Source organism: Schistocerca gregaria, chromosome 7 (genome assembly GCF_023897955.1).
Source record: "Schistocerca gregaria isolate iqSchGreg1 chromosome 7, iqSchGreg1.2, whole genome shotgun sequence".
Taxonomy (NCBI): Eukaryota; Metazoa; Arthropoda; class Insecta; order Orthoptera; family Acrididae; genus Schistocerca; species Schistocerca gregaria.
This window is the reverse complement of record NC_064926.1, coordinates 223,509,779-223,647,870: the sequence shown is the minus strand read 5'-3', so window position 1 is coordinate 223,647,870 and position 138,092 is coordinate 223,509,779. Positions and strand designations below refer to the sequence as shown.

The 138,092-nt window shown below is 41.5% G+C and overlaps 1 protein-coding gene across 1 annotated transcript; it reads right to left on the bottom strand.

The window, feature by feature from the left end:
• Positions 1-45,378: 45,378 nt before the first annotated feature.
• On the bottom strand, positions 45,379-129,123 carry LOC126281860 (uncharacterized). The gene is made up of 8 exons (XM_049981124.1): positions 128,972-129,123; positions 118,479-118,686; positions 98,189-98,474; positions 95,455-95,623; positions 75,198-75,476; positions 67,682-67,879; positions 50,290-50,455; positions 45,379-45,710 (listed from the first exon to the last, which is right to left on the bottom strand). Exons 1-8 carry the CDS (start codon positions 129,116-129,118, stop codon positions 45,571-45,573), a joined length of 1,593 nt encoding a protein of 530 aa, XP_049837081.1. The 5' UTR covers positions 129,119-129,123; the 3' UTR covers positions 45,379-45,570.
• Positions 129,124-138,092: the final 8,969 nt, after the last annotated feature.

Genomic DNA, 138,092 nt, shown 5'->3' with positions numbered 1-138,092 from the left:
TCCCCCTTTCTTCTCTCTGTATATTCACCTCCTCTTACCCCTTTCTCTCTCCGCCTTGTCACCGCCATATCTGTTGGGAATTGTTGGTTCTTGCTCCTACTGTATTTCTTTCCAGATACAGCACCAAGTTTGGCTGGCATCAAATGGTTCAAAGGGCTCTGAGCACTATGGGACTTAACAGCTATGGTCATCAGTCCCCTAGAACTTAGAACTACTTAAACCTAACTATCCTAAGGACAGCACACAGCACCCAGTCTGGCTGGCATCGATCCAAGAGTTTAGGAGAAGCTTTTTACCCGTGGATTGGCTCGCATACGCACACTCACATATATTTCACAAACGATTAACATATTTGACACATGTTTGTACACATAAAATGAAGCACCAAAGAAACTGGTATAAGCATGCGCATTCAAATATAGAGATACGTAAACGGGCAGAATACGGTGCTGCGGTCGGCAACGCCTGTATAAGACAACAAGTGTCTGGCGCATTTGTTAGGTCGGTTACTGCTGCTATAATCCGTTCATCGTAAGAATAAACCTGATGTAAACAAACAAAGACGCGATGATTGATCCGAAGCCGTAGCAAACTGGTGTTGTCACGCTCTTGGAAGTAGGTCCTACTTATGTATCAAATATATTATTACTAAGCTACGTTAAATGAAAATTTAAGATATTCAAATGTATTAACAGCCATTAACGTGTCTCTGAATCACGCCTTAGCTATGTAGTTTTTATTTCAAAAACCTCTACAGTCACAGCCTCTGCAGCGTTGCGCTCTGATTGCAGTCTGCAGTATGAAAATGGCTGGCGCTGCTTTCTTTTCCGTAGTGAAACACGCGCGTGGAACATGGTTAAAAAGTGCCGAGTAATAGACTATTCTTAATGTTTTTCATAAATTTACGGAGATAACACAGGCCAACGAAAATTTTTTTTAAAAACGTTTTTGAATTTGGTAGCTGATTTTAAAAGCTTTTTATGAGCTGAATCCAAATCTAGCCTTAGTTTTTTTGTATCACTCACAGTTTCCAAGCAATGTGCTTTTCATTATACAGTATAAAAATCCTATGCCATACGGTAAATGGGGTAATTAATGAAATGCTTTGTTACAACATAAGCATGGTTTATTTTTACAGTAAGCTACTTAAAACAATGATATGTGTTAATAGAGGTTTCACTTGTCAGCTGGAATTGGTTTGTGTTTTCTTTCTCTTTTTTCTTTGGAGCTTCTTGTGTAGCTTTTCTTCGATGAGTCGCTTGCTGGTCTTCTCGGTAAAGTGATCAACAGTAGTCCCCCATCATGATGGTTTTCCAGCAGCCTTGGTACCGGTTTTCCATCACTTTAATGTTCTAGTGAAAACGCTCTTCTAGCTCCTCACTAACATCCCCCTTATTGTCCGGGAAGTAATCAAGGTGACTGTTTAAAAAGTGAACTTTCAGGCTCATTAAACATCGTTAAGTTTTAAACTTCTTTAACATTGTAGCTATAATAGAAACATATTCTGTGTCTTTTACATGTCCTTAAGATCTTTGCATCGACTTGCTTGATGATACCCATGCTTCTTTCTCATTTAAGTCATTATGGATTCAAAGTTAACATCAAACGTAAATTTTCTAATGACAGGTCCGACAAAGACGCCTTCTTTTAGTTTTGCTTCTGAAAGGTGTGGAAACTTTTGGCAGAGATACATCAAACACGGTCTATCTTTAAGGAAAGCCTTTACAAACTGTTTCATTAGGCCTAACTTTATATGTAGAGGAGGTAGGAGTACGGTTTTTGGATCTACAAGGTTTTCGCGTAGAATGTTCTTTTCACAAGGTTTTAAAGACTCCCTCACAGACCAATTCTTTCTGCACCAGTGTTATCCCTAGCTCTACTGTCCAATTCACACAAGGAACATAGAAATTTGGTAAATCCAGCTTTCTGACCAAGGAGAATGCATGTTACTTTTGGATGGCCACATATCATCCAACCATGAGCAGAATAGCCTATTTTATTTAGCACAATTCACTTTCATAAGTACAGAATGTCCAACAGGTATAGATGTATACATGTTACCATTGTGTAATAAAACAGCCATTAAATTAGTTTTGAATGAATCAACAAACGGCCTCCAGTCTCCCTTTTTGTACTAACAGCAAACTCATTCGTCAGTTCAGGAATGTCTGAACAGTACACTAAATCACCTTCTTGTTGAAAAAACTTGGAAAATTGCTGCTCTCTCTTTCTATACATGTATATGCTGGTTCCAGCTGCCTATAAGTTCTTTTCTTTTAATCTAGAGCGAAGCAATTCAGCTTTTTCTTTCGTTAAGCGCAGATCCCTAACCAAATCGTTAAGCCCAGTCTGAGTAAACAATTTGTGCTCTAGACTTTCTGTATTACAATGGAATTCATCATCAACTGGTTCATCTAAATCAGATTGTACATCAGAAAATACTTCTGTTGGAATAGAATTTAAATCATATGGTGGTTCAGAAACCGGTAAATCTACACAATGCCCTACGGGTCATATGACGGATGGAAGGTTAGGGTAGCTTATAACCCTCTTGTTTATCGAATTATGACCAGTAATGTCAACACTGCAAAAGTAGCAACGATCAGAATGATTTCTTGGCTCCCCCCATATCACAGTAACAGCAGATCTAAAGGCTTTTTTCTCCTTTTTGGACCATTTTCTCAGATGTTCAACACACACATAACATACCTTATGCAGCGCCAAAGATTTATTTTGAACACCAAGTTTAGATCCAAAGTACGATAGATAAAACTTTTTCACAACGTCTGTAATCTTTCTTTGGTGTTTTTTAATCACAAATTCACCACAAATATAATAAAAACTGTTAGCAGAGATTTATAACCACGATTAGACATTGTACTGAGTCCATGTACAGGAAACGCGAATGTGAGGTTACGTTGACATTAAACAAAACACCATCCGTTAAGACAAAAGTAGAATCGACCTTTTTTGCCAGAAAATGTTTTTCAGCAGTGCTACCAACGTCATGTACATTCATTACACCTCCTCTTTAAATTATTTTAACTGTATAAAAGCTGTTAAATTCTTTAAAAAATCGCTTAATTTAATAAATTTAATGGTAAAATATGAAGAAAAGGCGGGTGACGCAGTTTTTAAGTATTATATTTGGATTGCCCACCATAAAAAATATCAGAATAAGTTGCTCTCAGCAAAAAAGTTTTTCCATCGTTGGCCTGTGTAATTGGCTTTGAAGTTTTCCCAGCGATGTGTATATTGCAACCGTAAACCAATGCACAATGAACGTGTAGCGCAGTTAGTAATGTAATTGACTATGAATCACATGCCGATATTCGCGCATTAGTTCAAATCTCCCCCGTATCTTTTTTTTCTCGTTCAATTTGAAATACCTACATCTCGTAATTATAAAACTCATGATTTTTTATGAATAATGCACGTCTTCTGGTTTCTAATTAGATATTTGACGTGAAATTCCTGTTTCCATTTCAAATACAAATTCTTAACTATCGATGTTTACTGCGGGAACGTAACAATTTAATTTTTAAGCCAAAAATGAAAAACCAAATCCTCTGTATTTGGACTATGTCCATTGTTTTATACCACAGATATAGATAAGTGTTGTAGAAACACGAATAACAATCGTTTTCACAGCGTCGAGCACATCATACAAATGCTGCATTTTTACATTTGCTCCTGTACCATTACAGTATGAACCCAACAGAAGTGATCTGGAGCCAAGCTGCGAGATTTAGCCCTAGAAATAACAAGACTGTTAAACTGCCAGACGTACTGGAACTAACACATGCAGCTTTTTCACACGTCACTGCCGAACGCTGGCGGGGTATAGAACGGCTCGTCATAAAAGAAGAGAAAATGATGCGTTTGGTTGGCTTGGTGGATGATGTTGTTGACAGTCTCGTTATCAAAGTAGCAGGTGACACTTCCAGAACTGAAATGTTTTTCTCGGTTTCGGATAGGGAAGGAGCTAAGAGATTACCAGACGACTGACTGTACAAGTAATAACTTTAGTGGCTTCAATATTTAACTATACGGTGACATCCTTCAGTACTCTCTTACGTTACACACAGCTTATGCAGAAAAATTACCCTGTGGTTAAGTCAGAAATTTTCATCATTCTTGTTTTTAATTACAATAGTACGTTAGCTAAAAACGAGACGTGTTGCGGTTTTCGTCTAGTCGTCTAAGAAGCGCATTGTGGGAGACTTGCAGTGCATTATTTCATTCTCCTTAAAAAAAATCATTCGAAGCTGTATTGCTCGTCTGCTCGTCTCTTTTTACGTGTGAACTACAGCTGGCCACGTCACTGCAGGCTTGCTGTAGCAACTGACCAGCCAGTGCTGTTAAAGTTAAATGCGAAGGTAAAGCTGTTGTCCCGTATTGTCGCAAACTCGATGTGCGCGTTACGTACAGCACAAAATGTACATTTACTATCGCACTCGACAGTACTCGAGACAGCTTGGCTACAGTCCCACATGAAACTGAAATCCAATGAGGTTCCAGCAAACGTGGAAGAATACATAGTGCAATGTTTACATCAGGTTTATTCTTATGATGAAAGGATGACAGAATAGCACATTATCAAGATTTAAGTGAGTTTGAACGTAGTGTTATATTCGGCGCACGAGCGATGGGACACAGCGTCTCCGAGGTAGCAATGAAGTGGGGATTTTTTCACGAGTATATTGTGAATATCAGGATTCCGGCAAAACATAAAATCTCCTACATCACTACAAGAACGGAACCAACGACGACAGAACAGAATTGTTGAACGTGAAAGAACTGCTACCCTTCCGCAAATTGCTAAAGATTCCAATGCTGGGCCATCAAAAAGTGTCAGCGAGCGAACCATTCAATGAAACATCATCGATATGGGCTTTTAGAGCCAAAGGACAGCTCGTGTACTCTTGATGACTGCACGTCACAGAGCTTTCCGCCTTGTCTGGGCCCATCAACACCATTGACTGTTGATGACTGTTGTTGCCTGGTGGGATGAGTCTCGTTTCAAACTGTATCAAGAGCCTGGACGTGTATGGGTATGGAGAGGCCCGCCCGGCTAGCCTCGCGGTCTAACGCGCTGCTTCCCGAGCGGGAAGGCGTACCGGTCCCCGGCACGAATCGGCCAGGCGGATTAGTGTCGAGGTCCGGTGGGCCGGCCAGCCTGTGGATGGTTTTTAAGGCGGTTTTCCATCTGCCTCGGCGAATGCACTATGTCGGCGATTGCTGCGCAAAGACGTCTCCACACATGAGCTTAATTTCTCCACCACTAGGGGCTGAACCGCACAATAATTCTGGGTTCGGTGTGGGGTGATGATGGGGTGAGTGGACTGCTGTAGCCTGTTGTGGGGTTGTGAAGCACTGACCGGTGGGGACGAAGCCTCTCGTTCGTTTCTAGGTCCCCAGTACAATACACACAATACACAGTACACGGATATGGGACAACCTCATGAATCCATGGATCCCGCATGTCAGCAGGTTATATTCAAGCTGGTGGATGCTCTCTAATTGTGTGGGGCGTGTGCAGTTCGAGTGATATTGGAACCCTGAAACGTCTAGATACGACTCTGACAGGTGAGACGTACGTAAGCATCCTGTCTGATCATCTGCATCCGTTCATGTCCATTGTGCATGGTCGGCCGGGGTGGTCCAGCGGTTCTGAGAGCTACAGTCTGGAACCACGCGACCGCTACAGTCGCAGGTTCGAATCCTGCCTTGGGCATGGATGTGCGTGATGTCCTTAGGTTTAAGTGAAACGTCCCCTTAGAAAAATTATACATAACTGTGCCTAAGCTGACACACAATATTCTTAGCGCAACGCAATCTGACTTTCAATAATCCCTACAAGAGAATGGCCCTGACTAACATTAACCTATATGTTTCACAAATCACTTACCTCACAAAAATCTTCGTTACTCGAACTACTGCAATACAGCGAGCGCCACTACTGCCAGCTAACTAAAAGATTCAAACTACGGAAGTCACTAACTACTGATAGGCACAGTTAGCAAATGAAAGATTTTAATAGAGAACAAACAATGTATTTACCTTTATAGTCATAGTATATATATCAGTTCATGACACCAATTCTTACAAATTTCAAAACTCCGCCATCTCTCTCCCCATGTCCACCACTGCTGGCGGCTCACCTCCAACTGCGCAACGCCAAGCGCTGTTCACATCCATCTGCCGCTGCCCAATACTACAATAGCAGACAATAATGCAAACCAGCCACAGACTGCTCACAGCACAGCCAGTGATATTCATACAGAGCGCTACGTGGCGTTACCAATAAGAAAACCTAAACAGCCTACTTACATAGCCCCCATGCTCCCCACAAAAAATTTTACAAATTGTTTTGGGCAGTGGCCAATACAGATTTGAAAATTTTTTTCATAATTACAATTACAAAGAAATGAAATGAACACACTTATTGGTACAATGTTGGTCAAAAGTTAAAATTTTCTCACAGTCCGTAAAGACAATCCTGATCATTAATCACAGTAAAATTGCAGGGTTTTTCTCAAAGTCTAAGCAGTAAAAGAAAATGCACACAGAAGAAGTGGATTTCCATGCAGTCTTGAAGAAGTACTGTTGTCCTTCCAACGGAAAGATAGTGCTGACTCTTGACATGCTGACAGGTAATGGGCCACAACAGAGCAAACCAGCAGCAGAGTCACTCGAAGTTGAAGACTATTGGTAGGTAGGTCATCACAGAGCAGACCCACTGTAGTCCTGGTAGAGATTATGGTATTGGTGGGCCACCAGAGGTGCAGACCCACTGCAGTCCTTGTTGAAATAATGGTATTGGTGAGTCATCAAAGGTATAGACCCACTGTAGTTCTTGTACAGATGGCTAGCAGCCAACTGTTGCGACTATGCAGGTGCACAATCACCATTGAAGAGTCTTGTGGACAATATAGCAAGTCCATAAACCACCACTTGTCCACTCACAAAGAATTTGTTTGAAATGTCCTTAGAACCAGCAATGCTGTTATCCATTCCCTTGCTGAATTATTAACACATGTGCAAACACTATCAGTTCCTACTTCTCACATATTGTCCATATACTATGACCAACAGAAACGTGTGCAGTGAAATGTAATTTACAAGTTACCTAATTTGATGGACTGGTGTCAATTACAATTTTATAACATGAAAATACAATAACCAAGGAACAAATATATCATTAAAGAACATAATAGTACAGATAACATTTGCAGTAATACAGGCTTTACAAAAGAATCGAAATAACAAATACATCAGTGTTACAAAAATTATGACATAAGTACATACATAAAAGATCAGAATAACTTTTGAAACCTCAACTTCACAGATGAGTATTAGAACAAAACAGAATAAATAATGTGTAAACATCTTTACAAAGTAAATAACATGTTATTAATGAAAATTATATTTGAGGATAACAGTATTCCTCATCATAGTGAATGTAGCTTAGTATTAGAAAAATTCTGCAACGTAAGTCTTATCAGATAAACATATAAAGACAGGAAGAACATAAATACACAAGGGTACACAAACACATAGTGGGATAACACAAGGAAAGGGCAGGGTTTGTTTTACTGCAGTATTTTGCAAACAAAACTTTCTTTACTTCTCGGAGGTCTCCCTTCGTTCTTCATTATTTCCAAAAAGTCCTATCTATACCTGCTTTCTATACTTTTCTCATATAACCTCTCAGTGCATTTCTTCAAATCCATCGCAACTCATTCTCTTATATAGGCTACCCTCTCTTAAGCTAACTTAAATCTACTGAGCTCAGATGCTTAACTAAGGAACGAGGCAATGCAGCAGCACAAAACAATTAATACAAACAGCAATGACCCAAAAAAATGCAAAGCAAGCAGCAGTAAATGTAATAACTTATATCTAAACATGAAAAAACCCACAAGCAGAAAAAATAGTATACTAAAGACAACAATGCAGATAAGGGAAAGTTATAATCACATCTTAATGTCTATGTAATTAAAGTGGTACACCACAAAAACTATGAAATAAATTACCAAGTACTTGAAAAGAAAATTATGTATGCAGTTCCTGTTAAGGGAAATGCCTTTTTGTGCTCCCTCATTTTTTGGAAGTATATCATGAAGTTATTATTTACTGGATCTGTAGGCATAAAATATTTATATTAGTACATCCATAAAATTTATTTTAACCAATGCTTCAGTGTAGTTAGAAACTACATATTAAACAAAATGAGTAAATAAATGCATAAAGCAAGCCATATGGCATTTCTCTCAACTAGCAGGACAATAGCCATGAAATGTTTCTCATCGTTTCATTAGGCATTTTAGTAAATATTATAAATTAAGAGCTCCACAGTGTAATCATATGTTTTTAAGTTTGGGCGTGTCGTATTTCCCATGCTTTCTACAAAGGAATGTCAACAGCGAGGTTAATGGCCTCCTTTTTTCTCCACCTGTGCCTCTGAAAGGCACACACTAATGACTTTTTCTCAAGGCGGGTGGCACACCTGGACGCACACAACGCATTACGTCACGGTCACTTACCTTTCATACTGAAAAATTTACGACAGCAGTTTCCGCTACAGTGACAGTCTCATATAAAAATATTTTCAAAGGTTGAGAATTTGCGTTACAAATCTGTAAAAAATAAAATCCTATAAATATAACAGCGTCCAAAAAATTTCCGTCGCCATTGTAATACATTCACGCATTTACATACATTTCATAACTCTTAAAGTACGATTCTTGGTTTTCAACCACCTTTTTCACAAACCAGAGTCCCTAACCACTACTTATTATTCCTTACCTTATTCGTCGACACTTCTTCAATATTTCATCACAAAAGATATGTAGCATAATCAAATAACTCATATAGCATCAGCTTATTGATCATAAACATACCGCAACAGCGTAATACACATAGTCATCGTAATAAGAACATCATAACACCTCAGTCAAATTCTCAAAATCGTCGTAGCTTCCTCCAATAATTTCAAAACCTAAAAAAAATTCTCTGCTCATTTCAAAAGTGTCATCTACCTCAAACGTACTTTAAAAATCGTGATACCATACCAAATATGTCATTCAAAGCTCTCATAGTATCACAATGGTTCCGAAAAAATATGAACAGTTCACAAAGTACAGACAAAATACAATTTCATAGGTGTTAAATCATCCAACTGCGTAATTGCGTAAACATGTGTCACTGATGATGTAGTAAAAAAAATGTTTATCTCTCAGTTAAATGACCAGATAGCTGTGTAATTTATGTGTTAGAGAAATATGGTACCGATGTGTAAAGTTGTATAAGCAAATACCATATTAGCTAGGGCTCCTTGTGCTTGCCAAACACATGGTACACAAAGTAGACGTGTACCCCCCTGAGGATTAATGTAATTATATCCTCAGGTATTACAGATCACAGCAATGAATGAAATGTATCACAGAAAACCTTTGTATCTTCGTAATTAAAAAATCTTTAAAAATAAATGTTTTAAGTACAAAATTAATCACTCAAATACGTGTACTGTAGCGCTAAACTGTGACTCTTGTTGTTAGATAATTTCTGTGCAAGTGTCGTAGTTATCGTCCTCTGTAAGCAAGGTTCTGCTGAAGTCAATGGACTTAGCTCATGATAAACAAAAGTGAAATGCTTTGCGTATAAATATCTTACTTATTACGCTAATTGTCGTGATGAAGAAAGTACTGTGCTGTAACGTATTGTTGTGCTACAGAAAGGCTGTCTCATGGTAGCTATACCACAAAGTTACTACTAAAACATGTTTTCCGTTCCAGAGAAATTCAGAAATTTGTGCAGATATAAAACAGAAACACCGCAAAAGCAACACTGTAAATTGTCACTCATTAGTAGCGTCGTGAGATAATCGTGTAGCTATCAAAGAAACCAAATGCTAAGTCATCTTTAATCTCACAGAAAATACTTTAAATAAAGAATGTCTTTTCAACTAAACCAAAATGTTGCATTAAAATCTCATTAACAATATATGTTCTAAGAATGTAAGCCTTATAGTCGTTATGTAATCGTGCAACTAACAAGCAAGAATGTACAAATAAAAACACTGTGTCGTCTGTTCACTGTCATTTCTCAGTTTCACTTTGGAGCCTAGTATTAAGTTTTTCACACGCCATTATTGTCACAATGTTTCACACGATAACACAGAAAAGCACAATTTGAAGAGCAAAAATAAGAGAACACATTAACACAGCACTGAAAATAATATCTAGTTAATTGCAAGCGCAGCTACGAAATACTTGCTGCAAATCTACATGCATGCCACAACTGTTTTACTGTACAACAATGAAAAACTACAACTACAAAGGGTATTCTCTCTACAGTTACGCGCTAGCAATAAACAAAAGCTACACTAATTACACAAACTACAAGAAAAAATCAGAAGATTCCAATGAGGTATCCTCGGCTAAGCGTCGACATATGAAACGTCCCCTTAGAAAAATTATACATAACTGTGCCTAAGCTGACACACAATATTCTTAGCGCAACGCAATCTGACTTTCAATAATCCCTACAAGAGAATGGCCCTGACTAACATTAACCTATATGTTTCACAAATCACTTACCTCACAAAAATCTTCGTTACTCGAACTACTGCAATACAGCGAGCGCCACTACTGCCAGCTAACTAAAAGATTCAAACTACGGAAGTCACTAACTACTGATAGGCACAGTTAGCAAATGAAAGATTTTAATAGAGAACAAAGAATGTATTTACCTTTATAGTCATAATATATATATCAGTTCATGACACCAATTCTTACAAATTTCAAAACTCCGCCATCTCTCTCCCCATGTCCACCACTGCTGGCGGCTCACCTCCAACTGCGCAACGCCACGCGCTGTTCACATCCATCTGCCGCTGCCCAATACTACAATGGCAGACAACAATGCAAACCAGCCACAGACTGCTCACAGCACAGCCAGTGATTTTCATACAGAGCGCTACGTGGCGTTACCAATAAGAAAACCTAAACAGCCTACTTACATAAGTAGTTCTATGTTCTAGGGGACTGATGACCTCAGAAGTTAAGTCCCATAGTGCTCCGAGCCATTTGAACCATTGTGCATGCCGACGGACTAGGGCAATTCCAGCAGGACAATGCGACACCCCACACGTCCAGAATTGCTACAGACTAGCTCCAGGAACACTCTTCTGATTTTAAACACTTCCGCTGGTCAGAAAACTCGCCAGACATTAACATTATTGAGCGTATCTGGGATGCCTTGCAAAGTACTGTTTAGAAGAGATGAGCATCCCCTCGTACTCTTACGGATTTATGGACATCCCTGCAGGATTCATGGTATCAGTTCCATCCAGCACTACTTAAGACATTAGTCGAGTTCATGCCACGTCGTGCTGTGGCACTTCTGCGTTCTCGCGGTGGACCGACATGTTATAGCGCAGAGGTGTACCAGTTCCTTTGACTGTTCAGTGTAGTTCACATATATCTCTAGCGAACTTCGCTGTAAAGTTTTCAAGCAGCTCCACGTTCATGACGTCTGATCTCTGAATTATATGTCGTACGATGGTATAATTTTGTAGCAACATTAGCTGCATAAGTGGATATTTTCGGGAAAATATGTCGCTAATACAGTTAGCAGTAAAGAGCTAATAAATTTAAACGTTATGCCTGATGGGACAGTTTTACTGCATGAACACCGGAAATGCAGTGCACGATATACCTTTTTTTCTTTCATCATTTCGAAGGGCTTAGCAAAGAGAAAAATTTTTTTTGTAAAAGTTTAAATAATGTCCCAAGTTTGTTGAAAGTCACTAAGTGCTCTAATCCTCAAGTACTGGATGAATACAGTCTGGGTATTCGCGGTCGTGTGCTACACAGATTTTTGACCCCCACCCCACCTCTTTGATGGGTAGGTGGTTGCTACTCCCACAGCGATTCTTTCCAGATAGTAAGTGATATGTGTACCAAGCTTGGTTGAAGTTGGTCCAGTGGGTTAGGAGGAGTTGTGGAACCTACGTATATACAGAAATACATTTTTATAATATGTTTGGATTATGCAGCCATTAGCACTTATACAAACTGTATGGCAAAGGGACTGCGATTATAGGATTATTGTTCTAACTGAAAAATGTGCTGAATGTAACTAGATGACGAAGCATTTATCAGAGGACCTACAAAGGTGATTTCGTTCATTGTATTTAAAATGTACACAATGTGAGTGGGGGAAGTGCTATACGTGATTGATTTTCTCAGTGACTGACATCGTGGCAACTCGATCACAGACAAAAATGGATCTGCTAGCAGCAGAACAGCGTGGCTGTGGGAGTGTGTAAGACCTACCTCGTGCAAACGCTGCTGTCGCTCCTACACCACCAGAGGTTAGAGAATTGGGCCTGGCGACCAGACGGTGAGTACCGGGTGTGGTCAGAGGTAAAGAACAGCAATCATGCGGAAGAGTCCTAACATTCACGTGTGGAGGAACGATACTAACTGATCTTTAGAAGTAAAATGGGTAATTTTAATATCTTCAGATGTTTTATCCAAAACTAAACGTCTGCTATATTCGGGGCTCAAGACGTAAATTTACACTGATATAGAAGGAAAGACTTTAAAGTGGACTTTACGGCCGGGCGTTTGAGAGCCTCGTTTGAGACTAGTGGTCATGAATTAGAACGACAAATAGGACAGTAAGGCAAGACATCGAATTATTTGGAGAGAACTATGTAATGGAAAAAAACTGAAAGAATTGAAACAAGATGGTTTTGAAAAATAAAATTTGTTACGAGAGTTTTCTAAAATTTTGTAGCCATCTGGGAAGCTTTCGATAATTTTTCTATTGATTATGAAGCTAACTTAGAAACACACTAACAGCTTTTCCGTAAGCAAAATGTGAAACAGGACGACAAGTCACCAGTTCTTTTTCAGTAAAAGAAAGAAACGATTTTCTGGAGACTGACATCCTGTTTCCTATGAAGTCTCCAAGATAACTTGTCCTTCGAGCATTATTACGACTCCTACACTTGGTTACCATGGAGTAAGACCGTCTAATTTTATTCCTTTCTCAGACTCTTCTACCTTACCGCTAAAATCCGGGTTTACAGAAACCAGTGAGATGACATTCAAAGCGAGTTTCCTTCATACTAACATTTGTTTTCTTCTCGATAATGCGAAGAAACTGTTTGGGTTTCCTGAAGCTTACATGATTCATGAAAGAGGAAAGACTATAGCGAAAAATTTAACTGATGTCTTTTCTGACGCCGCCTTTTTATCTTAAGAGACATTGAAAGGTGGCTGCACTGAGTCATAGCGCCAGAGATTGCACCAAAGAGTATTATTCAGCAGCCTCCACTGGCAGTAGTTGTTCAGAGAATGTCAAGAGCAGTAGTAGTTCTGAGGTTGCCGTGAGCAGTGCTTGTTGAGAGGATGTCGTGTGCTTTTGTCCTGTTGGACGAGACAGAAAATGCTGTTTGATTGGGGATGTTGCAATGATCACAGTGTATTTTTCGTCAATGTATATGAAGGCAACAAATTTTTTTTTATTTCAAATTTCCTAAATAACAATGCCTCTTGGTCACAGGTTCAGTCAACAAAGCATCTGGCTTGTGTTCATGTATTAGACTGTAATTCGGGTTTTTATGAGCAATTATAGTATTTCTGGTTTTTTAATTATTTCATTGTAAATGCTGTTTAAAATATCTTGTCGTATTGAGGAAGAACCGTGCCAGGTGTGTACGTTGAATCACACTTCCACACACAGATCAGTTACACTTGTGCTTTGTTGTTTCGTAGCTTTTATAGTTGCTGGGGACTTAATTAATCAATTGTGTTAACGGAAATTTCCTTTCATTCTTTGTTGTTATTCTGTGCAGTTAGATTGCGTTCTAATACTACTCAGGGCCAACCGGTTACGCGACTTCGTAATCGGACACACAGCTACTAAAATTAAAATTATTTGCATTTTATTTAATTAAGCCCCCATGCACGTGGCGACCGCTGCTTCAGATCGTCCCTTGGAATCTTCTGATAGTAAAAATAGCAGACAGTAGTACTGTTGTAGTAATTTGTAGTTTAGTAATTGTAGTCTATATTGCATGTGTAGATTTGGTAATGAACATTTGTAGTTGTCTTGTCTTTCTTCTAATGGTATTTTTGCAGAATTTAATTTTTGATGTCTTGCATACTGGTTTGACAATTTTGTGCAATTATGAATATTTCAATTGTTCGTTAATCGTGTTTGTCTGGAAGCATTTCGTGTGAATGGTATTGTTGGTGATAAAGTGTCATATTGTGTGTAATTTTTGTGTAGTGACGAGTTTTGTAAGTTTTCTAAATGATTATGCGATCAATGAAAAAGGCAAAAATGATGGATAGTCAGAATGACGAAATTGTTAACATGGCGATCTCGCCAACACAGGAGAACAGTATGATGAATAATGAAGTAGAAAATAATTTAATAAGCAGGGAAAATTGTTCGGAACCAGTTCAAAACTTTTCACAATCAAACAATTTTCAGAATACGAGATTAACGACCGAAGATTCAGGAATAGTATCGAACACAGATAGCTTTACAGCTATGACGAAGGAAGCGGGTTTTGGGGGAAATGTTAGGGGCAAAAAGAATTTCGAACCAGTTAATATGGAGCAGTTGATGAGTGCAATATTAAATTTGGGATCTGAATTAAAAACAGTGGGATCACAAATAGGAACTGATATGGGAACAATGGAAACACGGGTAGACTCACTGGGATCACAGGTAGGACCTGAATTAAAAACAGTGGCAACACGGTTAGAAATTGATATGGGAACAATGAAACATGGTTAGACTCACGAATAGGGACATGTTTTAAAAATTAGAAACGCGAATTAAAGAGAGAAATTAGAGAAGAAGTACAACCGATTCTGAATTCTCACAGTAATAGATAAATTTCAATAGAAATTAGACAAAAGGAACAGGATACAGAACAGGAAGAAAGAGATCGCGTGATAGTGCAAAAATTCTCAGAGTTAAATTTACTGCGTGCTCGCGATAAGGAAGAAATATTTGAAAGAATCGAGGAATCCGTACCAAATGACAGAATAAATAACCTAACACAACAATATGAACAGTTAACTACTAAATGTGTCAATACCGAAACCCGAGGGACGACGTAAGTAAACAGAAAGAACAAATAGGTGACTTATCAGAAAGAGTTGAGGACATTTCAGATAAATTTACAAGTCTTAGTTTAAATGGGGACAGAGGTTGAGATGATACAGCTCCATTGCCATTTGCAGAAACCGAAGAGTACCAGAACATAAATAAACATGTTGAAAATCAGGGAAAATTTAATGAACGCGTTAAAAGGGAATTTGTGGCGTTACGAAAGCAAGTTAAACAAATTGAAAGCGAAATCGTAGGAAAAGACAGTAGAAGAAATTTAGAATCACAGATAGCAGCGGGTTTTGAAGAAAATAATTTATTTCATTTGGGAGATGCAACAAGAGAGCGCCAAGCGCGCGAACTTCACAATAATCGACTTTCGGACTGGGACAGACGTGGTAGGTCTTTGTCACCACGAGGCTAAAACTTTGACTATAAACACTTTTTAACGGTTCGGAAATTTAAGATCTTTGACTATAAACACTTTTTAACTGTTCGGAAATTAAGTCACAAACTGGAATTTATGTGCGGCTATTTAGGTCGTCAGGGGATTCACTACACTAAGTGAATATGTGCCGTAGCGTGCACAGGGGCCCGAGCTGTAGTGGTGCTGTTTCCCTTTTAGTTTTCTGCACTGCTGCCTACTCTTTCACTATTCTTTGTATCTATCAAAACAACTCTTCAACTATCAATCTATCTAGAAAGGAGTCGGTAAAGAATAACCGGATATGATTATTTTACCCAAAAGTGATTTCGGAAATTACCGTTTGGAATTGCTATATCTTCTGCAGCATTCATTCGTAGTTTAAACAAAATTTTACCTGTTTATCTTCGTGACAATATTACTTCATATGTTGTCTATATTCTTATTGCTAAACGTTCTTGGAGTGAGTGTAACAAAATTTTGGATTCATTATTACGTATTTTTGCAAGAGTTGGCATTACAGTGAACTTGGAAAAATCTGAATTTGGTCGTCCTCAGGTGAAATTTCTTGGTCATATTATTTCTACAGAAGGTATCCTTTCTGATCCAGAGAAACTAGACGCTACGTAATTATGCTGTTCCTACCACAAAAGGTGATGTTCGTAGTTTCCTTGGTGTCTGTAATTTTCTTAGACGCTTTGTTAGATTGGACAATTTGGCCAAACCTCGTTTATGTGAACTATCTGCAAAGAATTCTAATTGGTGTTGGGATGAGGAAGCTCAGTCAGAATTTGAACATCTTCGTGATGCTATAGTTGCTGCTCCACTTCTTTCACATCCGGATTTATCTAAAGATTTTTGTTTGGCGACGGACTCATCGTACAAAGACCTAGGTGCACACTTATTTCAAGAGATAGAAGAAAACGGCGTTGTAGTACAGAAAACTATTGCATTTGGAAGCCGAGTTCTCTCTACATCAGAAAAGAATTATTCGATTACGGAACTTGAAGCCTTGGCTGTTGTTTGGACTTCCACAAAATTTCGCAAATTTTTGTATGGCAGACGTACTAAAGGTTACATCGATCACCGAGCTCTTGAATTTCTTATGTCAACAAAATTAACACATGGACGATTGTGACGATGGGCGCTGTATCTACAGGAATTTGATTTTAGTATTGTTTACATACAGGGTTCTTCAAATATTATTGCTGATGCTTTATCACGTGAACCTATGGGTTTGAAACAAAGTGCTGAGGAGGACTGCAAAGAAAACAATTATTGTTTGATGTATATTCAAGGTTTTGCGTTTGAAAATTTTATTTCGTCTTCGCTCTAGGAGCTAAGGACCAAAATAAGGATCCAATCTGGAAGGACATTAAGGAGAAATGGAGGAGAAAGGAAAGCGTAGTGATTAGACAGCATTATTTAGTTCGCAATGATATTCTTTTTAAACGAAAATCGGTCGACAACTCTGTTTGGTTAGTTTGCATTCCTGATGAGTGGGTTACTAAATTGATTTGGTATACACATTTCAGTTATGCACACTTTGGCCCCAGAAAATGCTTTCATAAATTACGAGAAAATTGCTACTTCAGTGATATAGAAAAACGTATTCGATCTGTTCTCGCCAAATGCAAATTATTTCAAAAGGCAAAGCCGCCAACTATTTCTCACAGAGCACCGTAGTTTCCTATCATTCCAGCGAAATTAAAGGAGATGGCTCCAGTCGATTTTTTCGGTCCAGTGGTTCGTTCTACTAATGGTTTCGCGTACATTTTGGTAGCAGTGGAATTGATATCAAAATATGTGTGTTGTACACCTTTACGCAAAGCAACGGCTCGTTCAGTATCTGATGCTTTCATCAAACATTTTCTTAAAGAAGTGGGACATGTTAATAAGGTTATATCAGATAATGGATCACAGTTTCGCTCTAAAATTTGGCTTCATACTCTACGGCGTCGTAAGATTAAATCAATTTTTATTTCACTTTTTCACCCTCAATCTAATGCTTCAGAGAGATGGATGAAGGAAATCAATAAATTGTGTCGACTTTATTGTCATCAGAATCACAGAACGTGGGATCAGTATCTTCATATTTTTCAAAACATTCTGAATGAACTCCCTAATGATTCAACTTCTTTACCGCCTATATTGATATTAAAAAATAAGGCACCGACAAATCGCATTTCTGAAATCGTTCCTTTTCCGCCTTCACGGTAACTGGGGCATTCTGAAGTTGTCAACCTGGCTCTACAAAATATTGCATCTGCGGCTGCTAGAAGAGAGAAAAATCAGCTAAACGTCCTGGTCGTTTAAAAACCTTGTCAGTTGGTCAAAAGGTGTTAATTAAGTCTCATCGTTTGTCTCACAAAGGAAAAGGCTTGTGTTGCAAATTTTTTCCTGCTTCCATATAGAGTTCCCAAAATTATTCATGATAACACTGTCGAAGTAGAAACTCTTAAATCTCGGCGCTCTAAGGGAATACATGATATATCGAACGTTAAAATTTTTGTGGAATGACATACTTTTGAGAAACTAACAGTTATACGTAAACAAGCAGAGAATACAAGGATACCGCGCCGTGTTCTGGCTGCGGCACATACTCAAAGCAACAATCAAGTCTGCGCGCCGCACAAGGCAGTTGTTGACCGCAAACAATTACTTCTTACGTCACTCGTACCTACAGCTGATCGAGCGCTCAGTGCGAATGCAAGACAGCCGTAAACAAATACATAGTCGAATTTCTCTGATTAAATTCCGTATAAAGCTATTGTGACTTGATAAATTATGTTATTAACGTTCAGTTTTTTTCAGGATACAATTGTATAAAATATTTAAGAACTTCAGGTAAATCCTGTGTGTGTCCGACATTAATAGGACTTGCTATCGAGAAAATTTCAGGAAGAATATAATTTCAAAGAAGAAAGTAATAAATTGAAAAGGTAACTATTAATTGAGTTTATTTTTCAGGAAACATGTTTCCACTTAGGTACGTACTTTAGACATAATTTGCTGCTCGCGATTACGTAATTTATACTTTTTGTTAACTGATTTTAACAATTGATTATTGAACAGGGTTGTTACTTATGTATATTATGCATCACTTGGCTGCACTGCTTTTCACTGATGTCAGAATTTTTTTTATTCTTATGTTTCTGCTGTGCTTATTTATTTAAATTATAATTGTCACCTAATTAGTTGTGCTGATATGGTTATGTTTGTAGGTTATACTTTGTGATTTATCTGCTTGCGCCTTCGTGTTTACTTATTAAGATTACATATGAACATTTATTTGCTTATGTTGATATGATGCTGATGACCTGTTTATTATGTAAGATATATATTTGCTGCTTTGCGTATGGATTGGATATTTACACATTTCTGTTTTGTTGTCATAACTACTCTTTAAGTTGGTATATGGAAATGCTGATATACTGTCAACGAACATGGAATTTAGGTCACACTATGGTATTAATTATAGATTGTTCACTTGGCAGAGCCTCGTTATAGGGATTGTGCTACATCCACTTGTTAACATTCTCTTCCCTACTGGTATATTTTCTCGCTATTGCATGTTTTGCTTACGCTCAGTGCCTTATATTTTAAGATAAGAAAATGAACTGCTATAATTCTACGAACGACATTGGTACAAGAAACTTCATTGAAGTCAGATGAGCTGGAGGTTTTATGGAAGCTGTATAAATTAAGCCAATAGGAAGGAAGCTAACGACATGACATACCAACACTAGGTTTAGACCATTGACAGTTATTACACTGCATTCTTCGTGAGCAAATGAAATAGCAAGTGACACTTGACATAACAAATACTCCACATGTTTGCTTCTGTTTGCCATGATTCTTGGTGTACACACTGTGAAATAGTACGATCATTCACACTCCGTACTCGTACTTACTCGCTGAAAGGTATTCAAACTAAAGGCTGTTAGAGGTCATGTATGCATTGCTTTTATTTAATGATGGACAAGGTAACGAAAATGTATTTTATAATTCATAATGAGTAGAAGATTTGGATCAGATGGATTACACAGAGGTTGTGTGTGGTCATTGTGTCTTCGGATTGTATAGGATGATGAACTGAAGTTTGCACTAGGATTTTATCTGTACTTGTTCGAAGAGACTGACTAGAGGGTAGAGTTGTTATGGAAGTGAGATGATATTGGAAATAAGGTTTATATGTATCAACGTATTGAAGAGGTATTATTGAGGTATTGAGATTGTGTGAAGTTGATGATTATTGGAGTTTTGGTGGATAAGAGGTATGATAAGGTTTATATGTATCGACCTAAGAGGTATTATTGAAGTATTAAGATTATGTGATGCTGATGATTATTGGAGTTTTGGTGGATAAGAGGTAACATAAGTGAGGAGCATATTTTCTTTTGTTGGTTTATATGTTACAAGTAGGATGGAGATGGCAGACTAGAACACTCAAGTGGAAGGAAGATTGTATACACACACACTTTGTTAAATCAATAAGCAGTATATACCACTTGGAGAGAGGAAGTATTTACATATCTTGGCACACTGACAGTTGTTCAGCAACCATACATTTGATTTGCCTTGGCAGACATTGGTCTTGACATGATGACTATGACGTTGACTAACTATTATTGACTGTTATACACTGTTACCACTACTACTCGATACACATGTTGAACATCAAATTTTTGACAGAACTGCATTTACACAGTTAACAATATTCAATTGGAAAGATGAGTGAGTGTGTTTTGTTTTTTTTTCCTCTCCTAATCCCAAATAATTGGTACCGACCTATCTCCTAAATATTATTTTACTTGTTTGTTATGGCTTGCACTGACACCCATAAATATTATAGGTTTACTGATATTTTGTATTTGCAATAGTTAATATGACAATTATCTGATACCATTTGTGTGTTTATTATAATTTGTATGTTTAGTGTAAGAGCATTGATGATAGTTTTTTAAAGCAATTATGTGTGCATTCAAACTGTTGTTCGTGCTTACACGTATTAACATTGATGGGTGCCACTTGAAAATGTTAATTTCTGCTAATGAACTCTGATGAACTGTCTAATTAGTGATAGTGAATATTATGGACTGTTACCTGCACCTTTTCAACATTGCCGGGTGCCACTGATGGAACTGCTTCTACTAAGATAATGTCACTTGTTGCTGTCTGCACCTGTTCAACACTGCTGGGTGCCACTGATGGAACTGCTTCTACTGAGATGATGTCACTTGTTGCTGTCTGCACCTGTTAAACATTACTAGGTGCCACTGATGGAACTGCTTCTACTGAAATGATGTCACTTGTTGCTGTCTGCACCTGTTCAACATTACTGGATGCCACTGATGGAACTGCTTCTACTGCGATAATGTCACTTGTTGGTGTCTGCGCCTGCTCGCCACTGCTGGGTGCCACTGTTGGAGCTGTTTAAATACTGCTGATGAAATGTTATGAGACTGCTATTTGCACCTGGTGACCATTGCTGGGTGCTACACTGTTGGAACTGTCAACTACTCTGAGGAGTACTACCTGTTTATTGAACTATTGAAAAGATTTTATGTGAATATTTGTATAACTGATTTTTTTGTGTGTTTACTGTTTCTGAAATGTTATGAGACTCTTACCTGCACCTATTCGAAATTGCTGACGCTATTGATTGAACTGTTTAACCACATTGTTTAACAAATGATACTTGTGTAAACTATTATGTAAAATCACATGTATGCAAGCATTTGTATTCCTTACTGTATTTTATATATTAGGTTATTTAAGGGTAAGTGCAAAGCCAAAATTTATTTAGTTATGTGATTTTTACTTATTAATATTATCTTTTATTTTTGTCTGTTTTTTTTGACGAATTTGGTGGTATTTTCACCACCAATGCTGGCAAAAATACCATCAAATTCTAGCCCGTGGAGGAGGGGCCTATGAAAGGTGGCCACACTGAGTCACAGCGCCAGAGATTGCGACAAAGAGTATTATTCAGCCGTTTCCACTGGCAGTAGTTGTTCAGAGAATGTCAAGAGCAGTAGTAGTTCTGAGGTTGCCGTGAGCAGTGCTTGTTGAGAGGATGTCGATAGCAGTACCAGTTGAGGATTGTGTCGTGTGCTTTTGTTCTGTTGGACGAGACAGCAAATGCTGTTTGATTGGGGATGTTGCAATGATCACAGTGTATATTTCGTCAATATATATGAAGATAACATTTTTTTTATTTCAAATTTCCTAAATAACAATGCCTCTTGGTCACAGGTTCAGTCAACAAAGCATCTGGCCTGTGTTCATGTATTAGACTGTAATTCGGGTTTCTATGTGCAGTTATAGTATTTCTAGTTGTCTACTTACTTCATTGTAAATGCTGTTTAAAACATCTTGTTGTAGTGAGGAAGAACCGTGCCAGATGTGTACGTTGAATCACACTTCCACACACAGAACAGTTACACTTGTGCTTTGTTGTTTCGTAGCTTTTATAGTTGCTGGGGACTTAATTAATCAATTGTGTTAACGGTAACTTCCTTTCATTCTTTATTGTTATTCTATGCAGTCAGATTGCGTTCTAATACTACTCAGGGCCAACCGGTTCCGCGACTTCGTAATCGGACAAACAGCGACTAAAATTAAAATTATTTGCATTTTATTTAATTAAGCTCCCATGCAACATTTGTTGAATTATAACTCAGCCAAGATTTACACCTCTGAACAATGATGTAGCGCCATCAAGATAGTGAAGTCATAGCTAGAAAGTCTGCTAGTTTAATAGGCTCACCTGGCGTGCACTTGCTTCCAGAATGGATTCAGTGAGCGACATACCAGCTATTGTATTACTCTGCTCAGTTAGAGACGGATACCATAAAGTATTACACAGTGGCTCCAAGCACCGTCTTCTTATGTGGTTTGGATCCGATGATGGTTCTTATAACCGAAGCTGCTTAATCCCAACAGAAAAAAAAACAAATTCTGATTCTGACTATTACTTTTTGTTTTTCTAGGACACAATAATCTACTGCATTGGTTCGCCTGCACATCCTTTTTTATTTACTTATTATGCTCCATTCAGTTTCATAATTTACCTTGTGAGTCTGGGAAATATCTAGATTGCCGTGAACTCAGCATCACCAAAACACATATGAGACGGCAGTTTATTCTTAGTTTTGTTAGTCGCGAAGTGTTTTATTACTGTTGCACGATAAACCTCAAACACAGTGCCAATCGGACGAGGATTTCGTTGGAAAATACTGAAGCATCTCCGTACAGTTTGGAACGTTCGCCGTGTGATTTTTCACATCTTTGGCGACCCGAAGAAACACACGCAAGGACATCTGTTTTCGTCGGACGAGGAAGTGCAAGAGGGGCTGTGGTTGTGGATCCGGCAGCGGCCGTCCATGTTCTACGAAACAGGAATTCATCGTCCCGTCTCCCATTCCGATGTTTTAATACGTGTGGTAATTACTTTCGAATAGAACCTTTCCACACCTCGGTTGTGGAGCGTGTTCGCGTTTCATTTGACTGCGCTTCAGAAAAGCACAGGCATTTTAGCCGACAATCTAATTTTCTTCTCATCTCTTCAGAGAGCCGAATTCCTCAGCAACGCAATCAGCTCATATCCTAGTGTTATCCTTGGAATGACGGTCAACGTTTGACGTGAAACCACTGGCGATCTCCGCCGCCCGGAGTGGACGCCCGGTTTGATGCGCCATGTCACGGATTGCGCGACCCCTGTCGCCGGAGGTTGGAGTCCTCCCTCGGGCATGGGTGTGTAAGTTGTTCTTAGCAAAAGTTAGATTAAGTCTAGGGACCGACGACCTTAGCGGTTTGGTCCCTTAGGAATTCACATACTGGCGAGAGCCGCCAAATCGACGTTGACGCTTCGAAAATCTCGCACAGTTGGATCAAATGCCTCAAGTCGCCACTTATGGGCCATGGTATATTCATCTCAAATTATCCTGTTTCCGTCATAGCTGCCATTCCCGATGTTTTTGCAGTGTTGCAAAGAGGATCTGCAGCTACATTTAAAATCAATGGCAGCTAGAGAGCCGAATACGCCGTGTGTCCTTCATCAAGTAGCGTTGTTGCAATCTCCGACGACAACACGGTCAGAGCACTCGAATACTTCATTCGAATCTCGGTGAATGTCAGATTCAGTAGGAATCGTTTTCCTGTGTCACCTGGTGCTTCAAAATGGTTCAAATGGCTCCGAGCACTATGGGACTTAACATCTAAGTTCCCTAGAACTTAGAACTACTTAAACCTAACTAACCTAAGGGCATCACACACATCCATACCCGAGGCATGATTCCAACCTGCCACCGTAGCAGTCACACGGCTCCAGACTGAAGCGCCTAGTACCACTCGGCCACAGTGGCCGGCTCACCTGGTGCATGGAGAGAAAGAAGTCCACCAATTCCGCCTCGTAAATACTTAACAGCTCCTGTCGTACGCGAGTCATTGATTGTTAAGAGCTTTTTCTGTGTCTCAGCATAAACTTGCAGCGCAACGACGTCATATTGTTTTTCTCGCAATACGTCTCCATCGAAAACATTGTTTCTCTCACGTTCCAGTGAAAATAGTCCAAGCTAAATGAGGATTTTAGCAGTTCTTGAAGTAGGGGTTCTGATCCGGTTTCCCGTAGGCAGATGCATTTTGCCGTATTGGTCAGTCTCAGTGAAGTGTTTGATTTCACTTAAAACAGGAATCAAACTTTCAGCTGTTTTGCAGCGATACACACAATGCTCAAGAAGTGAGAACTGTCATTAAAAATAGTTCAGCGCGTTAACGATAAAAGGGCTTTAACAGAGAAACAATCTTCTAAGACTCACCAAGCCTGCGGACGGTCCTCAACTGCCATCTTTGCTTGGCATAGTTAACGCCATCTCTTCTTTGACGCCATGCTTTGGCGTGCTTCTCTCTGTTTAGATGTTTGAGCAACTCTGCTGGCTGACTCACAGCGCAAGTCTGGTTGATGTTCGAGTCTTTGGTTCCTGGGTGGCATTTAAAATAATTTCCAGTACTTGACGTTTTGTGACACATTACTAGACTGGCAAAGATGCATCTTTTACCGACTCTTGAGGTTTGCTGAGATAAAATGGTGGCTTCAGCATGTTTGTGTATGGTACTACTACAATTTTCTGTATCAAAATGACGTTTTTAACTTGATGAGGTTGTCTAATCAAGTTCAGCACTTGAGCAAAAAATTGCGTAGTAGCTGAGGTTAACACATACATTGTAGAATCGTGTGATGAGAAGAACATCAAGTTACATAGATACACGTTTAAAGCAGACTGTAGTATTTGTAAGAACACTCAAATGAGTAAAGAAACTTATTATCAACGACAAATAGTACGTTCTACTTGTAGAGCACTTTTCTAACGAGCACACTATTCGAAGGAAAACCAAAGATGATCAGAGCTGATAACAAATACTCCATTAAGCAACGTCTGTTAACATTAGATTTTTGAAACCCCCTAAAACGTATAAAAACTACTTAATCGCTACTGATATCTCATATAAGACAAATTGTAATACAATTATTTAGGATTAAATACAGCACAAAAGCAAAAATACGTAAGATGCTTCTAGTTATTCTTGCGTTGGGACAAGTCCCTTTCCTTGTACCTTCTGTCTCCTGTACGAGGAATTACAGCCAAACACTACGCATATAGTAGCCATTTTATCAAAACTCTAAAGGTAATATAGTTGTATCAGTTTATCCCCATTTATCACGACTGTTTTGTGAGTAAATAAACAGCTGTTTACGTCCTTAGCGCTCGCCGCCATATTCCTATTCTAAAGTGCTGGCTTCATTGCTACCCCTGATACTATATGTGGTGTTGGCAGTCTAGTAATGGACGTGTGTGGGTGACAGATGAGGCTCCCAAGATAGTTGTATGCGACACAAATTTATTTGGCCCCTTAAACAAAAGGACAGTGGCATGTCATTCGTCTATAAGTAAAAGAAGAATATTTATTTATATCGACATAACGCACTCAAAAAATGAAAATGGTATACCACTCAAACTCAATCACCTCTTATTAATCGTAGTTACAATCACTATTTGGTACAGGAGACTGATGCGTCGATATGATTTTTACGATCGATTCAACGGTATGGAAGTTGATATGCTGCAGTGGTATCTATTGGTGATTTATAGTAAAGTGGGTTTCAGAGAAACCTTCTCCATGAAAAAATACGCATGTATGCGAACTGGCATGGTAATCCCTTGAACGGTGTCGAAAACTACTAACCTCAAACAGACATATCAACAGTTGCATACAGATATAAACGCAATACACAGAAAGATAAGATTCACAATAGAAAAAGAACAGAACAACCAAATTAAGCTTTTAGATATAACCATTAAGAAAGAAAACAATCAGCATAGCTTTGAAATCTACCGTAAACCTACAACAAGTGACACAATCCTACATCAGACTACTAATCACCCAGACTCACAGAAGCAATCAGCACTTCGTATACTCAACACAGTACCACTCAGCACAGAAAATTACCAGAAAGAACTAGACATCATCACACAAAAAGCAACAAACAATGGGTACAATAGGGATCTAGTCACCAAATTAAACAAAAAAATAAAATAAAATACAGTCAGTAAACACAGTACATAAACACCCACAAACAACAATATAAGAAAACACTACACAAACAGTGAGAGAACAATAACGACACAAAGAATACAGGAAAACAGGAAAGAAGATTCAAGATGGTGAACAATGACATACAAGCACAAACTCACACATAAAATAACACTCATTTTCAAAAGACGAGGATAAACAAAGCTTCGAAACAGACAATTCAATCCAAAGGCACATTCCAAAAGTAACATAAAACACAGACATCTACCAAAAAACAAGAACATGCGAACTACAGTGAAACACATGTGATGGAAGGTATATAGGACAACCCAGCAGAACATTTTACACCCAGTACAAAGAACATATCAGAGCTTGGAAATATGGAACGAGCCACTTAACTTTTGCAGAACATTTGAGAGAAAATAACTACAAACAAAACAAGAGAAAATGATATGAAAATCATTAGAATAAATAATGAAAGACATCTCCTAACACTACAGGAAAATTATCACATATACAAAACAAAGGCTGAAAAGAAACAACTACTAAATGACCATGTAAGTATGACTAATAACTCACTGTTTACTCTGATTGATCATATAATAGAGAGAAATCCCAACAAATATTACACATCTGATTTCTCTCATAAGTATATACAGGAAATTATAATAATAATAATTATTATTATTATTATTAAGAATAAATAATTGAATAAAAAATAGTAATAAAAATAAAATACATAATTTTTATTTTATAAAAAGATAAGAAATCTCTCTACCTCTCTAATATTACACAAACACACACACATATTCACAAAACAGTTGAATGCAGAAAACTGAGACCGCTGGTAACACTTAGAAAAACAAATGAAACTCTGTATTAAAAATATCGCAGTTACAGTGATGTGTAACGTAAATAGTGAACTGAAAGTGAACTGTAAGATTTCCACCTGGTTGCCAGGTGAGAAAAATCAGTTTGCTTAAATGCAATGAATTAGAAGTTACCTGTAAGTATCTTTCCATTTCATAAAAATAACGTTAAGGAACTGCTTTTAAATCTATAAGCTAGATGTGAAACATAACCTATGTTTAAAAATAGACAAATCATGTAATATTTCAGGACATCCACTGAAAATGGCTTGTAAAAAAGGCGAAACGCGTCTGGGTGCATAAATAAAAATAAAAATTTCGATGTGCAGCATGCAAAATAAGGCATTTTCTTCGAAAACAACTGCAATTTATACCAACATTGGTATAAGATTCGACTGAAATGGAATACGGAAATCACAGAAAACATAGATATGGGTGATCAGGCGGCATTTTTACTCTGCAAATAACACGTAGGCCTACGTCTCCAATTCTGTAATTATAGCGCCAAATAATTCGTAGCAAAAGGTCTGCGACGCTTGTATAATGTGAGGTAACGCTGTAGTCTAATACTGGCAATTGTGATACTCATCTGTAGTGGCAAACATTTTCTTAAATGTGATGATGAGTACAAATAAAGGTGCTCGTTATCTTATATGGTTGCATAAGAGTAGGTTCACTTAAGTCGCTTAATCACAGTGACGATGGAAAACTGATCTGAGCATCTTGTCATCTTTGTCATAGGTCTTGATTACAGAGCTTCTTATCTAAAGTGCAAAATTTGATACCCAGATTGTTCACACACTAGCATGACACTGCGAGAACAGCAGCCGCGTATCAAGCCGTCCAAGAGCTGGGCAGCTGAAGCCTTGCTGTTAATTGCGCTCGTTCGAATCCTGGAAGTGGTGAAGAAACATTATCAACAGAATTCTGCCGGAGGAAGAAGATGTGATGCGACGCAGCTCTATATCGTGCGCAAATATCTTCGATAAAACTGCAAACTTTTCCTACTTGTGATGTAAGGGCGTAAAGCAGTATTGGTGCTGAGTCTCGTGCCGCAGTTTTGCCTCTCCTTTTGCGCAGTCTGGGATGAGAAGCCGTGCGCTGTCAATGGGAGTTAAATCTTCTCATTTCACTCCCATCGAACCACTCATTACGGCACCCAAGCTCCACTAAGACTTCGGGGTGGCAGCAAACAAGACTACTGTACTGTCACCAACAAACCTGTCTTGTCACGTCTGATAACAATAGTAGCGAATACAACAGAAGAAAAAGAGAAAGCATATAATGTACTGTCGGTGGCACGGTTATTAGAAACGAAGTCCAATTTTAGTTTGGGCGAACATGTGGAAGTATATTGGCCATGACCCTTTTAAGGGAACCATTCCAGTGTTTCCCTTAAGTGCTATTGGGTAATCACACGAAAGCTTATTGTTCATCTGGACATAACAGAGCTTTACTCTGGTAGTAGGACCTAAATAAAACATAAATGTTAACTTGTTCTTTTTAAATTGATCTTGTTATTAAAGTAGAAGGAGCCAAATGAAGCATTGAAGTTATCTGACAACTAACTGCCTCTGCATTGTTCTCCACGTTAGCTTCTTTTCTTGTTACTTTAATGATTATGACGAATAACTGAATCACATCCCTTATAAAATAAACCTAATGTCACGCGACAAAATAACGACTTGCTACACGTCTATATGACCACACGTGAAAAGCCTGAATAACCGCCTTTTCCAGCCAGGACCGCTGCGAGACGTGCAGGAAGAGAGTCAATGACGTTCTGGAGGGTAGCGAGAAGGATGTGGAACCGTGACTACTCCAATGCCGTTGCCATCTGCGCTAGGTTTCTCCGTTGAGGATACCTGGCGCGAACAGCATGATCAAAGAGCTCTCTCAAATTATCAATTATGTTTAAATCCAGTTATGCTGTTGGCCAGTGGAGTACGGGAAACTCATCCTGGTGCTCTTGGAACCACGCACGTACACTGCTAACTGCGTGACACGTTGTATTGTGCCACTGGTAGATGCCACCGTAGTTGTGCCGAGGAAAAACAATCCATATGTAGGTATGGACATAGTTCCCAAGCATTGGTGTATACCAATGTTGATCCACTGTGCCTTCCACAATGACGAGGTCACGGAAACATGCCCCAGACCATAAATCACCATCCTCCAGCGATTATAGCAGGGTATTTGCTTTTAGACGTTTCACGCAGTACACGCAAACGGCAAAGTGTCATCTGAAAGGCCACCTGTCGCCACTCAGTGGACGTCCTCTCGTGGCACTGACATTCAAGTTCCATCCCTCGTCAGCATGGGTGCGAGAACTAGGCAGCTGCTACGGAGGTCTATACGCAGCATCGGTCGCTGAACAGTGATTGAGGAGACTGTTGGTAGCCCTTTGGTTCATCTGGGCACTCAGTTGCTCACCAGTTGCACCGTCTATTCACCCGCGCACATCTCCGCAGCCATCTTACACCACTGACATCTATGGCCTGTGGAGCATTACTGTTGTCTCGGCGCCGATTTTCGATAGAGCCATTTTCCCGTGTACAGTATACTTTAACCACAGCGGTACGCAAACAGTTTACGAAGTTAGCCGTTTCGGAAATGTTTCCCTCCCTTGGACCGAAAGCCCCCTACTGCTAGTGTTGGCACACGCCGACTGCGAATGGTTATTGCACGTTGACGCCGAATATAGACGGTGCAGGTGTCGGAATGTGACTTGGGAGCTGCGTGTATCTTTATGGTACATGTTACACAGTTCAATCTCGGCTTGGTTCGTCACTGAGGTAACTGCTAGGGATAAGAACGAAAATAATATTACTCCTTTGCACTCCTTACTGATACAAATGAATAATATTATTATCTACTAATTACTGTTCGCTGTTTTGAGGCATCAAGGGATCACAAATTTAGCATTGGAGGGCAGTGTGGAGGGTAAAAATCGTAGAGGGAGACCGAGAGATGAGTACACTAAGCAGATTCAGAAGGATGTAGGTTGTAGTAGGTACTGGGAGATGAAGCAGCTTGCACAGGATAGAGTAGCATGGAGAGCTGCATCAAATCAGTCTCAGGACTGAAGACAACAACAACAACAATTGTAATCACTGGTGGCAGAGTAGGGAAAATATGTCATAGCGCGGAACTGAAACACTGCGGTACTGTTATCAAATCCAAAATCATTGTGAGGTGTGAGAACGGCACCAAACGCCTCACTGACGCAACTGATCTGAGTAAACGCGAAATAATCATAAGTCTATTGTCATGTAATACTTTCCACCCAAGGCGTAGCAGATGTCTCCGGTTAGCTCAGCTGTATGCTGACGCCGTGAAGAGAGAAGCACCAAGTGCCCACCGCTCAATGCTCACGAAAGCACTCACCGCACGCAAAGTCATTGCTCTGTCATCAGGAGTGGGCGAACACAAGATTCTTTAAGTCTGAAAATGAGCCAACAACCTCTCTCGCTGCCATCGCAGCTTGTTCGTGCTTATCTACCGTTTTCTCTGTCAGTCCCAGCCCCAAATCGCCCTGAGAACGGCTCTTCTATTCAAAAGTTGGACGAGAGTAGTTCGTTAGGTCTAGAAATATTCAATTCCCTCTCGCTCGAGACCTTACGTCCTTCTAGCCTCCTAATGCTGCGTACCTTTCTATCAAGTCGAAGAGGGCGCTCTGTTTAGAGCAGTGGCAGGCAAGAGTTCCATTAAATTTCAAAGCTCCAATCATTTACTCATTCATGTCTTTGCGTTCTGCTATCTGCTACAGCCCCTGGCTCTCTCTCTCTCTCTCTCTCTCTCTCTCTCTCTCTCTCTCTCTCTCTCTCTCTCTCTCTCTCTGTCGTGTAGACAATGATGCTGGGTCCAGAGTAGTGGCGCAAAAATTTCGTTGCAGTAGAACTCGAAACGAAGTTTCTCATCTGTTCTCAACTGTTTTGGATTCAATTTTTCCCAGCCACGAAGCCACGTTACTTTCCAAATATCAATACAGTCATTCAATTACAGTTACATGTGGAATAAGGAATGAAGGAACTGAAAGCTAGCATCAATAGGAATAATTGAATCACTTTGCTTGTCCTATCTTCTTCCCAGAGATTTTGCTGAAGTCATGCCAGGATAAGAATTCAGTGTGGCAGACTCGCTACGAAGCAGCAAGCTCGAGTCGCAAGTGACAAATTTAGTCAGTCATTTCACACGACAAAAAGCCGAACGGCAGGACGGGGATTTGACAGTAAGTTCCCAGAAAGGTGAGTCCAATTTCTGTACCATTGCACTATCTCTCTCGCTAAGTACTTTGAAAGCTGCACCTCGAACACCCACTCTAAAGTACTATTAGCAGAGTTAAATGACCGTACACTGGTATTACAGCCTTCAATTCATTACAGAAACAACTCCAGAGCCAACTGCATCACATTTTTTTTATCCACAACAGGTCATCGTGTAGTTTCATTCCTTCAGCAAGTCCCTATAGGGTTTGCTTCAAACTGCTTCAGCTCTTTTGTACCGCGCTTGTCTACAACGTTTCCCCTTAAATTACAAGGTGTCTAAATCCCAGTATGTGACCAAGCACTTTCCATGGCATGTTGTGAATTAAGCCCACGATGTGAACATGTTTAATCAGTTCCGAAGTAACAGCAAGAAAGCGTTGGAGTCGACGCATTACTGCCATCTTGACACGGACCGCCAGTTGTGACGGTAATTTTCATTTCCGGCGTAGCCTGTCAGGTAACTGGCGAGTTGTGGCGCCCTGGAAATATGGTCGGAGACGGGGCGGCCGCACGGGCTGCTCGGCCAGCCGGGGCCCGGCAACAAACACGTAGCGCCTAACGTTAGCCGGACGAGAGGGGTAGCCCCAGCGCATGGTCCAGCCGCGTGGCTGCGAATTCCCCGGTGACGAGAACAGTGCTTCGTGTCGATGAAGGAGACGTGTGTGCCGAGAGTGCCAAAGATGACGGACTTTGTGAAACCATCATGGCAGAAATTTGCACAGTTTGTATAGAAATTAATAGCAGCCAGATGAATCATGATAACTCAAAAAGAAACATGTACATTACTTTTATTTACACGGCGATTCTGATGGTATAATCAGATCTTCAATATCTTAATTAGTTTAAAGTTTAGTATCTGGCTGTAAATTAGACAAGTAACACCCATCAACGAATTTCCAAAATGTAAACGCTTCATCCGGTTTAGTCGATCGACATAAATTACAGGCAAGTAATTTCAATAGTACATGAGTTATTGGAGGTCAAAGTGGCCGATTACTATCGATCGCGTGAGGCCATAAGTACTCCACAGTTACACGGAAAAACGATAGCAGCATGTTTATCAATATATTTATTCATTTATGTCTTTGTTTATATCCAATATATACTATTCATGAAGAAATTAGTTAAATATTTACTGTGTTATAGAAAGCACAGAGACCTTAGGCTACTGGCCTACCTTTTGTTCTATTTATTTGATATATGTTTATTTAATTTGTTTACGTATCTAATAATGTGTGTTACAGCGTGTTTATGGCCCAGCCGTAGGAATATTTCTTCAAGTTATTTAAATGTAAATCGAAAGTGTTTTATGTTTGTGAGTGTACGTTCGCTTGGAGACGTGGAGGGAGCGCTCAGCCAATCACAGCGCTCGTTACTAAGGGAGGCTACTACCAAAGTCGTGGTAGGGTGGCAGTTCTGGACAGTACGGCACGCGACACGGGAAGTGCTGGACGCGGAGTCGGCGGAAGGACTTGGAGAGTGGAACGGTTTGAGCGTGATCGCGAGAGATAGAAATACTTCGGAGTGCCGACTTGTGGACTTGTGAGACTTCTGTGGCTTCTACAGTGAAGACGTGGTACGCGTTTGGAAGTGAATATCTCGCGAGCTGTGTTGTTGTTCATAACTAATTACGGGAAATAGGAATCCATTGTTTCCCTGTTATTTAACTTATGTTTTATTTATTCGCTGGACCATCGACACAAATAAGTGTTTGGCAGAAATATACCGCATCCTCAAAAGTACTTCTATTATCGTACTCATCATTTAAAGTCGTTAAGATATACTCCTGGAAATGGAAAAAAGAACACATTGACACCGGTGTGTCAGACCCACCATACTTGCTCTGGACACTGCGAGAGGGCTGTACAAGCAATGATCACACGCACGGCACAGCGGACACACCAGGAACCGCGGTGTTGGCCGTCGAATGGCGCTAGCTGAGCAGCATTTGTGCACCGCCGCCGTCAGTGTCAGCCAGTTTGCCGTGGCATACGGAGCTCCATCGCAGTCTTTAACACTGGTAGCATGCCGCGACAGCGTGGACGTGAACCGTATGTGCAGTTGACGGACTTTGAGCGAGGGCGTATAGTGGGCATGCGGGAGGCCGGGTGGACGTACCGCTGAATTGCTCAACACGTGGGGCGTGAGGTCTCCACAGTACATCGATGTTGTCGCCAGTGGTCGGCAGAAGGTGCACGTGCCCGTCGACCTGGGAACGGACCGCAGCGACGCACGGATGCACGCCAAGACCGTAGGATCCTACGCAGTGCCGTAGGGGACCGCATCGCCACTTACCAGCAAATTAGGGACACTGTTGCTCCTGGGGTATCGGCGACGACCATTCGCAACCGTCTCCATGAAGCTGGGCAACGGTCCCGCACACCGTTACGCCGTCTTCCGCTCACCCCCCAACATCGTGCAGCCCGCCTCCAGTGGTGTCGCGACATGCGTGAATGGAGGGTCGAATGGAGACGTGTCGTCTTCAGCGATGAGAGTCGCTTCTCCCTTGGTGCCAATGATGGTCGTATGCGTGTTTGGCGCCGTGCAGGTGAGCGCCACAATCAGGACTGCATACGACCGAGGCACACAGGGCCAACACCCGGCATCATGGTGTGGGGAGCGATCTCCTACACTGGCCGTACACCTCTGGTGATCGTCGAGGGGACACTGAATAGTGCACGGTACATCCAAACCGTCATCGAACCCATCGTTCTACCATTCCTAGACCGGCAAGGAAACTTGCACGTCCGCATGTATCCCGTGGCACCCAACGTGCTCTAGAAGGTGTAAGTCAACTACCCTGGCCAGCAAGATCTCCGGATCTGTCCCCCATTGAGCATGTTTGGGACTGGATGAAGCGTCGTCTCACGCGGTCTGCACGTCCAGCACGAACGCTGGTCCAACTGAGGCGCCAGGTGGAAATGGCATGGCAAGCCGTTCCACAGGACTACATCCAGCATCTCTACAATCGTATCCATGGGAGAATAGCAGCCTGCATTGCTGCGAAAGGTGGATATACACTGTACTAGTGCCGACATTGTGCATGCTCTGTTGCCTGTGTCTATGTGCCTGTGGTTCTGTCAGTGTAATCATGTGATGTATCTGACCCCAGGAATGTGTCAATAAAGTTTCCCCTTCCTGGGACAATGAATTCACGGTGTTCTTATTTCAATTTCCAGGAGTGTAGTACCTCCAGATTTTATTTAATGGCAATCCTTCATTTATAAATTTATATGTTACATTCATAATTCACAATTGCTGAGTGATAGAAACCTTCGACCGTTCGATTCATGTGTGTACTCTTATCGTATACTGTAGACTCAGCAGCATTTGGCCTGTAATGCGGGAACTAGGTATCGCAGCCCCTAGATAACGAAACAAGACAAATTTTTTAATACTGTAACTCTTAGTCGGAGGGTGCGTAGTTATTTGAAAGCCCGCAATTGAGGGCTCGTCCGGGATTTGTGCACTGCAAAGTGGTAATTCCTTTGCTCTCTGTTATTCAGCGTACTATGCGAAGTGTAGAAACCTTTGCAAAACCGGTATAGATTTCTGTACAGTGAACTTCTCACAAAACACAGTGTGAGATCGGTTTTTTCCACAAGTAGGTTTCTGTAGATAATGAAATTATGCAGTAATTTTCACAATTAACACATGCTGTCGATAGAGGTCCTAATCTATCACGTTAAAGGGGGCTCAGAGTCTAAATAAATTGAGTGCTGGGAACAGTAACGGTTAGAGCGTTTAAAAGATAGCGGTATCGGAGACGGTTGGAACATGCGGTTATCGGCAGCAACTACAATTACATCTGGCGATTTTCTCCAGTGGCGGACGCAGTTCAATAACAGTACCACGGGAGCGTCTTCTTGTACTCTAGGGCAGTCTTCAATGTCGACTTCCGCTACAACCGATGTCATCACCATGGCAGAGGGAAGCATCTCAGATCAGATAAGTGTCTACGCAAATTGAGAGCTATTGTCTGTTTCTCAAGTTAAAAGCTCCACTTATAGATCTCACGGATATAAAAAATGTGTGTAAAATCTTATGGGACTTCACTACTAAGGTCATCAGTCACTAAGCTTACACACTACTTAACCTAAGTTATCCTAAGGACAAACACACACACTCAAGCCCGAGGGAGAACTCGAACCTCTTCCGGGACCAGCCGCACAGACGGATATAAAACAGTCACCTAGTATGTATAATACTGAAAATGGAAGTGAGCCGATTAGTCAGAAATCAGAGCACGAAAGTGTAACTAGTAGGAGCTCAGGCAAGGGGAATGAATGTGGGGGAGGTATGATGTCTCAGCTCATGCAAATGATACAGGTATTGGGAAATAACATGAAAACAATGGTAAATAATATCAGTGCAATTCAAACAGTTACGGGTACAATTCGGACTGATACAGGTACAATGCGAACTGAAATAGGTTCCGCTGTGAAAGAGGAGGTAACCTTGAAAAAGCAATTTACGGTAAATTAAAATGTATCCCAGTGGATATGGGGAAAACTACAGACGAAGTTGTAATAGCAAAATCTAAAATCGAAGCAGTGGAAATAAATATTGGGGAAAAAATGGATAAGATACAGGCGGAACTTTGGGGCTAGGTAAACGACTGTATAAAAGCGCAAGATGCTCATAAAAGCGATATAAATTTAGCAATTACTGATATTTCCAATTGTGTAGGTGAGGGGGAGAAAGAAGTGAGCAAAATTGAAGATAAAACAGAGTCCAGTATGACTAGTGAAAATTAATTTAAAAAACAATTGCAACAGATAAAAAGTGATTTAAATTCGGTAGCCTCCCAACAGGCCAAGGCAGTTGTAAATATCCCTTCGGTAAATATCGGATCTGTGTAATGTTACACAGATGACGGAAGATATCACCCAGTAAATTTCTTGGCTGCGTGTAGGGACGCTTTTGTTCACGGCATTTCGGACGAAGCGAAAATAAATACGTTAAACGGCATTTGGAAGGAGACCCACAGTCTTGGGCAAATGTTAAATGTAGTTCGTACGAATCGTACGAAGAGTCTGAAAAGAGTTTTTTGAATAAATTTTGAAGCGAGGCAAAAGAGACACGGATCCAAAATGAATTCTTAAATGGGCCGAGTTACAGGTACGGTAATGGGACGATGAGAGATTTTTGCAAGCACGAAATTGGCAAGCTTATGCATGTGAAACGTCCGTTGGGTGTTTTAACTGAACTCAGCACGTTAAAGAGGCGATTACCCAAAGATTTGCAGTGGGACCCCGTCCACAGTCCATGTGTATTTGAAAGCCCGCAAGCCTTACCATCCAAACTCCCCCAAAGCACGTCTTCTCCTTCCCACTTTGAAAATACCTTAGAGCAATTTTCTACGCAGGTTAGGCAAATTTTATAATTTCTAACTACGTTTAATAAAGACGAAGCACAGCGAAACTGATTGTCAGTGATATTTGACACAAGAACAATATGAGTTAGACTTCAACCGACCTGGACGCGAGGGCAGAGGCGCGACCCGTCTCAGTTTCGCTCTGTTCTTCTAGTAGGCACTGGATAGAGCTGCGACATTTCAGCTAGTTATATGAATGCGTGCTGCCTGCTGTTTCGGACAGAACAGACACCATTCATTTATATAACCGATACGACTATATGGGCAATGGATCCACCTTCTTCAGGGCGGATACACAAATACGTCCGATCTCGTATGGGAATCTCAGAGCAGCGAACGTGGAGAAAAATGGACAGGGACAGCGGGTAGGTGGCACTCGGTGGGAGTGTGGATCGGCCGTGAGACGTGCCGAGATGGTCTGCGCAGTTGTAATAACGCTATGCCTCGGATGACGCAATGGTTAACTCACCTGCCTAGTAAGCATGACATCCCAGATTCGAATTTCAATCCAGTAGACAGTTTCGCTCGTTGCCGCTAATTCGGCGTAATGTTCCGCTGCAAATGGCAGCTGCGATCCCCTTCAGTCTACATATTTCACTTATTATTTCGGTGCAGTATGTTTCGGTCGGCACAATATTCTTCATTTCGGACGAGTCATGGTGTCAGTGCTGTTAACCCCTTCGCTGCTTGTTCCTGCGGTAAAGGACGTTCACAGGTCCAGCAACTGTTTTCTTAAAAAGGGGCAAATAGCGGTCTGTTGTCACAGGCCACTAAAAATGAGTGGAAGTGACAGAAGAGAAAGGTGAGAATTCTCAATATTTATTATGCAGTCGCATAATCGACAGGTACTGCAAATTTTCTGTAGGAAAACATAACAAGACGTGTATGAAGAAGGAATTTGAAGATTTAATTGGTGATGAAAGAGCAAAATATTTCTCTGATCGACAGACGGGGTTCATTGTTCTGTACATCGCGAAGAATTTTCCCCTAGATTTGTAAAAACGGAGCACGTGATGAAATTTGTGGTACGAACAGCACATTTTACGAAGTCGCATTAATTATTGCACCGCAAGTTGCAACAGTATTCTAAGGAACCGAATGAAGAGAATGGAGACTGCATATTATCGCAGCAAAGTACCATGGTTAACCAAGAGGAATGCCTTTAAACTGCTATTGTTGAATTTAAGAAGTAAAAAGGAAAGCGTGAACGAAAATTAGAATATCTGGAATGGATTGCAGAACTATAATTTTCAGTGGATTTGACTGAATACCGCATACAGTAAGACACTGTAAGGAGAGAAATCTTATTTCCGATTTGATGGGGATGAGTTTCCTATGCGGAAGGGAAAATTTCTGGCAAAAAAACGTGGTCTAATTCCTTTAACTCAATGGCGTCAAGAAAATTTCGAATTTCGAATAATTCATTGTGCCCTTGAAAGAATTCCAAAGACAGTTTTTTAAACGCTTTCACGACACAGCTAATGATTCAAATGGCTCTGAGCACTATGGGACTTAACTTCTGAGGTCATCAGTCCCGGTTCTAGGCGCTTCAGTCTGGAAACGCGTGACCGTTACGGTCGCAGGTTCGAATCCTGCCTCGGGCATGGATGTGTGTGATGTCATTAGGTTAGTTAGGTTTAAGTAGTGCTACGACCTGCTGTGTTTGACCAGCCTCCAGTCGCCCTAATACTCAACCCCTCATAACGTCACCAATATGTGTTCTTTGAGCCAGTTTCAAAACACAGTCACCATTAGCACGTATGAAAATATTTGCAAACATACTCACTGCACCGTACTCTGACGTGCACCAACACACCTCCGCAAATGTGGACTGCTGCCAGCGCCACCGTGCGACGACTGCAGGTCAGATGCACCGCATGGTCATACCCCGAGGTGATTTAAACCCGCAAACCGCCCACCAGAGCGTTGTTTCACCACGTATCAGCATTATCCTTAATTTATGTGCATGAGTGTAGTTTTTCAGGCACCTCAACATTTATGACGTGATATCACCTGAACTATGTGTCTTAGGATGATACAAATTTCCTAGCGTGTTGAGCTGTATATTTACATATTGACTGCATATTTTATTGCGAATAGAGATAGTAGATATCAGAACGTGATACCTGATGCTGAAGTCTCACACCGTGCCATCTTAAGCAGAAGCCTGTCGTACCTGTGCTGTCACCTGTACCGTCACCTCCTGCGATGCTCTTGCTTTCGTGGAGTTTTCTCTGTCTAAACTATATACACTCCTGGAAATTGAAATAAGAACACCGTGAATTCATTGTCCCAGGAAGGGGAAACTTTATTGACACATTCCTGGGGTCAGATACATCACATGATCACACTGACAGAACCACAGGCACATAGACACAGGCAACAGAGCATGCACCATGTCGGCACTAGTACAGTGTATATCCACCTTTCGCAGCAATGCAGGCTGCTATTCTCCCATGGAGACGATCGTAGAGATGCTGGATGTAGTCCTGTGGAACGGCTTGCCATGTCATTTCCACCTGGCGCCTCAGATGGACCAGCGTTCGTGCTGGACGTGCAGACCGCGTGAGACGACGCTTCATCCAGTCCCAAACATGCTCAATGGGGGACAGATCCGGAGTTCTTGCTGGCCAGGGTAGTTGAGTTACACCTTCTAGAGCACGTTTGGTGGCACGGGATACATGCGGACGTGCATTGTCCTGTTGGAACAGCAGGTTCACGTCCACGCTGTTGCGGCATGCTACCAGTGTTAAAGACTGCGATGGAGCTCCGGATGCCACGGCAAACTGGCTGACACTGACGGCGGCGGTGCACAAATGCTGCGCAGCTAGCGCCATTCGACGGCCAACACCTCGGTTCCTGGTATGTCCGCTGTGCCGTGCGTGTGATCATTGCTTGTACAGCCCTCTCGCAGTGTCCGGAGCAAGTATGGTGGGTCTGACACACCGGTGTCAACGTGTTCTTTTTTCCATTTCCAGGAGTGTACTTTGCAGTGCGCTGGTTGGCGAGCGTCCCCTAGATATGGAGGACCCCGGCGCTCTGCAGGAGGAAGGAGTAAGAACCGAGTCTGCAGTGGGCATCGCAGGGGATTAACTGGCGCGTGGTGTACTGCTGTGCCGCACTGGTGTTGTCAATGCGGCGCCCGTAGCTGTTGGCGAGTGGAACTAGAGGGTGGTTGCAGTGAGCACTAAACATAGGCTCTGTTCAAGAGTCGTTCCGCCGTTGCGCTGTAAAGAGACCCTCGGAGTTTGGCCTGGCTTGTACACCTAGGGCAGCACCCTGGGTTTATTTTCAGATGGTGAGCTATTCTATTTGTCTGATGTATCGTTTTCAAAACATGATTGCTACATGTGGACACTCTATTTGTTTGAGGGGTTCCTTCTACATCGCTTGAGTGTTGAGTTTGCGTCACCTTTAATCTCGAGAGGAATTAACTGACTTGTGCTCTGGCTTATTCCGCTATCAGTTCTTGATTGCTGTTATTTGTGGCCGATATTCGGCGAGTTTGTATTTTATATGAGTGAATTGCTACTTTCATGATTTTTCAGTGAATTCCTCGCCAACGTGCTAAGGGTTAACTTTCAACTTAAGTTGCATTTTGCTGTGTCACTTTCTGCCTGTGGGCGTTTGAAACTTGATGAAAACTTTTTGCCGTCAAAGAGCGGCATTCTTAGACGTTATAACTATGTGCAGGTTTTGTTTTTAAAAGATAGTGTTCCTTTATCGTATTCAGGCTAATTCCGACTGGCTGCCTAGGCTAGATGACCTTGTCGTGGTTGCTACTTTTTTTGGGGGGGGGGGGGGGGAGTGTCTTCAGTCTTTTGACTGGTTTAATGCGGCCCTCCACGAATTCCTCTTCTGTCCCAACCTTTTCATCTCCGAGTAGCACTTGCAACCTACATCCTCAATAATTTCCAGTGTCTGCCTTCCTCTACAGTTTTTGCCCTCTACAGCTCCCTCTAGTACCATGGAAGTCATTACCTGATGTCTTAACGGATGTCCTATCATCTTGTCCCTTCTCCTTGTAGTGTTTTCCACATATTCCTTTCCTCTCCGATTCTGCGCAGAATTCCCATTCCTTACCTTATCAGTCCACCTAATTTCCAACATTCGTCTGTAGCACCACCTGTCAAATGCTTCGATTCTCTTCTGTTACGGTTTTCCCACAGACCGTATTTCACTACCATACACTGCTCTACTCCAAACGTATTTTCTCGGAAATTTCTTCCTCAAATTAAGGCCTAACGTTTGACACTAGTAGACTTCTATTTGCCAAGAAAGCCCTTTTAGTCACTGCTAGTGTGCTTTTGATGTTCTCCTTGCTCCGTCCGTCATTGGTTATTTTGCTGCCTAGGTAGAAGAATTCCTTAACTTCATGTACTTCGTGACCACCAATCCTGATATTAAGTTTCTCGCTGTTCTTATTTCTGCTACTTCTCATTACCTTCGTCTTTCTTCGATTTACTCTCAATCCGTATTCTGTACTCATTGTACTGTCCATTCCATTCAGCAGATCATGTGACTCTTCTTCACTTTCACTCAGGATAGCAATGTCATCGCCGGCCGCTGTGGCCGAGCGCCGTCACGGTAGCTCAGCGTGTTCGGTGATAGGGTTGCATGTTCTCTGTAATAAAAAACACTGAGTCAAGGAATCAACGATCAACTTGAACGGAAGTCTTGTGACGTCCGCCTAGACCAAGACTCTCCTTTAGTCATACTTCGTTGTCCTCATAATAGCATATGACCAGCGCAACAACCAGACAAGTCGACAAAAACTATAATCTCCAAAAAGGATTTTCTTGCGATATATCAACCAGAAAACTAGGACGAATGGTGTAATAAGTAAAAAATAGGGGGAGAAGCTGGAGTGTATGCAGACTTGAAAAGAAAAATGACAAGGGTGTGTTTGAGATGGTGTGTCAAACGAATGAAGCAAAGAAGCATAGTGAAACAATGACTACACGTGGCTGTGAGTGGAAGAAGATGAGTGGGAAGATCAGGGAACAGACTGGATCAAGCGAAGGACGACTTACGTGACAGAATTTATGAGATACCTCCTAATATCGCCGGCCGTTGTGACCGAGCGGTTCTAGGCGCTTCAATCCGGAACCGCGTTGGTGCTACGGTCGCAGGTTCGAATCATGCTTCGGGCATGGATGTGTGTGATGTCCTTAGGTTAGTTAGGTTTAAGCAGTTCTAAGTTCTAGGGGACTGATGACCTCAGATGTTAAGTCCCATAGTGCTCAGAGCCATTTGAACCATTTTTGAGCAATGCGATCAGCGAATCGTATCGTTGATACCATTTCACCTTGAAGTTTAATTCCACTCATGAACTTTTCTTTTATTTCCATCATTGCTTCTTCGATTTACTGATTCAACAGTAGGGGCGAAAGTCTACATCCCTGTTTTATAACCTTTTTAATCCGAGCATTTCGTTCTTGATCGGCCACTCTTATTATTCCCTCTGGTTCTTATAAATATCGTATATTACTCGTGTCTCGTTACACCTTACTCCTATTTTTCTCAATATTTCGAACAATTTGCACCATTTTACATTGTGGAGCGCTTTTTCTAGGTCGATAAATCCCATGAAAGTGTCTTTATTTTTCTTTAGTCTAACTTCCATTACCAACCGCAGCGTCAGAATTGCCTCTCTGGTGCCTTTACCTACGATAAAGCCAAACTGATCGTCATCTAACACATTCTCATTTTTTTTTTCATTCTTATGTTTATTATTCGTCAGCAACTTGGTTGCATGAGCTGTTAAGCTGATTGTGCCGTAATTCTGCATTATCAGTTCTTGCAGTCTTCGGAATTGTGTGGATGATATTTTTCGGAAAGTAAGATGGTAAATTGCCATATTCATACATTCTACACATCATCTTGAATAATCGTTTTGTTGCCTCTTGTCCTAATAAGTTTAGAAATTCTGGTGGAATGTTATCGATCCCTTCTGCCTTCTTTGATTTTAATTCCTTCAAAGCTCTCTTAAATTCTGATTCTAATCCTGGATCCCCCATCTCTTCTAAACCTTTTAAGAAATCTATATTAAAATCTCCACAAATTACTGGTTTTTTTTGTCTGACAAGTAGCTTACAAATACATAGCTTTCAAATAAAAAACTGAAAGTTTCCTAGAGGTGATCTGCAGACTGTTACAATTATAAAAAAAATATTTTGCAATAATAACTCACAAGCAAATGCTTCTAGATTCTGATGTACACAAAAACTGCTTGTTTCCATATTTTTTTACTTTGTTTATAACTTTTAGGTATGTTTTAATTATTCCTTTTCCCATGTGAGCTCTGCATGAAGATGATGCTAGTCTGCAACCCTGATATGCAACTTTTCTATCCTTATGGTTTCATGTGTTCAAACAGGCACGGAACATGTATTCACAATTTTCCGCACCTTTCAGACATACAATAATCTCATCTCTCTTGCCTTTTAACTCTTATAATTCTGATGATACAAACTTGTATTATTTTGTTACATATATTATGATAATGTCCAGTTCTAATTTCTTTTAAGACTGTCTTTCTATAACCTGACTTTAACTTAAAAAAAGAATATGCTCCTCTGACTCCAGGAATCATATTTTGCACTGTGTGCTTACGGCCTCTCTTACACTCCCTGCAATATTCTCAGTTAACCTGTCCTTCTCCCTCCTATTTAGGTGCTGGTCATGATATGTGTATCTCCATCAGCCAACTGCATCAACAGGTGCAGCACAGACATGAGGCTGTGTTTCAGTTAAAAGCAGCCCACTCAGCTCTTTGTTAACATGGTTGACAGCTGTGTTAAGCATGGGCTAGTCATAACACTGAAGAACCTTCACAAATTCCAAACATGTGTGTGTTGTTGCTGCTGCTTCCTAGAGGTCGTATTTGATACTATAAGCTGCTCGTCAGGTGTTCGCTGCTTCTCCTACTGTAACTACCTGATCTTCTTCAAATCCCTGCATAAAGCAGCTGCTTCCTGTCACCTGACTAATATTGTGAGATTCCACGATGCATGTGACCTGGTATTCTATCCCCAGCTCTTCCTGTAGCGTTTGGCCTACACCCCTCCCACGACTGCTACCGTAACCTGAAATGTAATTTCATTGCGTGCTTCATGCCTGCAAATTTAGCACAAAGTGTCTCTTGATCAGCAAAACAATAATCCCCTGTGCCAACCGTTACAATGTTTCCTGTTTCAGCGTCAGCTAAATCTTTAAATTCCGTCGTTCCTTAACAAATACGCAGTACCCGTTGACTATGTAGCTGTATACCGCACATTAGATACTGAGAATTCTTATCCTTCTCTACTCCAATTTCCATTCATTTTTAAAATACCTGTGACGATGGATCACTAGACTGCCTGTTTTTGTGCAAAAATCCACTGTAACTGTCAACTTCTTTTATACCAGGAATATATTGCAAAAGGTAAACAGCCAGCACTGAGACCACGGCTCTGCCAAATTGAAGAAAGTCGTAACGACCGAAACTTGCCACACCGCAATGCTAAATAAAGTACCACACTGTACCGAGAACTTTCTAGAGGTACCAAGCAAAGCCTCAGCCCATACGAGGCCTGCAGCCCACACATCATGCTCGCGTACAGTTTGGCATGCTAAGGCCAAGCCTGGTCCGGGCTGTCCCATATGATATCCGCACCATCTGTCACACCCAACCCGTAGCAGCACGGGAACTTTATGTAGCCACCTGTACACAACAGCCTAGACAACTGGGGCATAACGCAAATAAAATGATAACGTCCATAAAATAACCAAAACTGGAGAGGTCCAGAGAAAAATAAATAGCAATGCTAAGACCTATTATGTGCTGACAGACTGTAATTCACTTTGTTCTTGTTGTGTACATAGTTCCGCGTAGGCAGCGCGTACACAACTTTCCCACTAGAGCGCGTCCCGCTAAGCACAACAGAGCAGGCGCAGCGCTCGTCCGTCTCCGCACTACAAGATGGCGCTGCCTTAGAGACGGGCCAAATTCTGCTTCTCCTCACGGATCACACTCGCTCAGTGATACCTGAACTCGCGATGTATTATAACGAGTGTATAGACCTCTGATTAGTCAGTGTGCATTAGTCTGCATTTGTCTGTACCAGTCTATAGTCAAGTTTCAGTCTGCGCCTAATAAGATTACCTTATTCCTGTACATAGCCATGAAGATAAATGAATAGACACTTTGTCAAGTATCAGAGATATGTGAGAATAAGATTAATGTACCAATACCAAAGGAACTTAAGATTGTCAATTGTAAACAGCATCAAGAATCAAGTTACGTAATGTCTATGCTTTTTATCATTTTAATAAATGTGTGTGAAAATTAATCAAGTTCTGTTTAAAGTTGGTCACCGTCAATCTGCTACTTAAAGCGTGCAAGTGGCATTTTTATCGTCTGACCTAACGGCAGAAGATAAACACGCCATCATAAGACCACGAGACATATTGCTGACACTCGCCTACTTCGTTAGACTAACAAGTCAAATAATCTGATGGTGTGTGTACCGAAGGTCTTACAGAACGCACACCACAGTTCTAGACACATCATTCTTACTTGGAATTATCGGCATGTATCGGTTGCTTCCTTAATTCTTAAGACCAGTTCATATTATTAAACATTTTGTACCAATTTCCCATACTGGAGAACTTCCACCTGTTGCATGTTTGTGACGTGATTAATTCATTTTGACACAGTTCTTATTAAGGATGATTTGTTCACTTTATTACGCAGGTAATGTTACACCAGTTAACAAAGATGTAGATAGGATATGCAGTGAGTTGATGAGTAGCCTCCTCACATGTGGAAGGTGCTGCGTGTAGTACCCGCCCTTCTGTGGGACCGCAGCGATCCCCAGAAGACGGCAGCTGCTGTTCCTGGGAGAGTGGCTACACCTTTCCCATGGTTCTTTCAAGGAGAGCGCGCCGCAGCTGCCCCCTGCTGACCTTCCCCGTGGCGAGGCGAGGGATGGACTCCACCAGGAAGACGCCCCCATGCAAAAGCTTCTCCTCGCTGCCGCATGCTCTCTCTGAAACGCAGCAAATGGCTCTGAGCACTATCCGACTTAACTTCTGAGGTCATCAGTCGCCTAGAACTTAGAACTAATTAAACCTAACTAACCTAAGGACATCACACACTTCCATTCCCGAGGCAATTTTCGAACCTGCGACCGTAGCGGTCGCTCGGCTCCAGACTGTAGCGCCTAGAAGCGCACGGCCACTCCGGCCGGCTGAAACGCAGCAGGTGACGTGTTTTTACTTCACTGAGATAGGCAACGTGGGTTAATCTATGTTAAATAGATGTAGGACTGTAGCAAATACAGCATTGGTGGATCAGATGAAAACACTTTTTATATGATCGTAATGGTAGAAAGGCCCAGATAGTTGTAATTAAAGTGCAGCTGCTCAAGGAGGTCGAGTGTGGTCTGTAATTATCGTATGGCAGCGAAACTTGGTAGATATGCCAATGTCTTAATATGGAACAGATTTACGCTGGCAAAAAATTAGTTCCGATTTTGACCACCAGGTGCAAATCTGGCGGTGTACAACATGTAATCGACATCGCCGGTGCTCAAATTTAACAAACTGTATAAGCGACAGTTAGTAATAAAATGAAGACAAACCCTTTTTCAGTTGGTTTATCTTTTCTGCCCACGCCCCGTTCCTAATCCATTACATAAAGAAACATTGCTATAAGTCTTCAAAGAGCGAGATCTGCACTTGGTGGCAAAAATTGAATTGTTACTAAGTTTTATCCAGCGTTGTTTGAACTAAAAATGCACATAATTTTATAATCATTTAACAAAAATGTTCACATTGCAGAATAAATAAAAACGAAAACCCACTGATGATGGCACAGTGATGCCGAAACATGTTTGGGTACTGAGAAAAAACGGTGTTTTGCATAACTGGCGGACCTCACATCCAACAATGGAGCACTACTGAAACAACGCTCTTTGTTGAAGTTTGCCAGAAAAGCGACAGAGACAGATGAAACGCTGACATAAAATGTACACAGCAGAAGATGTCAGCCGTGAAGAGTCCACTGGTAGTTCAAATACTCTCGTGAGCGTCGTCATGATGAAGCACCATATTTGGTCCGAATGTCAACAACCTCATCGGCCTCTCTTTTTCGTATATTGCTAACTTTTTTTAGTATGGTGACCAACAGTCTGACTCTGTAAAGTTACTCAGGTTATATGTTTTGTTGCCGTCATTACGGCAAGCCGAATTCACGCGCTACGGTGCCCTGAGCAGGAGACCTAGCGGTATGTTGGAGGCTCGTCATGGTATTACAGGCATTGTTCCAGAGAACGTCTGCAGTGTATGCAACTAGTAGGCACGAGCTTGCAGATGTTGATGCAGCAGAATTGCTCCTTTCCAGAAAGCATTTGCTGTTGGGGAAGAAGAGCGGGAAAAATTGATTTCGTATGAGCATCTACATCTACATCTACATCCATACTACGCAAGCCACCTGACGGTGTGTGGCGGAGGGTACCCTGAGTACCTCTACCGGTTCTCCCTTCTATTCCAGTCTCGTATTGTACGTGGAAAGAAGGATTGTCGGTATGCTTCTGTGTGGGCTCTAATCTCTCTGATTTTATCCTCATGGTCTCTTCACGAGATATACGTAGGAGGGAGCAATATACTGCTTGACTCTTCGGTGAAGGTATGTTCTCGAAACTTTAACAAATGCCCGTACCGAGCTACTGAGCGTCTCTCCTGCAGAGTCTTCCACATCGTACTTGTCTTAGAATTTTGTGAAGGTCAAAGGGTTTGTGAAACTAACTACCTCAGTATATTTCTATATCTCACTGACATAATTTGAAGGATGAAACACCACACACAGAAAAATAGAATTTTTAACCAAACCATGAATTTTTCAGCCGGCCGGTGTGGCCGAGCGGTTCTAGGCGCTACAGTCTGGAACCGCGAGACCGCTACGGTCGCAGGTTCGAATCCTGCCTCGGGCATGGATGTGTGTGGTGTCCTTAGGTTAGTTAGGTTTAAGTAGTTCTTAGTTCTAGGGGACTGATGACCTGAGAAGTTAAGTCCCATAGTGCTCAGAGCCATCTGAACCATACATTTTTCAAATGAACGAACCGCGTTTGTCAAGGAAGCAAACTCAAAATTTTTTGTTCTGGTTCTAAGCCTTCACTGTTCCTCACGACTAAAGCTCCAGATCAGCAGGAACAAACAGTTATTTAGGCTCTTTGACGTTCCTATATCTTACAAACAGGTGAGTGGCAAAGGAAGAGATGCTCCTGATACCTGCGACCGTCGGTTTTCTAACAGGACCTACACTGAAGCGCAAAAGAAAATGGGATAGCCATGCGTGTTCAAATACAGAGACATGTAAACAGGCAGAATACGGCGTTGCGGTCGACAACGCCTATATAAGACAAGTGTCTGTCGCAGTTGTTAGATCGGTTACTGCTACTTCAATGGCAGGTCATAAAGATTTAAGTGAGTTTGAACGTAGTACAGTATTGTTGTCGGCGCACGAGCGGTGTAGCGATGAAGTCGGGATTTTTCCCATACAACCATTTCACAAGTGTACCATGAATTACGGGAATCCTGTAAAACATCAAACGTGCGACATCGCTGCGGCCGGAAAAGGATCATGCATGAACGGGACCAACGACGACTGAAGAGAATCGTTCAAAGCGACAGAAGTGCAACCCTTCCCCAAATTGCTGCAGATTTCAGTGCCGGACCATCACCAAGCGTCAGTCGGGATTTTTCCCATACAACCATTTCACAAGTGTATTTCGGGAATCCTGTAAAACATCAAATGTGCGACATCGCTGCGGCCGGAAAAGGATCATGCATGAACGGGACCAACGACGACTGAAGAGAATCGTTCAAAGCGACAGAAGTGGAACCCTTCCCCAAATTGCTGCAGATTTCAGTGCCTCACCATCACCAAGCGTCAGCGTGCGAACCATTCAACGAAACATCGTCGACGTGGACTTTCTGATCCGAAGGCCCGCTCGTGTAGCCTTGACTTGTGTACGCCTCGCCTCGACCCGTCAGCACCGACTTTAGACTGTTGACGACTGGAAACATGTTTCCTGGTCGGGCGAGTCTCGTTTCAAGTTGCATCGAGCGAATGGACGCGTACGGATACGGAGACAACCTCATGAATCGATGGACTGTGCATGTCAGAAGGGGACTGTTGTAGTTGGTTGAGGCTCTGTAATGGTGTGGGGCGTGTACAGTTGGATTGATATGGAACCTATGATACATGTAGTTACGTCTCCGACAGATGATACGTACGTAAGCACCCTGTCTGATCACGTGCATCCATTCATGTCACAGTGTATTCCGACGAACTTGAGCAATTCTAGAAGGGTTATGCGACACACCACACGTCCATAATTGCTCCAGGAACACTCTTCTGAGTCTAAACACTTCCGCTGGCCACCAAACTCCCCAGATATGAACATTATTGAGCATATCTGGGATGCCTTGCAACTTGCTGTTCAGAAGAGATGTCCACTCCCTCGTACTCTTACGGATTTATGGACAGCCCTGCAGGATTCGTGGTGTCAATTCCCTCCAGCACTACTTCAGTCATTAGTAGAGTCCGTTCCACATCGTGTTGCGGCATTTGTGCGTGCTCGCTGGGGCATTACAACTCCAACCAAAGATACGCATATAAAACTGACCGTAAGAAAACAATATTTTTTTATTTACCTGGAACTTCTACACTTTTGTACAGACCGCTTATATTTTCACAGTCAATAAAATTGCTATGGCGCTGTGACTACCTTGTAACGTGTTCAAAATTCCGACTTTTCGGGCAATATTGGCATTGGCCTTCGTCATGCTGTTTTTTTCTTCTTTTTTTTCTTCTAACTGCTAAACGTGTAAAGTTTGGTTGTTATTTTACTGGCTGAAGATTCTCTTGGGGATGAACAAGAGTTGTTAGACGTCCTTTATTTATGTTCGCATTATTTCTTTTTGTTGACGTTCTAAATTGCTGTTCGCTTTTTTGCTTGCCACTGGTGGAAACAGGCGAGTGGGAAACGGGTGTCAGTTGTGACGTAGTAGTGTTTACTTGCCCCTTAGTGCCAACTGAGGCGTGCCAGTAGTCTGTGTAGGTGCAGCCGCTGGTGTCTATCGCGCGCCTGTGTGTTGTTTCGCGTGAGCTTCGGTTCCGTAGCACTGTTAGTGCTGGCGACCAAGGCGCCCGAAGTCGGCACCCATCCTCTCTATTCATGTAGGTTGGTCGCTTGGCTGTTTCTATCGCCTTTCTAATCTTCCTTCTGAAGGTAAGAGGTTGTTTCCCCCATATTCGGGCTTCTCGAAATTCTATTTGTTATTATTTATTTCACAGCAAACTTACTTAATTTTAAACTTCATAAGGCTTATTATTTCATTCCTTACACTCCGCGAATCTAAGATAGCAGCTCACCTCCCCTCCCCCACCCCCGTCACACACACACACACACACACACACACACACATGCACACACACACACACACACACACACACACACACGCACATGCATACATATTTTCAGATATGCAAGGATGCAATAATTTTTCAGCAGCAGTGGATGTTAAATGCGTATTGTAAGTGATCCGAAGATGTGGCCTGACCTTTGACCAGTTGCTTCAGCTGCTCAGGAGTGACGGTGGCGCCCTGGGTCAGCACGACAAAGGCGGCTGGGTGCTCCTGGTCTTCATCGTGCGGTATGCCCACCACCACCGCCTCAGACACCTGCGGGTGTGCCAGCAGCCACGCCTCCATCTCTGACGGCGACACCTGAAAGACCAGAAACTTCTCTGTGCACCACCGCAAAATACATATTGTGTGCATTTCAAAAGAGTACACCGGGCGCTGTAGCCGAGCTGTTCTAGGCGCTTCAGTCCGGAACCGCGCAACTGCCTCGGGCATGGATGTGTGTGATGTCTTTAGGTCAGTTAGATTTAACTAGTTCTAAGTCCTAAGGGACTGATGACATCATATGTTAAGTCCCATAGTGCTCAGAGCCATTTGAGCCAAAATAATACTTGTGAGGTTAAGATGGAAAGCAAGTAAACAGTATGTAAGTAGGCTGTTTAGGTTTTTTTATTGGTAACGCCGCCGCCACGAAGCGCTCCTTATAAAAATCACTGGCTGTGCCGTGTGCAGTCTGTGGCTGGTTTGCATTGTTGTCTGCCATTGTAGTGTTGGGCAGCGGCAGCTGCATGCTAACAACGCGTAGCGTTGCGCAGTTGGAGGTGAGCCGCCAGCAGTAGTGGACGTGGGTAGAGAGATGGCGGAGTTTTGAAATTTGTAAGAATTAGTGTCATGAAGTGATATATATATTATGACTACTAAGGTAAATACATTGTTTGTTCTCTATTAAAATCTTTCATTTGCTAACTATATCTATCAGTAGTTAGTGCCTTCAGTAGTTTGAATCTTTTATTTAGCTGGCAGTAGTGGCGCTCGCTGTATTGCAGTAGCTTGAGTAACGAAGATTTTTGTGAGGTAAGTGATTTGTGAAACGTATAGGTTAATGTTAGTCAGGGCCATTCTTTCGTAGGGATTTTTGGAAGTCAGATTGCGTTGCGCTAAAAACTATTGTGTGTCAGTTTAAGCACAGTCTTGTAATAATTTTTCAAAGGGGACGTTTCAAGTAAATGTTGGTAGGCTTGGAGAAGGGTGGAGGGGGGGGGGGGCTGCGGGGGGGGGGGGGGGTATATTCGCCGCGCCCATGGCACTGGATAATTCACACATGCCTCCTATGTCGTGCCCAATGGCGAGCACCTCAGGGAGTGCAGTCTATGTAGTTTGGGTACAGGCTTGGCGAGCCGGATTCCTCTAGCTGGTGTCTGGTAATCACTGCCACTCCGCTCCAACCGTAAGCTCTGGTCATACTTTTGCGGCCACCCTGTGGTGAAGCAGCGAAACGACATGGTCGGAGAGAATAGTAGAAACATTTATTAAAAAACAAAAATCCTCAATCTGAAGGTGTGCTGCACGCCAGCGAGATGAATGGCAGCTGAGGCGGAACTGCCGTTAGTGAGCAGTTTCTGATGAGCCTACAGCCATTGAAAAAGCTTTAACCAGGCAAGCATGGCTTTTTCTGGGTGGACCTCTATTTCCGTAGCTTTTCATGGGACGACCAGGAAACATATATGACAGCATTTTGGGTAGTCTGTTCTGCATTATCAACACCCGAACCCGGAAGTAACCCCGTATAGCTAACCCACATTAGACGTCTGCCAATGTAAGACACGTCAGTAATTGTAACAGACCACACTCTGTGATAAATAATGCGTTCATTGTTATTTCTATATAAATCACTCGACGGATTTGCAGGATAACTGAACTCTATCAAAAGGCCACGTAATGGAACGCTCTAGGTCGTGACAGTGAAATGTATTGTACTAGAAGCAAATCATTTGTAGTGTATGTCGTCAACACTGTTTTGCACACAGCTTTAAATTGTTGCAAAGGGAGTTGGTACCTGCCGAAACATAACGGATACAGTTTGCAAAGAGCTGCAACAGTGTAATCAAGGTAAAGAATCGTATTATTGGAGTAAATCGTGAGATCAAGAAATACCATTTTTATTATGACTTCCCACTTATATAAGAAACACTAAAACTGCGCCAGGCGTTATTCGTCTTGAAGTTATGCCGTACATACTTAATCTAATGCGCTGTTTTAAGTGTTTACGCGTACGTCACTCCACCAAGGTATGCAAAAGTCACGCTACATGCGAACGGAGCAGTTCAGCGGGAGATAAAGGTTGCACAACGTATATTTTACTTTGAGGAGAATTTAATTCGCATAGGCACCAATGTTCATGAAGCCGTTCGCCTCAGTATTGAAGTAGGCGGTGTTGGCACTTATACAGTGACAGTTAACCAGAGCACAGCAATCAGCAACTGTAAACGTAGCTGCAAACCTGAGGCACTGTTTACGCCAACAGGTCATACTGTCAGGAAGAAAGATACGCCCCCACGGCAGACCGAAAAGGAGAAATAGAAGAATGTTGCTATTTAAATATCGTTACTGCCGTCCTCCAAATCCAAACTAGGGACGAAAACCAACGGAACAGAAAGACCAGATGCAAAATAGTCAGACCATGCGATGTTGGTCATTTCTGATGGCTCAAACGATGGCCACAGATCCGATGCCCCGAGTTGCGCAGCCTCCAAATTGTTTGAGACTAACTGGGAAAAGCTTGACTGTTCGCACTTGTCTGTCTGCCCTCAACTTTAGACATTCAAGCATCGCGGACTGTAGCTGCAGTTGTTTCACAATATACTAGCATATTTAGAGTCACGTAAGTGCTGTTTTGTTATCAATTAACTAGTCCACTTATCTATTTCATTATTCATTGTATTGTGAATTTTATTTTCCACCATTTCTATCAGGAAATAGGTAACACTTCGATATGACACCGATTGGCCATTGGTGTGATTACTAATATGTAATGCCCGTTGTTAGTTATTGTATGTGCGGAATCTGTAATCATTCAGAAAAGAAGTCAGAGATCTTTCAGACGAGTCACATAACACAGAGCAACTACCAAGTCCCTAAAATTCAGTCGATCCCCATCCTCTGTTGCGCCACTCCCAATACCAAAATTGCAAAATATTTGAGCTGGAGGAGGTGCGACCAGACTTACAGTTTCTTACTTTTTTCCAGTTACGGATCAATACTTTTTACAACAATAACCTGTCCTCGTCTGAAGATGGTCATCACACACAGAAATCAATTACTCGGAGTAAAAATATTGTGATCCGTAACTGGAATAAAAAGTAAATAAATCAGATAAGATAGTACGAACGTCGATGTCTGTCTCAGGGAATCAGTAAGTCCCTCAAGTAACCCACCGTCCGCTGCAAACTCCCTACCACGGAGGAACGTCAAGAGGAATGGCAAAGAAAAACTTCACTGCTAAGATTGCTGCTACTGCTGGAGCATGAATAGTTTCAGGACATACGTGGAGGAACTACGACTCATCGTCTAACGATGAATAATGTTTATTTCTCCAGGAGACACACTTTAATAAGTTATCTGGCGATTAAAAGCTATATGGCTGCACTCTCCACAAAAAGGGCGACTTTAGTGGCAAGAGAGCTAAATGTGAAGTGGCTATTTTCGTAAACAAGTGTCATCAAGAGGATTTCTGGGAGGGGTGGGAGGTGCACGTGGCTCGTGTAATCAGGAAGAGATGTCTCCAGGCTAACCCACGTGACACTGGCCATATTGTGGCGGCCTATTTTGCCATAGGTCTTCAGTCCAAAGACTGCTTTGATGCAGCGCATCACACTGCTTTATCCCTGTACAAGACTTTTCGTCTCCGAATAACTGCTACAAACAACATCCATTTTAATCTGCTTACTGTATTCGCCTCTTCGTCTCCCTCCCCAATTTTAACTCCACACGCCCCTCCATTATCAAACTGACAATACCTTGATGCATCAGGATGTATCGTATCAAACGATACCTTCTTTCAGTCAAGTTATGCCATAAATTTCTTTTCCGCCCATTTCTATTCATTACTTCTTCATTACTTTCGCCACCCACCCATCTAATCTTTAGTACTGTTCTGTAGCACCACATTTCAAAGGCTTCTATTCTCTTCTTGTATGAACCATTCATTGTCCACGTTCAAAGATACACTCCAGGCAATTGCCTTATGAAAAGACCTCGTAACAGTTATATTTAAATTCGTTCTTAACATATTTCTCTTCTTCGGAAACGCCTTTCTTGCCATTGCACGTTCACATTTTATACCCTCCCTATTTTTACCAACATTAGTTATTTCTCTGCCCAAACAACAAAATTCAACTACTATTTTAGTGCCCTCTTTCCTAATCTAATTTCTCCGGCATCATCTGACTTAATTAGATTACATTCAATTGCCGTTGTTTTACTTTTGATATTCATCTTATATCTTTCTTTCAAGGGACTGTCTATTACGATCAACTGCTCTCCCAGGTCTTTTGTGTCCTCTGACAGTTACAACGTCATCAACAAACCTCAAAGTTCTTATTTATTCTCCCTGAACTTTAATTTCTCCTCCAAATTTTTCATTCGTTTCCTTAATTGCTTGCTCAATGCAGAGACTGAATAACATTAGGTGCAGGCTGCAATCCGATTTCACTCCCTTCTCTTTCATGCCTTTTGACTCATATAACTGTCGTCTGGTTTCTGTAAAAGTTGCTGCTAACTTTTCGCTCCCTACATTTTACTCCTCCCACCTTCAGTATTTCAAATGGAATTATTACTTTGTTCTTGAAGTCTGCAGCTATGTCGTCTATCTCATACAACTTGCTCTCCAGATGAATTAGTTTTGTAATGGCTGGCTCTCCCAATCAGTAGTCCTGAGGCAACGTCGTCTACTGCAGGAGACTTGTTTCGACTCAAGACCTGTCTCTCATTTCATCTACATCTACCACCTCTTCCCTTTCAATATTATTGTATTCGAATTCATTTTATTTGTGTAGCCCTTTGTGAAGATAACACTATAAACACAAATATCTACGGAGGTGTGCTGAATACTAATGCATCCAAATTTTTTATTCTGTTCTCGACATCGGTTGAGGTGTTATATGTCATACATGTTATACGGTCGACTATCCTGCTTCGCTGACGCAAGTAACAAATCTCTGGCGCTAGAGAGCTCTAAATTATAGCGCGCAACGGTGCGGTGTTTAACGATAACTATGTCGGTGCGTGGGAGACCCTTAAGGACTGAAAGCCCATATTCGAAGAGTTCATCCACTCATGGCGCAGTCTCTCCTTCAACATCACAATGTCAGACCACACAAGAGCGCTGCGATATGTACTATAGTCCGAAGCCTTGGATTCACTGTAATCGATCATTCTCCATACAGTCCCGACTTGGCCCCATCCAGTTTTAATATGTATCTAAAACTTAGGTGTCTACTGCACTATCAAATTTTCTTTCACAAAGAAATGTGATCAAATTTTCTCTGACTATGATCTCTGACGTGGCACCAAAGGAACTATTAGAGTGTCATCAAATATTTCGTCAAAGTTCCTTTAGAATGGCCGACGAAAACTTATTACTTGCTCTGCAGCTTTGTGTACAGCAGTTCCATTGTCATATTTTGAAGGGGAACAGGAGACAAGGAAAAGGAAACGCACTTCGGTGAAGCCGTTGGTTTCACAGCGAGACAAGAAAGGCGTACAACAAAATCTGTAACGGGAGCTGCAAGACGAGGACGTAAAGTCGTATGAAAATTATGTGTGAGTGGACGAGAGTACAAATCGGTATGTGCTCAGGAGATGGCTCCTCATATTACGAAGCAGGACACACCTCAGAACTGCCATATCTGCAGCCGCAATACTTCGATTTCTTGCAACAGGAGAAAGCTACTCTAGTTTACAGCTTGGCGGAGTCGAGTGTTAATATCTGCAAATTATATCTCTGAACTTTGTTTACATTTTTATTACTTATAAGCTATTATCATCTCTGATGTTTTTCACATCTACAATGTTTTGAGTTTAATTAAACTTATAAACACATCATTTCTTGTCTTTTATAGCCATCTACCATAAACTATAACGGAAAGTATTCGAAGAGCGCAGTGCATATTGACGAAAATACTTGTAACACCGGAAACGGGGCAAAGCTATTTATAAAGCACTGAAGGAGGAACATCTTAAAGCGAATAACTGTTTAGTACACACTTTAACGTATTTTTATTTCAACAAAAGTTGTATGTTTTCTCCTTTAGATCCTTAAGGTTACATCTTCACGACTAGTGGACTCCGTAATATTTTCGTAGCTCTTCCTCCTTACTCTATTTTTGTATTCATGATGCCTCAAGTTATACAGTGTTTTAACTGTCTCGAATATTTCTATCAGTTTCGTTGTGGATGCGATGAACCATGTAAATTTCGAAAGCATGTTGATAAACATGCCTAAGCGGTTACATTTCTCCATGCAGCAAACAGAATACGAACGCTTTCTTAGATAAAATCTAAGTCGATGCGCTAAATTTTATCAAAGAAAATTTGACCAAGTCCTTACTTTGTCAAAGATCCGTATCACACAGTCAGATTTTATTTGACACAAAAACTTTATCAAAGAAAATTTGATAGTGTAATACCGGGCTTAAAGAACACCTTCGAGGACTTCACATTGATAAAGGTGAAGCGGTGCTCCATCAACGAAGTCAAACATTCCACTGTGAGTTCGTCGCCAAGTTGACAATGTTAAGAAATAAATATGTAAACATGAAGAATAAAGATGTTAGATGTTAATAACGTTTCTTTTATTTGGAAAGCTTTGAGTTTTCGCATAAAAAATTTGGAGGGATTACTTTTCAGCACACCCTTGAATGTATATTTAATAATATTTGTGTAAAAGGTAGTGCATCACAGTTTGTGTATCTCCTGTAACTGTCAGAGACTGTTTGGTTTTTATTTTGCTGTATTTACTGTTTTTTTTATTTAATACTGTTTGTTTATGTTAGAATCATGTCTGCATACTGAAAATATTTAATAAAATTTAATTGTGGATAATATTTTGAGAGAGCGAGAGTGTGAATTATCGATAGCTAGCGACTTTCGGTATAACAATGAATGGAAAGCAGTTATGGCGGATTGGTTGTTTAGCGGTGTGCGAAAATGGAAAGCGAGTTTACGACCGCGGTAATACAGCCTGTTCACGTTGTACTATGGACTGAAAAAATAGTCGACAAGGTGTATTTATATGTTACATGTGTTGGATTAATATTCCACTTAATGACGTAATGATATAAAGATTGCCACACGGAAATAGTGCAGTAACCCATTTATCATGGGGATGGTTTACAAAGCACTAATGCGACTTGCCGTGTTAAAATTCCAGTGTGACGATTTGTCTTTTATCGTGAACTGACGTAACGTGGAGAAATGTGAAAGTGGTGAAAGTGAAAAGAAATGTTTATCGAGTGAATTGATTTCAATATAGACCACATACTCCGAACTGTGTACCAGTGTCATTGTGCTTCTTACTGTGAACTAACTTATCGCGGGGTAATACGAAAGCAGTGAAGTTACGGTATGACTTTGGCGACTGAACTGATTTCAGTGTTGAGCACAATACTCCGAACTGCGTACTATATACAAAAACTACTTGGCTCAAACTGTGGTCACCTGTGCCTATACAGTCAGCGAAGTTAGTACACGTTACATTGTTTAGTACGGATTACATTCGTTTTGCATCATCGACTACAAACACTTACTCCAACCAGAAGATAATATGCATCTTTTATTGCATTTACATACTATCACTTTCTAGAGAAGCTGAAACAGCATTATTTACCAAGGATTACAATTACAGAGATTGTGTGCAGCTAACGTGCGACGACACTCGCCACATTTCAAAGCTAGCTAGGTTTCCTATAGGTGAACTTTATAATTGTTGGGTAACTCTCGTCTCGCTGTTATTTTTATAACGATTTGTAAAATAAAACATCAGTTAGTTTTGCTGAAATCGCAAGTATGCCTTCTTACTGTTACGCACTTCATATAACTCAGTAGCAAAACCACTGAAATAATTTTCTTCCAGCAATTTCAAGCACTAACATAAAACTGTAATCATTGTGTTACACTTTTTGCAGTAAGATTCTAATGCAATGATATCTATCTACGTTAAATTCTTTTAGCACTTGCATGCACGCATTACAGAATGTTCTTCATGTTCTATGATTTGTTTTATTATATTTAGATTGACATTAGCAGTATCTTTACGTGTTGCACTTTCTTTCGTATATTTGGTGAGGTTTTGTACTGTCTTACACAATGTTTCATTCAAAATATTAGTGAAATACACTCACAGTAAAGTGTCCTTCGTTATGCGAGATACTTCTGACTTGTCACAGCAGACTCCTGGAAATGGAAGAAAAAAACACATTGACACCGGTGTGTCAGACCCAACATACTTGCTCCGGACACTGCGAGAGGGCTGTACAAGCAATGATTATACGCACGGCACAGCGGACACACCAGGAACCGCGGTGTTGGCCGTCGAATGGCGCTAGCTGCGCAGCATTTGTGCACCGCCGCCGTCAGTGTCAGCCAGTTTGCCGTGGCATACGGAGCTCCATCGCAGTCTTTAACACTGGTAGCATGCCGCGACAGCGTGGACGTGAACCGTATGTGCAATTGACGGACTTTGAGCGAGGGCGTATAGTGGGCATGCGGGAAGTCGGGTGGACGTACCGCCGAATTGCTCAACACGTGGGGCGTGAGGTCTCCACAGTACATCGATGTTGTCGCCAGTGGTCGGCGGAAGGTGCACGTGCCCGTCGACCTGGGACCGGACCGCAGCGACGCACGGATGCACGCCAAGACCGTAGGATCCTACGCAGTGCTGTAGGGGACCACACCGCCACTTCCCAGCAAATTAGGGACACTGTTGCTCCTGGGGTATCGGCGAGGACCATTCGCAACCGTCTCCATGAAGCTGGGCTACGATCCCGCACACCGTTAGGCCGTCTTCCGCTCACGCCCCAACATCGTGCAGCCCGCCTCCAGTGGTGTCGCGACAGGCGTGAATGGAGGGACGAATGGAGACGTGTCGTCTTCAGCGATGCGAGTCGCTTCTGCCTTGGTGCCAATGATGGTCGTATGCGTGTTTGGCGCCGTGCAGGTGAGCGCCACAATCAGGACTGCATACGACCGAGGCACACAGGGCCAACACCCGGCATCATGGTGTGGGGAGCGATCTCCTACACTGGCCGTACACCTCTGGTTATCGTCGAGGGGACACTGAATAGTGCACGGTACATCTAAACCGTCATCGAACCCATCGTTCTACCATTCCTAGACCGGCAAGGGAACTTGCTGTTTCAACAGGACAATGCACGTCCGCATGTATCCCGTGCCACCCAATGTGCTCTAGAAGGTGTAAGTCAAGTACCCTGGCCAGCAATATCTCCGGATCTGTCCCCTATTGAGCATGTTTGGGACTGGATGAAGCGTCGTCTCACGCGGTCTGCACGTCCAGCACGAACGCTGGTCCAACTGAGGCGCCAGGTGGAAATGGCATGGCAAGCCGTTCCACAGTGCTACATCCAGCATCTCTACAATCGTATCCATGGGAGAATAGCAGCCTGCATTGCTGCGAAAGGTGGGTATACACTGTACTAGTGCCGACATTGTGCATGCTCTGTTGCCTGTGTGTATGTGCCTGTGGTTCTGTCAGTGTGATCATGTGATGTATCTGACCCCAGGAATGTGTCAATAAAGTTTCCCCTTCCTGGGACAATGAATTCACGGTGTTCTTATTTCCATTTCCAGGAGTGTATTTCTAATGGTAAAGCGTTATGGTTGAGGGAAAGCTGTAAACTTGATAGTTTTCCACTGAAAAAAACTTTGTTTACATTAAAGAACTTACTATATTTCAGTGTTCCAAAGCCATGAGAGAACTTGTTTTCTTGCGTTGATTATTCTACTACCAGTGACGCTTCTATCTGGTAAATTCTAGGAAGAATCAAATTATATTATTTTTTAGTTACTCGAGCAAAATAAGCCAGACATTTTACTCGTTTCATTAGTGAGCAATCATATTTCTTCCTCATATTATAACATTTTTCGACTGATCTCATTCATATTTTAACAGATGAATCCAAATTTTGTTAGATATTCTATATTTTCTACGAACGTGGTCATTACTGACAAGAAGATTAATTTAAAGGGTAATCCTAGTTTAGCTACAGCATCTGTACATTCCTTAGACTTTTCAGCTTTTCCTTCTTTGTTTGGTACTGTTTTTCCGTCTAACCTCTTGAAATTAATACTGGTACTTTTATTTTCTCCAAATTTCTAATTTTTCCCTAGGCCGTATCTATCGTTCCCTTACTTACACCTGCTTCTATACACTTTTTTATGTCCTTTAGCCATTCCTACATAGCCATTTTGTACTTTCCGTCAAACTCAATTTCCTAACGTCTGTAATTCCTTTTGTTTGCTTCATTTTCTGAATAATTATATTGTCTTCTCTCAACGTCGAAATTTAATATCACCTACTTTATCCAAAACTTTCTCGCTAGGCGTTGTCTATTTAGCACTTTGATCCTCTATTGCTTTCAGTATTTCATCTTCTTAAGCTATCCATTCGCCTTCTAGCCTATTTCATTCATCTGTTTCTGTCAATCGTTGCCTAATTTTCTCCTTGAAAATCTCAAAATCTCTGGTTCTTTCAGTGCATTCAGGCCCCGACCTTAACTTCCTTCCTTTTTGCAAATTCTTCAGTTTTCATCTATAGTCCATAACCAATAAATATACGGTCAGAGTGCACATCTGCTCCTGAATATGTTTTACAGCCGATCAGAAAAATATGCCTTATAACTATGTATAGTCATCTTCAGGTCTCTTCCATGGATTAGTTCGTCATTAATGATTCTTAAATCAAGTATTGGCGATGATTAAATTATGCTCTATGTAAAACACTACTTGGAGGCTTCCTGTTTTATTCTTTTCTCTGGGTCTATTTTTTCTTTCTCTTCCTGTTCGTATTATCGTATTTCCATCCTCTACCGCAATTAAGTTTTCATCTCGCTTAACTATGTGAATAATTTCTTTTATTTCATTATACCACATCCCTCTTTAGGAACCACCCATTTGTCTGGGTTCTCAACAGATACACCTGCGTTGTGGTTGCAGCTATGTACAGCTACCTTTGTCGGTGAGGCGCGCAAGCCATCTCACCTCAGCAGAAGCTTCACATAATGTTCCGTTGCTCTGTATGCTGCCACTTCGATGTTGAGTCAAAGAGTCATGCAACTGTAGGAGTAGCAGTAGCTAACACTGAGGGACAACAAACTACAGTCAGTGGGGCCAACTATCTGTCTGTGGCATAACTCATATAGGTCACTGCGATGTGATGAAGTAAACCTGACTTCCATCTCCGAATAGGTTACAGTCCAGTAACACATGGCTTCATACTCTAGCAACAAGAAGACACCACCCCTTCTTCCCTTCCCCCAGTCTTGTGGTGCATAAATTACTGTACAACGTATATGATTAGTATAAAACAGCCAACCGGTTGCAAAAAAATTTGTTGAAATTGGCTGTTTTATGCTTATCGTATTCTTGTATGGTTGCTGTTTCACAACCATGTTTAAAATTGTATACAACGTATTTTAATTGAGCGCATTTTATAGTGTAGACAGAGGGCAGAAACAAATTTAGATAGAGATCTGCCCTCATTTTTACCTGATGAGAAGATGAGGGTGCTTAAGCTTTTAAAATTTTGAGTATTGTGTGGACTCCGGAGTAAGCTCGTAGACTGGAGATTTTAGTCTGCTGTGGAGCATCTAGCTCATCATTTTTATGATCAGCCAAACTCAGTGTGTTATATTATCGTAGTTTCATTCTTCCAATGCTTATTTTCTTTTTGTTGTAAATTTTAGAATTGACAAAATGAATGATTTTCGTGCAACATTTTCTAAATGGGAAGGGGGCAAGTTTTCCATTTTAACTGTAGCTGAAGTTTTAGTATACTGCCTCTTACAGAATTTTGGTTCTAGTATTGTGCACCCAAATCACATTATCCTCATCACACGGAAACAGACCTTCCTCTTCCGCCCTGTGGTTGTCTATATTGGCCTTGGAAAAATACAGGTTGTTTAAAAAAGGATATAGGTATTTCGAATGCATATATTTATTAAATTTTAAAATATACGAATATTAAACTCTACACACGTATTTACGAACCTCTCAAGTTCAGATTACAGATTTTCAATATGTCCTCCATCTGCGGCACGAACAATATTAATTACATCGATATTCAAATTTCTCCCCTCCTAGGGCAAGCATGTCCTTAGTCACAGATGTTATGGCAATACGGATCTGATTCTTCAACTCTTCCAGGTTCTGTGGGAATGGTGGTACATAAACGTTGTCTTTAACGAAACCCCAAACGAAGGAGTCAGAGGGTGTCAAATCCGGTGACCGTGGAGCCCAGCTGTAACATGCTAAGTCGCCAGCTCCTTGACGACCAATCCAACGTTTCGGTAGAGTTTCGTTCAGATATTCAAGCTCTTGGCGACTCCAGTGAGGGGGTGTCCCGTGAAATTGTCTTCGTGCTTATCCCAGCTGAGATATGCACGACGAGTTCATTTTAAGGTACTACTTTGGAAAGAAGTTTGAATTCGTGAGATATTTTCTTCAGGAACAGGAGGGCGCCCAGGACTCTTTCCTTTACATTCACATTCTGTATCTAGAAACTGTCGATACCATCTGCGAATGTTCCATCCATTCGGAAGATCAGTTTGTACCCCTACCTAAAACGTCTTTGCATTGTAATCACAGAATTGAACTTAGCAAACTCGAGAACACAAAATGATTTCTGCTGCGCAGTAGCCGTTTTAAACAGATGACGGTTACCAAGCAAAACAGAAGACAACTGACATCTAGTGGCTATTAATATAAACTAGACTATGTATTTGTTTCTCGAATAGCAGAGCCGAGGCGCAGCGATCGATAGTTTGGACAAAATAATACTTTCTAATGCCTAAATTCTTTTTGAAACACACTGTATTGCTCGTCTACTAGAGCTCACTGTCAGCATTGAGTTTCGTTGTTTGCCATTTAAGGTGTCCCGTTTGCTCTTATTTTTTATCTAGTGGAACTTGGGCACATGCATGCTGACTAAACGTTTTCTGAAAGCAATTGTCAGCATCCCTTAAGTAATTTATGAAATGCATCACACGCACGTCTACATACTTCCTTTATTATTATTGTTGATTTCGCTTAACAATAACCATAACAGTATCTTCATACGGCACAAAAAACCATGAAACAATCCGAAATTCGAATACAATCAATTATTAAGGGTGGTATAACTTAATATATTATTTACACATTATGTCATATAAAATTATACGTAAATAATACGCATGCAGACGTCGCATCCTTATTGCATGCAAGAAACAAACGGAAAACTTATGCTTTTGCGATGTTTTGAATAAATAAAATAATGCTTTATCCTAACAAAAAGAACTCGCTGCTGTACTTGCAGGCCCAATATGAGTTTTGATAAACTGCTTATACAACACTAAGTGATACAATCTGCACACAAATGAAAAATCGTTGCCAACCTTATTCCGGAAGTATCATTAAGCTGAAGAGATGGGGCAATATGTTTACGTCACTTGAACTTCATCATGTCAGTAACAGCTGTAGTTCCATATAACAGCATCCATGAACATATTTTCAGAAAAGGTGCGTAATATTTTGTTCCAGCGCGTGTATCAATGCGTTCCTAACTCGCTGCCTCTTTCATCTTCTGAGGGTCGAACTGCTTTCACAATTTGATCGTTGGAGACCTAAAAAATATTTTAGCACGAGTTTCTACCGGTTGCAGTGAAATATACAACAAGGACCTCAAGCAGTTCTGAAACAGACTATTGTCTTATCAGGAACAGCATTCATTGGTCGAGCTATATGATAGCAGGTTTGTAGCAGCAAAACAATGGCTCTGGCATGGATTTTCCTTTCGGTATTTATTAAATTACGTATTTTTCAAGTAATTTATATGTACGAAGATTTTGAAATGTTCTCACATATTCACCTGTGTGGCATCGCCCAAACGATGCTGAATTTCCACAATCTACCTCGTCAGTGAGTTAGTCTGCCGAGATATCCCACCACTTGGAAGACGTCACCCATCTGAATATCCAAAAACACTTCAAAAACGTCAATTATCTTATCTGGTATAAGAAATTTTACATATCTGTGTCAGTAATGTGCGCAGAGAAATTAATATCACTGTAAAGTCAGAGTAGAATGCGAAAACGAAGTGGTGGAGATAGCTGGAAGTCAAGAATGTGTGGAGGAACGTGTAACTGCAATTGTTGGACAAACAAGAGGGACAGAAAGTCACAGTAAAGGATATTAATAATTAATCATATGTGTGGACGTTTGAAGTGAACACAGAATTGAAGAAGACAGGCTGGCCGGTGTGGCTGAGCGGTTCTAAGCGCTTCAGTTTGGAAGCGCATGACCGCTACGGTCGCAGGTTAGAATTCTGCCTCCGGCAGATATTTGTGTGATGTCCTTAGGTTAGTTAGGTTTAAGTAGTTCTAAGTTCTAGGGGACTGATGACCGCAGTAGTTAAGTCCCATAGTACTCAGAGCCATTTGAACCATTTGAAGAAGACAGTGTTGCATGAGAAATAAATAATGGCGTTTCTTAGAGGCGGTGGCGACATTTTGGGTGAAAGATACATTGTCTTATCGAACATCGATTAGCGGACATTAATATGGGATGTGCCCGCCCTTCGTCTTCATGACAGCTTGAACTTTGTTGGAGACACTTCCACGGAGGTGTCTGAATGTCTATGGAGGAATGCCAGCCTATATTTCCTCAAGAGCCGAAACCAGAGGAAGTAGTGATACACGACAATGGGGTCTGCTGCGAAGGCAACTCATTCCATTGGACTGAAGCTGGGATTCAGAGCAGAACAGCTCGTTTCAAGAGTGTTATTGTCCACGAATAATTGCCTCACAGATAATGCTTTAGGACAGGTTGCACTGTCATATTGATACAATCACCGTCTCTGAACTATTCCTATATTGTATGTAAGACACAGTACCGTAATATGTGTTCATATCCTTTTGAATTTAGCGTTTTCTGAAGCGCAATAAGACGACCGCAACCTAATCGGTACTTGATTGATGACACTGCACGTGATGGCAGGTGACGCTCTCCAGGCTTTCGCCAAACGCAAACTCTTCTATCGGATTACTCCAAATCTCTCGTTTCTAGTCGTCCACTGTTCATTAGCTTCGATTTTTACATCATCCCCAAGCGTAATTTGGCACTGATTGCAGAAATTTATGGCTTATGAGGAGCTGCTCGATCGTTGTAACGCATTCCTTCTGACTCCCTATACACAGTTATTGTGCTAGCTCAACTGTTGGTAATACTTTAGAACTCACGGGTGATTCTTTCCGCAGATTTCATGCGATTTTTTGCCGTTATCCTCCGCAACGCTCTACGTCTCTGTCTGTCGTTACGTGACGGCTACCTGAAATTGGTTTAGTTGTGGCTGTACCTTCACAGTCGCATCACCAACAGTTCACTGGGACAGCTGTAGAAGAATTGAAATGTGCGTGATGAATTTGATACTCCGGTGACATCCAATCACTAACCCAAATTCTGAGCCACTGAGCACTCCTGACAGGCCCATTCTGCAACTACTCCTTCTCTACTGACAACACGATACTCGCTGCCTCCTTTTATATTGCTTCTAATGATATCTGGTGGCCAGTTCCTCAGTACGTAGGGGTGTCTGGATAATTTTGATGAGACAGTAGGTGTAAAGGTAGAGGAGGGTGCATTACTAGAAGGATAGCGTACCTACGAACATGTGATGGTTCCTGATCGGTGGTTCAGTTTAGTGACTGATTTTAGAATCACTCTTAGTAATGCTCACTATAAAACGCCATAAGCGCTTTCAGGAAATTTCTACTGTTTTTTTTATTTTTTAGAGGCTGTTTTTTGTGACGAGTTTGTTAATATTACGAATTCTACACCAGAGTCCTATTTTTATTTCACTCAGGCTAAAGCCTCTCAATGTGGAGAGCTAAGTGTTTGCAGCATCAATGATGATGAAGTGCTCATACTTCTTATGGTATGCAGTTCAGAGGCTATGTTTACTGGACTTTCTCGCTTCGAATGATGGTTCCTGTCATATCCCTGAATACTGGCCATTCCTCCTGGAACACCTTGTAAAAGGATCTGTATTAATAGTATAAAAATGTACTATCAGGACCACTTTATGCTGTCACACGCTGTTGCCTATATGGTAGAGGAGGGAATGACATAATTCAAAATGGTGCGATCCCAGATGGCGACGGAGGAAAATTCAAAATTCTAAGATGGCGATGGCGGCAAACACAAAACTGTAAGATGATGAAATAGCTCAGTTGTGACAGACAGAAATTTAAAGAAATACAGGATGGCACACAGCTTTCCCAGTTACGCCGTTCAACACTTCTGCCATTAGAACAAAACCGCCAATTAGTATGTATCCCAAGTTACCACACACACACACACACACACACACACAAACATGTTCATAAATGATTGTTTATATGAATTGTGTCAGTTAGCACTATGTTGAAAACTATTCCAACAAACTGATTTGTGTATATTGGCACCTTATTCAAAAGTTACAAAACGATGTAAATGTGTAAATTGGAACAACAGTCAGAGCATCTGAATGACCTGAACTGGTGCCGTGTCAAATTTATCCCAATGAGACCAACTTAGTAGACAGGTGGCTTTTCAAATGTACCTGGGTTACTTAAACTGTGTAGACAAAGCAGCCAATTACTAAGTAGTCTCCCAGCCAACATCTCAACTATGTCAAATCACCTGAATTGTGTGAATTGGCAACATGTTCAAAAGTATAGAAACCACCTGAAGTATTTATCAAAAATAGGTAAAGATATTGTTGATAGTGCATAACTTTCAGTATAACCATGCTTAAAATGTCTGCATTATTTATAATAAATACATAAGGTTCGTCAGAAAAAAAAACACACACACACACACAATCACAGACATTTTTACTAACTATATGACGAAGAAAGGTACAGAAATAACACATGATGGTAACCTTACACTAGAAAGGCATCATATTTCCCACAGCTTCTGTAGAACAAACGTACTAAAATTGGAGAGATCTTTAGGACAGTGTATCACTGGCACTTCATATTTCCATAACACGCAACATAAATATGAGTACTAGTAAATCTTGGGATGTTAGCTTTGCAGACACTGAAATTAATCTGGGGGCTGCTTGGGTTTACCAAAAATTTTGTTTTTCACTTGTAGTAACTGAAGCTGTGCTATTACTTCCCTCCTAAACACAATCTCAGCTACATGTTCTGTACTGTGAGTGGCGTCAGTCTCTACAGTCTTTAATCTCATTATAACTACATTTAATGTACATAAAAGAGAATAGAAAATAATTTTATTTCCAAGAATACTGATGTAACTCCTAAAACTCACATGGACACCGCGGTATTTGACGAGTTCCTTTACTCTGTCGACGACATAGAGGTTGCCATCAGCGTCGTAGTGGCCCACGTCTCCAGTGTGGATCCAGCCCTCCTTGTCTACGAACTCCGGTATTACGGCCAGTCCTTTGAAGCACAGCTCACCGTCGACCCCTGGACCGAGACACTTTGCGGTCTGCAAGTCCAATACCTGCAGACAGAGCAGTCACAAATTTTACGGACACAAAGTCAATTAACCCCTTACACTGAATCCAGAACGATTAGGGTGCTTCACAATATTTTGACGATTTCAAATCTGAATAAAACACAAACTAATCGCGAAACATAGTTGAACATTTTCCACAAGGTGCAACATTTATTCATGTTTACTTACTACGAAGTACTGCATCGGAAAAATGACTACCATTCGCGGCTACACAATACTCGAGGTTTTTCATCCAGTTTTTCAATACATCTTTCGTAACTGCTGCGGGAATTCTGGAAATTTCATCGTCAGTTCGATCTGTTAACTGTTGCAAGCTTCTCAGCCGATCAGGGTACACTCTTACCTACAAGCAACTCCGTAGGTAAAGTCCAGCACGGTTACATAGGGCGAGTTCTATCCGTTTTCCTTCGGCCGGTTGACATTCGATTCGATGCACTGGTGTTCGCACGGAAGTTTCTTACGCAGTTCAATATTGTTCCACGAGCAGGAATTGGACGTCGCTGCTGAATATTGAAATGCTTACGAAAAGCATGTTGCACGTGCATGGCAGATTCGTCGTAGTGAAAACAGCACTCCACCGAGAATACATGATTACTGACCTGTATGTGGGATGAAATTTGTTACGGTGCCACCGTCGCTGTATTTTGCTTTTAGCGTGCGCTATTCAAATTTAAAATCTTCTAAACATTGTGAACAACCCTGTATGTAAAAAATGATATCTTTAGTGAAGCGCAGCAATCTTTTATTTCATTTGTTTACTTTGGCACTCATCGCTATTATACTCACTAACAATTCTCTGCCTAAGTGAAAAATGGGTACCTTCAGCGCCACTCATTACTCCATAAACTCGAAGACTCTCAAAAATGCTTGAATGTACCGATTCACTGGTCGGAGGAAGACGGAAACTTAGCATCTTCGAGAAAACCGTGCTTTGTGATGTGTTCGAAACAACCTAAAGCCCGACAATTGCTTTTCTTTTTTACTTCTTAATAGTGCGTACGTCTACGTTCTCAGTTTTAAGAATGTGTGAAATTATTAGTAATTAAAGAAACAAACAACTGGGCATTATCTCGGCATATTTATTCTGCATTGACACAGTTGACCAGGTATATCTTTTGTACACAGAACATACTTTAGCTCCGGCCACAAAGAAAAAAAGACAATTAATATTCCTGAAAATATCGAATTTGAATCGAACAGCTTAATTGAAAACAACACGAACAATTTCTCCCGTTATCGCCGGCCGCTGTGACCGAGCGGTTCTACGCGCTTCAGTCTGGAACCGAGAGACCGCTACGGTCGCAGGTTCGAATCCTGCCTCGGGCATGAATGTGTGTGATGCCCTTAGGTTAGTTAGGTTAGTTAGTTTTAATGTAGGTTAATTCTTACAAATAAGAAAACTGCAACCAGCCACTATTAACACTGCTATTTATTTAGGTAAATAGCGCCGTTACCGGTTTCGAACTGGCAAGTTCATCATCAGACGGCTGTTTACATGATTTTCAAGATACACTTTACATTATAGTCCGTTTCCGATTTTTATTATTCCACTTGGCGAAGTATTTTTGGTTTGTTGTTGCCCTACGGTAGGAAAACAGTGTTAGAAGCGCCCTATGTGAAAATAACTAACCTCCAAACGATGATATACAGCGTAAATAAATTTTTGGGGTTACGTGGTTATGGTACTTACGTCGAAAATTTCGCGCGATTTTGTTGCGAAGTTGCAGGATTGTATTTTTCGCATATTCCTAAATATATCCAGCACTTACGTAACTTGTATATCACCATATTGTGCAAAGCACCACATATACACACACACACCAAAAAGCAATTTGCCACATATGAAGTTATCACAGAGATTGCACATTTACAAACACAATAGTGTCAGAGACGTTCTCTCTCAGAGACATCACAATATACAGGTTGCTTTTATTTTGCAGAATGACTGTTTTTAAAGAATAACATAACTTAATGAAAATTAAAACACAAAGATAAACCTTACATTATGAGCGTATAATATTATAAATGAAGTTGACAGATGTAGTAACCAGCTTGTGTGAATGCTAGTTATATGGTAATTTGTAGATACTGTGCTATATACAAGGAGCAACAGAGAGGTGAGATAAAATGAATAATATGACAGTAACAATTGTATTAACATCTGTCTATGGTGCACTGAAATTTTGAATCAAGTATAGTAGCAGTAATTATTTTTTTTTCAAGGATCAAGGTAGCATTACAAGTACATTACAAGTATTTATAGTAGTGTCTGGTTGTTGTTTTCTTCTTTGTAAGAATTAACCTACATTAAATGTACACAGCCACTGTCTCACCATGTCAGTTTTAGACAAAATAGCATTAGTTAGGTTTAAGTAGTTCTAAGTTCTAGGGAACTGATGACCTCAGATGTTAAGTCCCATAGTGCTCAGAGCCATTTGAACCATTTCTCCCGGTATCAACAAGAAATTCTTACTAAATATTACATAGTTTCTGATCTGTGAGTACGAATTTAGCGTCTTAACTTCTTTTTCTTATTCGCGTTGTGTGTATCAGACCAGCACAGTATAAAATACAAAGTATCATTCCATACGTATGGGTGATTGCGATACTATCACGCGATGTCTACGCGAAGTTGTATATGTGGAGAAGTTTAGACTGTACTTTGCTAGCTTACTATATCTATGCAAACTAGTTGACTTACGATGAAATTAAACCAGTAGTATTCACTTCTGGTCACGTTATAAACAGATTGTGTCACAAACCAAAAATATGTCAAACCTAATGTAAACACAGGCTGAAGTCATCCTTTGTAAACTTAATACACAAGAACAATTGTAATTACGGTACAGCCTAATGTAAAGACACGGGGTTTATGTCTGTAACGAAATTTATACTAGAATCTACTGTAATTAACAGAAATAATTACAGTATTGTTACCGATGTATATTACATGAAATTTTAATACGAAAACGGTGATTTTTCGACTTACTAACTATATCAGAGACATTGTCATTATCAGTAAAGCTAAAACCCATAACCATTTTTATCTGTATTGCGATGAAATAAACTGATCTTAAAAGTGTTTTGTGTATTTCGACTACATTATTTTTTGGATGAACACGTCGCAAAATGTCTGACAACAGATGATATTTTTAATGGGAGAACTGGATCAAAGCTGACTTACGCACGTCAACCCTTTTCCGACAATCAGCAAATTAAGTAACTGAAATGTAGCCACTAAAGATGTTTATGTTATAACGTCTTTGTGATAGCTAACATAATATCTTAGGTACTGTATCTACATCTACATCAGTTGACAACTCTGAAATTCACAGTTAAATGACTGGCAGAGAGTTCATCGAACCACCTTAGAGATATTTCTCTACCGTTCCTCTCTCGAAGAGCGCGTGGGAGAAACGAACACTTTAATCTTTCCTAGCGAGCTCTGATTTTTCTTCTTAAAACGATCATTACTCCCTATTTACGTGGGCGCCAAAAAAATATTTTCGCATTCGGAGGAGTAAGTTGTTGATTGAAATTTCGCAAGAAGCTCCTGCAACAACGAATAACGCCTTTGCTTCAATGACTCGCGTATTATAACAGTGACACTATCTTCCCTATTTCGCGATAATACGAAACGAGCAGTCCTTTGAATTTTTCAGATGTCCGCCGTCAACCCTATCTGGTGCGAATGCTGCACTGTGCACCATTATTCCAGAAGAGGACGGACAAACGTAGCGTGTGTATAGTTTTTAGCAGACCTGTTCCATCTTCTAACTGTTCTCGCAATAAGTCACAGTCTTTGGTTAGCTTATCTATATGACGTTTCCAATGTAGGTTATTCGTAATTCGTATTTTGTAGAATTCGTAGTCTTCAGATTTGTGTAACTGAAATTTAGCGGATTCCTTTGAGCACTCATGTGGATAACTTAACACTTTCCGTTGTCTTAATTGTAACTTTACTCACCACACAGATATCTTGTATAAATCATTTTGAAATTGGTTCTGATCATCTGATGAGGGCTGCTCAGATCGTTTCCCAAATAGTTTGTATAAATTAGGGACAGCACAGGGCCTAGAAAACTTTCTTGGGGAGCTCCAAACAACAATTCTGTTTGATTCGATGACTTTCCGTCGTCAGTTACTTCAAATTATGACCTTTCTGAGAAGAAAACACGAATATGGTGGCACAAATGAGACGATATTTTGTAAGCATGCAATCTGATGAGGAGTCGCTTATGAGGAATAGTGTCAAAAAGCCTTCTGGGACTCAAGAGATCGTCTGTCGATAGCTTTACGATATGAGTAAAGAGCTAGTTGTGTTTCACAGGAACGACATTTTCTGGATCCATGCTATTTGTCAATAAATAGTTTTTTTCGTAATTCATAATGTTCGTACAGAATATATGTTTCAAAATCCTACTGGAAGTAGACGTTAGTGATGTGGATCTATAATACAGCGGATTACTGCCATATTCTTTCTTGAGTATTGATGTGACATGTGCAATTTTCCAGTTTTTAGGTACATATCTTTCGACCAGCGAGTGGCTGTATTCATGATTGCTATGTATGTAGCTACTGTACCAGCACACTCTGAAAGGGATCCAATTGGTATACAGTAGGGACCGGAGACTTGCTTTTATTAAATGATTTAAGATTGCTTTATTATTCTAAGTAGCGTTATTGTTATTATTATTGCTATTAACACTTCCGCACGCGTTGTGCAGCTGCTTACTCTTTCTTCTGTTCCGGATATTTGTATTTATTCTGTGAAACTACGAATATGTTAGGCAACCACAATACTACTACACCTGGTAATGAGGGCCCTTTAGTCGGCTTACCGTGAATTTTTATCGCTGTAACATTCTTAGTATATCCATAACCGTACTGAAATCGTTCACATCGGTCGTTGTGGCCGAAAGCTTCTAGGCGCTTCAGTCTGGAACCGCGCTGCTGCTACGGTCGCAGGTTCGAATCCTGCCTCGGGTGTGGATGCGTGTGATGTCCTTAGGTAAGTCAAGTTTAAGTAGTTTTAAGTCTAGGGGACTGATGACCTCAGATGTTGAAGTCCCATAGTGCTCAAAGCTATTTGGACCATATTGAAATCATTCGCGATGCGTTGCTAATTCTTAGTCACCACTGTGGATGCCTACTGTAATATCACCACGTGTTTCCGATCACGGCCAACGGAGGCCAAGCGTAGTAAGATCATGCTTAGGTAGTACTCCATACTTTTACTACTTCCAAGTAAACGAGGCGAATGCGGACTACCAATATAACATCGTATGAACTCCAAACAGTCCTTTTACGTTTCAGGAACATGTGTCGCATACAACAGTTTCACTTGTATTACAATATAAAATCTGGCAAGATTAGGGCTCGAACCCAAATCCTTGGTACGAGAAACTAATGCTCTACCAGCTTCCCCATTTTGCTTTTCCATTTTGTTGGTCATTGTTCTCGTCACTTGGTCTGGACGGTCGTCCATGACATCCCTTCAAGTTCATCGTTGAATACGTAATTAAGTATATAAAGCAGCAATCCCCCTGACCGAACACGCTAAGCTACTATCCGGGAACCCTATAGGAGATCTCCATGGCAGACGTTCACAGTTACGCTTCTCCTGTACTCTGCAGGTCACTTGTTACAGGCTACAAGTACCAAGCACAGGAATCTCATGTCCATCACAGTAAGAGTTGCGTGTGACGTTTGTACACAACTGACCATTAAAATTGCTACACCAAGAAGAAATGCAAATGATAAACGGGTATTCATTGGGCAAATATATTATACTAGAACTGACATGTGATAACATTTTCACGCAATTTGGGTGCATACATCCTGAGACATTAGTACCCAGAACAACCACCTCTGCCCGTAATAACGGCCTTGATACGCCTGGGCATTGAGTCAAACAGAGCTTGTATGGCGTGTACAGGGATAGCTGACCATGCAGCTTCAACACGATACCACAGTTTATCAAGAGTAGTCACTGACGTATTGTGACGAGCCAGTTGCTCGGCCACCATTGACCAAACGTTTCCAGTTGGTGAGAGATCTGGAGAATGTGCTGACCAGGGCAGCAGACAAACATTTTCTGTATCCAGAAAGGCCCGTACATGACCTGCAAGATGTGGTCGTGCATTATCCTGCTGAAATGTAGGGTTTCGCAGGGATCGAATGAAGGGTAGAGCCATGGTCGTAACACATCTGAAATGTAACATCCACTGTTCAAAGTGCCGTCAATGCGAACAAGAGGTGACCGAGAAATGTAACCAATGGCACCTCAAACCATCACGCTGGGTTATACGCCAGTATGGGGATGACAAATACACGCTTCCACTGTGCGTTCACCGCAATGTCGCCTAACACGGATGCGACCATCATGATGCTGTAAACAGAACCTGGATTCATCCGAAAAAATGACGTTTTGCCATTCGTGCAGCCAGGTTCGTCGTCGAGTACACCATCAAAAGCGCTCCTGTCTGTGATGCAGCGTCAAGGGTAACCGCAGCCATGGTCTCCGAGCTGATATTCCATGCTGCTCCAAACGTCTTCGAACTGTTCGTGCAGGTGGTTGTTGTCTTGAAAACGTCCCCATCGGTTGACTCAGGGATCAAGTTGTGGCTGTACGATCCGTTACAGCCATCCGGATAAGACGCTTGTCATCTCGACTGCTAGTGATACGAGGCTGTTGAGATCCAGCACGGCATTCCGTATTACCCTCCTGAACCCACCGATTCCTTATTCCGCTAACAGTCATTGGGTCTCGACCAACGCGAGCAGTAATGTCGCGATACAATAAAGCGCAAGCGCGCTAGGCTACAATCCGACATTTACCAAAGTCGGAAACGTGATGGTACTCATTTCTCCTCCTTACACGAGGCATCACAACAACGTTTCACCGGGCAACGGCGGTCAACTGCTGTTTTTGTATGGGAAATAGATTGGAAACTTCCCTCATGTCAGCACGTTGTAGTTGTCGCCACCGGCGCCAACCTTGTGTGAATGCTCTGAAAAGCTAATCATTTGCATATCACCGCATCTTCTTCCTGTCGGTTAAATTTCGCGTCTGGAGCACGTCATCTTCTTGGTGTAGCAATTTAAATGGCCAGTAGTGTATTACTTACCTTTTACGCACGTTCTCCTGGACGACAGTACATGGCACAAATTACATCGGAGTTTTGGCCGCTAATGTCTCGATATGTAGCGTTTGGTACCGACCTGACATCTGACGTCTGGAGGTCTGGGTGTAAGTAATGTGAAGCGGCGTCGTGAGAAGCGTGGCGGCTGGGCGCTGTACCTTGGCTTGTAGCCCGGCGTTGATCCGACCCACGGAGCCAGGTGGCGGCGCGTGGGCTGTGAGCAGCACGTTGCACAGCGGGAAGGCCTCCGTCTGGCCGTACCACTGCGTCATCGGCCGGCCCGTGCGCGCCTCCACCCACGCCTGCGTCTCCGCGCTCAGAGCGGCGCCTCCTGCCCCACACACGCGCACCTGCTGCATTGCCGAGCGCAGTCGGCCCTCCGGAGAATGGCGAGCCAGCGACACCCACTGGTTCGGCGGCATGAAGATGACGGTGGGCTGCGAAAAGACACGCGTCACCTGTACCCATCCTGTGACCCGCCACACAGCGTTACTGGCCGAAGTGTGGCCAAACGAAGAACACAACACACTTGCTGAACAGGACATCGGAACCTGTACTCTTCGAGATTAAGTTTAGTCGCAAGGTATTTTGCTTATAACAGTGTGTAAAATGTGTAATTCTAAAAGTTATGTAACTTAATGATACACATTAAAAGAAAATTTAAAAACAAAAATTGTTTTATAGAAACAACAAAAACGCCGAGCGGATACCTTACACTATCAGTAGAAATGGAAAGAGACGAAGTACCATCTCACTACGAATAAAAGAAATTTATGACACAATTTGACTAAAAGAAGGCGTTATAACTCTCCCTCTCTGATTGAGAAGAAGAGTTACGTCGATAAACGAAATTATTCGAAAATAAAGATATGTAGACTCATACTCTGCTACTGGGGCAACAGGCTCCCAGTTTATAATTTGCAACCTCGTGAATATTTATTATTAAACGTCCGCAAATTTTATTCGCATTTGGATATCGGACTTCGTAGTGAAATAGTAGCTCCAGGCACTGGAAACGTTTGCTACGATTAGTAATCTCCAGATGTGTAGAAAATGGTTCAGGATTGCTCAGTAGCAAGCAGTGATTCTGGAAATCGTTACAAGTAGTTACAGAAAATACTACCCAGCCACGCCTTACGAACCTGACCACGTTACCCGCTCCGGTCATCCTATTACAGAACCTCAGGTTTGTCAGCTGTGAAAATGGTGATTAGGCCTATTACTCTTAAAAAAAAACACTCACACACAATTTCCAATTAATGCACTTATTCGTTCACTTGCGACTTTGTCCTGCAATTTCGGCAGGGCCAGCGTTGTTACAATCGGATTCGGCATGGTTAGTTTGAAGGGGTGGCCGAATACCCCCAGGGACGCAATTAGTGTACCCCAACTGTCTCCATCTAGTGTAAATCATGAAATAGTGGGAATAGGTTAGCTGAAGAAGAACAGAAAAAAGAAAGTATATAAGACAAGTAATGAACAAATTACAAAAATTTAAAGATAACGTTTTGTTGATTTCTAATCGTAATTACTGACATACACTCCTGGAAATGGAAAGAAGAACACATTGACACCGGTGTGTCAGACCCACCATACTTGTTCCGGACACTGCGAGAGGGCTGTACAAGCAATGATCACACGCACGGCACAGCGGACACACCAGGAACCGCGGTGTTGGCCGTCGAATGGCGCTAGCTGCGCAGCATTTGTGCACCGCCGCCGTCAGTGTCAGCCAGTTTGCCGTGGCATACGGAGCTCCATCGCAGTCTTTAACACTGGTAGCATGCCGCGACAGCGTGGACGTGAACCGTATGTGCAATTGACGGACTTTGAGCGAGGGCATATAGTGGGCATGCGGGAGGCCGGGTGGACGTACCGCCGAATTGCTCAAGACGTGGGGCGTGAGGTCTCCACAGTACATCGATGTTGTCGCCAGTGGTCGGCGGAAGGTGCACGTGCCCGTCGACCTGGGACCGGACCGCAGCGACGCACGGATGCACGCCAAGACCGTAGGATCCTACGCAGTGCTGTAGGGGACCACACCGCCACTTCCCAGCAAATTAGGGACACTGTTGCTCCTGGGGTATCGGCGAGGACCATTCGCAACCGTCTCCATGAAGCTGGGCTACAGTCCCGCACACCGTTAGGCTGTCTTCCGCTCACGCCCCAACATCGTGCAACCTGCCTGCAGTGGTGTCGCGACAGGCGTGAATGGAGGGACGAATGGAGACGTGTCGTCTTCAGCGATGAGAGTCGCTTCTGCCTTGGTGCCAATGATGGTCGTATGCGTGTTTGGCGCCGTTCAGGTGAGCGCCACAATCAGGACTGCATACAGCCGAGGCACACAGGGCCAACACCCGGCATCATGGTGTGGGGAGCGATCTCTACAATGGCCGTACACCTCTGGTGATCGTCGAGGTGACACTGAATAGTGCACGGTACATCCAAACTGTCATCGAACCCATCGTTCTACCATTCCTAGACCGGCAAGGGAACTTGCTGTTCCAACAGGACAATGCACGTCCGCATGTATCCCGTGCCACCCAACGTGCTCTAGAAGGTGTAAGTCAACTACCCTGGCCAGCAAGATCTCCGGATCAGTCCCCCATTGAGCATGTTTGGGACTGGATGAAGCGTCGTGTCACGCGGTCTGCACGTCCAGCACGAACGCTGGTCCAACTGAGACGCCAGGTGGAAATGGCATGTCAAGCCGTTCCACAGGACTACATCCAGCATCTCTACGATCGTCTCCATGGGAGAACAGCAGCCTGCATTGCTGCGAAAGGTGGATATACACTGTACTAGTGCTGACATTGTGCATGCTCTGTTGCCTGTGTCTATGTGCCTGTGGTTCTGTCAGTGTGATCATGTGATGTATCTGACCCCAGGAATGTGTCAATAAAGTTTCCCCTTCCTGGGACAATGAATTCACGGTGTTCTTATTTCAATTTCCAGGAGTGTATATTAACCTAGCCTTTTCTGGCCATTTGCATATAAGGTCATCCAATTACAGGTTTCTAATAGCATGTATAATACAAAATACGCATAGCTTTAAGAATAATTTGATGTAGTGTTGCAGGGTCAGTTGCGACGACATATTGAGAAGCCTCAAGAAATTGCCAGTTTGGTAGTGAAGCAAAGTGCGAGGGAAGGGAGACTTAGGCTGGACGTCAGTAAGCAGGTTCAAGTGGATGTACATTGCAGTGGTTCCGCAGAGATGAATTGCGCAGGATAGGCGTGGGCAGTTGTATCAAATCAGTCTTCAGACTGAAGAGCATAACAACCACCACAGGCCACTCTGACAGCCCTCGTGCTTATGAAATACCGTGCTCTCTACGAAGGTTTACGGCAACTCAGTTGACAGTCGATCTCATTATTGACATTCAGCAAGGTGATGCCATGATGAGGCACTGGTTTTGTATTCTGGAGTAGTTGGTTGAAATCCTATCCATGACCTCCAGATTTGCTTCATCTGTTGTTTCTCTATACCAGCTAAGCAGTTGGCAGGTCGATTCTGATACACACACACACACACACACACACACACACACACACACATACAAGATGATTCAGCTGCCCTTACCCACGGGTTTTATGCAATCTGCATCACCTTCAAATGCCACATGCGAGGTTTTCATATTCTCTCACTCACTATACTTTTGTATTAGCCATACAAAAGAGAACAGGTCCTTTTTGTAGGAAATTTGATGTAGCTAAATTGTACTGGGGTACGTTTTTGTTAGATGCCGTAGTTTTCGAATTATTCAAGGAAAACGTACAAAAGTGACTTTTAAACGCGTTTCTCTTGAAAAACTCGAAAACCGTGGGCTCCAGCGAAAACGTATCCTAGTACCAAATTGAACTACATTAAATATCCTGTAAAAAGGTCATTTGCCGTTTTTCTCTAGGAATAACAGCTTGTGTGTAGCGAGCAAGAAGATATGAAAATCACGCTTGTGGTTTTTGAAGCTTACGTGCCTATCATAAAACTTGTGGGTAGGGGCAATCGACCCATCTGACTGGCGCTACCAGGCCTGTGGCTGCGTCTAATAGCAGATACATACCGTGGGGACCGCTGGGTGACGCAGAGACTGTATCAGTGCCGAGACCGGAGTCCAAGACAGGACCGACGAGTAGCACAGCATGGGGCCAGCACCCTGTGTGACGCCAAGACCGGACAGGTCTAACTCCAGGTGATGAGAGGCGAGTCCCTTGTGAAAGTGATCCTCCGCTGGGCTCAAAGCCCAGAGACACTACTCCGGTGGAAGCTGTTGTGACAAAGAGTGGGGCGTAAAAATAGCTGCTTCAGGCTCAGTGTGTACCAATCTTGCTCATTGTATAGCAGTTTGCAAAGTGCAGGATGCTCAGGTTTGCAGTACTACAGTACCTGGTACGAAATGTCGTAACTAGCAGTCGTAGCTCGCTCGACCCAATGCCGTAACAGTATAATGAGGTGTCTACATTTCTCTTCTGCTTATTTTTCCTGAGGGCATTTCAGGTCATTAAGCACGGAGAAATAAAACCAAAACATTCGTGACACCTTTGTTTTATTGCAAAGACCGGAATCTACTACACCTTTCTACTAGGAAACTGGCCGCTCTGTAATCAGGAAGAAAACACTGGCAGTTACCACTGTCCCAGAGACGCATTTAAACTGCACTATTCACTGAGCCACCCATCTCCTACTTATGAGAGTGGTACAATAACTAAACCAACACATTTCTATTCAGGATTCCAATACATATTATTATTCCCCATTTTTTTGGCTACAAATCCATATTTTTCAACGTATTCTTCGTTCCACACAAAGGCCTTTCGTCTGGAAGGACCTGTAAACCCGCTTGGTACCACCTTCTGGTCGGTGTCAGAGCCAACGTCTTGCTGCATCAGTAACCTCCCCATCAACCACGTACTGCTTCCAGTGGCATGGATCCTTCAATAGGGCAAACAGACGGAAGTCGAAAGGTTCGAAATCCAGGCTATAGGTTGGACGAGGAAGAACCGTCCAGTGGAATTTAGTGAGCTCCTCTCAGGTGCGCATACTTGTCTGAGGCCTTGTGCTATCATGGAGAAAAAGAAATTCGTTTGCATTTTTGTGGCGACGAACACACTGAAGTCGTTTCTCGAATTTCATGATGTAGCACAATACACTTCGGAGTTGATCGTTGCACCATGAAGGAGGAATTAAAATAAAATAACCTCTTCAGAGTCTCAGACGACCGTCGCCATGACATTACCGGCTGAGGGTGTGGTGCCGTTTTGTTTCTGGTGCGGAATAATGAAGTCATGCTTCACGGGATTGTTATTTATCGCCTTTTTCTAGGTGGCAAGAAATTTGGCGGGCAACTGGTGGACGAGTGTGTCAGCACAATCAACAGAGATGTCCAGATGGACAGCGAGATGTTTGATTGTGATTTGTCGATCACGTCAAATGAGTGTGTCCGCACGTTCCAACATTGCAGGAGTCACAGCTGTGTGCGGCCGACCGGCACGCGTGCGATCAGGCAGGTTTATCCAACCTTACTGCGATGACAGTCACCGCTCTCGACGACTCACCGACTTTTTGGTTCACTGCCAGGTCTCGGTAGGCAGTCTGCAAGCGCCTTCGAATATCTGCGAGGTTCTGGTTTCCCGCCAAAAGAAACTCAGTGACATAATTCTGCTTTTAACGTACTTCCATTACTGACACCATTTTAAAGGCTACATATAACGCCCCCACTTATTACAACTTCATAAAGCGGGAAATTCCATATTTTGCAACCGACATCTACCGAGACAAAAATGTGTTGCACTATTTATTGAACACCCTTCATACTAGATTATACTTATTGTTCGTTGCGGATGTTCCAAAGTGAGAAGATACCCCAGGATGCAGAACATGTCAGAAAAACAAGAATTCACTATAAATATGCTAATGTACCTTTCACAGATCCCAAGTGAAATGGTCCTCATGGATGTGAAATAAGTTAAAAAAGTCTCAAACTTATTTTCATTTGAAACGTCGTAAATAACTTGTCACAAAACATGTACGTTTTCAATATACTTAGGTGCATAAGACAATTATTAGGCTATAGTGGCCATGCATCATCAAATAGGAAAATCAATTTACAATTCTTGTTTACAATGACCGCATGACCGCACTGGATCTGTATAGAAGCGTACTGTACTCGTATTATTTGATGTTATTATAACATATGCATATCAGTTGGTTCTGGTAACGGAGTGGAAGGAGCTGGACTCCAATAATTCTTTATATTTTTATGGATGCTGGCAAGTTATTGAAAACAAGTGTTACTGAACAATGTACACTTTTCTAGACCAAAGTAAGTGACTTTAAATCTTTGCGAAGATTATTCTTATTTCTGATATTTGTTGCGTGAACTAAGATGTTAGTTTGAAAAAGAGATATATTCTTAATGACAAATCTGTTTTGTAATAAATGTATTGGGAAGCAATAGTGAGTATCCCTAGTTCCTTAAATTGGTCTCTGTAGGATGTTCTTGAGGTCACAGCACAATTAACCCTTACTAAATTTTAACTTGGCTTGATGAGTCATCCAAGTATACACTATGTGATCAAAAGTATCCGGACATCTGGCTGAAAATCACTTACAAGTTCGTGGCGCCCTCCATAGGTAATGCTGGAATTCAATATGGTGTTGGCCCACCCTTAGCCTTGATGGCAGCTTCCACTCTCGCAGGCATACGTTCAATCAGGTGCTGGAATATTTCTTGAGTAATGGCAACCCACTCTAAACGGAGCGCTGCTCTGAGGAGAGGTATCGATGTCAGTCGATGATGTCTGGCACGAAGTCGGCCTTCCAAAACATCCCAAAGGTGTTCTATACGATTCAGGTCAGGACTCTGTGCAGGCCAGGCAGTTACAGGAAGGTTATTGTCGTCTAACCATTCCACCACAGGCCGTGTATTATGAACAAGTGCTCGATCGTGTTGAAAGACGCCATCTCCATCCCCGAATTGCTCTTCAACAGTGGGAAGCAAGAAGGTGCTTAAAACATCAAAGTAGGCCTGTGCTGTGATAGTGCCACGCAAAACAACAAGGGGTGCAAGCCCCCTCCATGAAAAACTCGACCACAACGTAACACCACCGCATCCGAAGTTTTACTGTTGGTACTACACACGTTGGCAGGTGCCGTTCACCGGGCATTCGCCATACCACCACCCTGCCATCGGATCACCATATTGTGTACCGTGATTCGTCACTCCACACAACGTTATTTCCACTGTTCAATCGTCCAATGTTTACGCTTCTTACACCAAGCGAGGTATCGTTTGGCATTTACCAGCGTGATGTGTGGCTTATGAGCAGCTGCTAGACCATGAAATCCCAGGTTTTCTCATCTCCCGCCTCACTGTCATAGTACTTCCAGTGGATCCTGATGCAGTTTCGAATTCCTGTGTAATGGTCTGTGTAGATGCCTGCCCATCACACATTATGATCCTCTTCAACTGTCGGCGGTCTCTGTCTGTCAACAGACGAGGTCGGAATGTACGCTTTTGTGCTGTACGTGTCCATCCACGTTTCCACTATACTATCACATCGGAAACAGTGGACCTAGGATGTTTAGGAGTGCTGAAATCTCTCGTACAGGCGTAGGTCACAAATGGCACCCAATCGCTTGACCACATTCGAAGACCGTAAGCCCCGCGGATCGCCCCATTCTGCTCTCTCACGATGTCTAATGACTACTGAGGTCGCTGTTATGGATTACCTGGCAGTAGATGGCATATATATATATATATATATATATATATATATATATATATATATATATATATATATATATGCCGTATGACATTATGGAATGAAATTAAGCACAGTATGCTATTTTTTTTATTTTTGTGTCATGTATGTCTAATAACGTTCGCATTGCAAATAGAGATGTGTTCAGGCGCTTCAATAATTCTTTTATGTGCTCCTCTCAGTTGAATTTTATATCAAGCTGTAATCACAAGAATCTGACACTGTTAACTTCTTCTATCTGTTTGTCTGCATATTTTAGACGTATACTCGAGGGAAACCTCTTACATGTTCTAAACAGCATTTGTATGTTCTTTCAAACTTTGGTGACAAAACAACTGGCAAGGAAACTTTCATTATACTTGATTTGCTATTTGTTACAATGAGGTTATCACCTGTAAAAAAAAATGGTGTCTGGTTGGTTGACCTGGAGGAGGGGACGAAGCAGCGAGGTCATCGGTGCCATTGGATTAGGGAAGGATGGGGAAGAAAGTCGGCCTGCCATTTCGAGGGAACCATCCCAGCATTTGCCTGAAGCGATTTTGGGAAATAATGGAAAATCTAAATCACGATGACCGGACGCCTGTTTGAACCGTCGTCCTCCCGAATGCGAACCCAGTATTGGCATATGGCAGAGTTACTTACGAAAGGCCATCGGTATGTAATAGAAAATGTCAGTGCTGTAAAATGGAATCTTGTGGGACACGACATGCAATTAGCTCCCAGTGAGGTGGTGTCCTGATAGCTTAACACTTGTCTATTTTCTAATGATACCCTTTGCTTCCTGTGAAAGATACAAAATTTTAAACATTTTGTAGGATTTCCTGCTACACGGTAATATTCTTATTTACTTTAAAGGGCAGCCTGTAATTTAAGTCGAATGAATTAACTAATTTTTCGCTGTATATGTAGGTAGCCTTCTCAATATTTGAACACTTTGGAAACCCTAATTGAGACTTTAACAATATTTTGTATGTTTTCATATGGTAAAAAATTTTCTTAAAAATTTTCGTGAATGCTGGCAAAAACGAAATTGGTCGGAAATTTGACGCTATTTCTTTATCTATTATGCTGTTGCATTAGCGAATTGTGTCCTGTATCAGGGGGAGACTGATTAGATGCATCCAGGAGGTAAGAAGCTACGGCCCTTGAACGCTCCCGAGGCTACGTCTTTCCAGGGAAAGACATGTGACGAACTGTCTTTCATCGGACTTCAAATATGATTTCCACATAGGCACTAGGGGATTCATAGTATGGGGCACACAGCATGCACCTCTCCCAGTATGCCTTCCTTCACTTAATCCTTGCATTATCTACTTGTGTTCTAATTCAAGTGATGAATGCACAAGCATAACGTAGGACTTTGGGACTATTATAATTCTCCCTTAAGTTGTTGCAGTGGACATGTAAACCTAGAGCGACCAGCAACCTCCCGTCTTTCGTATCACTACTAAGCCAGACAGATGTGTGGGCAAATTTTTTCTTAATACCTTTACTTTACTATTGCCTTTAGTTTCATCCGCCAGGTTAGCTGAGAGCGCTGGACTAGGGTAGGCGCGCTTGCTTCCGGATCGAGTCCGCCCGGAGGATTAACGACGGAGGCCGGTGTACTGGCCAGCCTGGATGTAGTTTTTAGGCGGTTTCTCACATCCCACCAGGTGAATACCGGGCTAATCCCCACGTTCCGCCTCAGTTACACGGGTCTCAGACATCTGAACACATTCGAACTATTCCATGGATTACAGTAGTCATAGACAGTTGGGGTACACTAATTCCGTCCCAAGGGGGGGAAGGAGGGTGGACGGGGTGGCAGCAGGAAGGACATACAGCCACACCTTAAACAAACTTTGCCAAATCCGATTAACCCTGCTGACCCTGCGTAGCTACAGGAAGGGGCAAAAGCAATAGCAACAACTGCTTGCTTTAATTTAAGGAATATTTCGAGTCGTGATTACTATAATTTTGTGAACAAGATGAATAGGCTTTAAAATACCGCTGGAGATGGAACACAAACTCTGACAGTACCAGGTTGTGAAAAGAACTTTTTCGGTTTGAAAAGAACTGTGAACTGTGAACTGTGAACGTCTCGATAAGTTTAGGCAAATCACAATAAACATAAACCAGGGATGTTTGGACAACATGGTTGTGGAGTAACAGCGATTGATATAAATTAACTTCTCCTGCCACACCTTGGTAGACGTGGCGCCACAAGCAGTCGATCATATGTTCGCCCCAAAGATGGCCCCTGCGATGAGCTGAAACCGGTCGGCACAAAAAAAAATAAAAAACGTTATTAAGACTGTTTTCATAAGACTAAAATAAATCATGGAGGCTGGACACAAATTTGTGCCCTATCTGTACCCATCTCCTGTCCTACGTGATTCGTTTCACCAATCAATATAGGTGAGCATCTGTGTGTGTGTATGTGTGTGTGTGTGTGTGTGTGTGTGAAAGGGAGAGGGGCGGGGGGGGGGGGGAGGAGGGAGAGAGAAATTGCGCTTGCACATGCACACATTCCAAGGTTTCATCAACTATCTGAGTGGCTGGCTCTAGGGAGTATTTTGTATTGATTGTTGTAACGACACCTGAAGAAGACGATTAGTTCAGTTGGTCAAATACTGAGCGCAGAAATAAACAAGCTGACTTGTGTGGACTCCGGCAAGGATACTTCTATTTTGAAATTTCCTAGCAGTGTTGATTGTGCCACGCGGAATGCAGAGAGAAGTAGCGAAGAGTTCTCCGAGTAGACCATTGGCCTCTCGTGTTTTATTTATCATCCCGTCTTGTGTCTGAGAACGTCGTCAGGTCATGGCTGAATTGGATTCTCAATGTGGAAATCTTTAACTGATTTCACGGTGTTTTCTTGTTATCTACACAAGCTATAGAGTTTCTCATATGCAGTGTAGGTTGTTGTTGTTGTGGTCTTCAGTCCTGAGACTGGTTTAATGTAGCTCTCCACGCTACTCTATCCTGTGCAAGCTTCTTCATCTCCCAGTACGCACTGCAGCCTACATCCTTCTGAATCTGCTTAGTGTATTCATCTCTTGGTCTCCCTCTACGATTTTTACCCTCCTCGCTGCCCTCCAATACTAAATTTGTGATCCCTTGATGCCTCAGAACATGTCCTACCAACCGATCCCTTCTTCTAGTCAAGTTGTGCCACAAACTCCTCCCCAATCCTATTCAGTACTTCCTCATTAATTATGTGATCTACTCATCTAATCTTCAGCATTCTTCTGTAGCACCACACTTCGAAAGCTTCTATTCCTTTCTTGTCCAAACTAGTTATCGTCCATGTTTCACTTCCATACATGGCTACACTCCATGCAAGGTATAACTTATTTTTAGTGTGACGGTCTGGTCTTCAGCCTGCTCAGTCTGGAGAAGCCCCTAGACTGACAGCAGTAGAATGATTTTGGTAGAGTACATCACCCAACCGTTTTACATGAAGCCTCCACTTCTAGATATGTGTCATGGTTTTATCATTCAGGCGTCAGATGCTGAGCAGTTCTCATAGACCTTCATTCAGTTTTCTACATTTTCTGTGTTAGAACCCATGTGCCAACGGCCTTGCCGCAGTGGTAACACGGGTTTCCGTCAGATCACCGAGGTTCAAGTACTGTCAGGCTAGGCTAGCACTTGGATGGGTGACCGTCTGGTCTGCCAAGCGCTGCTGGCAGGCGGGGTGCACTCAGCTCTTGTGAGGCCAGTTGGGGAGCTACTTGATTGACATGTCCCCCCATATCCGCATCAAGTGACGCCTGTGGTCTGAGGATGACACGGCGGTCGATCGGTAACCGTCGGGCCTTCAAGGCGCGTCCGAACGGAGTTTACTTTTAGAAAGAACCGTTGTGTCAGCTGCATGGCCCCTGAAATTGACATTGTTATATACAATTTCAGCCTCACTTGTTTTTTAATGTTTCACTTAATGTACAGCCCGCTCTGTTATATTTGTCAATTTATTTGTGTCACATCAACTTCCAGAAAGAAAGACGTAGTTGAATAAAGGAAGGTACTCTTAGTAACCTGTTTAATACGTTTTGTATTAATATATGATTTATAAAGACTACAACGAACAAGGCATGCTGCTATTTATTTTATATGATTCGGCAGTTTTTTATAAAAATTTAATTTAGTTAGTTAATCATTTCAGTTGTGAGTTGTGGCAAATTGCCTCTTATCAGTTTGCCTAATCCATTCTAGTTTCGAAACAGTAGCTTATAGTCTTGTCTTGCATGGAGATCTTTATCACTGATGTATCCCAGTAGATCGAATTTTTGTGACTGATGAAGATTGTAGATTCTGAAGAGTGTTGGAATTTAACAGCAACTGATATTAACACTTAATGTTCATCATAATCATTTAAGACTGATTATGCCTTTCAGCGTTCAGTCTGGAGCATAGCCCCCCTTATAAAATTCCTCCATGATCCTCTATTCAGTGCTAACAATGGTGCCTCTTCTGATGTTAAACCTATTACTTCAAAATCATTCTTAACCGAATCCATGTACCTTCTCCTTGGTCTGCCCCGACTCCTCCTACCCTCTACTGCTGAACCCATGAGTCTCTTGGGTAACCTTGCTTCTCCCATGCGTGTAACATGAACCCACCATCTAAGCCTGTTCGCCCTGACTGCTACATCTATAGAGTTCATTCCCAGTTTTTCTTTGATTTCCTCATTGTGGACACCCTCCTGCCATTGTTCCCATCTACTAGTACCTGCAATCATACTAGCTACTTTCATATCCGTAACCTCAACCTTGTTGATAAGGTAACCTGAATCCACCCAGCTTTCGCTCTCATACAACAAAGTTGCTCGAAAGATTGAACGGTGCACAGGTAACTTAGACTTGGTACTGACTTCCTTCTTGCAGAAGAGAGTAGATTGTAGCTGAGCGCGCACTGCATTAGCTTTGCTACACCTCGCTTCCAATTCTTTCACTATGTTGCCTTCCTGTGAGAATATGCATCCTGAGTACTTGAAACCGTCCACCTGTTCTAACTTTGTTCCTCCTATTTGGCACTCAATCCGTTTATATTTCTTTCCCACTGACATTACTTTCGTTTTGGAGATGCTAATCTTCAAACAATAGTCCCTACATTTCTGATCTAGCTCTGAAATATTACTTTGCAAACTTTCAATCGAATCTGCCATCACAACTTAGTCATCCGCATATGCAAGACTGCTTATTTTGTGTTCACATATCTTAATCTCACACAGCCTGTTTAATGTTCATTATTAGTTAAAATCTTTCAATTTGCCTCATCCTCTGATCAAAGGACGATATAAGTTCTGTTAGACAGATACCTTCTCCATACTTCCAAGAATATAGGATACGACGTAATTCCTTCAACTGACGTATGTCGATCTACAGACGACAGTAACTGTATACCAATAAATTTGAACCTATGGAGTCAATGGACTACAGTTTTGATACAATTAATTGATTGAAAGAGCGTTTATCTGAAGCAGAACTGAGAAAATTAACATCAAGACAAAATTTCATTTCTTTGCATTTAGCAACAGGATATTTCTGATTGAGGCCTAATGTTCCGGAAAACTCTCACAAAATGAATGAAAACCTGACGAAGCTAAAATACTTACACACACTTGAGGTGCACGTTAACTGGAGAAATACTGTGCCATTTCTGGCAAAATGAGAAAAATGTTATCCGACCCTGATGACGTGCCCAATATAAACATAGCTATATAGATTACAAGTGGAAGGGAAGGAAGATAGGTTTTCCTCTTTCAATCTCAAAGAAGAAAAAAGGAAAAAATTTGACAACTTCAGGAAAAAGATTTCCATTAATGAGACTAAATCTGAATCGAACATAGAGAATCGATAATAGTAATATCCATAAGACGATTAATCGATAAAAATATGAATAGACCTGAACAACATGCACTCCATGACGATCCTAATGTTCTAAATAAACAGAGGAGAAGGGATACCTATTGATAAACGAACTGTAGCCCATCCGCTCACAAGGAGCTTCCATACTTCTACAAAGATCTTTCTCATGTAATACGCAGGGTGAGCCAGGAGGAAAGGTACATGCTTCAAGGGTGGTAGCATAAGTGATTCTGCACGAAATAGAAAATATGGATATATACCATACTCCGAATGGCTTCCGAGAGAAAACACTTTTAATATCACCATTGTACGTCTCTGTTGAACAACTCACCGTCCAGCGAAATAGAGCCGCAGTAATCACACTACATTCAGTTTCCTGTAAAAATGTAGTATTCGTTTTTCTCTTGCTTAGGAAGTTTTTGTAGGCTGATTTGAGGTAGTTTTCCAACTTGATAGCCCACAAGTGTTGTCTGTGAGATCACCTCCACTTCCTCTTCATTACTGTGATATGTTGTAAGCAACTACAGTGCTGGAATACTACAAAAGAATAGATAATAATGTCCATTAAACATGTTGTGTCTCGGAAACCATTTCGAATAGAGCATATGTCCGTACGAAGTTTTCTGTTCAGAGTCACTAATTACTTTTATCTCTCAAAACATGAAACTTCCGCCTGACTGCCATCTCTACAGTCTGATGCGGTGTGAGCTGTGCTGGCGCAGTGTGAGCTAACGGCTGAAAACGACTCCAGCTGATTCTAATCGAAACTTGGGCCACAACTGTCGTACGAGTGGATCGCCACTCACGAAATTCCGATGGCAGCCATTGTAATACTGCCACCTCAGCATCCTGCAATTCGCAACCTGCCCTACAAAGGGTTGGATCACTACACACCAACGCATGGGGTAGCTCTTTCGTTGTGGCAAAAGCACCACTTTCTGTTACGTATGCCTAAACTGCTAAATAACGTAATTATAATTTCTGTTATTTTTATCCTTAATTTGATTCTGATTACTCGCTGATTCGTCGTGACAGGAGATAAATGGGCTTCAAACTACCACGAATTCAAATTAAATCAGTTTAGAACCAACAGTTACGTAAGAGTATTATTGGTATTCTGTTGGTAATGAGATGACCACGGACCTAACGCGCCCTCTATGCACTCGAAATTCTTAGATTAATTATTATTTCTATCGAATTACGATTTTGGTTATTGTTTTTATTCACGTACAGCATTAATGCGAACTATTAAATAGTTCTTAGCTGATTCATCAACAAAATTCCCCTTTGCAGACACACAAACAACAATGACATCAACTGAATCGCAAATCATTTGGGGGGCGGAGCATCACATTGATATAATTCTTTCTTAGACTGTATAACTCATCTTGAATAAACAATCATGTTTTATTGAGGAAAAAAGAATACTTTTATGACGAGAAAAGAACTCGCATAGTGTTTAGACTTGAATCGTGATAGTGCCGCTGGTTTAATTTTTATCTCTAAATGAGAGGACATCTGTTATTTACTGTCCCATGTTTCATTTTCTCTTGCTTCTTTCTGTAAATAAAAAGAAATTCATTGTATTTTGCTTCTTCATCTTAATCTCAGTCTCATGTTTTAATGGTTCATTTTACGGATCAAGCCGTTAGTTTTTAGCCGCTTTTTCACGATCTGGGCATGTAATTGAGATAATGATTACTTATATTTATTACATAGAACCTACTTGTTTTATCTTGACGAGGTACGATTGGCCAGTGCGAACAGATTTTGGCGCACCTTTAATTTCAAATTTCGCGGTCATAGAACTTTTATGCAAGCCAGTTAATTCCAAAGATAATACTTCCTGTTGCCATTACTAAGTTACAGCGTGAGAGAAAAATATTTGTTTGTCACGAAAACGTCAATATAGTTTTCTCTCTCGCCGATCGATGGATGTTCTATGTGATCTGAAACCACGATTCACTAATGACTCACTCCATTTTGTACATTATTTAATCTGACAGATTTTTAGTATTTCCTTCTCGGCTCGGATCGCAAGTTACTGGAGTCAGAAGTATGCTGCGAGCTGGGAATGCGTGAATAATGACATACTACATGATCGTGACCCTTTCCCTGCACTTGAGCCAAAAATCACGTCTCTTGACGCAACAGGGGACGCCGTTCTTATCAAGCCACGATATTCATGTGGACGGTACCAACACTGTAATTGTGAATCTAGTACGTAAAAGAAACGGACACATTTTGATTATACACTGACTGACAGAAAAAAAGTGAAGCACGCAGGATACGAGACCGATTGTCGGGGTAACTTCATACACTAACACATCGTTGGTAGATTGTAAATGAGCAGAGTTGCAGTTCTGTGCGACAGATAGAACGACGACCACATAGGTATATGAGGGCTGTCAACAGCGTCAAACGTTAAACTGCCATGGTGAAAGACTCTGTGATGTTCATACTCATGTGACAAAGTGTTGTCAGCGACTGACAAAGCTTGAGACGAGCCTCATTGTTGGTCTCCATCTGGCCAGCTGGTCGAATCATGCAATACCCAGATTTGGCGGCATTCGGGTGTGTCAGTGGCCCAGTGTCCAAAGCGTGAGAATGTCAAGTCAGGATTAGAATAGGCCATATCTGGCCACTGAAAGGGAGGATCATCCTGTTGTGCACCAAGCGCATTGCAGCCCATCCACATCTGCACCTGAAATCCGAGCACACGCAATGGACTACCGGTACCATTCAGTGTTGTACAGCACCGTTGATAGAAGACTCACAGCAGCCGGACTGGGCAATTACCGTCCCATTTGTAGGCTGCTGTATCACTACAAGACAAATGGATAGATCTGCAGTGTGTAACGTTACACGTATGGAGGCGAGTTATTCAGCTGCCTAGAACTAGAAAGAGGTGAGGTGAATTTGCTATGTGCCTAAATGCTAGCCAGTAGCCTCAGGGCCCAAGGCTATCGGTGTGGCTGTCCAAGCGGTCGTGACCAGTAAAGTCAGCGCAGGAACGAAGGAGAGTAAATGTGCCCGGAAATGGGTAAAACCCAGAACAGGGAATTTTGACAGCAGTTGCTCGCTTATCCAGAGAATAGACGATACCTCAGAAGTACAGAAGTGTAAGTCAGACTTCTTGGCACAACTCTTACAAATTCTATAGTAAATCATAGCTACATAATCTGAATACAGCTGCGAGCTAAGAAGAATGAGGCACATTCAATGAAAGAATAATGTTTTCAGTATCTTGAAAATTACAAAAGTTAATACTTTACAGTGACTAAGTATTTTCACAACGAACATTAGACTTAATTGAGCAAATAATATCTCAGATGATAGCGTCACACTACATTGCTATTTTATTTACTGATCTATTATGTGTTTATATCCTTTTCATTATGCAAATGTTTGTCAGCATATAGTATTCTTCACAACAATACAGCAACTAATTGCAGCATGAATATCTCAAATCTTATCTTATTTTTGTGTGGTTGTTTAATGAATATTATTTTGCCCAAAGCTTTATTTAAATATGATGTTAATCGATATTTTAAAAAACCATGGTAATTTAAGAAGCAGTCAATCACATGTGTTAGAGAGTACCAAAATACTCTTCTATCAAGCATAAATAGACATAAATAAATGTTTAAACCACATTTAATGCATTTTATTGTCATTTAACGTGAGAGCACTTGCTCAAAAATGCTGGCTTATTTATTTATGAAGAAACCTTTATTTACGTTTATTGTGAGTGATCTGAGTGTGACGCGAGCTTTATAATGTTTCTTTATTTAAATGCTATTGTAATATATAGGTTTAGTGCAGAAGTGGTTAAGCTGACTAAAAATTATGTCTGTAGAACGTAAGAACGATGTGTTTTTCTTGGGAACAGTCTTCAGCCAATGAGAGTTAGACAGTGGCGGGGCATTGTTGCAGTCAAGTAGAGACAGTCACCTTTCAAATGATGCGCTCAGTGGAGCGATTCAGGATACTTTGCGTTGAGATCTGGTGAAATTCAGATAAGCCTGTGGCAATTTGTGTTGTTCGATTGATAGATTCCGGTTAGTGAATGGCCGCTACAATACATTAACTTCTGAATGGACTCTAGGACACTATCCCGAGGCCTGACAGTGTTCCAGTGCTGAAACTTAACTCTCCCGCCTGCACTACGGTATTGAGAATAGACAGAGTATGAGCTCCTAGTCGTCGTTTCTTGTGTGTTAATGAACAAATCGTCATGCTGAACTCTGAATTATTGTAATCTGGCAAATACTTCGTGTATTGTGATCACTAAATGGACTGTTTTTCGTGTGTCTTGGATGACTATTTGATCTGGGGTTATAGGAGGACTACTATCCATTTGTATAAACACTATCCGACATAAATCTCTGGTGTCGTCTACATCAATTTCAGAAAATATAATAGAACTTTTTATGAATTATTTATTTAATTTTTAATTGATATTTCTGTTTATTTTATTAATTCGTAATTCTAGCAAACGCATGGACTATTTGACTGCAGAATCACAGGCTGTAGGTCATTATTTGCAGTGAGTTAGCTGCTGGGTATGGAAGCAGAAGTGTGAAGCACGACCCTACGACGTTATCGAGCTGTTGATTTAAACAGAGTAGTGCGTAGCCTAATTACTGAGGTGCAAGCAACGTCGTCTGAAGACACAATTGGTTTCCTCGTACGGAATGCTGGTAGAGATTCAACTCAGCAGAATATCCATTAGGCAATGTCTCAAGTGGTATCTCGACTGGAAAGCATGGATTCCTGATGAACGCCGTCGCATTGTGTTGAGAGACGAATCGCGGATTTGCGCTCCTCTGGATGACCATCGTCGGTGAGTATTGTGTCGACCTGGACAGAGGTCCCATTATCCCGGTGTTTAGGAATGGTACGGCCGTACTACTGACGTCAAAGTCTAAAGAGCCATCGGGTATGACTTCAGGCGAGTCATGAACATTCTGATTCCTCGCCTCTCAAGCAGCAGTACTGTGCTGCCATTTTTTCAAAAGGACAATATTCGTCCACACATGTTATGTGTCTCTAGGAACAGAATGATGTTGTGATACTCCTGCGGCTCGCAAGATTCTCAGATCTGTCCCTGACAGAACATGTGTGGGACCACCTCGAGTGTCAACTATATCCCAGTGCCACATTCCAGAATATCAAAGACCATTTGCAAACAGCTGTGAGCCAAATTGCCTCAGGGGAGCATAAGACAGCTTTACGATACCCTTCCCAACCGAATCATTGCATTCATCCAGACCAGAGGGTGCAACGTCATATTGGGGTGTAAAAGTAGACTGTCTCCAAGTGGTACACCCCGGGCAACGCCGAAAGGTAGCTAAAAGTCTACTACCATCGTGGCGCTGCACTATGAGTGTGAACTCATCTCGCGGCTTAAAAGTGCAAATGGAAGCAAACAATAAAATGAATGGGTCTCCTCAAAATCAAATGACAAGAGACCTCGGCCCATCAGTCCGAGTACTGCAAATTAACATAGAAGGTATAAGTAAGATTAAATGTGATATCCTCTCAAGACTAGCAGGGGATAACAATACACATGTAATACTGGTCCAAGAAACACATGTAAACCACGAGGCAGATCTCATGAAAAGAAGTCTCATAAGTGGATACACCATTGCTGGAGCTATTCACCATGAAAACTATGGATCTGCTACGTATGTGCGTAGTGACATTGATAACTGGGCTCCAATAAAAATAAGTTCTTTGGATAACATATTTTTATAGAAACACTAGTAAGTAATTTCACAATAGTCAATGTATATAAGCCTCCTAACATCCAATGGCCAAAAGAAGCACTCCCTGAAACAAAATACCCTACCCTTTTAATGGGAGATTTCAATAGCCACCACAGTTTATGGGGCTATAGTGAGAACGATGACAATGGTCAAGCCCTACTGGAGTGGGGAGACATTGAAGACCTGCAACTAATATATGATGCTAAAGAGAGACACACCTTCTGGTCAGCTAGATGGCAACGCGGTTTCAACCCAGATCTGTGCTTTATTAGTAGAGACCACAAGATCAAAGGTTACCCATCAAGCAGTAAAGTATTAACTAACTTCCCACACAGCCAGCATAGACCTGTCATTGTCCACATTGGGATACAAGTCCCTCTTATAAAACTAGCTCCAAAACCAAGATGGAATTTTGAAAAGGCTGATTGGGAGTCATACGCAAAACGTGCCGATGTCACTCTACGGTGGATAAAGCCAATCATTAACAACTATGAACGTTTTTTTCTACATACGCTAAATAATAAATAATAAATAACGTCATATTGATAAGTTCTTTATAAATTTCATACGATTTTCTAATCACCGAAGCAAAATCATTACCCTCTCAACCTGTTAAGTTTCGTTTAGTTTTCTCCACCTATTCTGGGTGCTTCATTTTCGCCAGGCAGTGTATTTTATTCAAACCTCAATAACATGCATCCAACATATCTCTTTTGTTACATAACAAGAATCCATGGGAGCCGCATCGGAAGCGTTCACAGAGTAACAAACATGCTCGTAACATAACGAGTAGTGCCTAAGCGAATGTATTTCATTTCTTTTAGAAACTATTTCCCTCAGAAGTTGAGTCAGACCAGTGTGAAATTTGTTATGGACTTAAAATAGAATAGGAACATAGTCGAATACTTACGTTTTATCCAGAATACCTAGATGAGTCAAAAGGAATCTGAAGTGTAATTGTATTACACATTACGTACTAGTAATTGTATGTGAACTTGAAAGTGTTTCACCAGTTGGTTTCTAACCTTGCATCTCTCGATGTAGTCCAGTACAGTCTGAGGGCTAAAATCCGGCGTCACGACGCACTTCATCCCAGTGTCCAGGCTCCAGAGCGTGAACATCGTCCCACTTACCCAAAAGAACCCGGTTGTGAACAACAGGGTGTCGACTGCTCCGAAAGGGGCATCGTTGCGGCTGAAACCACAGACGACTACTGGTAAATCCCTAACTTAGTCATTCCAACTATTTGGAAGTGCAGCAACACATACATTTCTTTTTTTCTCTTTGTAAAAACTAGCGCTTCTAAAGGAGATACTAAAATAATGTCAGTATACCACAACAACCGACAGTTGCTTTTCATTTACCATCACAATGTACATAATTAAAGTGAATAAAATTCATCTCAGCCACTATCGCTTACGCAAGACTAATCTGCCACCATCTATTGAACACGTATGGTAGTTCAGGTCAGACGAGCCATGAAGTAAATGAAAATAAATTATAATTAATGGTAGTACCACAATCTTGAACATCAGTAACCATATGAAAGGTTACCAAACTCCTATTTGCTGGGCCATTGCATTTGAAAGGGCATTATGTTGAGCTCATCATGATCTATCTCTTGTATTAGAGTTCATTGATTATTTTCGCTTTGCATGATTCTGAATCACTTCACTGATGGCATAACTTTTGTCTCATGTCTCGAATCCCATAGACAATAAATGCATAACACCTGGATCACTGCATACCGCTACATTATACTTATTTCTCTCAAAGTGCACCTGAAAAATTCAGTGAATGCCCTGATAGTTAATGGACGAAAAGTTTAAATTTTTTGATGCATATTCATATGGCTGCAAAGCGGTTTTACATATCATTGAACACCTGTAGCAAATTTTTGTGCTGTCATATACAGTCATGCATACTGAGTGCAATGGTATTTGTATTATTTACAGTGCATCAAATAATATTCTGATTGAAAGCAGATGTTTGTAGCATAGATTTACTTTGATTGTAATAAATGAGCGTATAAGGAATGAAGTGACATCAGTAACCAGTTACAAATGATTTTATTAACACCCTGTGACAAATTTCAAGGTTTCAAACTCCATCTAGCATTAGTACTGTTCCACATTTACATCTATGTTGGTGACCACAGGGGCAAAATTGCTGTCAACTAGCACAGGACACTCTGTTGTTTATTGGTGAATACAGCCAAAAATAACTAACGTGCCACTTATGACGTCCACTCTTCTTCAACACTTCGGAAAATGTTTATACAAATTGTGAAAAATGGCGATATAGACGGTATACGTGTAGGAAACAGAAGATAGATGATAGATAAACTCCAGTGGAAGACTCTGCAGGAGAGACGCTCAGTAGCTCGGTACGGGCTTTTGTTAAAGTTTCGAGAACATACCTTCACCGAAGAGTCAAGCAGTATATTGCTTCCTCCTACGTATATCTCGCGAAGAGACCATGAGGATAAAATCAGAGAGATTAGAGCCCACACAGAAGCATACCGACAATCCTTCTTTCCACGTACAATACGAGACTGGAATAGAAGGGAGAACCGATAGAGGTACTCAGGGTACCCTCCGCCACACACCGTCAGGTGGCTTGCGGAGTATGGATGTAGATGTAGATGTAGATATTACAAAAAAATATTGCTATTGAACGGTTGAAAATATTTTGGACCGAGAACAAAAGGATAACGATTCATCATGTTCAGTCCAGTCATCAACAAACGTAAGGAAAAATAATCTGAAGCAGGTGTGACAGATAATGGTATAGCAACAGTCGTTGAGATTAAAATGAAAGTAACTGCGATCATCACGAGAAATTGTGTCAAAAATTGTTATTATAAAATCTGTTCTAAAAGTAAGCTGCATAAACTGACTAATGAACAGAAAACAGAATGGACAGTGTTATTAGAGTCCATTGACACGTAATCTGAGATCCATATTTAGTGCAAACCACCGTCATAGATATGATTTCCCCAAACCACATAAGCCTAATTTCAGGATAGGTACATCGAAAAGCACACCACCGATTCTTTTCCTCATCCCTCCTCAGAGCAAGTCTATCGTATATACCTAATGTCATTGGCGATAGGTAGTTACATCTAAATGTCTCTTACTGTGTAAGAAAAAGACAGGTAACCATCACTCCACCGCCTATTCTTTGCACAGCTGTTACGTCACATTTTAATGGGCATCCAAAAATGTGACCAGTTTGGGGAGGACCTGTTCTTAACATTTAACAACAATTTTGTGAAAGTTGTAGAAAATGTGTTGTGGCCCAGGTAATGTAAAATATTTTTCTTGTATGTTCTGTTTACTTTGTTTTATGATACAATTTAGGAAAGTGTTTAGACTTACCCTCTATATTTTACAATTTGGGTAGGATAATAAATTAGAAGTTTATATGAAAATAATTTATGAAATCGCAACTAAATCCCCTAATTTACTGCACAAATATAGTATTCAGATATATATGATAAGTTTATGTGAAATCTTATGGGACTTAACTGCTAAGGTCATCAGTCCCTAAGCTTATACACTACTTAACCTAAATTATCCTATGGGCAAACACACACACCCATGCCCGAGGGAGGACTCTAACCTCCGCCGGGGCCAGCCGCACAGTCCATGACTGCACCGCCTAGACCGCTCAGCTAATCCCACGCGGCCTATGATAAGTTTATTAAGACATTTGTCAAATATTAAAACACGAAATAGACGTGGTTATTCGCCTTACGTTAATAAGTGCATCACAAGGGCCAAGTTGCGGCGAGGTATCCGGATGACCTTGGGGTGACCTGTGGTCCCAGACGACAGGAGTGCGACTGCAGGGGCCGTGTTGTCTCGCTGCAGCCCCTGGGCGCTGCTCATCAGCAGGTGTTCAGCATCAGGGACCGCCTCGGCAGTCCCCAACACCTGGAGTGGGCAGCCAGTCGGCCTGGCATCTGTAACGGATTTGGTAGCCTGTGGCTCGCACAACACGGCTGCTGGCTTCAGCTCCTGTAGCACTCGGTGCAGGCTCTCTGGAACGAAAATATAACCACAATGCTTTTTGCTGCAGAAACCTGTATATGCGTTTCAAACGGTCTTCATGGCCAACAAAGCTGAAGCAAAAAGTACCCTTATTTTAGCAACGAACTCAACATCTTAAGGGACAAAACTTAAATAAGAAAGAAATATTACCAAGAAATAGACACAGATTCATCTTAGGATAAGGACAAAATACAATAGTGAATTAGTGCTTCTGAAGATATACGAGCTGCAGAAGAAACTGAAAAATCGGCGAACTAAGCGAGACTAATGCACAGTGATCTTCTCCTGTGGCCTCTGACTGCGCCACGCAGTATCACTTCGATATATAGCTAATACATCTAGCAATACAAGATAATTGGAAATTATTAATTGAATAACTTCTGCTGAATCGAATATCAGTTATTACTTTACATTCGACATAATTCATGATTTGCTGCTGTACCATAAAGTTGTGGTAGGTGGGGAAAAACAATATATCCATTAACTGAAACTTTTATTTGATTTATTTATCATATAGCACTGAATAAGAGCATATTTGCTGTTACATATTTGAGCCTCCAGGTGAGCTCCACACTCAAGGACTTGTGACAAACGAATGGCAAGGGAATCGCGTTGATAATATCTCTGAAAGGACCTTTCGTGGGGAAACATGTGCTTTTGACTGGGTAGTAACAGTGACGAGCGAGAGAGAGGGAGGGAGGGCGGGAGAAACAGACAGATAGACAGACAGTCAGAGAGAAATAGAGAGAGACAGGGAGAAAAAGAGAGAGAGACAGGGATAAAAAGAGAGACTCGCAGAATGATGTAGATGGAAGAAATTCTAAGTTCGAGGAAAACAGGTTTCACGAAAGTATATGGTTTTCATAATCTTTACAGGCCGCAATGAAGCGAGATAAAATGCTAAAATTTGGAGAAATATGTATTTTGACACAAAAATATGCTTTAGAATGTTTGGTGAAATTGTCTTTAATGCTTTTCGAGATTTTTAAACAAACGTAAATTTTAACCAAAGACAAATTAGATTTAATGGATTATCGTATAGTTAACTACATCCTACAGCGGAGAAAATATTGCTCTTTATTATTTGATATAATAATTAATGTCCATGTAGCAAATTACATTGTTCTTAATGGAATTTTCGAACATACATCAATAATCTGTCGTTATCAGGAGAAAGAAAACTGGCGTTCTACGGATCGGAGCGTGGAATGTCAGATCACTTAATCGGCCAGGTAGGTTAGAAAATTTAAAAAGGGAAATGGATAGGTTAAAGTTAGATATAGTGGGAATTAGTGAAGTTTGATGGCAGGAGGAACAAGACTTTTGGTCAGGTGAATACAGGGTTATAAATACAAAATCAAATAGGGCTAATGCAGGAGTAGGTTTAATAATGAATAAAACAATAGGAATGCGAGTAAGCTACCACAGTGAACGCATTGTTGTGGCCAAGATAGACACGAAGCTCACGACTACGACAGTAGTAGAAGTTTATATGCCAACTAGCGCTGCAGATGACGAAGAAACTGAAGAAAAGTATGATAAAATAAAAGAAATTATTCAGAAAGTGAAGGGAGACGAAAATTTAATAGTCATGGGTGACTGGAATTCGGTAGTAGGAAAAGGGAGAGAAGGATGGTAGGTGAATATGGATTGGGGGTAAGAAATGAAAGAGGAAGCTGCCTGGTAGAATTTTGCACAGAGCACAATTTAATCACTTGGTTCAAGAATCATTAAAGAAGGTTGTATACATGGAAGAAGCCTGGAGATACTGACAGGTTTCGGATAAATTATATAATGGTAAGACAGAGATTTAGGAACCAGGTTTTAAATTGTAAGACATTTCCAGGGGCAGATGTGGACTCTGACCACAATGTATTGGTTATGAACTGTAGATTAAAACTGAAGAAACTGCAAAAAGGTGGGAATTTAAGGAGATGGGACCTGGATAAACTGAAAGAACCAGAAGTTGTACAGAGTTTCAGGGAGAGCATAAGGGAACAATTGACAGAAACAGGGGAAAGAAATACAGTAGAATAAGAATGGGTAGCTCTGAGGGATGAAGTAGTGAAGGCAGTTGAGGATCAAGTAGGTAAAAAGACGAGGGCTAGTAGAAATCCTTGGGTGACAGAAGAAATATTGAATTTAATTGACGAAAGGAGAAAATATAAAAATGCAGTAAATGAAGTAAGCAAAAAGGAATATAAACGTCTCAAAAATGAGATCGACAGGAAGTGCAAAATGCCTAAGCAGACATGGCTAGAGGACAAATGTAAGGATGTAGAGGCTTATCTCACTAGGGGTAAGATAGATCCTGCGTACAGGAAAATTAAAGAGACCTTTGGAGAAAAGAGAACGACTTGTATGAATATCAAGAGCTCAGATGGGAACCCAGTTCTAAGCAAAGAAGGGAAGAAGGAAAGCAGAAAGGTGGAAGGAGTATGTAGAGGGTCTATACATGGGCAATGTACTTGAGGACAATATTATGAAAATGGAAGAAGATGTAGATGAAGATGAAATGGGAGATATGATACTGCGTGAAGAGTTTGATAGAGCACAAAGACCTAAGTCGAAACAAGGCCCTGGGAGTAGACAACATTCCATCAGAAATACTGACAGCCTCGGGAGAGGCAGTTCTGACAAAACTCTACAATCTGGCGAGCAAAATGTATGAGGCAGGCGAAATACCCTCACACTTCAAGAAGAATATAATAATTCCAATCCCAAAGATAGCAGGCGTTGACAGATGTGAAAATTACCGAACTATCAGTTTAATAAGTCACGGCTGCAAAATACTAACGCGAATTCTTTGCAGACGAATGGAAAAACTGGTAGAAGCCGACCTCGGGGAAGATCGGTTTGGATTCCGTATAAATATGGGAACACATGAGGCAATACTGACCTTACGACTTATTTTATAAGCTAGATTAAGAAAAGGCAAACCTACGTTTCTAGCATTTGGAGACTTAGAGAAAGTTTTTGACAATGTTGACTGGAATACTCTCTTTCAAATTCTGAAGGTTGTAGGAGTAAAATACAGGGAGCGAAAGGCTATTTACAATTTGTACAGAAACCAGATGGCAGTTATAAGAGTCGAGGGACATGAAAGGGAAGCAGTGGTTGGGAAGGGAGTGAGACAGGGTTGTAGCCTCTCCAAGATGTTATTCAGTCTGTATATTGAGCAAGCAGTAAAGGAAACAAAAGAAAAATTCGGAGTAGGTACTAAAATCAATGGAGAAGAAATAAAAATGTTGAGGTTCACCGATGACATTGTAATTCTGTCAGAGACAGCAAAGGACTTGGAAGAGCAGTTGAACGGAATCGACAGTGTCTTGAAAGGAGGATATAAGATGAACATTAACAAAAGCAAAACGAGGATAATGGAATGTAGTCGAATTAAGTCGGGTGATGCTGAGGGAGTTAGATTAGGAAATGAGACACTTAAAGTAGTAAAGGAGTTTTGCTATATGGGGAGCAAAATAACTGATGATGGTCGAAGTAGAGAGGATATAAAATGTAGACTGGCAATGGCAAGGAAGGCGTTTATGAAGAAGAGAAATTTCTTAAAATCGAGTATAGATTTAATTGTCAGGACGTCGTTTCTGAAAGTATTTGTATGGAGTGTAGCCATGTATGGAAGTGAAACATGGACGATAACTAGTTTGGACAAGAAGTGAATAGAAGCTTTCGAATTGTGGTGCTACAGAAGAATGCTGAAGATTAGAAGGGTAGATCACATAACTAATGATGAGGTAATGAATAGGATTGGGGAGAAGAGGAGTTTGTGGCACAACTTGACCAGAAGAAGGGATCGGTTGGTAGGACATGTTCTGAAGCATCAAGGGATCACCAATTTAGTACTGGAGGGCAGCGTGGAGGGTAAAAATCGTAGAGGGAGACCAAGAGATGAATACACTAAGCAGATTCAGAGGGATGCAGGCTGCAGTACGTACTGAGAGATGAAGGAGCTTGCACAGGATAGAGTAGCATGGAGAGCTGCATCAAACCAGTCTCAGGACTGAAGAACACAACAACAACAACAGCAATAATACAAGAGACATTTCAGAGGCTAGAGCCTATTCCATATTCCATGGGAAAAATCACAACAGTCATAATTAATAAGATAAAATATCAAAATTAAGTCCGTTTAAGAATTCACAAGAAAGTGGGCATCATTTCTGTCGCATTTAACAGGAAAGAGGAAACTGGAAATGAATATAATGGGAATGTAAGGTAAACTGCTGTCATATTGGCCGAAGAGAATTGTTTCAGTGCATACATATAAGCTAGATTAATTTATTGACTATTTGGGATGTGTGGAAGGAGTGAGAACCAAATACACATTAACAAGCCCTCTGACCAGAATGTTAACAACTGGTCAGATCTATGTAAATGTTCTGAAATCGGAAGTTCGCAAAATGAACGGTAATTATCGCGGTAGAAGCGGCAGACGATGAGATCTACCATCACCTTGATTTAATAATTTTAATGAAGAGAGGCATAGTAATTTTGTACATTTTAGACAAACTGGAGAGCACAACACGATTCATAATAATGGAAAATAGTACACTGAGAGAGACAAACTACGAGGACGTACTGAAAATAGCCTACCCCTGAATTTCTACATAGAAACTTTTAAAGCTTCTTAAATAAAACAAACGTTTTTGACACTTTACATCTTTGTTCTTCGTGTACAAATATTTATTTCTCAACATAGTCACTCTGGCGACGATCACATTTCTCCCAACGAGAGACCAGTTGGTGATACCGTCACTATAGAATGTTGGACTTTGTTGTCTGAATCACGACCTCACCTCTGCTTGCACCATCCCATCACTATCAAACTGAAGTCCTCGAAGGTGTTCTTTAAACTTTGGAATCAGTCGAGACTGTATGGAGCATAATCGATGACAGTGAAGCCAAGGCACTGGATTGTTGGAGATATCGCAACGCTTGTGTGATCTGACATTGTCGTGCGGAAGGAGAGGATGCTGTGTATGTGGACGAACTCTTATAATTCGAAACTCGATTACAGCTTGCTGTACACACTGCAATTCGGAGGCCTTTAGCGACAGAGGACTGCAAATATGTAGACATGAAGAATAAAGATGCAGAATGTTAATAACGTTTGCCTTGTTTAAAAAGCTTCAAGAGTTTTCATATAAAAATACGGAGCCAATACTTTTCAGCTCCACCTCATAAGTCCCATCTGTGAGGAAACCGCTGCTGGCCAGACGGTGATAGGAGTACAGCCAATAATGATTCAACAGAACTAACTAACCACAACATTAAAAGAGAAAAGTATGGTTGCAGGTCATTAATGTCGACTCGAATCAAGAATTTACTTGACCAACTCACTTTTTGTTGACTCTATATTAATCACTGTAGAAAAATGAGATCAGCTCAATAATAACAACATACAATAGTAATATATAGTAAACAATAGTAAATATAGTAATATAATACTAATATAGTAATACAATATATATAGTATGTAATATAATAACAATATATAATATAATAGTAACAATAACAATGTATCCGAGCTAGTCGGCGGTCGCTGAACATTGTTTGTAGGAAAATCACGCCATGGAGTATGAATGCACGAGTATTCTGGTACAGACGTCGAGATACTGGAACAGCGTCGTTAGAGAGGCCATCGAAATTCGCACCAATGACGACCTCATAAACCGTGACTGTGGCTATAATCTTAGCAAGGCTTGGGAACCAGCGATTGGGTTAATCAAGAGTAAATCGAGCAAAGGTATAGTTGTGACGACCACGGCGGACAGAGCCATCACTCCGACGTCATCTCAGACGCCGTCGCAAACTGTTACACCGCGATCTCCGTGCCAGCACGTTCACAGGAGCTCAATCCGTCAGTTCACCTGACCAATTATAATGCTAATAATGTGGTAGAAGTTCCAGAAAGCTGTTTGAAATAGGTCATGATGAGAACGAAGTGGATGCCTGTACATTTAATAACAATCACGAATTGCAAGCTACTTGAAGAAGCAGATTCAGTATGGAAAAACTCTGATGAAGAAAAGTTAATAGATAATAAGGCCACTGAGTGTTAAGAAATCAAGGAACCAGTAAGCAGCAAAGATCTGTCGGAAGAAGTACAGGCAGATGATTATTTTGATGGGATGTGGCAAAGCAACGACATTGCTCTAACGTAACAGGAAGTGTTGAAAATTTTTAGCTGATACTAAGTGAAATAATTATTACCCGTGGTCTAGGGGTAGAGTCCTTGATTAGTAATCAAAACGTCCTTGGTCCAGTGTTAAAGTCCCACCCCTCCTTAAATTTTGATTAATAATCAGCATTGGCGGCCGAAGACTTCCGATATAAGAAGTCACTGTCATTCTATCAACAGCCTTGTCAAAGAGGGTGGAAGAGCGGACAGAGGTTCTCTTGTCCTATGGGTGGGAAACAGTCCCTGAAGGCGGAAGAATCGGCCATGAACAACGGCACGAAGATGCAAAGGCAATGGAAACCACTGCATTAAAGACACGTAACGTGCATCCACATAAAATTTGGCCTGTAATGGAAAGAGTGTCATGATCTCTCCAGTGGCAAAAGATTCCAGAATAGTGCCCCATTCGGATCTCATGGAGGAGACTGCCATGGGGAGGTGATCATAAGAAAAACATTCAATAATCAATGAGTCGGGGCATGGGATGTCAGAAGCTTGAACATGGTAGGAAAAGTAGAAAATCTGAAAAGGGAAATGCAAAGACTCAATCTAGGTACAGCACCGGTCAGTGAAATGACATGGAAAGAGGACAAGGATTTCTGGTCAGATAAGTATAGGGTAACATTAATTTGCAGCAGAAAATGGTATCACGGGAGTGGGATTCCTTATGAATAGGAAGGTAGGGCAAAGGGTGGGTTACTGTGAACAGTTCACTGATAGGGTTGTTCTGGTTGTTCTTATCAAAATTGGCAGCAAACCAATACCGACAACGATAGTTCAGGTATCTATGCCGACGTTGCAAGCTCAAGATGAAGAGATAGAGAAGGTATATAAGGATATTGAAAAGATAATACACTACGTAAAGGAAGACGAAAATCTTTCATGGGGGACTGGAATACAGTTGTAGGGGGAGTAGAAGAAAAGGTTACAGGACAAGGAATGAGACAGGAGAAAGACTAACTGAGTTCTGTAATAAATTTCAGCTAGTAATGGCGAACACTCTGTTCAAAAATCACAAGAGGAGAAGGTATACTTGGAGAAGACAAGGCGATACGAGAAGATGTTAGTTAGATTACGTCATGGTCAGACAGAAATTCCGAAATCAGATTCTGGATTGTAAGGCGTACCCAGGAGCAGATATAGACTGAGATCACAATGTAGCAGTGATGAAGAGCAGACTGAAGTTTAAGACATTAGTCAGGAAGAATCAATATCCAAAGAAGTGGAATACGGCAGTACTAGGGAATGACGAGATACGCGTGAAGCTCTCTTAAGATAAAGCAATAAGGAATAGCTCATTAGGTAGAAAAAAAACTGAAGAGGAACGGACATTTCTAAAGGGGGCCTCACAGAAGTTGTGAAGAAAAACATAGGTACAAAGAAGGTAACGGCGAAGAAAGCATGGGTAACAGAAGATATACTTCAGTCGATCAGTGAAAGAAGGAAGTACAAAAATGTTCCGGGAAACTCGAGAATACGTAAATACGAGTCGCTGAGAAATGAAATAAATAGGAAGTGCAGGGAAGCTAAGACGAAATGGCTGCATGAAAAGTGTGAAGAAATCGAAAAATAAATGATTGTCGGGATAGACAGATACAGCATACAGGCAAGTCAAAACAACCTTCGGTGACATTAAAAGAAAAGGTGGTAACATGAGTGCAACGGGAATTCCACTGTTAAATGCAGAGGAGATAGCGGATAGGTGGAAAGAATATATTGAAAGCCTCTATGAGGGGGAAGATTTGTCTGATGTGACAGAAGAAGAAACAGGAGTCGATTTAGAAGAGGTAGGGGAGCCACTATTAGAATCAGAATTTAAAAGAGGTTTGTAGGAATTAAGATCAAATAAGGCAGAATGGATAGATAACATTCCATCAGAATTTCTAAAATCATTGGAGGAAGTGGCAACAAAACGGGGATTCACGTTGGCGTGTAGGATGTATGAATCTCGCGACATATCATCTGACTTTCGGAAAAATATCATCCACACAATTCCGAAGACTGCAAGAGCTGACATGTGCGAGAATTATCGCACAATCAGCTTAACAGCTCATGCATACAAGAATAACATATAGCAAAATTGAAAAGAAAACTGGGGATGTGCTAGATGACGATCAGTTAAGCTTTAGAAAAAGTAAAGACACCAGAGAGGCAATTCTAGCTTGCGGTTGGTAACGGAAGCAAGACTAAAGCAAAATCAAGACACGTTCATAGGATTTGTTGACCTGGAAAAAGCATTCGACGATGTAAAATTCTACAAGATCCAAGAGGGAATTATAAAAGTGGACGACCAAGAACAAAGTGCTCGGATTAAAAAGGGTGTAAGACAGGGATGCAGCCTTTCGCCCCTACTGTTCAATCTGTACATCGAAGAAGCAATGATGAAAATAAAAGAAAGGTTTAGGTTTGGAATTAAAATTCAAGATGCAAGGATGTCAGTGATACGATTTGCTGATGACATTGCTATCCTGACTGAAAGTGAAGAAGAATGACATATTCTGCTAAGCGGTATAAACAATCTAATGAGTATAGAATATGGATTGGGATAAAATCGCAGGAAGACGAAAGTAATGAGAAGTAGCAGAAATGAGAACAGCGAGTAACTTATCTTCATGATTGATGGTCACGAAGTAGATGAAGTTATGGAATAATGAAACACGGATTGTGGGAAAACCAGAACAGAAGAGAATCGAAGCATTTGAGATGTGCTGCTGCAGACAAATGTCGATAATTAGGTGGACTGGTAAGGTAAGGGATGAGGAGGTTCTATGCAGAATCGGAGAGAAAAGGAATATATGGAAAACACTACATGTAGAAGGGACAGAACGAGAGAACATCTGTTAAGAGATCAGGGAATGACTTCCATGGTACTATAGGGAGCTGTAGAGGTCAAAAACTGTTGAGAAAGGCAGGGATTGGAATACATCCAGCAAATAACTGAGGACGTACGTTGCAAGTGCTATTCGGAGATGAAAAGGTTGGCACAGGAGAGGAATTCTCATCAAACCAGTCAGAAGACTGATGACCCAAAAAACAAAAAACAACAAAAAGCAAACAAATGGTAGGGAAATTTCAAGTGTTGTGACTTGAAGTTAGTTTACAGGTTATGAAAGGCAGCTGTTGGAATGAATATTTAAATCTTGTTACTTGCTATTAATAGAGGTCATTTTGTCTGGAGACAGATGGAGCACTATTTAGTAGATGAATGTCTGAAAGTAAGTGTACTAGATAAGATAAGCCACCCTATTAGAAATTGAAGTGTATCAGGAGATGTTTTGTGTCTTCTCGTCTGTAGTATTGTAGCGAGTGCTTATAACAAACAGTTTTTGATTTCATTCCAAACAAAAAAAGTTAGCAGTAATGCCAGTGAAGGGATTTCGAATAGTATATGCTACAGGAAAACAGTTTGTCTTGTAAAGGCCGAGGCCTTAGAGCAACGCAGTTATTGATTATTAATTTTTAATTAATTGATTATTGTAGCAAAGAGAATAATGCATGGACTAAGTAAACAGTTTGCATACATGTGTCTATAAGTATGTTACATGAGGAATAAGTTATCATCGTAAAAATATGGTTACGACAGAACGGGCCCGCAGAATAGTTAAGTGATAGATAAATGAAGTCTGTTACTATAAGATTTAAATTTATTTGTTTTATATTAGTGTAAAAGGAGAGAAGAAGTGGCTTCAGGAACATACTACAGATATTGATAAAATGAGAAAAGTAAGGAAATGTAGCAGAGAGAAGTAGTGTTTAATTCCCTATCTTCTTAGAGGAAAGAAAATTTAATGCAGAAATTTGGAGAAGAATAGCAGGTACAGACACAAATGAAAACAGAGATGAATGAAAAGGGATAGACTGATATCAAGTAAAAATGTTTAAAGGTAGTAAAGGTAGAAAAGGTATAGGCAGATATCAAGCAACAATGTTTAAACGTAGTAATTACAGCTGTTGATTAAGAGCTTAATCATTCAACGTAACTACTAAGGAAAAACAGTATTAGTAAATAATTAATCCGTTTCCAGAATGAGATTTTCACTCTGCAGCGGAGTGTGCGCTGATATGAAACTTCCTGGCAGATTATAACTGTGTACCCGACCGAGACTGGAACTCGGGACCTTTGCCTTTCGCGGGCAAGTGCTCTACCAACTGAGCTACCGAAGCACGACTCACGTTCGGTACTCACAGCTTTACTTCTGCTTGCCTTCTTTTTCAATTAATCCGTTTTCTGAGAAATACCGGTGTGAAGAGAAGAAATTCACAGAACCTGCTCGAGCTTGAAAAATTTCAGAAACACTCTGAATCATCTAACACAATACAAAAGAGACAGATAATGTGGTAGAATTTACCAACTGTGACATTAGAAAGCTGGAAAGAAACAAGTAATGAAAGAAGGGCGGATTGTCAGAGTAAAAACTGAAAGGTACTAGTATCATGAATAGATAAATAAAAATATTTTTGTTTTATTTACTAACACTGTATTTTGAATACGAGATATTTAATTGCATTGTAAAATTACGACGCGAATAGGTTAGTCATTGATGTAATGAGACTTTTAACTCCTTTCGTATTACTATAATTATGATATTCAGGTGATGTGTTGTGAATTGCCTTTCTTGAACATAACGCAAGTCGACTCGGTATTATTTATCAAGAGGCTAATAGAGATACATGTATATATAACTATCTGCTGTAAAATGAAGAGAGGCTTGATGTTATCTGTACATGTTAATCTTCCAAACCTATGAAGACTCCTTCATTGTTCCTAAGGTAATCAAAAATGTGACCATAAAGACACCAACCATGGTGCCTACATTTAGTGAAATGTAAGTGCTCAGTGTAGGGAGCAAGATTTTTTTACAGCTTCTAAAGACTTCAGAAACCAAAGGTAAATAAAAAGCTGTCTCTCCTGTTGCGAAAGATGGCAAAAGGAAGAATGTTTCTTGGTTTTGTAAATATTATTCATGTTTGTATGTAAATTTGCTAAATTGTTAAATATGATTTGAAATTGAACTTGTAAAGGGTAGTAGTAGAGTGTTTGTTGAATAAGTGTAACAAAAATGATTCTCTTGTTTGTTACGAAATATCTTGATGAATTTCAAATTTCAAATTGATGTAAAGCTACAACTGCTTTCAAAAATAAGGTTTAATTTTCAATAATTTTAGTACAAAAGCAAAAAAGGCGTCTTCTGAAGAAGCAAGTGCTTTTGGATGGATAGTAACAATGCCGAGATAGAGAGAGAGAGAGAGAGAGAGAGCGAGAGAGAGAGAGAGAGTTCCCTAATCTACCTACCCTCTCTCGAGGTCATATTGAGGGTGTCTTGGCCACCTACCAGCAGACAAAGCATTGCACAACTATATAACACAGAAATTAAGTATTGTTAGAATTTCATAATTTGTTTATAGGATAGTGTAGAATGATGTAGATGTAAGAGATACTAAGTTTGAGAAATCGATATTTTTCGTTATCTTTACAGGCGGCAAGGGAAAAGAGCTTAAAACCTGGCATTTCCGGAATATATGTATTTTGACATAAAATGTGCTGTAAATTGCATGGGTGAAATTTTCTTTAATATTTACTTTGATGGAATTTTGAAAGGCACGTCAATATAATACAAGTGACAGTTCAGATGCTACAGTTCACTCAAGATTGCGTAGGAAAAATCGTAATAGTTATAATTAATAAGAAACGAAATTAAAATTATGGTGAAATGTTTTTGTAACTTAACTTTATAATACGAAAAATTACAGAGGCCATACGTTCGCATTTAAAGAAGTTATTAATTATTCAATACGCAGAGAGAATGCTTTCTGAACACGGAGGAAAGGGCGCTGACGTTTCAGAGGTGAGTGTTCCGCCGGCGGTCCGCTACGGTCGGCACCGCAGCGCCGAAGGCATCCGTGAAACTCCCTCCCTCTGCTGGAATGCGTTGTGATGTAACGTGTAACGGGGAGTGCGAGTCGTCAAATGGCTGTGGATGGACACTTAGGTGATACCGAGGAACTAAGATCGCGCATTTATACAACAGGCGTTCAGTAAGTAATGCAACACATTCTTTTCTGAAATCAGATTGCTTTTATTCAGGATTCCAATGCACCGTATCATTGCCCTCTCTTGGCTACAAAATCCTATTTTTCAACATAATCTGCGTTCAATGCGACAGCCTTACACCACCTTACTGGGAGGGCATGTATGCCCGCATGGTAGCACTCAGTTGTTCGCTATCCGAGTCAACATCTTGCTGCACCAGTGGCCTCTCCATCATCCACGTACTGCTTTCCTGCGGAAGGTGCGAGCTCCTGGATGTAGGGTGGACAACGAAAAACAGTCTAATGAAGTTCTGTGAGCTGCACTCGGTTGCACAGACTTGTGTCAGGCTTTGCGCTGTCATGGAAAAGGAGAAGTTCGTTCATTATTTTATGGCGTCGAACAAGCTGAAGTCATTTCTTCAATTTCCTTATGGAAGTTGTTATCTGCCTATCATCTAGAACGAGAGTGTCCGCACGTTCCAATATTGCAGGAGTCGCATCTGTGTGCGGCCGGCCGGCATACGGGGGATCGGACGGAATGGTTAAGTGAATGATAAATGAAACCTGTTACTGTAAGATCTAAATTTATTAATTATATATTAATATAAAAGGAGAGAAGAAGTGGCCTGAGGAACAACCACAGATATTGATAAAAGTGAGAAAAGAAAGAAAATGTAGAAGAGAGAAGCAGTTGCAATTCTCTATCTTCCTCGAGGAAAGGAAACATCATGCAGAAATTTGGAGCACAATAATAGATACAGACCGGTTTGTGCCACTTATTGCGATGATGATAGATGCCTTGCCTAACGTCTCAACGTTCTTTTGTTCACTGCCAGGTCTTCGTAGACACTCTGTAAGCGCCTATGAATATATGAAATGTTTTGTCTTTCCCCCACACCAATCTCAGTGACAGCTGTGTGCTTGGAAAACCCCTCCGTTACAGACGCCATTTTGAAGGCTACGTATAACGACGTCACCTATCGGAACTTCACGAAACTATAGGGACTAAGCGAGAATATTCCATGATTTCCCAGAACAAATTCGGCATTTTTTCAACAAAAATTGACCGAAAAGAAAAATGTGTTCCATTACTTATTGAGCACCCCTCGTAGAACTGGTAAAAGTGAACTTCCTCCAGAATTTCAGTATTCAAAAAGCATATTTTGTTTCGATCTAAACAATTTGTGCACACCATCGTACCATAAATCCGTGAGCATAGAAATGTACTACTTTTAAGTAGTCAACAATTATTAATTTAAACACTTTTTTTCAGAATGATTATTTACAAATAGGGAACTGGCTAGTGCTGAGAAAATTATTGCAAACTGACGTGGTTTATAAGAATGTACGTCTATGTGAAACATCCTCGTTCTGTCCTTACTTGTAGCAATCCAGGACAAGTGGGAAAGTAAGTTGTGAGTATCAGATTTTAGGTTACTCTCTGAATATTCATCAAAGTAATATACAAGCTCTGGAAAGAGAAGATGAAAAAAGAGAGACAACCAGCCACAAAAACTGAACACCTCCCCTCCCCGCTCCCTTCCAAAACGGCAACCCCACCACACAACAAACAATATTACTAGTGAAATACTAGTTACAAAATCCATCAATAAACCCACATGGGACCTTAAGATAACAAACAGAACACAATATGCCCTGGAAGTGAAGGGCGATCTCCGCTGGAAACTCCCAAAGGCAGAAGAACACTGAAAGACATTACATCAGCTTCAATAAGAAACACTCTTACACCTTCATGATAATGAAAGAGATATTGATACCGACTAATAGTTAGGGCTATGCTATACACAAAAAGACATCAAACAAGCAACTCATTTTCACTGAAACTCCTCACCAGAAAGCATGTCCTTACAATATTTACGGACTGAAAAGGTCGATAACAGATGACAGATCATCTTAGAGAACACTCATCAATCACGGTCAAATCCTGACGTAACTGACAGCAGTTTGAGTGTTGCAATCAGACGAAAATACCGTAGTTTGCTGGGTACCGTTCTGTCCCTACATCTTGATGTTCGAAGCTGCGACGGAATTAAGAAATGGAATTATGCCATATTAACTTGAAATACCTGGGCTAACAGGACAGAGAAGATGAGGTTATATTTGTGGAAAGGGGCCAAAATAAGTTACTGTCAGTTGCACTCAACATATAAAATTTATTTGTTAAAAGTTACAATCGCACAAGCAAGAACCAAAACTCAAGGTTTTAACGAAAGACCTTTGATTTAATTTAGATCGGCTGAAGTCCACATCGAAAATCCAAGGCACAAGGACTAAGCAAGGAACTGAGGTACAGGAGTTCTTCTGGAGGATTAACTTCTCAAGAATTTTTTTTATCTTCAATATAAACAGGCCGAAAGCATTAGCTTAATATTTTTCCACAGAACCCGCTGAAGGCCACACATTAATCAAGAACAGTGTTACGGCTTAAGGCAGAGACAAAGATTTTTAGTGTTAATCTAAATTCGCTGAAAACTCGGCTGAAGGCCGCATATCAACAAAACAATTTAAAGGCTTAAGGCCTAGGGAGAAGAGCTTTCAATTTGAAAAGGCTAAAGGCCTTATCTTAAAATATTTCGTGTAAATCTCGGCTGCAGGCCTCACACTAAGGAATAACAATCTTATGTTATTAAGGGCAAGACAAGGATTTTGAATTTTTAATTTAAGGGAGATTAAAACTTGGCTGAAGACCACACACCATGCAGAAAACAATTTTACGAGTTAAGGCCTAAAGGGAAGAGCTTCTAATTTTCAACTAACATAGGCTTAAGGCTTTATCCTAAAATGCTTCACATAAAACTAAGGCCACATATTAAACCCAAACAATCTCACAGTTTAAATTCCAGACAAAGAAATTTCCAATTTTTGATTTAAGCTGGAACACTCTGCTATAGGCCACTTACAAACTAGAAAATATTTCTTACGGCTTAAGGCCTACACGAAATTTTTCAACCTTTGATTTGAAAATGCTAAAAACTCGGCTGAAGGCCACATACCAACTTGAAACAAATTTACGGCTCAAGGCCTGGACACAAGGAATTTTCAGTTTTAATTTTGAAAGGCTGAAACTTGATTGAAGGCCACATACCAAACAAGAAACAATTTTTTTACGGCTTAATTTGCAGTTTTAATAAGCTAAAACTTGGCTGAAGGCCACACAGAGTACTTTAAAAAGGAAATCGCTGTGTAAAACACAAGGAGCGGCACTCAGAAGGTTCCAATGGTCGGAATAGGAATGTAACACTAACGCACGTTTAGATGAGACAGGCAGTCAGACTGACAACCCCTTAATCAGAAGGCAACCCAACTGAAAGCCAGTCGACGATCCAACCAACAAGAACAGTTCTGCTCTACCCGACCAGCAAAACGAAAACAAGATATCAATAGCACAACGTTCTGGATACTGGTGCCCAATCCAGCCAAGTCACGATAAACGCCCAAAACTACCAACAACACCTAGCTGTCGAACTAAACGCCTTGCTGGACAGCATCAACACGACGAGGAAAATACACTGCCGAAAACTAGGTCAACGCCCAGGGCAGGTATTCGGAACGTCAACGGCAACAAGGCAGAAGATACCGCTGGTACACTTCATTAATGAAGGAATCAATTAAATTAAGTTAAACACCACACAGGAAAATGGCTGCAATTCTAGGCGACTTCAATGGACACACGTTGTTGCTCGTTGGAACCTCCCAGAAAGCGACAACCAGGATCAAACGAAGAGATGTGATAGCAGTTGAGGCTTGATAGTAGGTTAAGTGAGCACTCAACTTTAGTGTCCAGGATCGGTGGGCGACGAACTTCGTAGCCCTCGAAAGAAGCGCGCGTGCACGCCGCCAGCAGCTCTGGCCTGACAGCGCTCCATGGAGGCTTCGTCGTTGCTCTGCCCCCCGCGTGACTGCTATGGTCGCAGGTTCGAATCCTGCCCCGGGCATGGATGTGTGTGCTGTCCTTAGTTAGGATTACGTAGTTCTAAGTTCTAGGGGACTGATGACCACAGATGTTAAGTCCCATAGTGCTCAGAGCCGTTTGAACCATTTTTTTGCTCTGCCTCAACCGACCGACTGCCACACACAGCATACCCAGAAAATATCCCCGCCACACCAAAGATGGTTCAAATGGCTCTAAGCACTATGGGACTTAACATTGGAGGTCATCAGTCCCATAGACTTAGAACTACTTAAACCTAACTAACCTACGGACATCACACACATCCATGTCCGAGGCAGGATTCGAACCTGCGACCATAGCAGCAGTGCGGTTCCGGACAGAAGTGTCTAGAACAGCTCGGTCACAGCAGCCAGCTAGTACAGAAGTACTAGTATCGATTCACGCTGCTGCTGCCACTCACGGAGAGAAGACAGCAACGTTATGGTGGTAACCGCAGACGAAATAAGACACCACTGGACTGCAAACAACGATAAAAAACAAGGCATGACGCGAGCCAGCCACGGCTCGCAACTTTTGTAGGATATCCGTCAGAACTGACGATGTGTTTCTCGGCAAAAATAAATTATCCTTAGCATTATAGTTGAAAATATCATTCCCCTTCAGTTACCACTGTCTGAATTGGTTTAGAAAGAAACGTCGGCATACATGCTTACCTCTATTCCGTTCATGGGAAATTGTAAGACACTGTGTGCCAGACCGAGATTCTAACTCAAATTCCTACTTAGTTGGGCTTTTAAATCGTAGTCTTCCTATAATAGTTCTTATAAGCTAGTGGTCTGAAAAGTTCGGATTCAGAGTAGTTCTGCTGTCTTCTTTGAGACTTGATATCAATCCAGTTCACCTCTCCAACAGCCATTGTATAAAACCTTGTAAAACAAATTTGCGTACTGGTTGTTTCTTTAATTCGATTTAACTGTTTTTGGCGTGCACATGCATTATTAATTGCATCATCCGGTCAATTTTTGTTATTATCTTAACTTGTACCATTTTGTATTATCAGTCGTGAGAATTTACTAGAATATCTTTTTTTAATTTTTTATGAAAATTGGTTCAGATGGCTTTGAGCACTATGGGACTCAACTGATGTGATCATCAGTCCCCTAGAACTACTTAAACCTAACTAACCTAAGGACATCACACACATCCATGCCCGAGGCATGATTCGAACCTGCGACCGTAGCAGTCGCACGGTTCCGGACTGCGCGCCTAGAACCGCAAGACCACCGCGGCCGGCATGTATGAAAATTCTCACCTCATATTATAACGAATTACATGAAATGAACTAAATAAAAAAATAACAGTCGAAGGTTAGTTCATAGGAAACGACACCACTGATCCCCATTGAAAGAGCATTTAGGCCCCTTTCGAGTGCTGTAGATGTTACCAGGGGCTCACTTATTTTCCACCACTACGTAAGTCATGGCAGTGGGGTGGGGTGCATGAGCCAGTCGGTTGTATACTGACAGCGCTGTAAGACGTCACAAAATGACAGTGAATGAACTTGCCGGATATGTTAGTGTATCTATGTGGGTTGTCCAACATCTCTAGAAGGAATTGTCGTAGGAACGTCCTAAGAGATAGGAAATGGGGACGAGCGTCACGCCTTTCAATGATAGACTGTTCCAAACACGAGAGGAATTGCTTAGGTCAGTGAAAGCAGGTTCATTTCAACCAGTCATTGAGCAGACATTTCGAAGGCTGCAGCATGCAATGAACATTTGGAATCGGATACCGTGGAAAATATCATTGTTGACAATGCCACACAGTGCTACACATCTTCAGTGGAGACGGACAGTGGCTGACCACGGAGTCGCGATTTGGCCTCTGGTCAACAGATGCAAGGCATTTGAACCACAATGTGTATGGAGGGCGCTTTGGGGCTGTTGACTCACTCAGTTAGTGTTAGCCTAATCCAGGGTGTTTATTTGATTATTTTCGACGAGTAAGTGTTGCTCTCTCTAATCGTCCGTCACGATGCGCATGCTGTGAGCATTCCCAACTTCCAGGATCGTAGCATCCGCTCTTACAGGGCTGCACCAATTCGATGCCTGTTTGACGAGAAACCTATCGCTCTTCGACTGGCCCACAAAATCTCTGGATGCTAATCCAGTAGATCTGTCTGGGTCTGTTTGATACAGCAGGTGACTCATAGTAAACAGCAGCTAATCCAGTAGATCTGTCTGAGTCTGTTTGATACAGCAGGTGACTCATAGTAAACAGCAATCTCCCCAGTTTGGTAGCTGTACGGGATCTGATGAACAAGAAAATGCTTCAACTGGATATGGTGTACCTGAAGAAACTTGTGGACACTCTTCCTTGGCGAACTACACTAATGGCTATTAAAATTGCTACACCACGAAGATGACGTACTACAGGCGCGAAATTTAACCGACAGAAAGAAGATGCTGTGATGTGTAAATGATTACCTTTTCAGAGCGTTCACACAAGGTTGGCGCCGGTGGCGACACCTACAACCTGCTGACATCAGGAAAGTTTCCAACCGATTTCTCATACACAAACAGCAGTTGACCGGCGTTGCCTGGTGAAACGCTGTTGTGATGCCTCGTGTAAGGAGGAGAAATGCGTACCATCACGTTTCCGACTCTGATAAAGGTCGGATTGTAGCCTATCGCGATTGCGGTTTATCGTATCGCGACATTGCTGCTCGCCTTGGTCGAGATCCAATGACTGTTAGCAGAATATGGAATCGGTGGGTTCAGGAGGGTAATACGGAACGCCGTGCTGGATCCCAACGGCCTCGTATCACTAGCAGTGGAGATGACAGGCATCTTATCCACATGGCTGTAACGGATCGTGCAGCCACGTCACGATCCTTCAGTCATCAGATGGGAACGTTTGCAAGAAAACAACCATATGCACGAACAGTTCGATAACATTTCCAGCAGCATGGACTATCAGCTCGGAGACCATGGCTGCGGTTACCCTTGACGCTGCACCACAGGCAGGAGCGCCTGCGATGGTGTACTCAACGACGAACGTGGGTGCACGAATGGCAAATCGTCATTTTTTTTCAGATGAATCCAGGTTCTGTTTACAGCATCATGATGGTCGCATCCGTGTTTGGTAACATCGCGGTGAACGCAAATTGGAATCGTGTATTCATCATCGCCATACTGGCGTCTCACCCAGCGTGATGGTATAGTGTGTCATTGGTTACACGTCTCGGTCACCTATTGTTCGCACTGACGGAACTACGAACAGTGGACGTTACATTTCAGATGTACTACGACCCATGGCTCTACCCTTCATTCGATCCCTGCGAAACCATGCATTTCAGCAGGATAATGCACGACCCCATGTTGCAGGCCCTGTACGGGCCTTTCTGGATACAGAAAATGTTCGACTGCTGCCCTGGCCAGCACTTTCTCGAGATCTCTCACCAATCGGAAACGTCCGGTCAATGGTGGCCGAGCAACTGGCTCGTCACAATACGCCAGTCACTACTCTTAATGAACTGTGGTATCGTGTTGAAGCTGCATGGGCAGCTGTACCTGTACACGCCATCCAAGCTCTGTTTGACTCAATGCCCAGGCGTTCAAGGCCGTTAGTACGGCCAGAGATGGTTGTTCTGAGTACTGATTTCTCACGATCATCTGCATTTCTTCTTGGTGTAGCAATTTTAATGGCCAGTAGTGTATTATTGTCTAGGCTAGAGGCGGTGTTGTACCCATTATCGTGGCTTCTTCTGGGTATAACTAAATTTGTTGTCCAGTGTGGTTGTTTATGAAGGGTGTTACAGTGGTAAGAGCGAGGAAGAGCTAGAGAGATCCATACCGTGAGGCAGTGCCGCGTTGACGACGGCGCAGACGGCTCCCGAGCAGAGCGTGGCCAGCAGGGCTGGGGCGAAGAGCGCCGACCTGCCGACGCAGACGGCCACGGTGTCGCCCTCCCGCAGGCCGGGGACCGCCCCCTGGAGAGCCGACAGCTCCGCCGCCGCCTGCCGCAGCACCCAGTCTGCCCGCGACTCCTGGTCCACCACCACCTGCACCACAATAACACACACATAGTATCATCAGCTGTCCCACCCAGTCACCAACCAACAGCAGGGAACACGCAGCTCGGTGCGCTCCACGCGATCGAGTTTTGTTTATGTTTAGCAGATGGGTATGGTGATTCGTATTGTTTCAAGTGTCTCTCTTACCGTTACAGCTGCAAAGTGCAAACGAACTTCCCTTACCACCAATTATACCCCCAGACAACTCACAGACTATTAATACTGCCCTTCTTGACTGTTATTCAGATTCGTCAGGGATGCTTCAGTAGCCTGTGAAAAATAACATCTTCTATATGGCGGAAGAAACCAAGTAGGATGGTGTCATGTAAAAGCCTCAGCTCTACGTACCACCATCTACTGGCGTGCTGCAGAAACCAGTTAGTATCGCTGCTAGCAAACTTGAAATGTGCAATCAGATATCCAAGTCAATAGCATTCCTACTTAAACTATTTATTTATTTTATTTCTTATTTATTTATTTATTTATTTATTTATTTATTTATTTATTTTTTTGAGATTGCAAAGTGGTCCAAGTAGGGTGTATTCTTTTTACGAGTATTATCTGTGCGATCGTCCATTTTCATCCTTGGGTTTTATAATGTAAGCTGGAAGCTTAACACAGGTTTTTGAAAATGACGCAAGGTTGAAAACGGACGATTGTACAGATAATAAAAAGAATACAGCCTATGTGGACCATGTTTTCATTCTCAAAATTATTTAATTCACTTATTCATTTAACCGGATCTGATTAGCGACATCAGACCTTTTCTTACATCGTACCACGGCTTCACACATATAGTACCTTCTGTATATCATAGGTACCCAAAAAATGATAGTTTTAATACGAAAAATAATATTAAAATGATTTGAGTGTGTATAGTGACAATGTGAGTGTATAGTACTGGCTTTGAACTAATATAGTTAATACTGGCAGTACATCTACTACTACTGCTTCAGCTACCACTAATAATAACAATAATAATAATAATAATAACAGTAATAATAATGGCGAAAATAACAATAACGATTTTGGAAGATATATCAAGATTTTTTTACGAGTAAAAACAGATGTCTAAGTAATAGACGTAATACACACCTCTTATCAGCACACCGAGCACCAGATACGATATTACTCGTGAACTATTGCTTGATCTGATCGGCGCTATCGGGCACCAAAAGATAATAATAAGTGTTCGTAGTGAACATCATTCGGCTTGGGTTCCGATACGTACGGGTAGAATAGGAAGATCGCTTGCGGAAGTAACAGAAGAGGTCGATCTCACAGTACTGAACGATCTAACACCTACTCAGCTCACCAGGCCAGGACCACGTGCCAGAGCGGTGGACATTTCCTTCTCATCGCCTACCATTGCGATAGCTACCACGCGGGAGGTCCTGCTCGGACCATGATAAAAAACACTCCCATTTACAAGTGGAATTCTGCGAGTAGAAAAGCCGAGTGAAAAGCATATCAAGCGAAGGTTCCAGAGAAACTGAAAAACTGTGCTGAAGGCTAAAACACCTGCGAAGTGATGGAAAAAGCAGCCGATACCGCTATCCCACGCTGAACCACGTTCTGCCTGTGCAGCGCACTTTCACAAGTTTGGTGGGATGAAGAGTGTAACCCTGCTATTCCAGAACGGCGGAAAGGATGAAGACTTAAAAGAGAGCACAACATTTGAACGCTATACACAGTTCAGTAGTGTACAAGCGACAGTGAAGCATCTTTTGAAAAGGAAGAAAATGGGCAGCTGGAAAATCCTTTGTGAAAGTCTCAACGAAGCCACTACAGTGATCAAATTTGGAATAAGATGAGTCGTATCCGAAGAACGTGCAATAGGTCTGATACGTTCTTCACGCACTCAGTCGCACGTTTTGACTACCATTTCACATTCGGTCGAGCCAGATTCAGTCGAAGACGATATGGAAAAGAATCTCCATGAGACACTGGCACAGGATGCGAGTACCACTCCCGGACCGGACAACGTATCAGATTCTGTTGTTTCCGCCGATAAGAAAACAACTACTGCACAAATTATAATACATTCACTCATAGTGATATCCCGAAGTTGAAAACTTGACGCATTATGCCTGTTTACAAGAGTAGGAAGCCGCAGGACGAAAGCACATCACAAGACCAATAACAACACCGCCAGGCACCTGCAAAATGTTCGAAAGAACATCAGAATAATTTTCTTCCAAAAGGGCAGCACGGATTTAGAAAGGGGTGATGCATTTATCATTCGCTTATCGTTTTAGTTACTGACTTCCAGACTTTCCTTAGTGGCAACATGTACGTGCTGGCTGTTTATACGGACCTCACCAAAGCCTATGACTGTGTACTCTTCCGACAATTATCATAGCAGATGGAGAAACTTTGCATGCCTAATATGTTTATCCGAAATCTATACCAATTGCTGGATAGCACAGCATTAATTTTACTACAAGCTGAGTGATAAATGTGGCCCTGGAACACGAGCAAAGCTTTGTCGGATTGTTCCATCTTATTTCCACTATTAATTTAATTTTCTACCACAGTGGTGTACATTCACTTCTTCCAAACAGTATCAAAGTGATACCATATGCAGACGGCCTCTTCTTCTACACTACAAGTATAAGCCTCATGGCATTTCAAATTCAGATATATCTTGCTATGGAGAAGTTTCAGTATTAAATGCATCGGAATTTCTTGAAAATATCACCAGCCAAATCCATGGCTTGCGTTTGCACGCGACACAGATCGCAAGCACTAAGAACGACATTACTGGGCTCTTTCCGTATACCATTTTGAACAAGCTGTCCAGTACATTGGTCTCTATTCGACCGGAAGCTCACTTGATTCACGCATGTGCAACACAACCTACAGAAAAGTGAAAAGGTGTCTAATATTATACATTCAATTATGGGAGGTTGATGGGTTGCCGACCCAAGTGTATGACACTTAGGTAACAAAAGTCATGGCATAGCGATATGTATATATACAGATGGCGGTACTACCGCACACACAAAGTATAAAAGTGTAGTGGATTGGTGAAGCTGTCATTTGTACTCAGGTGATTCACGTCGAAAGGTTTACGTCGTGATTCTGGCCGCACGACGAAAATTAAAACACTCTAAACGTGGAATGGTGGATCGAGCTAGACGCGTGGGACATTGCATTTCGGTAGTCGTTAGGGAATTCATTATTCTTCGATCAACAGTTTCAAGAGCGGCCGAGAATACCAAATTTCAGACATCACCTCTCAGCACGGACAACGCAATTGCCGACAGCATTCACTTAATGAACAAGAGCAGCGGCATTTGCGTAGAGTTGTTAGTTCCAATAGATAAGCAACACTGAAAAAGCACAGAAGTCACTATGGGACGAACGTATCCGTTAGGACAGTGCGGCGAAATTTGGCGTCAAAGGGCTTTAGCAGCAGACGACCGACGCGAGTGCCTTTGCCAGTTGCACTACATCGTCTGCAGAGCCTCTCCTTGGCTCGTGTCCATATCGCTTGGACCCTAGACCACTGAAAAACCGTGGCCTCGTCAGATGAGGCCCTGTTTCAACTAGTAACAGCCGATGGTAGGGTTCGATCGTCACTCAGCACGAAGCCATGAACTTATTTTGTCAACAAAGCAATGTGCAAGCTGGTGGTGGATTCACAATGGTGTGCGCTGTGTTTATATTTAATAGACTGGATCCTCCGGTCCAACTGAACTGGAAATGGTTATGTTCGGCTACTTGGAGACGATTGACAGCCATTCACGGACTTCATGTTCTCAAACAAAGATGGAATTTTTAGGCACCATGTCACCGGATCACAATTGTTCGCACTGAAGAACTTTTTAGACGGTTCGAAAGAATGATTTTGTGGCCGCCCAGATCGCCCGATATGAATCTCATCGAACGTTTATGGGATATAATTGAGACGTCAGTTCATGCACAAAACCCTGCAATGGCAACACTTTCGCGATTATGGACCGATACAGAGGCAGCATGCCTCAAAATTTCTGCCGAGGGCTTCCAACAACTAGTTGAATCCACGCCAGGTCCATTTGCTATACTGCACCGGGCAAAAGAAAATCCCACACGATATTAGGAGATATCCCATGACTTTTGTCACCTTAGTGTGTGATTCTATGTCGTACACTAATCCAGGAATATATGGACTACAGCTGCTTCTGCTATGTTTTGGCCGTTGATTCTGCCCTACTAACGCTTGACTATGACAGTACAAAGAGATTAGGTGCTTTTTCGGTGAGCAGTACGAATGTTCTTCCTGTCCAAGCTAATGATTGTCCACTCGAACTCAGACGACAGTACACGAGCTAAAAATATCTACTCAAACGTGCACAATTTGGGCAAGATCCTTTGATTTCGAGAATTCAGGTATTGGTAGATATATGTTTTACTAGTATCTAATGGCTTACAAAGAGAATTCCACCATTAGCGTATGTCGTTTACGATATTTCACCATGGTGTCACCGAACTGAAATAGTTTCGCACCATCTGTTCTTCATGACACATTACAAGATACAAATTTCCTGAACATTTTGGTATACAATACATTAAAATCAGACCATTGTGAGACCTTCAAATAATATTTTGGATGTTGACGTGTGACTATCAAATTTCCCGGCAATGCATATACTGCCACAGTTTAGCATTCATATCTTGGGAACTACACAGTCTATACGGCTGTGAATTACTTTGTTTTGTGCCTACTGCTACGTCTCAGAAGTTGGCATTACGAATAAACAAATCAGTCCTTTGCTTCTGATACTAGTTTTCGTTGAAAGTGTTGTGATTATGCGCTAGTTTTGTAGTAAGCAAACTTTATTGCTTTTTATACGTAAGTAAAATGACTAAGTGTAAAAGTAACTTCAAGAAACGAAAACTTGCGGGTAACATGTGAGACCTTCATTGTCTTCTGAAAAGCCATGTCATGCTTTGTGTCCACCTCCACCAAACACTTGGTGGAAATATAGGCAACCTGAATTTTCTGGCACCCTGCATGAATTTACACATAAAAATTCTTTTCCTTTGGCAATATTGGAGGCAATCGAACCTTTTTACAGAGACTTGGCACATCCTGAGCTACTAAAGAAGTATTTACATGGGAAGACCCAGAATGTGAATGAGTCCTTCAATAATGTTGTGTGATGCTGTGTGCCTAAGAATGTGTTTGTTGGCCTTATGACTCTAGTTAGAAGTGTCTGGTGCTGTAATAACTTTTAATGGTGGGAAATAAGAAAGACTTGAGATTCTGGAGGAGTTAGGAGTATGATTTGGACATAACACAGCTAAAGGACTGCGGGAGCTCGATGAGCTTCGCGTACGTGATGCAGAGTTAGCCGCTCAGCAAATGACAAAAGAAGTAAGAAAGAAAAGGAGGCAAGCACTGGGCTGTTGTGATACTGAAGAACACACAGACTATGGGCCAGGAAAATTCTACTGCATAAAAGACTCAGAAATGGAAGTCTGTATAAGGATTTATAATATAAAAGTTTTTAACCTTAGTATCTCAGAACTACATATTTTGCAGTAAAGGACCAGTTTTCTAAAAAAAGGGCTGATGGTAGAGACATGAAATTTTCACAGCATACTAAGTGTGAGATTCAACTCATATGGAACTAGAATAATTAAAATATCCTGAGTTGTTTTGATTTTGTGTTCAGTTACTTACAACATTCTGTCAAAAATTGAGTGTTTGAAAAAAATAACATGCCCCACAATACAATTTTAGTAATAATTCTAGTTCAGTGTACCTAGAAAGGTGTATTCAATAATTATGGAAAACTGTAAGTTGGTGTCTTAAAAAGTATCCAAGATAATGGGTCACAAAATTCAATAATTTACCATTGGCGGCATAGGACATACAATGTACCTTTAAAAGTTTTCTGATTGGTCAAGGGGCTTCACTTATCAGAGGGAAAGAAAGGGGTGTGTGTGACTTAGGAACGGGGCATGGTTTCCTCTTGATATAGTTCGTCAAACGGCCGGTGTGCATATTTGGTCCTGAGACGGTATTGCACTCCTACTTCCATGTTAATATTTCTCTTTTACAGAAACCATTTTAATGTTATCCTCTCTGTAACGATTATGCTGACTTATTTTGCTGTCCAAATATCAAACGTCATGTGCTCTTTTCCTAATCTAATTCCTTCAGTATCCACCGATTCAGTTCGACTACGTTCCACTGTCTTTGTTTTACTTTTGTTGGCATTCATCTCATAACATGTTTCAAGATAGTATTAGTTCGTTCAACTGATCTCTCAGGTTCCTTCCCGTCTCAGAATTGACATGCCTCTGGCAAACTTCAAATTTTCATTTCTTCTCCGTGATCTTTGATTCCCCCTCCAAATGTCTCATTGCCGACAAACCAGAAAGAGATGGTCATAAGATGCTGAACTGAAGGCAAGTCTGTTTTTAGGAAGTCTCAGGACTGTGAAAGCAAATCAGTCTTGCTATTAGAAAGATATAAAAAGTTTATGAAATGAAAAGATATTTACGAATAAAAACATAGGTTCCCGCATATGTAAATCTTACGTAAAAGAGCTGCTACAATATTACAGTTTTAACGGCTAAATATTGCGTTTAGAAACTACTGACGGGTGTGGCTGCGGATTTCGCATCCTATGAATTTACATTATGATGACTTGCAGAAAAGCACGTAATTAATGTCCACAATTTTTTTAGTTTCAGTGTCATAGTGAACATAAATATTTTAGTTTTTATATCCTTTACTGATTTTTTGTCATCGTGCCTTAAACATCGACACACTTAAGACCAAAAAGCGACGCACCACGGAGTTATCGGAATGGGACCAAAATCGGTGGATACGGTGTACATTTATAAACAAACAAATCATTACAATTTCAGAAAAATTGGAAGATTTAGTCAAGAGAAATAAATCACAATCTGAGCCACCTTGGCCTTGATGCAAGTAGTTAACCGGCTTGGCGTTGATTGACAGAGTTGTTGGACGTCCTCCCTGAGGGATACCGTGCCAAATTCTGGTTGGAGGGCCCCGACCATAATGCGCCAATTGGCGAGAGATCCGGCGACCTTTCTGGGCAAGGAAGGTATCCACGAAGACAAGCAGTATAAACTTGTCACATGTGCGGGTGGGCATTATTTTTCTGAAATGTAAGTCCAGGATGGCTTGCCACGAAGGGCAATGTCGTCGACGTACCGTCATGCTGTAAAGGAGCCCCAGGCCATCAGCCCTGGTCGTCGGGCTTATGGCGGGCGACAATCTGTTTGGTGTCCCACTGTTGTCTGGATCGTCTCCAGACACGTCTTCACCGGCCATCGGGGCTAATCACTGAAGACAATTGTCCTCCAGTCAATGAGGGTTCAGCCGAAACGTGTCTGGAGAACCCCCAGACAGTGACATGATACTAACCTGATTGTCTCCCACCATACGGCTCGACAACTGAGAGTGACGGTCTGGGGCGCCATTTGTTTTCATAGCAGGACAACTATGGTTGTCATTCGCAATATACTTACAGCATAGCGTCAAGTCGACGAAATTCTGCGCACCGTTTTGTAGGCCTCCATGGCTAGCCACCTTGAGTTTAAATTTCAGCTAGATAATGCCCGCCCACACATGGCAAGAGTTTCCTTGTCTACGTGCTTGCCAAACGCTACCTTGGCCAACAGGGTCGTCGGATCCAGAATGAGATTTTCACTCTGCAGCGGAGTGTGCGTTGATATGAAACTTCCTGGCAGATTAAAACTGTGTGCCAGACCGAAACTCGAACTCGGGACCTTTGCCTCTATCGACTGAGCTACCCAAGCACGACTCATGCCCCATCATCACCGCTTCAATTCTACCAGTACGTCGTCTCCTACCTTCCGAGTGTGCTAGTTCTACAGGCGTCGCAGAAAAGCTCCTGTGAAGTTTGGAAGGTAGGAGGCGAAGTATTGGCAGAATTGAAGCTGTGAGGACAGGTGGTGAGTCGTGCGTGGGTAGCTCAATCGGTAGAGCACTTGCCTATGAAAGGCAAAGGTACCGAGTTCGAGTCTCGGTCTGGCACACAGTTTTAATCTGCCAGGATGTTTCAAGGTCGGCGGATGTCTCCCCAACTGACAAAGTTTGTAGCATTATGGTCAGGACCCTCCAACCAGCTCGGGATAATGACACTATAACGCTCCAGTTGGACAGGATTTGGCACGGTATCCCTCAGGGAGGACTTCCAACAAACCTGTCAACTAATACCAAGCCGAATAAGTGGTTGCAGAAGGGCCAGAGGTGGACCAACCCGTTACTGACTTACTGAATTTTTGAAGCTCTTTCTTTAAGAACAAATAATAAAATTTTTCTTAAACTGAAATAATTTGATTGGCTCATGTAACTGAAATAATTTGTTTCTCTTCCATTTACATCACATCCTTCGATTTCTGTCTGATTCGGAAAATTCCATTGTGGTGAGTCTTTTTTATTGCTTTAGAGTATGCATTAATAAATTATGTTAGAGGTCTGAATAAGCGTGTTTTCTTTACAAAGGGTATGTAAAATGGGCAAACGATATATCACTGTTTCCGCGTTTTGAAGACATCATGGAAGTGTTTGAACTTAAGCTTTAATTATTTGCAACTTACAAAATAATAATAAATAATTCTTTGTTATGACGAATGAAAAGAAGTAAGCTTTTGGTTTCGTGTCTCATCTGTGAGGAACTCAGAATGTATGGAGCACAATAGCGAATTGAACGTGGGTATGGTATTAAAATATCCTCACGTCATTTTGGGAAACGATCTAGCTTTCTACGTCTCTAGTGCTATTCAGATGAATTAATTTGTCACGAATAAATTCCATGAATACACTCGGCTAAAATAATCTCCCAGAGATAAAAAAATCCCTCGCAGTTCGAGCCCTGAGATTCAATATAAAAGTTTCTAGTTCTCAGCATCTTGGCTGAACATGTGCGGAGTTAGAAGGAAACAGAGAGAACCAATGGCTGATTGAAGCTGTGGCTTGAAGCTGTGGCCTCGCAGATGTTGGTTAAACCCCTGTATCAAGGGAAACAAAGTATAATGTTTACACTTGTTGCAATTGACTTCGAACTCAGTATTATCATATGAGTCCCAAAGAAGGATATAAAACTGGATTAAAAATTAGTTTTGTTCAGTCTCATACAACTGAGGCGAAGAAAGGCCCGTCAGTGACGAAATAGGTTAAGAAAAGATAAATGGAGAGGAAAATGTACGTTACAACTTCGCCACGTCGTTAGTGACAGAGCACAAGCTTAGCCTCACCAGGCGACGAGAAAGTCGACTTTTGCAGGAATGAACGCAGCAGTCACCTTGTACGATTTCAAGGACTCACGGGCCGGACTGCCAACCAGTTTCTTTTTAAGGGGGATAGGACGTCAAACGGGCCGACTTCGAGAAGGAGAGGCACCATAGGACATTTTAATTTGAACTGTCTATACTTTTACAAATAAATTCATAAAACTTTGTCAGCATGACCATGAAGGATTCAGGATTCACACTCATAGCAGTGGAAGTTCAAAAACACGAAAAAATAATATTTTTTAAACGTGAAATTTCATGATTTTTTTCACTTACTGTTGACTACATTTGTTGCTATAGGTACACTTTGCTTCATAAGTAAGAGAGATTCTTCGATGAATTTTGGACAGCTTATAAACCATACTTACAGGTGTATGAAACTCTAGAATTTATTTAATCCATGGAAAAATGAATGGGCTGTTACGTTTTAAACTTCGTGTTTGGAGAAAACTCGAATTTTATAGTTAATTATCTCAATTTTTACCACAGTTTTCAACAGATTTGGGAAATTCTAGAGTTTCATACACCTGTAAGTATGGTTTGTATACTGTGCAAAATTCATCGAAGTATCTCTCTTACTTATGAAGAAATGTGTACCTACAGCAACAAATGCAGCTAATACCAAGTGAAAGAATGATGAAATTTCACATGTAAAAAAATTTGTTTTGTTATGTTTTTGAACTTCCTCTGTTATGAGTGTGAATCATGAATCCTTCCTGGTCATGCTAACAAAGTTTTATGAATTTATTTGTAAAAGTATAGACAGTGTAAATTAAAATGTCCTGTGGTGCCTCTCCTACTCCAAGTCGACCCGTTTCACGTCCTACCCCCTTAAGAAGACTGCTTGTCAGGTTCACGGGAGTAGCTAATAACCGCATATCCTACAGAAGGGGTTGGGATGGTCCTGAACATTTCGAACAGCACCTAGCACGTTGCTATAACACATGCATTGTCAATACCGGATATACATGTGCACCCATGCACAGACCTGCAGAAGGCGGTCCCCGTGGGAGGTGAGCTTCTGGACGAGGTAGGCCGCCAGCGGCACCTCCGCCCCCGCCACCTCCGCCTCAGTCAGCGGCGGGCCTCTCAGCACCCGCTGGCTGTCCTCCGTGCCGCTCCCGGCCGTGGCCATGCTGGACTACTGGCGGCAGCGCGGGTCTCAAGCAAGTCTCACCAATCGTAGTAGCCTTATCTCGAGCGGTGAACTCCTACACTGATAACTGAGCTTACGTCGACTCACGCACTGGCAGAATTTCTGCACTGTCACGGGTAATGCTTGCTTCTGTGAAAAAGTGAAACAAGTTTCCCGGCTGCTTGGCTTGGACAGAAGTACACGCTACACTACTCCCTGCCCTGACCGTACCTAAAGCGCCGAACTCATCTATTAGTACACATGTGATTCTACCTTACCTTCTCAGTCACAATGGAAGAGATCAGGCGTGATGAAATATTAAGGACGGAAGGGAGTGGCACAACTCTGTTTCAATAAGAGTTGACTACAGACTGAAATATGTATATTTTGACGAAAGACCTACAAATATATTGGTAATGAACACAATATTGAACAAGGTAAAAAATACACTGAAAAAGGGGAAAAATTTCCTCGATAATAGATATTATCGGGCAGTTAATGAAGAAAAACCATACAAAATGAAGAAATAAAACTTCTAATTAAGGGTGAGGAAAATACATGGTAGTGATATGTGGCAGATTATCTTAGCTGCGGCGTCTAGCCTTGTTGGTCCGGATTCAATCTTAATTTAAAGTTCCCTCCGGAATTCAAGGTGATCTGATTCTAGCAACTAGAGAGCAACAAGATCATTGTTTCTTCGACTAACGGTCAATATTATATTGGCCTTCTGGTGCACGGCGCACTCTATTAAACTATCTCGAGGTGCCACCTAAATACGACCATTTGGTGGAGAGACTTGTTGTACCAGCCACGGAAACTTGGGTCCCACTGAGACACAGTCTTACGGTGGGAGGGGGAGGGAACGATTTTAAACATTGGATTTCGAAGAAAATGAAGGAAATAGCCAACTTTGCAGAGGGATCCACTTTTTTTTTCATCAATCTTCTAAACGGCTTGATGAGCCATTAACTCCTCTCCTGCACCACGTTACTCACTTCAGAGTCGTACTTTCGCCCTATTTTCTCAGTTATCTGCTGGATGTATTCCAGTCTCTGCCTTCCCCTACTGCTTTCACACTCTACAGTTCCCTCTAGGACGAAGGGGGTTAATTCCTGATACCTTAACAAATGACGTATCATCCTACCCCTTCTACTTGACAGTGTTTTCCGTATGTTCCGTTCGCCGCCGATCCTGCGGCGAACACCCTCGCTCCTTATCTTGTCAGTCCTTTTCAAATTCCTATGTCTCTGGTATTATTCAGATGAATTAACTTGTCAGGAAGAAATTCCATGGATACACTCGGCTAAAATAACCTCCCAGAGATAAAAAAAAATTCCTCGCAGTTTGAGCCCTGAGATTCAATATAACAGTTTCTAATTCTCAGCATCTTGGCTGAACATGTGCGGAGTTAGAAGGAAACAGAGAGAACGAAATTCCTGTAGCTCCACTACTCTAACGTTTTGATTCTCTTCTGTTCTGCTTTCCCAAAGTCCATTATCCACTACTATACACTGCTGTGCTTCAAACGTACATTCTCAGACATTTCTTCTCCAAATTAAGCCGTACGTTTGACACCAGTAGACTTCTCTTCGCCAGGAACACCCTCTTCGGCTGTGGGAGTGTGCTTTTCCTGTCCTGCTTGCTTTTTCCATGGGTTATTGTGCTTCCAAAGTAGCAGAATTCCTCAACTTCGTCTACGTACTGACCACCAATTTGATGTTACGGCTCTGGCTATTCTCATTTCTGCTACTAATCATTTTTGCCTTTTTCCACAACACCCTCAATCCATACTCTATACTCATTGGACTGTTTATTCCAATGAACATAACCTGTAATTCCTCTTCAGGTCCACAGAAGAAATCAATCTTGTCAACCAATCTTCTCATTGACTCCTTTCACCTTGAATTTCAATCCTGCTCTTGAACCTTCCTTTAATTTCCGACATTGCTTCTTCGATGTATAGATAGAACACTAGGCTCACTTAGTTCTTGGTTTTCCAATCTTACTGTTCCCTCTTGTTTCTTGTATATATTGTATACCCTCGTCTTTTCCTGTATCTTGGTTTTACTTCTGTCTTTCTGCCGTTATCAATCACAAAATCAGATCTGCCTCTCTGGGACTTTCACCTTTTCTAAAGTCAAACAAATCGTCATATAAAAAACCTTAATTTCCTTTTCCATTCTTCGTGCATTATTCTAACAGCAATATGGACGCATGAGATGTTAAGCTGATTGTGTGATAGCTGCAATTTGCATGAAAACACTGTGAGATAAACTGATCATTTGGATGCGATTTAATAACTTTCGGATGTCTTGACTACAGTTTTCTATCATTTCCAAAATAACCTTACGGGTTTCGACATTCTTTCATGTCATTTTCAAAGGCAGTGTTATATGAATCATACAAAATTGTTCAGTGGATACATAATACTCCGTCAACATTCTAAAACACCAGATAAGTAGAAAAAAGTGATTGAGCGACAGTTTTACGCACCTATCTGCATTTGATATCTTCGGCACTATGTGGAGACATTTTTCCGGAAGTCTGATGGTACATCTCCACTCACACGATTATTTACATCAACGTGAATAATCCTTTTTGCCATTTTTGCCTGTGATTTTAGAAATTCCGATGGAATGTTATCAATTACTTCTGCTTGATTTGATCTCAAGTCTTCCAGAGCTCTTTTAAATTCAATTTCTAGTACTGGAACCCAGTTTCTTCTTGTATCAAGCCATCGGACAAGTCCTTCCCCTCGTAGAGTACTTCAGTGTCCTCCTTCCGCGTATTCTACTCCTTCCTCTGTGTTTAACAGTGGAATTCCCTTTGCCCTCTGAATGTTACCAACCTATCCTTTAATTTCACCGAAGGTTGCTTTGACTTTTCTATATGCTGCGTCAGTCCTTCGGAAGGTCACTTCTTTTTCGATTTCTTTGTGTTTTTCCTGCAGTCATGTGGCCTTGCCTTCCCTTCACTTCCTATTTATTTCGTTCCTATGTGAATTATATTGCTGTGTTTCTGTCTTTTCCTGGACGTATTCGTTCTCCCTAATTTCGTCGACCAGTTGCAGTACTTCTTTTGTTACCCGAGGTTTCTTCAGATTTACCTTCCTTGTACCTATACGGAAGTGAGAAAAGTCATGGGATACCTCCTAGTATTATGTTGTATGTCTTTTTCCCAGCGCAATGCAACAGCTCGTCGTCACATGGACTCAAGTCTTTGGGAGTCCCCTGCGGAAATACGTAGCCATGTTGCCTCTGTAACTATCCACAAATGCAAAACTGTTGCCAGTGCAGGATTTTGTCCACAAACTGACCTCTAGATTATGTCCCATAAAGGTTCGATGGGATTCATGTCGGACGATCTGTGTGACCAAGTTATTCATTCGAAATGTCCTGAATATTCTTCAAGTCAGTCGCGAACAACTGTCTACAGGTGATATGACATCACCGTTCGGAAGATGAAATCAACGAATGGCTGCAGATGGTCTCCAAGTAGCTGAACATAACCATTTCCAGCCAATGATCGGTTGAGTTGGACCAGAGAATCCAGTCTATTCAACGTAAACACAACCCACACCATTATGGAGCAACCACCAGCTTTAATAGCGCCTTGTTGACAACTTGGATACATTGCCTTTTTTAGTTTTGCGCCAGATTCAAACCCTACCATCAGTTCTTCCCAACTGAACTCGGGACTCATCTGACCACATCATGGTTTTCCAGTCGTCTAGGGTCCAGTCGATATGGCCACGAGACACGGAGAGGCGCTGAAGGCAATGTCGTGCTGTTAGCAAAGCAGTCATTCCATGTCATCTCACCGTAGCCTCCTTGCTCAACCACTTCAGTTTTCGTTAAAATTTTATGGGAACATTCGCACATGTCTTCAATGAACGTTGGTAAGGTTTTACGTTCGTCGAAACAATACTGGCCCAGATACTATCATTTAATTCCACGCGTGACATCACGCAAAGTGACCGTGAATATTTGGCCACTTTGAGCTATTATATCTCGGACAATATTCTGTTTAAAAAAATTAAATTTGGCCATCTTGTACTGATATATGCGTTCCCTTAATAATAATAATGAAAAAAATTTTAACAGCGATATTAAGCTAAAAAACTGTCGGGAAAGTTTCCAGAAAATACATCAAATTTTGGCGCAAAAATCGCGGCCCAGAAAAAAAAAAAACTAATTTTCGGATACTTACATCTCTTCGTAGTAAAAGGATGTCGAATACATAATTTGATTCACCAACTACACACATCAAAAACAAGTTTTGAATCACTCCAGTTCCCAGAACTCCTGAAGATACACGTTGACTGTGGATATTGCATCACAGACACAGTCCCATTGACTGTTCAGAGATGTCACTAAGCCCGCCCAAAGAAGTAAACAACCATGCATGAGCAGCGCCTATTAGACGGAGGGGGTCGGGCAGCCGTTCAGTTCCAGTCATTCCACCAGGAAGGAGGTACACGGCTCGTGTTGTCTGTAGTTCAATCATGCGTAGACGGTCAATACAGCTGTTCGATTGAGTCCGCATTATTACTTTGTGCCAGGAAGGGCTCCCAACAAGGGAAGTATCCAGGTCTCTCGGATTAAACCAAAGTGATGTTGTTCGGACATGGAGGAGATACAGAGAGATAGGAACTGTCGATGACATGCCTCACTCAGGCTGCCCATGGGCTACTACTGCAATGGATGACAGCTACCTGCGGGTTATGGCTCGGAGTAACCCTGACAGCAACGCCACCATGTTGAATAATGCATTTCGTGCAGCCACAGGTCGTCGTGTTACGACTCAAACTGTGCGACATGGGCTGCAGGATGCGCAACTTCACCAACGGGTGAGGTTGACTTTTGCAACCATGACACCATGCAGCGCGGTACAGATGGGCCCAAGAATATGCCGAATGGACCGCTCAGGATTGGCATCACGCTCTCTTCATCGATGAGTTTCCCGTGTGCCTTCAACCAGACAATTGTCCGAGACGTGTTTGGAGGTAACCTGGTGAGGCTGAACGACTTAGACATACCGTCCAGCGATTCCAGCAAGGTGGAGGGTCTGTTTTGGGGTGGCATTATGTGGGACCGACGTACGCCGCTGGTGGTCATGGAAGGCGCCGCAACGGCTGTACGATAAGTGAGTGCTATCCTCCGACCGATAGTGCAGCCATATCGGCAGCATAATGGCGAGGTATTCGTCTTCATGGACGACAGTTCGCGCCCCCAACGTGCACGTCTTGTGAATGACTTCCTTCAGGATAACAACATCGCTCGACTAGAGTGGCCGGCATATTCTCCAGACATGAACCATATCGAACATGCCTGGTATAGATTGAAAAGCGCTGTTTATGGACGACGTGACTCACCAACCACTCTGAGGGATCTACGCTGAATCGCCGTTGAGAAGTGGGACAATGTGGACCAACAGTGTCTTAATGAACTTGTGGATAGTATGCCACGATGAATACAGGCATGCATCAATGCAAGAGCACATGCTAATGGATATTAGAGGTACCGTTGCGTACAGAAATCTGGACCGCCACCTCTGAAGGTCTCGCTGTATGGTAGTACAACACGCAATGTGTGGTTTTCATGAGCAATAAAAAGGGCGAAAATGATGTTTATGTTGATCTCTATTCCAATTTTATGCACATGTTCCGGAGCTCTCAGAACCGAGGTGATGCAAAACATTTTTTGATGTGTGTATTTTCCAGTAATCTACAAATTCGCCGAAAACATGAAAAGTGTGAGATCATCCACGTATTGCTAAAAGGAATCCGTTAAACTGCGTCTACATGATTAATCAGTCAAATCTAAAGACCATAAATTTAACTAAATAAGGAATTGTAATTACGGACAACTTAAATTGGTAAGAACACATAGAAAATGTGAAAAAGGCAAACAAAAGACTGCTTTTTATTGGCAGAACTCTTAGAAAATGTAACAGATCTTCTAAAGAGACTCCCTGCACTATGCTTGTACGTCCTCTTTTGGAGTACTGCTATGCGGTCTGGGATTCTTCCGATATAGGATTAACGGATTACACCGAGAAAGTTCAAAGAAGAGCAACACGTTTTTTACTATCTCGAAATAAGGAGAGAGTGTCACTGACATGATACAAGACTTGGAGCGGACAACATTAAAAAAAAGCTCTTTTCGTTACGGTAGGATCTTCTCAAGAAATTTAAATCACCAACTTCCTCCTTCGAACCCGAAAATATTTTGTTAACAGTGACCAACTTATGGAGAAACGATCATAATAATAAAATAATGGAAATCAGAGCACGCACGGGAAGGTACAGGTGTTCGTTTCTTCCGAGTTCTGTTCGGGATTGGAATAACATACAATAACTCTGAAAGTGGTTAGATGAACCCTTTGCCAAGAATTTAAGTGTGATCTGTAGAGTATCCCTTTAGATACAGATGTAGATGTAGACATAGATGATTTTTGTGAGTCAGTGAAAACAGAGTATATGTGACTCTTCTTTTACAAATACCGTTTTATATTAACGGTTCAAGACCAGTCTCATTCGAAACAATATTTTCAGCCCCCACATAATAGTGGTTTCATTTCCAACATTGACTAAGAAAGCTACATAAGCTGAGGCAAAGCAGCCGGAAAAATCGCATCGCTAATAAATTTTTAACTTTGGTTTCCTGTATCTCGTTGATCAAAGGCATGATAAATATGACACTTTACACACAACTTAGTAATATAAGGTTTCCTAGTACAAAATATAATTCACGTACTGCTTTCCAAATTTCCATAAAATCAGTTAAAACCTGATTTCCGTAAAAATTAGAAAAATAGATCACATTCAATTCGCTTTTAGAAAACTGGTTTTCAATAACTGATTTCAAACTAATCGTAGTTGGAACGAGCATGTTTTCAGACATCCAGAAAATCACTTATGATTTTCTAATGTATGCTAACAGGATCTGAAAATGACGGACATATTTGAGGGAAAGTACCACGGCAACAGGCTACATTGTAGGAACCTGCTGTCCGTTTTTGATTACATGTAGTATTTATTTTTAAACTGACAAGTAGTATCTCACTATATTATGTTGCCCCATGGTGATATTGTCACTACCCGTTCAGGGACATGAACCGCAACCTCAGGGGTCACGCAATCTCAGCCATGAGTGGGTTTCTTCATCCAGGTTTCCAAGTCTGTAATTTTATTTCTTAATATACATTCCAAAACCTTGTGGTGGTACCTGTCTGCTTACAAAGCCATTTGCTAAGTATTTTATCTCCGTTTCCCTAAACTGTAGGAGTATCTCACATAGGTGGCAAGCAAAAAGTAATATCAATTTTGATTTTAAACTTCTCAACAAAGCAGTTACATTTTTTCGAAATATTTGAGTCACTTCAGCTCATTTTCTTGAAATGTCGGCCAGGGTAACAGTGGGTGGAGATGAGGTGGTGTTCCAGTACCTAACAAGCATCCTCTCTTTCGGACCAATAAAGTGAATGAGCCGGGCGTTGACGATACATAAATTTTATCATAGTATCATTTTGTCCTGTTGATATGTGAATAATGTTGCCAATTGACTGTTATCAAGCATACAGGCGATTTAAGGGCCAAGTAACAACTCCTTCAATTTCATATTTAGCGTGGCTGCGCTAGATAATTCAACGACAAAATTTGTTGTACCATTAAAAACTTTGCTGATACAAACCGAGCTCGAGTCAAGTGGTATAAATTGACGACGTCCTTTCATAATGGCAAACGTGCTGATTTCTCGCCATCTTAATTTTTGAAACTTTTGCTTTCTTCGCTTCCTTGTTTTGGAACGTAGGTTGTATTTGGTACCGCGTACAGTTTGGTCACTGGGACGTCACTGAAATATTTTAGTGAATTTTCGTTTGAGTCCACAAAAAGCCAATCAATTTTCGAATAATGCTGTATCCTGTTGTAAGTGATCTGAAATATGTAATTTACCTTACGAATTTACCCAGCGAATCGCGAATCGTCTGAGCAGCGTCTTGAACAAAGAACCGATAATTTTAATAAGTATTTGGAACTTAAATAAATAACTAAATTATAGGCCTGGGAACCTGGATGAAGAACCACCCGTGGCTGGTACTGCTTGGCCGTCATGGCGATGGGGCTGCTGATTCATGTTCTTGAACGGTCAGTAACGGACAATGTCACCAAGGACCAACACAACAGAATCAAATGTGAATGTAAATGTCGTGTGACTAGGGCTTCCCGTCAGGTAGACCGTTCGCCAGGTGCAAGTCTTTCGATTTGACGTCACGTCGGCGGCTTGCTCGTCGCTGGGGATGAAATGATGATGATTAGGACAACCCAACACCCAGTTCCTGAGCGGAGAAAATCTCCCATAGAGCCGGGAATGGAACCAGGGCCCTTAGGATTGACATTCAGTCGCCTGACAACTCAGCTACCGGGGCAAACAATATAATCAAATAGTAATTGTCAATTTAGAAAACAGAAACATTACGCTACCAAATACGGACAACAGGTTATTGCAATGTAGCCTCTTTTTTTATATATATATTTCACTTCACTGACAATCCACTATGCCTAGACTGTGACGTTGCATTTCCCTTTTCAGATTTTCTAGGTTTCCCATTACGTTCAGATTTCTGACATTCCACGCCCCGGTTCGCAGAATGTTATCCCGTCTTTGGTTATATCCTCTCTTTCACACGGTCACCTCCACTTCAGCTGTCCGTTCCCGAGATCCGAATGGGAGACTAGTCCGGTATCTTTTACCTATGAAGAGATCGTCATGACACTTTTTCAGTTACACGCCCCATATCCTGTGGATGGACATAATGTGCCTTTATGCAGTGGTTTTCATTGTCTTCTTCATCCTCACGCCGTTGGTCGTAGATGACTCTTCCAGCATTTTAGACGCAGTTTCCCAGACGAAGAGCAGGATAGTGGCCTGGCCCTCTGTTCACATCTCCGTCCTCTCTGACAAGGCTGTTG

Bases quoted from the DNA above. Each gene is read 5' to 3' on its own strand.
- LOC126281860 (XM_049981124.1), bottom strand. From the start codon at position 129,118: ATGGCCACGGCCGGGAGCGGCACGGAGGACAGCCAGCGGGTGCTGAGA. The intron at 98,475-118,478 runs GTATGGATCTCT...TTTTCGTTCCAG, and splicing joins CAACGCGGCACTGCCTCACG to AGAGCCTGCACCGAGTGCTA. The intron at 95,624-98,188 runs GTAAGGCGAATA...CTGTGGTTTCAG, and splicing joins CTTGTGATGCACTTATTAAC to CCGCAACGATGCCCCTTTCG.